This window comes from Clarias gariepinus, chromosome 27 (genome assembly GCF_024256425.1).
Source record: "Clarias gariepinus isolate MV-2021 ecotype Netherlands chromosome 27, CGAR_prim_01v2, whole genome shotgun sequence".
NCBI classification, from domain to species: Eukaryota; Metazoa; Chordata; class Actinopteri; order Siluriformes; family Clariidae; genus Clarias; species Clarias gariepinus.
The window spans coordinates 11,742,398-11,879,649 of record NC_071126.1 but is presented as its reverse complement, the minus strand read 5'-3'; the positions used below and the strand labels follow the sequence as shown (position 1 = coordinate 11,879,649).

General features: G+C 37.9%; 5 protein-coding genes across 7 annotated transcripts; 1 reads left to right on the top strand and 4 right to left on the bottom strand.

Moving 5' to 3' along the window:
* Positions 1-1,230: 1,230 nt before the first annotated feature.
* bub1ba (BUB1 mitotic checkpoint serine/threonine kinase Ba) lies at positions 1,231-10,207 on the bottom strand. Of its 2 annotated transcripts, none has more exons than XM_053489229.1 (16): positions 9,992-10,207; positions 8,692-8,879; positions 7,771-7,871; positions 6,429-6,553; positions 6,314-6,348; positions 5,822-5,912; positions 5,480-5,573; positions 5,121-5,371; positions 4,314-4,468; positions 3,662-3,790; positions 3,481-3,566; positions 2,768-2,926; positions 2,548-2,684; positions 1,901-2,045; positions 1,676-1,812; positions 1,231-1,521 (listed from the first exon to the last, which is right to left on the bottom strand). In XM_053489229.1, exons 1-16 carry the CDS (start codon positions 10,027-10,029, stop codon positions 1,377-1,379), a joined length of 2,016 nt encoding a protein of 671 aa, XP_053345204.1. In that variant the 5' UTR covers positions 10,030-10,207; the 3' UTR covers positions 1,231-1,376. The 2 variants fall into 2 exon arrangements, with proteins under 2 accessions (XP_053345204.1, XP_053345205.1); XM_053489230.1 differs by having other exon boundaries at positions 5,486-5,573.
* A 2,769-nt stretch (positions 10,208-12,976) lies between these two features.
* On the bottom strand, positions 12,977-29,019 carry apobb.1 (apolipoprotein Bb, tandem duplicate 1). Its single transcript, XM_053489380.1, has 28 exons — positions 28,925-29,019; positions 28,668-28,697; positions 28,339-28,442; positions 28,116-28,261; positions 27,816-27,957; positions 27,563-27,715; positions 27,294-27,418; positions 27,116-27,201; positions 26,579-27,029; positions 26,361-26,475; positions 26,126-26,272; positions 25,831-26,042; positions 25,496-25,691; positions 25,224-25,400; positions 24,879-25,082; positions 24,506-24,670; positions 24,197-24,402; positions 23,748-23,927; positions 23,522-23,631; positions 23,216-23,423; positions 22,925-23,097; positions 22,571-22,734; positions 21,385-21,488; positions 20,869-21,242; positions 14,844-20,738; positions 14,544-14,649; positions 14,257-14,443; positions 12,977-14,167 (listed from the first exon to the last, which is right to left on the bottom strand). The coding sequence occupies exons 1-28, from the start codon at positions 28,977-28,979 to the stop codon at positions 13,265-13,267; spliced, it is 11,118 nt and encodes a 3,705-aa protein (XP_053345355.1). The 5' UTR covers positions 28,980-29,019; the 3' UTR covers positions 12,977-13,264.
* A 15,134-nt stretch (positions 29,020-44,153) lies between these two features.
* hpcal1 (hippocalcin-like 1) lies at positions 44,154-52,721 on the top strand. Its single transcript, XM_053488960.1, has 4 exons — positions 44,154-44,375; positions 49,936-50,385; positions 50,939-51,044; positions 52,037-52,721. Exons 2-4 carry the CDS (start codon positions 50,008-50,010, stop codon positions 52,126-52,128), a joined length of 576 nt encoding a protein of 191 aa, XP_053344935.1. The 5' UTR covers positions 44,154-44,375; positions 49,936-50,007; the 3' UTR covers positions 52,129-52,721.
* Positions 52,722-53,148: 427 nt separating this feature from the next.
* On the bottom strand, positions 53,149-61,363 carry pdia6 (protein disulfide isomerase family A, member 6). Its single transcript, XM_053488959.1, has 13 exons — positions 61,251-61,363; positions 60,116-60,260; positions 59,882-59,939; positions 59,289-59,415; positions 58,311-58,417; positions 58,092-58,225; positions 57,798-57,912; positions 57,555-57,695; positions 57,354-57,438; positions 55,487-55,559; positions 54,347-54,505; positions 54,166-54,262; positions 53,149-53,875 (listed from the first exon to the last, which is right to left on the bottom strand). The coding sequence occupies exons 1-13, from the start codon at positions 61,264-61,266 to the stop codon at positions 53,807-53,809; spliced, it is 1,326 nt and encodes a 441-aa protein (XP_053344934.1). The 5' UTR covers positions 61,267-61,363; the 3' UTR covers positions 53,149-53,806.
* A 2,598-nt stretch (positions 61,364-63,961) lies between these two features.
* Positions 63,962-136,758, bottom strand: otofa (otoferlin a). 2 transcript variants are annotated; one of them, XM_053489212.1, is made up of 46 exons: positions 136,537-136,758; positions 132,083-132,141; positions 119,855-119,943; positions 111,167-111,266; positions 104,423-104,619; positions 92,974-93,044; positions 92,601-92,715; positions 92,242-92,296; positions 91,625-91,756; positions 90,920-90,982; positions 90,702-90,786; positions 90,443-90,602; positions 90,064-90,250; positions 88,106-88,292; positions 87,751-87,974; positions 84,513-84,621; positions 84,018-84,201; positions 83,701-83,821; positions 83,496-83,596; positions 83,152-83,242; positions 82,945-83,061; positions 82,707-82,859; positions 82,328-82,517; positions 80,846-80,970; positions 80,589-80,723; positions 79,117-79,278; positions 78,559-78,678; positions 78,285-78,446; positions 77,063-77,225; positions 76,002-76,156; positions 75,791-75,820; positions 75,323-75,460; positions 75,161-75,236; positions 74,479-74,615; positions 74,203-74,340; positions 73,966-74,103; positions 73,734-73,861; positions 73,313-73,483; positions 73,042-73,202; positions 71,281-71,423; positions 70,958-71,046; positions 69,065-69,163; positions 68,084-68,325; positions 67,607-67,785; positions 67,395-67,495; positions 63,962-65,191 (listed from the first exon to the last, which is right to left on the bottom strand). In XM_053489212.1, exons 1-46 carry the CDS (start codon positions 136,613-136,615, stop codon positions 65,011-65,013), a joined length of 6,042 nt encoding a protein of 2,013 aa, XP_053345187.1. In that variant the 5' UTR covers positions 136,616-136,758; the 3' UTR covers positions 63,962-65,010. The 2 variants fall into 2 exon arrangements, with proteins under 2 accessions (XP_053345187.1, XP_053345188.1); XM_053489213.1 differs by having other exon boundaries at positions 76,002-76,072.
* Positions 136,759-137,252: the final 494 nt, after the last annotated feature.

Here is a 137,252-nt window from a genome sequence, read left to right as displayed (position 1 = left end):
TACGCAATAGTGCGCACTTTGTGGCCAAAAAAATTATTTAAATAAGCAACTGGGTAATTACTGCAGTCGTTATTGTGTTTACACGGGGAGTTTTCCCACATACACAACATGACAAGTACTTACAAGGCTTTGACTATACAGCTGTGCAGAAAGTGAAAAAAAATCAACAACTTGCTAATGATTTTAGTTGGGCGGGGGCTTTAATTAGCTAAAGAACCTAAATATTGTACTTTGGAGCTCTGGTCTGATGAGTCTATATGTACTATATTCTATGACTCTAGTCAGGGTAAAAAGGATCTAATTCATGTGCTTAGAACACATCTCACATTATGCCCACTGTAAAAGACTCAGTATTATGGCAGTATAATGATCTGGCCTTGCTTGAGTTGGTCTAAGTCTAAGTCATATCCAGTTTAATGTCCAGGATTCATTGGGCTCAAATTGTGAAAAAGTGGGTTTTGAGTGCATGAGGAATCAAGTCCAAGTACTGTAGAAACAGATACGTCTTGAGTCGTCGATTAAAGATAGTCAGAGTCTCTGCTGTACGGACATCTAGAGGAAGTTTGTTCCACCACCTATAGGTACCAGAACAGAAAAGAGTCTGGATGAATGCCACCCTTGATCCCTGAGAGATGGTGGGATGAGGCGAGCAGTGGTGGTAATGTGGTGCAGTGCGTGGTGTGATTAGAGCAGAGAGGTAAGTGGGTGCTGGGCCATTTTTAGCTTTGAAGGCAAGCATCAGCGTTTTGAATTTGATGCGGGCAGCTACAGGAAGCCAGTGCAGGGAGCGAAAGAAGTGGGGTGATGTGGGAAAACTTGGGAAGGTTAAAATGAGTCGTGCTGCTGCATTCTGGATCAGTTGCAGAGGACGAATCGTGGACAGAGGCAGGCCTGCCAAGAGTGAGTTGCAGTAGTCCAGTCTTGAAATAACAAGGGACTGAACAAGCACCTGAGTAGCCTGTGAAAAAAGAAATAAGCAGATTCTTCTGATATTGTAATGAAGAAATCTACAAGAGCGAGTAAGGTTACTGAACAGAACGTGACAGAATATTGTCCACGGTTACCCCAAGATTGCGGGCGGTGGCTAAAGGAGTGATTTGATTGTTGTCCAGGGTTGTCCTTATCATAATCACAAATTAATAAAAAATAAGCATTTTAATTGTGCAATATTTACCTGTTTAATGAAGGATGGAAACAACAGTAGTACCGAATAATCAGCCATTCTCAAAATTAAGAATATTTATGAATCCTTTATTTAATGACTTGAAAGAAATTAGGTGAAAGGAACAGGATAGTGAAAGGATTAGGTGCTAATGACATTTTGGTGTAGTACAATAAACATATAGAAAACACAGACAAGTGACTGACAGCATAAACTATAGAAAAAACGGACACTCCAAGCCTTCATAGAGAGTGTTCTTTATGTTGTTGATAAGGTTGGACAAAATTAACTCGGTTGAGTTGTCCTTAGGATTCAAAAGGTTGTGGAAAAAATCTTGCCACAAGGGACCATGCAGGTTGCTAAAAAAGAAAGACCAAAAAGGGAGTAACACAAAACACAAATAATTAATACTGACAATTCAAAATCAAGTAAAATGTAATTGTAATTTATTATAAAACAAATCAAACCAAAATTGTAAATGTTTTTTAATTAACAAAATGTATACATCCTTACCTGAGGTCAAAAGCCCTCTGCCAATCCAGAGGCCCACAGTCATCTGCCAATGTCCAGAAAGATGCATCCTTAATTACCGTCATGTTTCTTCCAAAAAGTAGCAAGTGCACTATTTGTGCAATGCCACAGAGGTCCACCTGTTAAAATGACCAAAACAAGAAGTGCCTCAGGACATGACCCTTCTTGAAGAAGAGATAGTTTTTAGAAAAGACATGGCTGGATTACCTGGTAAGGAGAAGCAGAGGGCAACAATAAACCCTGTTCAATATAGGCCTGCGCTGAGGGAAGAGACTGTACTGTCTTCACATCACTCTGTAGCTCCAAGTCCAATGAATTTGAGAAATCCAGGCAGATAACATTGTCTTCACAGCTGGGAAAATAAATTAATGTATTACATATAATATTTTACTATAAAACTATAAAAAATATAAAATGTATAAATATAAGCCACTTTCATCATGGTGTTTGATGGCCACAAAGGACACAAAAAGGATATGCTGCAAATGCACATGACAATACTGTTCTTCTGGAAATGTTTCAGAAAAACTGAACTAAATGCTGATAATTAATGACATAATGTCATACGTGTTATGTCATACCTTGAAATGGCTCATTGTTCTAGAAAGTAAAAAATTAATCACTAAGCAAAAAAAAAAAAAAAAAAAAAACAATACGATGATGTGTCCAAAAATGACTGGTACTGTATACAAGTTCTGAACTACAGTATATGATGCAGCATTTTCAATTCTGTTTATACAAAAATGTAAGAAAATGGACTTTTTCGAATGTGGCACTGCAGATATTTTAATAGCAGCAAAACAACAAGCTCTAATACTTTCAGATTACATAAAACAAGTGATTTAGATTTGTACCTGTGGCACACCATTAGTGTTTCAGGTTGCAAAGACCCATGAACAAGTCGACATGAATGCATCAATTTCACCATCTCTAACAACCGTATGGCCAAAAGTAGAACATCTCGTCTATCCACATGGTCATCTAGTAATTCCTATACAGAAAGATTTTTTTGTTTGTTTTTTAAAAACATAGTAGTAGGACCAACAAGTGCAATAAAAAAAGTGTGATCCATACTTGAATTGTTTGTCCTTGAGGAACTTGCCACAATGTCAAAGATCCATTTTCATAGAGGTAACAGGTGCTCTGAGCATGACATTGCTGTAGATCAGCATTCATTCTGGCCCTTAGTTGAGAGTTAATATAAAAATCCCAAGGTACTGTGGATTTATCAACCTGCACAATCCAAAATAATACAACAGACATCATCTTTATTAAAGGTATTCCACATGCAAAACATTTTAGTACTTAAAGACTTAAAAAGTAAAGACCTATCTACAGGTCTGGGGGTGGCTTAGTGTGTTAAGCCTCCGAGCTACTGATTGGAAGCGTTGGCGATTTGAGGCCAAGCTCTGCCAAGTTGCTGCTCTTGGGCCCTTGAATAAAAGCCCTTAACCCTGTCCGCTCCAGGGGCACTGTATAACGCCTGATCCCATTGTTTCGTCATATTAAATGTAAAAATATATATTTTGTAGATTAAATGACACAAATGAAGATTGTTAAAACAAATTGTTTTACAAATGGTAACAAAACAAAGAAATTTGACATGCCTTAAGATGCAATTTAAAAAGTAGTAACAGTAAATATACAACAACCTCAGCAGCAACCTCATTTTCCTCTCAAAAATGAGATTATGACTAAAATACAAAATATATTAAAATCACTTGTATTATTTACATAAAGTCAATGGAAATTTAGCTAATTAGTGCAAAACTTGCCTCATGACATACCTTAACAAGCACATTATCACCATTTGACAAATATAGGCATATTCCCCGATCTCCAATCTTTTTGAGGAAGAACAAGGTTTGACCATCTGGAATAATAAATATTATTTAGTTAAAAGGTTACTTTTAATCAATTTAATAATAAAAAAAAATATGTAATGATCATATATATTTTACAGCGTACCAAGATGCAGGTCATCAGGTTCAGGGAGAGATCCACGCTTCCTCCTGAAGTTAGCAAAAGAACTCAAGTCCACAGTATCTAGTAGTGCTTTTCTGATATCCAGACTACATGGATTCACTGGCTCAGTCTCTGGTGAAGTCAAAGGGTTAGTGCCACCTAATGGTCTAATACTACAACAACAAGCCTACAATTCCCACTGCAAAGGAAAGATTTAAAAGAGACAAAATTGAAAAAAAGGAGTTGATAAAGTTAATGTGACATTCACTGCTACACACAAATTAGTCCAGTGTTCTTTCTTCTGTAAACAAATTGGCCTTCTGGGCTGGTTAGATTTCTCTCACAGTTGGTCTAAACTCTACTTTAGCTGTGAAAGAATAGTGTTCAGGCATCTCCCATTTTGTCATCGGCTACAGCTAATCCATGGAAGCTGACGCCTATAGAAAGACTGATGCTGCCTTTTTTAGTAGAGATTAACAGTAACAGTATACTGTATGTATTAAATCTAACAAATTAATAAAAGCTATACTAATAATAAAAGACAATTGCTAATTAACATGGAGGTCGCCATGCAGTTGGAATAATAGAGAACCTATAAAACTGAGAATTTTACCAGTGAAAAACAATCGTCCCTTTTCACAGAGTATTGGCTTACCCATTTCAGGAGCAAACACTGTATTTTCTGAGGTAGGCTGAATGACCTCTGTAATTCCAGAGTCAGTTGTAGGCCGTCCTTGTAAATCTGGCTCCAGAGGATAAGTGCAAGCTAAGGAGATATGACCCCACTCGTGACTGATCTCCTGGATTGGGCTGTGTATGAAAATGAATATAGTTTGAAGGAGCAATTCTCATATAGTGTAGCTGAATGATTGCTGGACATTTGCATGCTATAGTTTACAGTAGACTGTTGCTGATGACCTGATTTTAACTGGGAAGTGATCACAACATGCTTTATTTCTTGGACATAGTTTGGTATGACATTACACAAGCAAGAACCCAAGATAAAAAATAGATGTCCAAAGTTTGAGGATTAAAGTTAAATTCTGACTCATATGCAGAATACTTTGTCTAATCATGCCTCTTGAGGTGAGCATGTCATGACTTTATTGAAATTGTTTTTCAATCTGCCTTAGTGAAAAAATCTCCACTGCAAAACAAAAGCAAACTAATCGCAGACACCAAACATCCCTGGTCAGAGTGAATTAGCATTTTATCTTAAGAAATTGGTCTCTTATGTCATAGACAAGAATCAATAACACCAATGTGATACTTTTGCTTAAAACATGTTTAAAATTTCAGATTCAGTTATGATTTAGATACTTTACAGATTTAATTACAGCGTTTAATTGTGAATTTATGTCCATTCATGTAAAAATGTATTTCCCACGTTCATTATTATTCTAATTCTCAGCACAAACTTTCCCACATGTTTATAAACAAATATATTTACTATAAAAAGTACCTTAGCTTTTTTGTCTCTGCTTTGGGCTCAGAGCTTGGTTCTTTGAATGTAACAGAACCAGTTTTGTTGAGCGCGTCATTCTCTTCTATTCGGCCTCTTTCAGAGGAGTTTTGTCTGCCTGGTCCTCCGAATGGTGTTGAGGCTAGCTGAGCAGCATGAATAAAATCATAAGTGTCTTCTGGGCTTCGGCAGAGAGTCTTATTAGAGTGAGCATTGATGATAGCCTCCTCGGAGCGAGAAAGGGAGGCATCCTAATGACAGAAAAACAAAGCAAAAGCTGAAACACTGTATAGACAAAAAGACAAATGAAACCCAAAACAAATTAGACAAAATGCCGAAAAGTGAACAAAAAAAATTACATTTACTTTATCACTGGGAGTCACTGATGCAGGCTGTCTGGATTTCAAAATGGATGTGGGCAGCTTCAATGATTTAAGGTTTACAGAGGATGATCTTAAAAAAAAAAAAAAAAAAAATGAAAAAAAGATTTCACATGAATCAACAATGATTTTAAAAGCAAACTAAAGTTAAACCAGGAAAAAAAGGCAAAAGCTGAAACACTATACACAAAAAGACAAATAGATCTATTTGTTAAATAGATTATAAATACACAAAATATAGGAGAATTTTTTCTAAAGACAGAACTATGAAAATAATATTTGTTTAATGCAATTTCTCAAGAATATAACCTGGGAACCTACCTTGTATTTGCTTTTTCAGGCAAAGCATTCTCATCATAAATAGCAAAAGATTTTGATGGCTGTGAACTCCTCTGTTTAACACTAGCTGTTCCTGCATGTGAGACAAAAAATAAAAGTAAAGAAACTTATTGCAATTATTGCAAGTTTCAACAAAGAAATCTTTGTTACATTACATTTTTTGTTTAAATATCTTACACAGGTAAAGGGCAGAGTGGGTAAGAGGTTTAAATGGTACCATTGCTTTAAGTAGAGAAATAATTGCTTTATTATATAGGCCTACTTCTGAAATCTATATAGAACCAGCTTTTAATTATTTGTGGTTATTTGAGATAGCATAGGCTTCCTTTCAGCTTAAACCACTGTAGACATTCTCATTTCTTAACTGCTGCTTACTGGAGGTTTTTCACACAGTTCAGTAATACAGACACTGTTGAGTTTGTAATCGATATCACAGAATGGCAACGAAAAACATCCATAAAGAATGGAACTCACCCTGTGCCATGTCCTCATGGTTTATTATGCCGTTTCTGATAAAATATATAATGCAATCTTAAAATAAAGTTAAAAATATGAAAATACTTGTTAAATTGTTGTTACAAACAATTACCTTATGGCAGAGTTTCTACATATATCTGGTTCATTAGAAAATTTCAAGGAAGTAGCATCTTTGGGAACAACAGGAGCACAGCTGACATTAGTAGTCTGGACGGAATCCTGTAGTACATCAGGTTGCTGGAAATCACAAAGAACATCCAAAAATTATCGGATGCCAATGCCAAAACCCACATACATTTCAACAAGAAAACACATCTGATAACATTATGTTATCCTAAACAACACATTGTCTTCTGGTAATTGCTTCCAAGTTGTTCCCAAATCACATCTGATCTGTCCATGTTAAAGTAACTACAGTAGCTCTGAACACAAGGCTAAATCTCAAGTACGTCTCTAATTCCTAAACAAGTGCACTACTAACTCCCTTGTATGGAACAAGCTGTACATCCTATACAGCCCGTTAGTTTTCCATTTAACACCATTTTACCCAGTAGAGTAGCCATTTTTTAGAAAGCTTAAAATGTCAATATTAGTTAACGTTACCTGCACATCATTTTATGAATGGTAAAGCACATACTGTAGCATTGTCTCATTTGCAACAGAAGCACTGAATGAACTAATGCTAATGATAACAAATGCCACCAAATCCAGGAGGAATAACATTTGTACACTATCTGATGTTATCACATTATGATAACAAATCAATCTTCTGCGAATTAATGTGCATAACAACTTCTTCATCCATTTTCACACTTGTTTCACTTTGGAATACGTTACATGTTTCACATGCTACTAAAATAATAAGCAACAGAAAAGAAGCGCTCAATTGCTAGTTTACTATTATATCTGTGTTGACAAAGCATCAGGTAATTTTCTAGGAAATTAGTTAATCATGTAATATTTACGTTAGTTTTGGCTTCAAAATACCCCATAGACATAATTATCAAAAATACACAGAAGCCCAACATGGGTTAATGGTACTTCTGCCATCCACTGTTGTGATGTGGCTGCCATGACGTCAGTGTCCACAGAAGCTTAGTTAGGGAGCGTCTAAGATGTGTATGGGCAACTGTGTAAGAATGTTTACTTTGTATAGCATATGTATTTTATTCATTATTATTGATGATGCAGATTTTAAATGAGGGATTACACACATTATTATTATAATTATTATTACACAACTTATTATGATGTGTAAAACCCAGAGGAAATCTTACTTCCCCTACTACAGCAAGCTGTCATTTTCTCCAACTATGAACAATGTCCAAATTGCGAATGTAATGACCATGGGTCCGATACCCCATGTAGATGACCATCATATTTTTAAATCATTTTTATATGAGATCAACTGAAAATGTTAAAATAAATAAATAAATAATAATAAAACAGCTTACCTGAGGTTGACTGGCACTGTTCCTCCCTTGAATAAGTTTCTGCTTCTGCTCTATTTGAAACTTCAGCTCCTCTTTGACTTTGTTCAAATGTAAAACTTTTTCTAATTAAAAAAACAAACAAACAAACAAACAAACAAACATAATAAAATTATTTATATAGTCTGTACATACACTGCCAGGCCAAAAAAAAGGTCACAAAAAAAAAAAAAAAAAAGGTTTAAATGTGGTTTTAGGAGCATGAGGAATCATTTTAACACATAAATAAAAAAAAAATGAAGATGGTTAATAAAATCTTGGAGTTTGTACCTTTTTTTTTGTCTAGCAGTGTGTTTTAAGGGCATGGATATGTGCTCATGTAATGTTACGCAAAGGAAAAATGCCTGACTTCCACTTGACATGTATTTAGGGTTGAGTCAGCAACCCTCACTGAGACGTTAACAAAAAACATGCAAGTTTTGGTCGATACAGACTGGTGGTTGGCCAATTGAGTTGGCTAATCAGTTAGGCCAATATAAAGTATTTTCTGGTAATCAGCTCAGTCAATCAGCCTGCAAAATCAATCACTATTATTTATTTCTTACTAAAAACAAATGTTAAAAATTCTGTACAATAAAGCAAATCTAATAATAGTTTAAGACATTGTCTCACACCATGTGTATTAAGTACCTGGGGAAAGGGGAACAACACAGTTGCATTTATATATTGATTAAGTTCATAGATACACCAATACCCCTTCACATTCTCATACATCATTGTAAGTATAAGTTACATGTGTAAAGAGTTTTACTTTGGCCTCCAAATAGCTGAAAGTCTGATTATGCTTAATAGGTTATGTCATGGTGGCAGTCCTTGCTAATGGTAACTCTGGTTAGCAGGTATAGTTGAAAGACTATAAATTTAGAAAGTGTTTTTGATACATACCATCGAGCTGTTTAAAATAGCGCTGTGAACGCAGCTCTTCAAATGAAAACTCTGTCGCCCCTACAAGCAGAAGCTCCTTACAGTACATGGCCTGCACTGTGCAAGGCTGCTCTTTACTCTGGCTGATAGACTCTTCCTGGGGCCCACTCCATGATGGGATCGCACCATCCCCAGGTTTGACTGGGCAACTGTGGCAGAGGAATACATCAGAAGGAAAATCACATCACTAAAAACTTTAATTGATAACATACATTAGTATTGGGCATGTTTGATGATTTATAGAAAATATTTTTCTTTTTACTAGCACTGATGTGTTTTAATTAATTTTACTAGACATGCAATACTAATATATATAAGGCATATTAGTTATTAGTTTAAAAAAACAACAACATTCAGCTGGCATCTAAAATTACACATTTATAATACCAATTTTCAGTCTTCGATTAGTAGTTTTTGAAATGGGAATGAAATTATCCCATACCCAAAATCCAGTTTTCTGCAAAATACACTGGTAACAGAACTTCTGCTTAGAATCAGAAATTATAAAAAATAATAGATGATTCACTTTGAAAATCATGTTTTGCTAGTTTTTACTATGAAATATACTTTATAATAAATAAGGTATAAGCCAATAAGAGAAGTGGCTCCAGCATCAGTATGTTGGCTATTTTTCACATATAATGCTGTTAAGAGGTGTAACAGACATTGCATATATAACCTTGACCATTTTATTAACATTAGTAAATCTAACAAATATTCCAGTTGATTAGTCATAATAACTACAGTATATGATTATCTGATTGTAGTCAATTTGTCTGATTGTATTATTGTTATTGTTTTGATTTCCTAATCAAAACAATAACAATAATACCATAAGCACCTATAATAATATTTTCCCAGACTAATGTCAAAACTGTATAATGAAAAGGCAAAAGTTAGGGACATGTATTAGAGTGACCACGCAAGTCACAAAATTTCTGACCTCCTCCCATTCCGATAGAAGGTACAGGAACATTCGACCCAGAACCAGCAGATTCAGGTCCAGCATCACCAGTTATATACACTACTATCTGCACTTCTGGTAAATGCTAAACTGCTTTTTGTTGCTAAGTATCTTTACTATGCAAAGACAATAAACTTCTTTCTATCTATTTATCTATCCACAGATATCAATTTGTCTAAGGTGTTTAATCCACTGTAGAAACCATTGTTATTACAGTATATTACACAGGCGTATTTAATGCTTAATAATTCAGTCTGCTTTTAACAAACATTTTGTTATCACAGTATCAGTACTCACGTGCTGTTTTGCTGTGCAGTGGACTCCCACTTTTTCATAGTCTATATTTAAGTTCAACAACGCTACCTTGTACTCGGACCCAGCTATCTAAGCTAATCAAAGAAACTCATACAACGAACATATGTTTGAGTAAATGCAGTTAGATAACTAAAACTCTAACTGTAACCCTTTCACAAACAGAAACGTCACCAACTGCCCGAGATTCAAACCGCTCTTCTCCCGGCCTGATTTCAAATACTGTCACGTGACAATGACGTAGCACTCGTGCAGACTTTTCGGACATTTTGGTATTTTTTTTTATATGGGTTTAAAATATATTGCGATAATATATTAATATAAAAATGAATAATGAATAAATAAACATTAGTTCAATCCGATATGAAAATGTAAAAAGCTTGTTATAACAACTAGGTGCTGCAACTTCCGGGTTGCAAATGCTCAAATGCAGCAGGGTCACGCTTATTGGCTTTCGGCTCTGACGCTTCAAATTATTACAATGTATTTATCCTGTTGATTGCATGAGTGCAGAGTATATGGACATTGCAGATCTATGTACATGCTGCAACCAATAGAAAGAACGTATTCCTCTTCTTGTTTTTTTCTTGTGGTCTTGTACAATCTTTTGATAAAATAATATTACAATAATTGTGATTTTATTTATGAATCTTATGATTTCATGTTAAAGGATAAAATTATCTTTTCCCTTCACAGTAACAAATCATTGGAATACATTGTCAACTTTAACATTTATATCGCCAAATCTTTTTTGTTATTGTTTCGTTTTACTAGACATGCAATATTAATTTATATTGCTCTAGGTTTCTCTAAGGCATATTAGTTTTACAAAACCAACATTCATCTGGCATTTAAAATTACACATTTATAATACCAATTTTCAGTTATCAATTACTAGTTTTTAAATTGGGAATAAAATTATCCCATACCCAAAATCAGGTTTTCTGCAAAATACACTGGTAACAGAACTTCAGAACATCAGATTTAATCAATGAAACACTGATTTTTCCTTTTTTTTTTTTTTTTAGTTATTTTTAGTTTGCTGGTTTATTCTGTCTATTGTTATTATTTATCCATATATTTTTTTTGGTTATGGTGGCTTAGTGATTATCACTGTTGCCTTGAACCTCCGGGTTCGATTCCTGTCTGGGGACTGTTCTCCCTGTGCTAGGTGGGTTTCCTCCAAATACTCCGGTTTCCTCCCACAGTCCAAAGACATGCAGATTAGGCTAATGGGGTTTCCAATTTGCCCGAAGTGTGTGAGTGTGTGTATGTCTGTGTGATGGATTGGCACCCCGTCCAGGGTGTACCCCACCTTGTGCCCTAAGTCTCCTGGGTTAGACTCCAGGCCCTCCACGACCCTACTGTACATACTGTAGCAAGATGGTGAGTGAGTGAATGAGTGATTAAGTCTTCTTTGTTAAGTTTGCTTATATCGTATATCTTTTATTTATTTTTTGTTTTGTTAACTATGGATAGTTCATTATGTAATAAAAAGTTTTTACACCTGAAACTCGTATGTTACTTATATTTTTTCAGTATTGTAATTGTAATTTTTGTTATTAAAAAAAGCTAGTTGACTAGCCAAACATGGCAGCAATGGGTTCATGTATTATTGATTAAAACATACAAATAAAAATAGTTTTAATCGTCACCTTATTTTTTACAGTATAACATAATACAGATATATATTAAAAAAGGTCTAAATGTGTCTGTGTAAAAGCAAGAAAAAAGGGCTGTCTGTAATTGTGCTGAACCGATTCTTTTGAGTCACGAATCATTTAGTTCGATACACTTACCATCATTTAAATATTTTACTCTTTCATTTTTTATAATTTGTCTAATATGCCAAAATGTGGATATGGAATAAAGAATTTGGATATGTATTACAAATATCCATAATTCAGTTCTTCCTAGTTAAAATGAAAGATTCAGATATCCACAATGTCATTCCTCCTATCAACAACTGTCATTTCAGGAACTGGTCTATGGCATCCACAAGACTCTCCCTGGTGCCACCTATGCATTGACAAAAGCAATGGAAAAATCTTCTTTTAAATTACCCATGTACAGTACCTGACCAACTGAAGCAACCCCAGATCATAACACGGCCTCCAGAGGCTTGTACAGTTGCCACTATGCATTAAGGGTGCATCGCTTCATGTACTTCGCTTCTTATCCTGACACACTCAGGGATATGGTCAGTCTGGATTCATTAGACCACATGACCTTTTTCCAGTGCTTCAAAGTCCGAACGTACCCTAATAAATTGAGACCTTTTTTAATTAGTTTAACTAACAAGTGGTTATTTGCCACACAGCTGTTTGGACCCTATTTTTTAAAATTATTTTATAAGTCAACTGAAAAGGAACAGAAAATGCAGGTAAATCATTAAGGATGATTAAATACAGTAATTAAGTCATTGTGATTGCTATATGGATACCTCTTCTGACACAGTTCTTTAAGAAATGAGAAGCTACTTACATCATCATAGGGTTAAAATAACCAATTAAAGAGCCAATTAAAGGCTCTTACTTATTTGCTTATTTCAATCCAAATGGCCACTATTTTCTTTGACTGGGTAGTGTACCTCACATTTTTTCTGCCGCATAAAGTTTCCAGGTCCATCTGTCACTGTTTTAATTTCATAACCATATATACTATACTGTAGCTTTAGACAATCTCACTCACACATCACATGGATAAACATTGGAGAACATGCAAACTCAATGCACACAAAGGCAGAAATTGAACCCAGACCCTGGAGGTGCAAGGCGACAGTGCTAGCCACTAAGCCACCATGCCACCCGCTTCAGACAATGTATAACAAAATTACAATCACTTTATGCTGTATTTAAAAAAAAAGGAAATTTCAATCTGACTGTATACTCAGCTTAACATTTTATATACTATACTGTTTAAGTCCCATAAGTATCATTAAAAAAAATAATAATACAAACACACTTTGAATAATGAGCATTTTACCCATTTTAATCATGTGCATAGTGTGGTAACTGTAAGAAATAAAAAATAAGCTGTAATAAAAAATATATAATAAAGATTAAATGATGCATAGTTTTATTGCTTTTGGCTCATTTTTATATAATTGCACAAAAAGAATAATGCGCTGGGGTATTAATAATGTATGCAAGATAGAACTGACTGCTTTTAATGCATGTTAAAATTATATTTATTTGTCTAGTCTCAACAGCAGTTGGTAGTGTTTCATGTGCTTGGTGAGTTGTATTTTTTTTGTCACTATTTATAGAAAGGTAAAGAAATGTCCATTTTTAGCCTTCCATTGTGAACATTAACTAGGGCTTCTGGGTATGCTGGAAAAAATGCATAGAGCGTATTTTGAAACTCCTTGACCATAATTAACATCAATTCCATGTAAATGTTAACTAAGTCTTTCAAGTTAGTGATGGTTAGCAATCTATTAACATCTACAATCAAGTTTTTGACAACAATTCTAATGGTATTAGTGTATAATGCGTTGATTACTGCAGCAACATCATCGAGGACATCAGATTGGATCGTGTCAATAAATTTCTGTGTTTTCTCAACACACGTTTGGAGGACTTCACCCAGTTTCTCGAGAATCACATCAAGGCTCTCCAGCTGCTTGATCATATTCACACTGTGGATCAGGGCATTTTCCAAATAACCAAAGTTCTTGTCTCCAATCAAGGTTTTAACAGTTTGAATCATGTCTTTAAACGCTTCAGCAATGCTGCTTCTGATTTGCTTGCAGATCTCAGGCACTGTAGCTTCCTTCATACCAGGCAGCTTAATTTGGGTCTCCCTCAGGAAGGTGACAGCGGCATTAAGTATTTGCTGAATAGCTTTCTGGTGCTGACCAACAACATTTCTGAATAAAACAGAAAGCCGACTAACATCGGGGGTGTGATTGTTTGAAATAGTGTAGGCTTCATTTAGGGCAGTGACAAGAGCTGTCTTTAATCCATGCATGGCTTCAAGAATACCAGACTGTTCTGCAAAATTGGTAACAGTAGAGGCTATGAGAGTCAATCTCTGGTACACTTCCAGCATCATCTCTGTGGGTGCTTCCAGGTTGCAGTCAGCCTGGAAATGTATTTTTCGATCTCCATTTGCAATAACATTTACACTCAGGATGTCAATTTCATTGTCAGGTGCAGACTGTAAAAGAAATCAACAATTAATAAAAAAAACTAAAAATAAAAAAGCATGAATAAATAAACAGTAGAAGGACATAAAAGGTTACTAACTGCATAATGGCCATAGAATCGTGACATCAACTGAGATGGACTCTTGCCCTGAAGCTGAAAACCAAGGAAGCCAGCTGATGGTGAGGAAATTGAGACATTCATGCCCTCTATCTGAGCAGCGTAGCGAAGGTTTACATCAGTATGAGTTGGACTTGTGATGTCAACATTGAGGATATGGCTGGGAACACTGAAATATTATTGGAAATAATACATGCTATAATTACATAAACCGGTACTTGTAAATATAGAGTAGCAATTGAACATTTACTTTTTAGCCACTATTTTACCTTGGATTAAAAACACTGTTAAAGTCTATCGTGAAAGCATCATGTTCAAGGAAAGCCTTAGCTCTTGCATTCAGGATTTCATTTTCCACTTCAGTCCTGACATAGCCTATTGCAGATCAAAGCACAAAATAGAGATTAATTACATAAAATTACTCCAGATATTTTCCTCTTCTTAAATTTATTTATTTTTTTAATGTTCAACATGTTATAATTTTGGAAATACTTTGATATGGAGTATTAAGTAAGACCATGCAGCATATGAAATGCATTGTAATCCTTAACAAATAGCAAAATACTTACTATCAATATCATATTTCAGGAGTTCAACTGGAGATTTGGATGAAGACTTGAAAACAATTTTGAAAACTGGGGCGTCACCTTCCATCTCAACCACAGTATTTGTTGTATATACTGGAGAAACCATTTTTGTGCTATAGGAAATCTTCTGCTTGGAGAGAGTCACATCAACAACGGTCTTCTCTTGGAAGGTGAAATCACCAAAAGAGGTTGGCTGAGACAGGTCAACATCTACATCGGCAGAAAGGGAGCTCAGTGGAGCCAAGTTAACAGTGGCTTTGGTGGCATGTTTACCCTTTGTATTGAAGGTGGCAATATTCACTTCATTGTTGGAAATTATATTCAAGACAGTGTATACACGGCTAGGTGCTGACTCCATGTCAAAGTCTTCATTGACATCAAACTCTACTTTAAAAGTGCCATGATTAACATTTACATTCCCAATAGTTTTCACTTTGGAACGCAGTCCTTCACCAGTCATGTATATGTTTGCCTCATTATCCAAACTGCCCTTCACAATGCCAGTTTCCAGAAATGTCCCATCAATCATCCCTTTTGTGGTGGACTCGATAGAAATTAAGGGAACGTCTATTTTCAAAGTGTGTTCAGCAGCGCCACTACCAGCAGTCCTGATAATTGGAAGGTCAAATTTATGTTTGATCGTTAGTGTGGATATCGCACTTGGATGAACTTTGGTATCTACAAGCAACTTATGGTTAACTTCAGTGGTAAGGATTGGCAGATCCACGTAAGCAGCCGTGGTCACTGCTACTGTGGCATCCAAATTTTCTGTATTCACTGTGAAAGTGCTGTTATGGGTTCCTTCAATGTAAGCATTCTTCAGAGACAATGCATTAGCAAGTTTCAGTCCTCTCTTTAAGGTGAGGCTGCTTGTACCCTCAAGTTTAGCCTTCAGTTCTTCAAACAGAGAGGTAGATGTAGCAGCAATGCGGATAACAAGATCTTTTTCTCCATATATTCCAGCATTGGTATTTAGGGTGAAAATAGAAGACTTAAAAGACATCTCAGAGATTAAGTTTCCTGCAGCAGGAACACTAATGAAACCAAGATCAAAGATTTTTGCCAACCTGTTCTTTTGGTAGACAATTTTGGCATTTACATCAACAGCTGGTTTAATGGTTTGCAGATACTTAAGGCAGCAAGTCTCATATAAGTTGAACTCGTTGATGGCTGGGATTGTTAAATCAATGACTGGGATAAAAATTTCTGGAACGCTAATAGGAACATTGAGAAACTTCAGGTCAGTCTCACCATTTACCGCAGAATAAATTCCAGTCTCAGCATTATTGTTTTCAATTGTGAAGTTATAGCTGAATTTGTTCTGGCTTATTCGCAGAAGTGCTGCAGTCTTAACATGCTGCTTCTTGGAGTTAATAATCAAAGCATAATCATTCTGAAGATCAATTTTGGTGGAAAAGTACTCTTCGAGAATCACTTTGGTATTGCCCTTGTTCTGGATATCAACGATGATTTCAGTAGGACAGACCTTGATGCGAACTTCATTGAATAGAGTACCACTTACTGCTCCCATAAGTTCTGTCTCATGTGTTGCTTCCACTTCAACCTTCATGCTTCCAAGCTGAGCTATTCCAGATGCCAAGATCCTACTATTTTTAATGAATGGAGATTGAGTCTCAATTCTACCACTGAAGTTAAAATGGCTAAATGCAACTGCCTCAACATTTATTGCCTTTTTAATTTTTAGGGTGGCACCCTCTGTGTCTCCAGTAAAGGTAAATCTAACATGTTCTGGTGCAAGAGAGCAGACCAGTTTACTCTTGTGGGTGAATTCATCAAGAACATATCCAGAAACAACAAATGTGCCTGTGCCTGAATTTTCAACTGTTAGTTTAATGGTGCCATCCTTCTGCAAAATAACTGCTGACTGTGTCATAGCAGCCTCACTTGTCAAGTATAGGATGGGAATCATCACTCGATGCTTGTAGGTTGTATCAGAAGATGCTGTCATTCCACCTTCCACTGCAAAGAATGCTTTGTTTGCGATGTCTGCTGTGTAGGCTGCGGTAGTCACCCTCAGAGTTGTTACGGCATTGCCCTGGGCAGAGCGACCATATAATGTTACTGAGGCCTGATGTTCAACATTAAGGGCACTATGTATAAACTTCAGAGTATCAGCTATAACCACACGGCTCATTTTTGGTAGACCAATGCGCAAAGTGCCATCTAGATTATAGTTTAAAATTTCAAAGCTGGAAGATTGCCCCACAGAACTAATAAGTGCTATAAAGTGATGCTTTTGCTCACTGTCAGTGGAATTTCGCACTTCAAAATCAGTGCTAACTGTGTAAATGGGGCAATTAACACTGATCTTGCCACGGAACTTTCCAAATGCAGGCAAAATCAATGTATTGGGGATTTTTGGCAGCTTGATCTCAGGAATCTGAAGAGGGATGTTAAGGAAATGCTTATCATTTAATTTAGGAATGGCAGGCAAGGAAATCTGAGGTAAAGTAATCGCTGGAAGGTTGACAGCAGACAGGTCAGGCAGGTACATTGTGAGTTTTTCAATGGCAGTACAACTGTGAAATTTCTCAATATTATAGTTGACAATGAACTCAGCAAGGTCTACGAGAAATTCCTTGATATCATCAAAAGTGATGGTCATTTCTGGCACAGTGTAAGATCCCAGAATGGTAAACCTTGGAATGTTAAACTGTACAGGGATCTCAGTCTCCAGAAGTTGCTGCAAACTGAATTTCAGGGAAGGAAGAACCAAGTCAGTAAATGGGACAGTGAAAGACGGTATCTCAAGTTCAGATGTCTTGAGGGCTTTCAAAACATTGTCACTGATTAGCTTCAGTTCAGCGACAATTGATTGATCAAAGAGTTTTCTGGCCACCTCCAAATAGTCATTAAGTGCATTAGTGAGTATAGCCAAAACCTTGCTATAGATATCACTCACTTGCTGCAAAGCTAGTGTCAGTTCTTTTCTAATATCCATTTGAATAATGTCCTGCTTGAACTTCTCAACAGTTTTCTTAAGGTCATTAAGGACAACAGTGTCAATGAGATCTTTCAATGTTTTTATGACATCTGAAATTTTGTCTGATCCTAGCTCTTTCATGAAATTAGACACGGATGACAGGGCATTATTAATGAAATCTCGGGTTGCCTCAAATTTCTGGGGAAGCTCAAGTGATAGAATAAGTTTGTTAAATTTTGCTGTATACTCATTAATCTTTTGATTAGCCTCATCTACAAATGTATTGTATTCAAATGACTTAAGTGATTTAACAAAACTCTCAAGTAACTGATTCAAATCATCAATCATCTGCTTTATGTCAGTTGTCTTCAGGTAGGTAAGGGTATTATCAAGCATGTGTGGGAGGGGAATCTGAATTGATTTCAGGGTGCTACCAAGGATTTGGATTGTTTCATCAATTTTGAACTGTTTGACGAGATCCAGAAGCTTATCCAAAAATTCCCCAGCTCTCTTGTCAAGCTCATATTTTATCACAAATTCTCTGAGGGTGCTGTAGATAACTTTATACTCGCCAACAATGTCTAGTTCGGAGATTAGCTCCTTTAGTGCATTAGCAATCTTGCTGATTTCTTCCCGGGGAAATTTGGTGAGCAGATGTTGTGTGTACATCTCAGTAGTTTCAATGATGTTTTGCATTTGGTCCACAAACTGAGCCTTATCAAAATTTGTGACCATATTCTTTAGGTCTGTCACATACTGCTGCAGATGCAATTTAATGGCATTTAGTTTTTCAACATCATAGTATGCAGGAATGCCGCTGTGTTCCAGTTTAGTCATATCAATCTGTTCAATCACATTTTCAATGGCTTCAATGACAGCAAGGAGCATGCTCCTCATGTCATATTCTTCACTGAGTGAAGTTACCTTCTGCAAAATTGTGTCAGACAGGTCACCACTTACAATCAATTCCTGTATGTCACTGACACGAGTACTTAACTCAGCTACAGCCCTCTGTGCGATAGTCCTTAGTTTACGCACAACAGCCTCCAGTTCCTCGGGGGTAACTGAAAGCTTCTGAGCATATGCAATCAGGCTATTTTTAAGCTTGTCAAATTTCTCTTCAAAATGAAACTCAGTTACAGAATCAGCAAAGTGCTGTAGAAGGGTCTGAATCTTGGCAATAAATTCATCTCTTTTTATAAAATCCTGCAATGCCTCAATAAGAGTCACAGATGTGATTTTGATGTTCTCGATGACTGCAGGTAGACTTTCCAAAAGCGGCAAGTTGATAACATGACTCTCTGTGTTCCTGTCATACTGCAGCAAAGCTGAGATAGAGAACTCTTGGCTTTCTTTGTAATTGACTGCTCCAGACACTTCCATTCCAATCCTCTCATGGTTGTTATAAGCTCTAAGTTCTTGGTTGAACACATGGTTGTTTATTTTAGACTTTAGTGTTACTGATGCTGACTGCTCAGACAGTGACAGTTGAGTGTCAACCTTCTTATCAACGTTGGCCTCAAAAATTACATTGTTGTCCAACTCATGTGTAGTTGAGAACCTACATTCATGAGAATGGGCAAGAGCAAGTGGCTCGGCCTTTAGAAGAACTTTGGTGTACACCTGTGAACTATGTTTTCCATAAAAATAGACCTCCCCATCCCCATTGGCAAGGGCATGCAAATTAATGGTAAATGGAGCAGCAGTGGCTTGAATTGAAGTGGAGAAGCGAACAAGTTTGGAATTAAAGCGTGCATCATTGTTGATCCTTACACCAAGTCCTACAATCTCTATTTCAGTGTTGTCGCTTAAATGAGCTCCAATGAGCTTTCCAGATGTACTACACTTAGCATTTCCAGTCAGATCTGCAAGTTTGATTTCACAGGTGTTTTTTAGCTCTGTATCAAAGGCAAGCTTTAAATGACTTGTCATGCCAGCAGTTGCAGTGTAAGGTTCTGCCTGAACCGAGATGTCATATATGTACCATATGTTCTGGGCAAGGTCGACCCGAGATTTTGAAGTTAAATCTAGAGAAAGCATTGTGGCAGATATTTCATTGGTGTTGTCAATAGCCATGCCATTACATTCTCCTTTTGTTTTGGTGGATAGTGAAAATTTTGAAGTATGAAGGTTACCACTGAAGGTATTCATAAGAGTAAGCAGGCTATTCACTGACGTGGTGCCACTGGTAACCAGGCCATTTTTATCCAGGGTCAGACTGGCTTTGTGAGTAGCTGTGTGTTCAGCTATCTTCAAAGAAGCATTACTGTTTACAACCAGACTATTAATATTAAGAGTTGCAATGAACAGGGAGTTAATATGGTTTTCAGATTGACTGCTTGTTGTTTCAAGTTTAATGCTGATGTCTTCACCACCAAAGTTTGCTTCTGCAGTGTTGAGGATGTTTAGCCCCAGATCCAATGACTTAGTGTCTGATTTAAAAGCATACTTCGATTTTGTCAGAGTAACTTCAGCTCTGTGTGTCAGCATATCCTCAAATACAGCTGAGTTTGATACAACTGATAGCTCTCCATCAACAAAGCTTGCTGCAAGTTTGTTTTGAGCCTTTAAAAGACGTGAATTAATTTCTAACGTTGAATCAATTTTCGCCTCTGGCTTAAATGGAATGACAGCGAGGGACTGTTTGAGGATGACATCACCATCAATAGGACCAGCCACAAAGGATCCTTGTAGGTTGTTATTTCCAAATAGCCCTACTGGTTTGACTCCAACTTGGCCTGAATGTTCCAGAGAAAGCTTTAGATTGAACGGACTTGTGGCTTCAAGCTTGCTGGTTGATTTTATACTAATTTCCTCCATTAGTTGAACTTCTTCAGCAATGTTGATACTAGCATGAATGAGCTTGTGATTGACAGCAGTGCTCATCTCTGCCCTTATGGTATCAGTCATTGTTCCACTAACCAAGGTCGATCCTGTGCAGAAGCCAAATAATTAAATCAGTTATATTGCACTTTTTCCTAGACCACTTTTAATCAACTAATCTGGCTCATGTGTCAAATAGCCAATAGTGTCAACTAGACGGAACAGTTATTCAGTACTTACCTTCAATTTTAAAGGAGAGGACATCTACAGGGCCAGATCCAGTTACAATAACTCTAGCAGAATATTTTGGATGTTCATCAGAATCTTTGCCAGCAGACACGTTTGCCTCCAAGTTATAGAGGTTGCTGCTTAGCTTACCGGCCACTTCTGCCTTTCCAATGGTGGGCAGAGACAAAGTTAGAGTCTTAGGAATAAACAATTCAGGCAATGGAACTTTTATAGAAGCAATATTTAGACCAAGCTGAGGCAAATCCAGGTTTGGTGTGGTGAGAGAAGGAGGAAAGTTCAGATCCTTCGTTGACTTGCCACCAAGAGGTACCGGGATGCTGATGGTGTGGTAATGCTTTCCAAAGTGGTACTTTGCATCTGCCTCACTAATGAAAAAACAAACCAAAGCATGTAACAAATATTAGCATCTAACTTCTGTTATTTTAAATATTCACTGTTTTTGTGAGTTTTGTAATAAACATAAAAAACAACATGATATGTCTTTTAACAAATGTGGGGCTTACTCACGTGTTTAAAAACAGTGTCTCAGGCACCTCAAACTCAGGGAGAGAAGGAACCCTTAGGTTTTCCAGATATGGGATCTTGGAAGCTTCAAGATATAAATTTGTGGTCTGTAAAAAGGAGAAAAAAATTAGGATTTTAGATTTTAAGCAGCATTTATTTTCTGGGTTGGTAAATTAATTTTACTCCAATTAAAATGTTATACATTAACAAACATAATTAGCACATAATTGACCCTTTATAAACAGATCTAACCCTAACCCTGAAACCCACTAGGTTTTTGGAACTTAATTGTTATTCGGTTATTTAATTAGGGCCCAAGCATTATGATATCATATTGTCATAGTGTTTGAGGGTACTCTTGTTCTTCTAAGGATTTTCTTCAGCCGCCAGGTATCTTAATGGCATTAAATTTCAACCTGTGTGTTGATTTTCACGATGTTTTGAGCATGTTAAGACCACCAAGAAGCACCGGATGCTGGAAAAAAAGGCCTTAGGAGAACAAGAGGGGCCCTCACACAAGATTTTGCTGCATAACTCATACATACTTGCATCTCATTGAGCTGAACAACTTGTATGCATTTCATGTCCTAGGTTCTACTCCACAGGAAGTCAGTTATTTGGGGTATTTATAGGATTGTCACCAAACTGGGCCTACAGTATGTGATCTCAAGACATTGAGGATGTAAAATTACAGAGGGATTTTTGATATCTCAAACCAGTTGGCCATGGCGATGCCCTAAACTTATGCCTAAAAGTGTTTAATAACTGAGTGACGTAAATGCGTGCACCCACTGTGCTACTGTCTTTAATGGGCCCCCGTGGGCGGGATTATGGCGCAAGGTGCTTGGGCCCGCTCATCGGTGCTTGTTGACTATATTTGTACTTAAAAGTATAACTGCTCTATCATGCTGTGTTTTATTTACAAGAAAGTAACTATAAATAACAGAAAGCTGAGAAATTTAGTCAAAGTAATCTTCAGGACTTGTTATTAATGTGATTAATTGTGATTTTTGAATTCAAGGTTCTAGTTATGAAAGAAATGCTGTTTGCCTCATTTAGACTGTAATAAAACTTGGCATTTATTATGCCACTACATAAAAATAAAAATAAAAATTATATAGAATGATTGAATGTCACCAAATACACAGATGAGTTCTTTTAGGAGAAGTGATAGTTTTTAGTATCTTACCGCAATTGATGAGGCCAATACATCACAGACCTTTGTTTTAGTCTGTCCAATATGCTGATTCAACAGTTCTCTGATATCTGTCTTGATGGCATCAAGTTTGGAAACGATATTCTGGGTTTTAGCGCTGACATTTGACTTAACCTGAGCTTCAACTTTCTCATCATCTAAAAAATAAAAATAGCAGGTTCATTAGCTCATCTCGCATCAGATTTCCTGGTTTTACGATGCAAGACTTTAGCAATAATATATAGAGTATATTATGATTAGCTAAATCATGATAATAATTCAGGGTTTGGGATATCATTGATTTTAGCATTATACTAGTAGTAATAGTAATTGCAGTAATAGTAGTACCATATTTTAGCACCAGTTTCTGCACAGATGATGTGTCAAGGAACTTGATGTCACTTTCAAGTTCCAATGTCATTTCCTCTACACGCTTCAGACTAGCTGTCACTTTTGCATCAGCCTCAAGAGATGGAACAAGCAACTGAACCTGCACCAGAACGTTGTTAATTGCCTCAATCCTAAAAGAGAGGATAACAGTTTGAGATGATGCGAGTGTTTCACAGTATAAATATGTTTTAAGCAGGAATGACTGTTGCATACTTGTATATACTGTACAGTAGTTGTATAAATACATACTTTGCCAGGCCAACCAGAGATGCCTGAGGGATATTCTTGTTGATAAAGTCAATCTGGATGGAATGTGTGCCTTTTCCCTTATTGCTTGGGTCAGCCGCCCCAATTCGAATACCAGCTTCAATATCATAGTCAGGGATTTGGAATTCAGCAGAAAGAGTATTCTCCCTTCTATTGAACATGACTTTGGATGTAGCCTCAAAGGTTGTTCCTGGGATTGTCAGATATATGTTTCAATTAGAGATTAAGGCTTACATTCAGGCAGATTTAGACATATTATGACTCATTCAAATTGATATTGTGACATACCTTCAGCTTTTACATCAAATGTGACTTTGTCAGTGTCTTCCTCGTGTGCGTAGTTAAGAGTGGCGGTATACTCAGAGACATCAGCTGTTGGGTGCAGCTCAATAGCAAATCTAAAAAACAGGAGTTGAGAGTTCACACATACACACTCAAGGAGAAGGTAAGAAATAAGTAGAGAGAGACCGAGAGAGAGAGTGAGAGGGAGAGATGGAGGAGAAGAGTTGCTTACTTGCTGTCACCAGAAAGTGGGAAGTATGGTGAGGCATCATTTAGCGTGGCATCTGAGTACTGACGAGCGTTGCACAATTTCACCCCAGAGAAGAGAGGTGTGCATTCACTCACATCAATATGGTCTGTTATAGCAGGAATGGGTTGTGTTTTATTACCAGCAACAGACACCATGGAGTTGCTGTACAAATTACAAAACAAGTACTGTGTTATAAATAATAATAGTAATAATAATAATAATAATAATAATAATAATAATAAGGTTATTCTCTATTTAAAATATTATACTTATAATATTGGAATTATACTATTATTCGTGTTTAGTTTTATGCTTGGGATTTATTTCTGTGTTTATTACATTTATTCATATAGGGCTTAAATAGACAAAATCACAAGATATTTTTACATAAATCCAGATACAGATGCAAATGTCATGAAGAGACGTGTTACCTCACACTGAGAAGCTTAACTGGGCTTTCAGGAGTAGGGATGCTCAGCTTGATCTGATTGCGGGTCATGGCAATTTTAGCTCTCATGCCACTCTCATGATAGATGTTGGTATGCATCTCCAAGCCAGAGTGAACATAGTCCGGAAGGTGAGCACCGATTTCAGTCACAAATTCAATACCAGCAGATGGCATAAAGGCAATCTCACTCTATTGATTACAACACAGACAAGGTTTTGATTAATTGCTGCATCCTGAATATGCTTCTGAAATGCCCCTACCCCCTTTAAAAAAAAAAAAAAGTAAAAAATACCATATCTGGACTAATTCTGAGTCCTCCTTTAACACCAGGTGTGAAGATACCAGACAAAGCCACCCTTAGTGGAAGACCAGGACCAGTAGGCAGGTAAAACTCATTGTCCATGAAGATGTAATGAAGGAAGAGCTCATTGTCAGCACTGGAGAACAGGTTCTTAAACTAGATTAAAAATAAAGATTAACAAAGGTTACTGTTTTTATCCATTAATACAGCTTACTTTATACCATATGTTGCATTATAAATAGGATGAGTAAAAAAAATTAGATATCACAATGTTGTTTTGTTTTTTTTGCAGTCATTTAGTAAATTATTTGCCAAAGTTTTCTTTACCTCTTTATGAAATCAAGCTTGGGAAACCATTACTCACATCAACATGGAACATCCTCAAAATGTTTTGAGCCACACTTGTCACAGAGTTGGCCATTTCTTCCAAATCTTTGGTTTTAATATAACCAAGCTCAGCACCTAGCAACCTTAGGTAGATCATGGCTTCAGGTGCATCTTGGGTTTTCAGCTTCTTGATTAGCTTGTCAACATTTTTTCCAATTTCTCTTATGATATTTTTTGGTCCCTAAACAAAGAATTTGTATACTAATTATAAAAATGTCCCTAACACACCACGATCAAGAGTGCAAGAAGGAGATTTACAAGGTTTACAAGAATTTGATATTACTCTAAAGCACTTTATATCCAAATCCCATGTCTGACATACCTGTTTCTTTTTATTGTCATTCAAGGCTGGAATTATGGTTTTGAGGATCTCCTTAATTTGGGAAGGCATCTTATCAGAAGCATAGAAAATAGTCTTCATCACAGTATCAGGAAAGAATCCATTAGGACCAAATAAAGCCTCAACAGTCGGGTCAAGTCCCTTACCCTCCATACCAACCTAGAAGTAAGAGAAAATGTGACAAATAAAGTGAAAAATAAAGACGCTACATGTAACAGAGCTAGGTATTTTAATGTGTGTGTGTGTGTGTGTACCTCAACCATGTCAATGTCATATCCAAACGCATTTAGTGTCATTTCAAGCATTACTTCCGTAGGCAGTTTGTTTTCTTTGTCAAAGATCATGTTTCCCTCCAGAGATCCAATCTTGTAGTTACGAGAAATTGTAGAGGCATCCATGAAAGTTTTAACCTCATTGCTTTGAAGTGCGTCAAGAATTTTCTGGCTTACTCTAAGAAAATCAATTGAACAAATAGGTTTTAATATTTGTAAAGTAATCAGACTTCCCAGATTTAATTGGAAAGATATGTCTGACGCAAAATAACTCAGTGGTCTCAGTATTTAGGATTTGTGCGATGTGTTTTACTCACTCTTCGGTCTCTTTTGATGTAGAGCTCAGAATGTTGGTAAGGTGAGATATCACAAAGCTCTTGACCTGCAGGTTTTCGTCACTTGGTAGAGCTGCCGCCAACTGTTCAAGTTCAGCAGACTGAGGATCCTTCATTAGGATGAGGTAAGCAGCAATACGTTTCTGCACCGGAGCTGCTCTGTCCAGGAGAACCTGCATTAGCACTGTTCTGCCCTGTAAAAACAAAAATGAGTTTTATGTCAATTTATAAGACTAGCTGTGTTGAGTGTTTTGTAGCTAGGGGGGAAGCAGTATACCTCTTCAGGAAGGGGGGTAAGCCTGAAGACCTGGATGGCTGCTTGCTGAACCTCGGTGGAGGCAGCAGGTTGGTTAATGCACTGAATCACAGCTGACTTCAGGGCAGGACTTGCAGCACCAACAGCTTCAGCCATGTTTCCAGTTACCTTTACAGGAAGATATTAGTGCATACGTTTATAAGAGGCTTGTCAAGGATTAGACAGAAAGGGTTGAATAGAAATAGCGTAGACCTACCCTTAGAGTCAAATAGATGTGTTCCTGGTCACCTGTGCAGTCTCCAATATTTTCAAGAATGTAATCTGCCATTTCCTCGATTTCAGGTGTGACTTTTCTTTCTGCCTTATACAGCCTGATATTAGAACATGGAAAAAATAATATATGTAAGTGGCAACAACTTAGTGGTGCATTTAATGTATAATAAATGCTTATTCATCAGCGTTGGCATACACCACCTTCTAACAGCATTGCTGATAGCATAGTAAATAAGTTTGCTTGGCTTTAACTTGGCCATCTCTAGCATTTCCTTGACAAGCACTGGAGAGGGGTGGGGGATCATTCCCAGGGCATAGACCACAGCATCAATTTTAGTGACCGAACTTTTGAAGGTCTGGAGGATTTGCATGAAGGCAGTGCTGCACTCCGGGGTCCCACACTGGAACAGAGCCTGGTAGGTCAGAGAAGGAGAGATTTCCAATGCCTCTGGCAAAGCGCCAGCCAGTGTTTCAGCATTCATCTTGCGCATCACAGCTACAAGCTTGTAAGCCAGGTGAGCTCTCTTGTGTCCACTGGTGGTGTGCAAAAGGTCAGCCAACTCTCTCAGAACAGCAAGAATGGCATTTTTGTCTTGATTCGGGCTCATGTCAACACTCTCATCAAGGTACAGCGCCTGCATGTTAGCCACTTCTATTAAACATTAAAAAAGGCTAAAGTCAGTATTTTAATGCTTTTCTTACATAGCAAATATTTAATGCACTTTAAGATGGTCTTACTGTGATCGAACACTCTTTCGTTGTATTTAGTCACGCTATGGAGAGCTAGTGTCTGCTTGCTAACACTGGTGACTCCATACTTCCCCCTGGTGATAATTAATGAGAAATAATAATGTGACAGATTAAAATCATTACCACTTGGAGCAACCTCACTTAAGCTATGGTATAAATTACTTACTTATGAGAAAAAGGCAAAAGGAGGTGGTCCTCAGTGCAAACTCCAGAGGTCATGTGTTTCTGCACATTGTCAAATTTGTATCTGCAAGTCTGTTTGCTTCTGATTAACTGAGCGAGTGGGGAGTGCTGCAGGAAACAAAGAGGTAAGTCCATAAATGAAGCATCTGACCTTAACACACTGCATTAAAGATAATTAAATAACACAGTTTGAGTAATTCGCTTATAAGCCACGTGCAATCATTACTTTTGGTGTGCTCACAATGAACTTACCATGTCTGTAATGATAGCCAGAGGGCTGGTGTAGTCCTTGATTGGTCTGAACTGGTCGCATCTGGATAAGTCCCTGTTAAGCGTCACATCAGTGGCAATATCTTCTCTGGTGTTCACATTGTAATCAGTCTCACACATACCATAGATTGTGGGCTGGTTTGGGAACAAAGGTAAAATTATAGCAGGTTTATATTCAAGGTAGATTGTTTAATTCCAAAAGGAAGCTCTTTTTGGTATTTTTGTTTGAGCTGACCATGTTTTTATTCTTCTCATCTTGGAGTGCAGGCACAGCCAGGGCAGAGATGACACCTCTCTTGATGTTCAGTATGTTAATTAGCTCATCATCCTCAGGGTAGAGTTTGATATCATCTTCTACGATGACCTTTAATGGGTGCCTGTAAATAAGAGGAGATACGTTTTTCTCTGGGGATTATCAAATATTTTGGACTAGAACCCTCGAACCCTTAAGGTTCTAACCACTATGCCATCATGCCACCTGATCATAAATTGGTGGGAGGAAAAAAACTCATGTCCTGTGATTATTCTAACATACTTCTCCATTTGAGCCTTGAAGGTCTCAGCACCAGCAGTGGATCCAAAGACTGGGTTTCCATCTGCATCAACACTGATGACTTCACTCAGTGCACACTCCTTGGTGTGCACAATGAAGTGGCATGGGCCAGGAACCTCAATCTCGACCTGTAATACATTCGGAGTGTCAGGGCCTATTTTTTGTAAAATAAGAATTTGATCTGAACATTGAGGTCCTTTTGTACCTTGCAGCTGACTTTAGGTCCATTGATAGCTCCATTCAGTGTGTTCAGAGACTCAGCTTCATAGTGGTACTCATACTTGTGAAAGCTTTTGTACCTTTTAGCCACTAGGGGGAGATAAGCAACATTTAGAATTGTGCCTATTTGATCAAACTTCATCGCCGCAGAAGTAAAAGATGCTTATAGAATCTTTATTATTATTATTATTATTATTACAATTGTACACAAAGATTTTCATATGTAAAATTATGGTATTTAATATTTACATAATGATCACATATAATTGCAACAATTTAATGATAGTTCTCTGACTATTTATACAAGGTACTTACAAAGGCACACTGCTTCATCATCTTGAGCATCTGCAAACAAAACATAAGAAGTATTTCAGAAAAAAAGATAGAAATATTAATATTAATTAAAACCATAGATGATAGAAAAAGAGATTTTTTTTCTTTGTTTTCTTTAATCCATCTCCTCTCTTTTATACATCTTTGAGTAATTTTTTAAAAATTTTCTATTCAATTTACATTCTGGAAAATTATCTTTTATTAAAGTATAGGGGAAATAAAAATCCACTTATACCTACCGATAATGACGATGGCGTAGACGAGTAGCAAAACAAAGAGCTTAGTATCCCCCATGATGGGTTCAATAAACTCCTGCCTTGCGGCGCCAATTGAGTACTCTGGATGGACTGATTTGCGTGTGTGTTATTCTTGGTCTTTTATACTCCAGATAGAGTGGGAGGTGAGATTGGTGGAGCAGGCAGTTCGGCCCTGCTCCAAAGTTCAGACCATCCACCTCTCTGGCGCGACAAAGAAGACTAGTTTCATAAAGTGAACAAGCTTCACTTTGGCCAACTGTCGGCTTGCACAATGTAGATTTTTCTTTGATTTACCCTAAATAATCTGATTCCTATTTACTTAAAATAAGTGAACTCCTATTTATGTCCATGCAGAGGTTTAAAGATCCTTTTTTTTTTACCATGTTTCCACAGTCCCATAGCATTATTGCTTCCGATCAGAAGCATTCCATTGTCGTATGTTGAAATTCTCCATTATAACATTAATTGTCCAACAAATTAAATAAAAAGTCAGTACATTTTCAGATTTATGAATAAATAAATCTAAATAAATCTATTGGAATTACATCCAGGAATAAAGGAATTATTCTAGTTTACACCCTGTGATACAGGATATATTAAACATCACTGAGCACCTTATTTTTAACATTACACTAATTCTAGGGAATGCCTCATTTTGCTCTCAAAACTGCCTCCATTTTTTGTGTAATGGTCTCCGTGATTTTGCTTCGTGAGAGTCTGGTTCATGTTGACATAATTGCATCATGCAATTTTTTCAGTTTTTTCATGTGGACTTTCATAGACATTACCAAATAGTTAACTGTGACATTTCATTGACCTGTTAAGAAGTTGTCAGCTCAGCACAAGGAAGGAAGGTATCTCTTCTGGGTCTGTCCTCCAGACTCTGTGTTCTGTACATTGCTTATTGCTGATAGACAAGCTTCCACTCGCTTCATCTGATCCCTGCTGCTGGACAAGGTACACCTAATGATCAATGCATGATCACATGAGGATCAACTATTCCTCCACAAGGGTCCAACCAGTAGAGAAAGACCATTGTATTTACATTGGGTGTTATTTAATGAAAACATTGTACTGTGCAGCTTCAACATGACCTTATATTTCTGTCCTCATTGTTTTAACATAAATACTAAAACATGCTGTATAGAAGAAGAAAAAACAAGCATAGTGATATAAGACCAAACTTAGACACATTGAGAAACCTTAACATCATTTATTCACATTCATTCATTCTTCTATTGTTTATTTATTTTAATATTTTAATGACATAATAGATGACATTATAACCAAATAGTACTTTATCTTTGCCATATACAAAAACCAGATACAGGAATATAAAAAAAAGAAATATACATATAGCAAATAAGGATCCTTTGCCAAGCAGATTAAAGTGTTAATAAGGTCTGGGTAACAAGGAGAGCTTAAACATATAGTGCCTTTTACTAAAATAAATAATGCTAGATTGTTTTCCTAATGCGCTGTAACATTGTGTCAGCATAACTTGGGTATTGGCCTTAATTTTCATAGTACTGGAGATCAAAATAAGAACTACATTTTCTCATATGTGCCATAAGAGTACAGGGAAATATTTTGTGCTATGCAACTATACATAATTCTTATCATGACTGTGTCTAAAAGTCCACCACAATATCAAATCTCTGATAAAGGCAGAGGCATGTTAAGTGCTTCGTTACGTAAGCCTTCTACAGAGAATTAAAACAGTTTCATTTCTCATGAAGCCTGGTTAACTATACTATTGAAATCCACACTAGATGATAGTGATCATAGGGCATAATGTGGGAGAATGTTCTGAAGGAGAGAATGGTGAAGGAAAACATTGTCAGGGGAAAGATAATGAGAGAGGAAACATGTTGAGGAGAAGTAGATTAAGAAAGATTCTATCAAGGTTCATTAACTCTGCTCGTTAATGCAAATATCTAATCAGTGAATTGTGAGACTGTGAACTTGCTCTGGTCTTCTGCTGTTGTAGCTCATCCACCTCAAGGTGCTGAGATGCTTTTCTGCAAATTGTGGTTGCAAAGAGTGGTTATACACTACCAGTCAAAAGTTTGGACACACCTTCCAAACTTTAAAAACTAAACTGTAAAACAATGCTGAATGTGTGTAAAATCTGTAATAATCTCCTTTGAACAGTTGATATTAAGATCTATCTGCTTTTGCTTTTAGGCGGCATGGTGGTTTAGTGGTTAGCATTGTCAACTTGCACCTTCAGGGTGCGGGTTCAATTTCCAGCCAGGTTCTGTGTGCATAGAGTTCTCCCCGTGCTTGGTGAGTTTCTTCTTGATGCTTTGGTTTCCTTGCACAGTCCAAAGACGTGCAGATTAGGCTAACTGACATTCCCAAATTGCCTGTAGTGTGTGAGTGTGTGTATGTGTGTGTGTGCGCCCTGCAATTGATTGGCGCCTCGTGCCCTAAATCTCCTGGGATAGGCTCCAGGCCGTCCAAAACCCTGAATACAAAATTAAGTGTTATAGAGGATGTGTGTGTGAGTGAGTGAGTGAGTGAGTGCTTATGCTCTGTACATCTCTTATAACGGCTTTAGTCTGAGGTGCTGTGAACTGGTGATTTTTCAGACTCTAAATTAACTTCTCTGCAGCAGAGTTTGGTTTTGGTCTTGCTTTCATGAAATTATCTTCATGAAAGCCAGTTACATCATGGTGCTTAATGGGGCACAAGAGATTCAATAGAGAACCCATTCTCATCTGGGTGACACTGGATAATGTAATTCTAAATAATTCCCCTTTAACTATGTGCTATATTCTCAATACTAAAAAAAAGTTCAGTTGTGTAGCTATAAAATTCATTATATTTTGACCATAAAGTCTGTTGTGTTAAAGTTATGGACTGTTCACTTAGGAAGACTTGAGTGCAAACATGTTCATGGCAATTGCAGTTTTAAAACTGTCATAGAAATTATAGATCTAAGGGAGTATAGCAAAACTATTCGCATAATTTACAATCCAAAGCCATTTTCACGATTTATACGTTTATCATTAAGTCATTTCTGTTTACTATGACAAACATACCTTAAAGGTAAGGCTACACATGTGCTGGTAATAAATTTGATTATTGCACTATTAAGGTATCAGAACATGTTATGCCCATATGATTAAAATAAATAGTGGTTTACTTGATATTGATATTATTTGAATTTCATCAATTTTAAAAACAAAAGCACCAGTTACTTTAACAAAAGGCTTTTTACCAGACATGAAAACTATATTTGTAACTACAGTAGATGTACTCAAGACTTTGTTCGCACAGAATTTAATTGCACATTCATGAACATGTTTTAATAAAAGTATAGGGCCATCTGTTTAATTTTGAGATGAACTAATGATTTTTTCAAGGTAGATTTTTTATTATATAAAGGCGTTTTCTATTTAAATCCCAAAGTAGCATTTCTACTCTTTCTGTGGGCCGATTACAACGAAACGAAGCCTATATGTTACCTTAAGCTTACCTATGAAAACCACATTAAAATTTGTTTAGTAGTTTTTATGTGATGCATGCACAATTAGAATAGATAAAATTTCCAAAAAAACATCTTGATGTTTTCTATTACTAATCTTACCCCCCCCCCCCCCACACACCATTTATTATATAAATATATATATATATTTTTTTTCCCGCAAATATCTTCTTCAATGTATCAACTTTACAGTTTTATTATATTTTCAGATGTAAAATATGAATTACTTTGTATTTATGTTTAAAGTATGCTTATTCTTTTTCACTAACCATTATATTTTGGTCAGGGTATTGGTGGATGCACATACAGTGTCCCTATCTCTACTTATATTTAAATCATAAGGGGGTTCCACTATGTCTCTGAAATCACTAATAAAAAGAACAGGGCTGCTACACATTTTTATACCAAATTGTAATTTGCACAACATAAATTCACCTGAGCTTGTACATTTTGATGTAATGTGACTGAATTTAATGTGACTGTATATTACAATCAAATATAGTTAACAACAGTAGCCTTTTAATGATGTTATTTACTGTGATTACCCTTGTACATGTGATTTACTAATCTGACATTTGATTCGAAGTTCTATTGAGCAAGAGTTCTCACTTATGTAATCGAATCTATTACCCTGTGGTCTAACATACAGTCCATGCTTTATTACATGCTTTTTTTATTCTTCACAAAGAGAAATGTTCTTGTCTGGTGAATAACTTTTTTTTATAATGTATCATTCAATAATTTTTTAATGTTTAGAAACTGACAAATGCGTGCAATATAGCCAATGCTTTCATAGTAGCCAATTGTGTTTCTAGTTTTTTTTTACCACAAAATTTTAGTTGCCCAGTTAATAATGTGTTTAAAAATGTGTGTAATAAAATGTTGTTTAAAAAAATCAATTGTAGACTTCATAAATATGCAATAACTGTTCAGGTGTGCCTTTGGCATTAGGCAACTGGGAGTGGACTGCTCTTGGGCCATAATTCCATGTGATATGTGGGTCATATGAACATACTGTAGTGGAGGTAGTCCAGAACTGAGCCATAATATCTCAGTCGAAAAATATGCAAAAGTGTGTTTGCAAGGGCTGGCAATAAATATGTGACGAATTCATTGTCAAAGGTAACAAACTAAAAGATATTACTATATAGTTTCAAGCATGTTTTATAACACATCCTTACTAGATGCCTGATGCCCGAATATAGTCTATCTGGAGAATCGCATTTACTTAAACGTACAGTTTTAATTTGTGTTCCAGGTCATAACTTTTAGCTTTTGTTTGTTTGTTTGCTGAGAGTCATGCAATAAGAAGTGAAACTGTAGTGTTGTGTATGTAAGGTTGTAGCCCAACTTTAAATTTATTTGTAAGTCATAAATACATGCACCAATTCTGACCTTACACTGGCTTAACTATGTATCTCACTATTAGACAAACAATCTGAATCCATATATTATAGATGGACATTGACCCCTCACAGCTGAGTTGGACTTAACCTTTGTACCAGCAGTGATGAGCTTAGCCATTTCAAATCAGGACTGTAACTTCAAGATGGAAGACTAGCTGCTGAAAAAAGAAAAAAAAAAATTTTATGATAAAAGTATGGCCCCAGTTTTTGCCCCAGTTACGAACACTTCGTGTTTCTACCAGTGAAGACTTGTTGCAAACATATCCCATAAATACTATTTAATGGATTTTAAATATTTTTTATTAATTACTTTTGTTCATTAGAGCTTTGGTGACTTAGTAATAGGTTCTGGCTCTGGGCTGCTCATTGAAGGGTCGGTAGTTTGGGTCCCGCCGTTGCTGGGTTGCCACTGCTGGACTTTAGAGGCTCTCTAACCGTACACCCACACCATCCTGGATGAGACTCGCCTTATCAGCAATAATTCAAAAAAGCAAAGCCCTACCTTCCTCTTTAAGGTCCTCTTCTTGAGCCACAACCCAATTACCCCTACAGGCTGACTACTAATCTATTTTAAGACCTCATTACCTAAACTGTAAATGCTCACATAAGTAAATATTTACATGAGCACAAGATCTAAAGAGAAATTGTACAAGGTTCCACATTAACTTACTTTCAATTTTGTTTAATGTGTAATGCTTTTCCACATCATCACTACTAATAAATACACAGTAACACTTCAGGTGTTTCTAATGAGGTTTTGTGCTTCATTAGTCCACAATCTTCTACTGACAAACAACACAGCAATATTTTAGTGTATTGTGATACAATACGTGATATAATTTAAGTTACATCAATACAACACAATCATAACATTTGTTACATAAAGCCTTTTTTTATTCATCATTGATCAAGGGGCAGTGATAGCTCAGGGGGTTGAAGCTCTGGGTTACTGATCAGAAGATTGGGCCACTGTTGGGCCCTTGAGCAAGGCCCTTAACCCTGTCATTTGTCATGGCTGACCCTGCAGTCTGCATTTCACTGTGCCATCATTTAAATGTGACAAAAAAAAATGAGTTGCCTATGGCCAGGTGTAACAGTCAGTAATAGACATTCAACTGAAGGGAAAGCATATTCCACTTGAAATATGAACATTTACATTAACACATTTTCACTGTTTGTGTGTGGAGGTCTGTGTGTTTGTTTCTGTTTCAGAGTCTGTGTCTGTAGTAATATACAGTAGGCACATATTAGTTTTGCATGCTGAACATCATAAAGATATAGAAAAGAGAGCAGTGGTCAGAGTTCCACTCTAATCGCTTAACTGTGACCTCAATGATTATTATCATAAAATAAGCTTGTGTTAGTCAGACAGCTAACTAAATTACCTGGGTACATGGTACACACTGTACATTCTAATCAGTCTGTTATTGTCTGGAACACTTAAGTTTAGTGCACATTCCTACTTTCAACTATACTCTTAGGAACATTATAAGTGGAAAATTATTGTACTGACGATTATAAATGGTTTCTGAAATCCTTGTGAATATTTTCATTTGATGAACAATATTAATATGAATGTATTCTATATGATGAAATGATCTCTCTTTTTAACATAACTTCTCTGTCTATATGTAAGAATTTCATGTAGTGTGCAACACTGGATGTTTAGTCAATCTTGTAACACAAGAGTTGCAAATCTAGAAAAATAACCTTGATTTAAAATGGACTCAACATCATAAACAAATAATTATAAACTTTGTCCTATTTTTCTATTGGAGGAGGGACAGAGACTGGTTTTGTAATCTGATTGGCAATGCTGATCCAATACTGAGGTTTTGAAAACAAATGCAGTAACCAAAATCAATAGTGACAAACTCTAAAATCTCCGCATGACATTCTTTGCTTGTATGAACATAATTTTCTATTTAGTAAATAAATTAGCATTCATTAATGTATTAATTTGCAGTTGTAGTTTTTTAAAATATGAGTCTTATTATTAAAATGGGGATCAAGAGAATTGTCAGGCAATTGTCAGCCTAACATGTCTGTTTTTTTTAGACTTTAATGGTTATTTTTAATATGCTTGTGTACAGTAGTTTCATAGCATTACTGGTCCTATTTAAAACAAAATACAGTTTAATCAGTGCATTGCAGTGCCAAAGCATCCTGTCTTTTAAGTGGCAGCAGAGTTACATGGTTTGACCAAATACGCATTTATTCCCAGGGCAAGCCAATCCCATGGTTGTTTCTGCTTTTCATATCTAACTGTCATGACATAATTAGTCCCATGACATTTTGCCATGTATGAATCGTCCTAACATGCACAATAACAGCAGGTATTAGCAATATCTTTCTTATAGGCTGGAAAGTGATTGTGTGATGGAGTAGGAATACTAAAGGTTTTTATACCACATTTGTGCAAACACATCTACAAACAAAGTGCCCCAAAAATTGAAGTTGGTGGGACCAGGTCATATTTAACATTTAAAAGTGCATTACATTTGGACTTTTTATGTTCCAAAGTTCAGTGTCAAAGGTTTTTACAGCAAGCCTTTAACGCCCTCCAGCAATGCCAGATAGATCTTTGATGTAAAGGGTTGAAGCTCAAGACAATGCATGAAGCCCATACAACTGATAAGTTTTGTTTTTTCTTGTTTGCAAAATGACTGCCATTGATACAGTAGTCACCTGCTTAAGCAATATTTAAGAATCATTGGCTGACAATCAGTGATTCAGCATCTATAATATCAGTGTTGTGCAATATAACATGATTGAAGGTAACAACACCATAATTATTCTTTGCTAAGCTGTTTCCTTTACCCTGTTACGGATTAGTAGTAGATGATACATAATATGGTTTAAAGGTCAAAATGACCTTTTGTTTTTCTCAGTAAGGTGAACAGAAGGTGAACCTGGCTGGGAAATCATAATAATGTGCCTGTATTTGCAATATGTGAAATTTTTTGGGACTGGCACTACAGTATATCCAGCAACTGAGGTTGGGACACTGTGTCATGCACACTCGGAACGCGACCAGCACTAGGACCCGGAAGTTAAGCGGTCGCGAACCAGGAAGTATAAAAGAGGTAAACAAACCATAGCACCTCGCTCAGTCATTGAGTCGCCGATGCTACGTCGGAATTCTTCAAACCGTGAGTACTCACCTGCTTGGTTTAAAATCCTGATCGAGTGTGTATTTATAGGATGCGGGTTAGATTGTGTCTTTCCCTTGCTCCCCATTCGTGAGAGTCCTTAGATCAAATAGCGTGATTATCCTGCTCACTCGTGTTCGTCCGCGTTTGGGTTTACCATTCACGCAACAAAGGGCTAACCGCTAAAGCTACGTCTTCTGGTCACTCCAGGTTAGTGCATGACAGAATGACTGAGCCTTCCGCGGTGAACCCAGCGGACTACGCGCACCTCTGCGACGTGGTAGATCAGCATGCCAAGCTTATCAACACGCTAACCGGGGAGATCGCTAATCTGCGCCGGGACCTCCAAGACGTCGCGGCCTTGCGCCGCGAGGTCGCGGAGCTCCGGCAGGAGAACGCGGATCTCCGGGCGGCTGTAGATAGCGCGGCTAGCCGTTCTCCCGTCGCGGCGGCCGCAGCGCCGCCCCAACCTCCCCCCCCTCCTTCTGATGTATTTATGGCACTTCCTGATAAATGGGATGGCACGGACGGAAAGTGTAATGTGTTTTTAACATCGCTTGATCTGGTGTTTGAGTTTAATGCCACCAGGTACTCCACCGATCGGCTACGCATCGCGCTTCTGGTCTCGTTGCTATCCGGGCAGGCAGCTGAGTGGGCCACGGCAGTTCTCCGGGTGGATACAGACACCGCGCATTCATATAATGAGTTCACCCGCCAACTCAGGCTTACCTTCGAACACCCAGCGGGCGAGGTGGAGACCGACACCAAACTCTACCATCTGCGGCAGGGAGGATCGTCCGTGAGCCGGTATGCAGCTGAATTCCGGACCCTCGCTGTGCAGACCGACTGGGGAGATGCCGCGCTCCGGACATCCTTTTACGAGGGACTGGCTCCACGCATAAAAGACGAGCTCGCCGGGCGAGAGCTTCCTGCCACCCTGGAGGGGATGATCCAGCTCACCCTCCGTATTGACCAGCGTATCCTCTCTCGCCCGAAGCCAGCCCCGAGGACCCTGCCGCCTGCACCCACCTTCTCTTACACTGTACCACGACCATCCATTACTTTCACCGCCCCAACTACTGGATCTGTCGGATCTCCACCTCCTGCCGTGGTTGACACCGGAGCCGGGGAACCCATGCAACTAGGACGCGCCTCCCTGACCGTGGCGGAACGAGAACGACGGTACAGAGAGGGGTTATGTGCCTATTGTGGGTCAGCGGCACATCACCGGGCGATCTGTCCACTTCGCCCGGGAAACGCCCAGCCCCGGTGAGTTCGAGAGGAGACTCACCGGGCCCTCTCCACCTCTCCACCACGACCAGCGCCACCATTTCGCGTCTCACGGTTCAGGTAATTCTTCAATTTGGCCACAAACGAGTTCGAGGTACGGCGTTCATCGATTCCGGTGCCGCTGGTAACTTCATTGACTCAACTTATGCCAAAAAATTGGGGATGAAGATCGAGGCGTTATCCCAGCCAGTTCAGATCACTTCAGTCGACGGTCGGCCCCTCTCCTCCAGCCCTATCACTCACCAGACCCAACCAATCACCTTCACCATCGACCAACACCAGGAAGAGCTCCAACTTCACCTCACCTCCATCTCATCTCCTCCCATCATCCTCGGCTACCCGTGGCTGCTGCAGCACGACCCCCTCATCTCCTGGAATCAGAATCGCATCCTCCAGTGGGGACCGACCTGCACTGAACTTTGCCTACGGGCCCAGGCTGGGACGTGTTCCACGGAGTCCGAGGCCCCCGATGTCGACATCAACGCCATCCCGCCTGCCTACCGAGACCTGGCTGGAGTCTTTTGCAAGAAGAGAGCCACCCACCTTCCACCTCATCGACCTTATGACCTGGCGATAGAGCTCCAGCCGGGTTCCGTTCCCCCCCGTGGACATCTCTACTCTCTGTCCAAGACCGAGACTCAGGCGATGGAGGAGTACATCACCAACGCTCTGCGACATGGAACGATCCGGCCCTCCTCATCTCCTGCGGCCGCAGGGTTTTTCTTTGTGAAAAAGAAAGGGGGGGAACTTCGCCCGTGCGTCGACTATCGGGGGCTAAACAAGATAACCATCAAGAACCGTCACCCTTTGCCGCTCACCAACTCAGCCCTGGACGCCCTCTCTGGTGCCACCGTGTTCACTAAGTTGGACCTCCGGAGCGCCTACAACTTGGTGCGCATCAGAGAGGGCGATGAGTGGAAAACGGCCTTCATCACACCCACAGGACACTATGAGAGTTTGGTCATCCCGTTTGGACTATGTAACGCACCCTCGGCCTTCCAACAATTTATCAACGATGTCCTCAGAGACATGTTAGGCCGATGGGTGTTCGTTTATCTGGACGATATTCTGATCTACTCCCGCACCATGACAGAACACCAAGGCAGACGCCCTATCATGACAACAGGAGGAAGACGTCCCCCGGGCGGACCCCATGCCTGTCCTACCATCCTCACGTATCGTGGCACCCCTCCAGTGGGATCTTGAAACGAGGGTTCGCCAGGCTCAGGCTGCGGAGGCCGGGCCGGCAGGTGCGCCGCCTGGACGACTCTTCGTTCCACCACCACTACGAGCTGAGGTCCTCCAGTGGGGTCACTCTTCGCCCGTCGCCGGACACCCGGGAAACAAAAGAACTCTACAGTTCGTGAGACGGGCATTCTGGTGGCCTTCCATGAAGAGAGACATCGAGGAGTTCGTTCAGGCGTGCCCGGTGTGCGCCAGGGCTAAGGACTCAAATCGACCAACCCCCGGAGAGCTTCAACCTCTTCCCGTTTCTCGCCGGCCCTGGACGCACATCGCCTTGGATTTCATCACGGGCCTGCCGGTGTCCGAAGGGAAGAACACCATCCTCACTATCGTCGACCGGTTTTCAAAAGCAGCCCACCTGGTGGCCCTCGCCGGACTCCCCTCAGCTAAGGACACCGCTGAGTTGATATTGGAACACGTAGTCCGCCTGCATGGGTTCCCCAAAGACATCGTCTCGGACAGAGGGCCCCAGTTCACCGCCCGGTTCTGGAAGGCCTTCTGCCGTCTGATCAACTCCACCACTAGTCTGTCCTCCGGCTACCACCCCCAGACTAACGGTCAGACGGAACAGACCAACCAACAACTGGAGCGCTATCTGCGATGCTTCGTGTCCGACCACCAGCGCTCCTGGGCCCGCTACCTCACCTGGGCAGAACTGTCTCATAACCTTCACGTCTCTTCAGCCACCAACTTGAGCCCATTTGAGGTATGCTACGGATTCCAGCCTCCGATGTTCGCCCATCAGGAACCGGAGGTTGACGTACCCTCGGCCCAACAGTTGGTCCGTAGGTGTCGACGGCTATGGGAGCAAGCCAACCGGAACATCCAGCGCGCCAACGCCAGTTCCATCACACAACACCGCCGTCGACACCCTCCGGGACGATTGTTCAAAGTAGGTGACAAGGTCTGGCTTTCAACCAAAAATCTCCATCTCCACACAGAATCCCGGAAACTCTCACCACGATTCATCGGACCATACCGCGTCAATCTACAGATTAACCCTGTCACCTACCGGCTCCAGCTGCCTGCGGCGCTCCGGATCCACCCGGTTTTCCATATCTCACAACTAAAACCCTTCACCACTTCACCCATGGTTCCACCCACCCCCCCTGCTCCTCCTCCCCGAATCATTGACGGCGGTCCCGCCTACACCGTGCGACGGATCCTTGATTCGCGGCCTCGGGGCAGAGGCACCCAATACTTGGTCGATTGGGAAGGCTACGGCCCCGAGGAGCGGTCTTGGGTTCCAGCACGCTTCATCCTCGACCCCGAGCTCATCCGGGACTACCGTCACAGGGTATCCTCCACCGCAGGACCGTCCGGAGCCGGTCCTGGACAGGGGGGTACTGTCATGCACACTCGGAACGCGACCAGCACTAGGACCCGGAAGTTAAGCGGTCGCGAACCAGGAAGTATAAAAGAGGTAAACAAACCATAGCACCTCGCTCAGTCATTGAGTCGCCGATGCTACGTCGGAATTCTTCAAACCGTGAGTACTCACCTTCTTGGTTTAAAATCCTGATCGAGTGTGTATTTATAGGACGCGGGTTAGATTGTGTCTTTCCCTTGCTCCCCATTCGTGAGAGTCCTTAGATCAAATAGCGTGATTATCCTGCTCACTCGTGTTTCACCCATTCACGCAACAAAGGGCTAACCGCTAAAGCTACGTCTTCTGGTCACTCCAGGTTAGTGCATGACACACTGACTGGAAACCTACCACTAAGCCACCCCAATAGATTACATATGGGAAAAACCTTAAAAAGAACCAGACCTAAAAGAGAATCCATCCTTATTTGGGTGATAGTTGATAGTGCATCCATAAATAAAAATACTATTCATTAACAGTATCCAATAAACAAGCATAGTTAAACACTTATAGTTAATACACTGCCCACTCTGCCCAGAAAAATGTATGTATGTAACATTGCATAAGCTTATCAAAATGATGCCATGGCCATAATCAAAGCAGGAAGGAGGTCCAATGAGTGTGCCTGCCAGAAGAACAAAAATTATAAATTGGCTGGGCAGTGTATTTGGTCATTTTATAAGATTTTTTTTTGCTTTTTGGATTCAGTGGCCATGCTTAAAGTCTTTTGCACATAGAGTTAATAATTAAATAATTTCATTAAATTAACAAGGAAACCATGTAACAATAGATATATGTTGAATGTCCAATATGGAGAAGTATGCAAGAGTCAATAAGAGAAGATGTGTCATGCCCTATTTCATGTGTATGTCTTTCCTGTTAGCCTTTATTTTACCCGTGTTACCTGAAATGCGTGTATTGTTGCCACCAAATCCACCATCTGAGTAAAGCATGCAGACATGTCCCCTAGTGGAACATTCCAGAAATGTTGTTGACCGACCTGTACTGTATACAAACCAGATTTTCTTATGTAGAATAATAAGTCTTAGGTCCAGTATGTAATGGATTAAATTTTTATATAGCACATATTCACATTATTAAAGAAATTGGTAGGAACAAATATGTTTAACAATGCTGAATTAAAATTGAACAGAGGGCTCTAAAGACAAGCGTTTATGACTGTCATAAATTTTAACAACCTTCTTCCTTATATAACTGGAGGATAACTGTAATGTGGTTATATTGTGTGTGGATATTTTCTTCTCTCTCTCTCTCTCTCTCTCTCTCCCTCTCTGCCACCCCTCAATACTATTACTTGACCAGTGCTGCTACTACTGTACTAGGTATATACTCAGCAAAAAAAAAGAAACGTCCCTTTTTCAGGACTGTGTATTTTAACAATAATGTTGTAAAAATCCAAATAACTTTACAGATCTTCATTGTAAAGGGTTTAAACAATGTTTTCCATACATGTTCAAATAACCATAATCAATTAATTAACATGCACCTGTGGAATGGTCGTTAAGACCTCAACAGCTTACAGAAAGTAGGCATTTAAGGTCACAGTTCTAAAAACACAGGACACTAAAGAGACTTGTCTACCGACTGTGAAAAACACCCAAAGAAAGATGCCCAGGGTCCCTGCTCATCTGCGTGAATGTGCATTAGGCATGCTGCAGGGAGGCATGAAGACTGCTGACGTGGCTAGGGCAATAAATTGCCATGTCCGCACTGTGAGACGCCTAAGACAGTGCTACAGGGAGACAGGAAGGACAGCTGATCATCCTCGCAGTGGAAGACCACGTGTAACAACACCTGCACAGGATCGGTACATCCGAATATCACACCTGCGTGACAGGTACAGGATGGCCACAACAACTGCCCGAGTCACACCAGGAACACACAATCCCTCCATCAGTGCTCAGACTGTCCGCAATAGGCAGTCCATGAGGAGGAGATGCACTGCAGTACTTCAAGCAGCTGGTGGCCACACCAGATCCTGACTGGTACTTTTGATTTTAAGCCTCCCTTCATTCAGGGACACATTGTGAAACATTTTTTGTTTATGTCTTATGGTGTTGACTCTTTTAGTGTTCATACAAATATTTACACATTAAGTTTTCTGAAAGTAAAAACAGTTGAAAATCAGAGGACGTTTCTTTTTTTGCTGAGTATCTCTCTCTCTCTCTCTCTCTCTCTGTGTGTGTGTGTGTCCTGTGTAAATTGGCACCCTATCTGGTATGTACCTCACCTTGTGCCCAAAGTACCAAAGGATATTTTTTAATTAAATAAAATGTTATATGTGAATATTGTAGCAAGTAAAAATGTGTATAGATAATAATGGTTAGATTGTCCCTGATAAGCAAGCCAAGGGGTTTACAGAATGACAGGACACAGGACAGGTGAATGTATTAAAAACTTAATCACGGTGGACTAAAGAGCTTCTTAGATTGATTTATCACTTGCAAATTTCTTTGTTTTTGTTTAGTAAATTATTTTCTACAACAAAACTGGGGATTTTAAAACTATGAAATAACACGTATGGCATTAGGTGATTATGTAACAACACCACTAACAGTCAGTTAACAGTTCTTACAAGAATAAGCGGTATAAAAGATGAATGAACTGTTGCATATTGTGAAAATCTCTCTCTCTCTCGTTCTCTCTCTCTGTTAATACTATGGCGCCCCCTGCTGAATCACCAAACAAACAAGACCATGACTTCCAAAACAAAAATTTCCGACTTTACAGTTTAATCTATTTAACTTGTGTCAGTTTCGTTTATTCCATATAATCACAATTTAACGTCCAAAAACATTGAATTCATCTTGTTTAGACTCCATCATGCACAATTGAGAAGTATCTTATTCACCTCATTTCATTTGATTAAATGTAATTTAATAATTTGACGAATCCGCTCGTTTTTTCTCCCTCGTTGAGTCACAAAAGGTTTTTTTTTCCATAGTGTGTGTCGCCACAGCTGCCTTTTCCGACGAGGAGCGTATTTGGACTAGACCAATCCATGGCATGGGAGATGATCTTTAAACGCTCAGGATGACTTAATTTAAACATTTGATTTTTTGTGAGTATGTTCTAGTATTCCTGTAGTGTATAGGGTAAGAATATTTATTGTAAGACATTTCACTTTGCAAAAAAGGAGAGAAATGTCGAAAATAAACCAAACGCCTTTATGCGTGTCCCCCTACACACCGCAGTGGTCTCGCCCACGGACAGGCGAGCAGGCGAGCGGGCAGGTCCGGGGTATCGGGTCTCCCGGTGGCAGAAATGATGATGAGGAGGAGGAGGTTTCAAGTGTTAGCTTTAGTAATCGTTTGACCGACCCTGCTTTCTTAAAGGCGAGGAAAAGTGAATGTTTCGGATGTGTTAGTGTATTCTACAAGCTGTGCGGGAATGAATACGTTGGGGAATATAATTTAAGCGTATTGTCGTTATTTTACTATCATTTCTACTCTCCTTGAAGGTAAGTTCAAGTTGATACTTAAAAGAAAGCTGTTTTCAGGCGTTTATACCCGACCACCTGTTAGTTAAACTTACTTTCCTGTTGTTTATTTACACAAAAATAGTTCATTTTCTTTTAGACCCGCTGTTTTAACTGTTTTAACAGATGCGGTTTTTTTTCCCTCTCTCTGTGTGTGTGTGTGTGTGTATTCGCGTTAACGTTCCACATGAGCGCTAGGTGATGATGGTAGGTGTGGCCCGACCGTGTTTATCCTCTAAATATCCGGTGCACAGAGATTTTATTTTTTATTTTTTGAGATTATATTTGCAAAATACAATCTTTTAAAATATTAGGAAAAAAGCACCGGCAGTTTAAAGTCGTGCAGTAAACGTGTAAACGTGTAGAAGGGGAAAGAAACAGTCAGTGTGTGTCCTGTAATTGTTACCAACTGAGTCACAAGCACTTTCAGATCTCTGTGACAGAAGTTACAGTAACACGAATTACAAAGCAGCCAAACACATTTAATATCTTCTTCATGACTAGTTGCACAACTAAGTTGAGTCCCCCCCCCCCCAAAAAAAAAAAAAAATGGGGATTAGGGATAAATCTGGTTTATATAAGAGAAATTTGGTGGCACATGTTCTCATTATAAGTGTTTTTGTTTTAGGAAAGTAGGAAAGCATTGACCTTTCCATAACATGTTTAACAAACAAGTTTATAGAAGTATAGAAGAAGAGAAAAAAAACGCTTTTTCCTTGGGCATATGTGATGAGTCAGCACATAAGGTGTTAGTTTTAGGCTCAGCTTATGGTTCAGTGGAGCAGGAGAAAGCCATCGGATTTGTGTTCTGCTGATCTTTTGACACCAGTCAGGGTAGATTTCGGTTACCCTGCTTTCAAGCATAGGGGCTTAATGAGGCTCACACGAACACAAGGAGACTAATGGGCTTGATGATTTATGCATGATGGGCCAGAGTTGACTCGCTACTACTCCACAACCACCAGGAGACTTGTACCAAGACAGCTGATGTCATCAAACCCGCACATGTTAAGATGTCCTTCATGGAAAACTATATTATACACAATCACCTAAAATATACAGAAAAACAGGTCTATAAGTGACAAGAGCATTGTAATTATTTTTATTTTATTTTGCACAGACATCATACTGCGAATTCCATGTCGTATGATGGTGCAAAATTCTGGTTAAAAATAAACACACTGGTTAAGTGGGTAAGATTTAGGTTGTGGTAATGTGTACTACTTTAAGAAGAGACAGAGTGACAAAGACAAGCAGTCAGGGCCTGTAAAGGACCAATGTTACATAAAAATCTTTACACTGTAAATTCAATGCATGCTGGACTATTTTTACACCTTGACTAATGCTGAACAATGTTCAACTATTTGCGCAAATAAATTTTGAAACACTTTGTTCAGTGATCAGTTGCAAGGTGAAACCACTATCAAAGTAAAACTGCATTCAAAATAGTCTTTGGAAAAGGTTTAAAATGTGTATTGACAAGCGTCGTCCCCAACAAAACAAACACGGTCCCTGATATGAAAAGTCTAGTCTTTTATTGTGGTCTGTTGGGAAGAAATCACAACACCTTTTTTCACTATTAAAAACCAGATATACAACATTTTATATATATATATATATATATATATATATATATATATATATATATGTGTGTGTGTGTTTACAGTACAGTACAGCTCTCATTTTCTATATTTTTTCATATATTTCTCTTATATTGCATATTTTGTACTGTACAGTAATGTTTTTTTATTTTAATTTTAGATTTTACTTTAATCTTTCTGAGTTAAATTTACCTTCTGTTTTCTTTTTCATATTTATTTTCTATTCATAGTCTTATATTTTAAGGTCACGGGCAATTGTCTAAGCATTTCACTGCATATCATACTGTGTATGACTGTATGTGACAAATTAAATTAGAATTTATATATATGAAGGCCAGTAGTTTTTGATGCTCATGCACAGCAGTTGAAAAACATCTCAAAAATCTTTTGAAACTGGAGAGTTACACTTTCTCTGCAAAATGTTTATAGTAGTTATATTATAGACAAATTCATAGTAGCAAAAAGTGTTTTTTTACACCACTGCCCCAAATTGGATTATTATTTTTTTTTAAATTTGGCATCTTTTCATGGAAAACACATTACACTGAATTTCAGCTCAGTATTTGTACTACCCACATGTCGATGTTGTTTGAACCAAAAAAAAAAGGGCCTACAAGACCAGTCGTTTTGCCTGCACAACATTGTCTTTTTTCCCCTATGGCACTGTATTTTGTTCTGCAGACTGGAAAGTTCTGGGTTTTAATGTGGCTTGGCAGGCATTTGAAGGAAAGTGGGAGTAGAACTCAACTACACCCGTCGTTATGAAGGAGTAGAGCAGCAGTGACATGTGACTCAGATTTCAGGACCAAGCTGAGTGAAACCACTTCCTGTTGAAGAGGTGGACAATGATAAAAATATTAAAAGAGTCCTAACAGAACCTCTTACCTGAAAGCATTATTAATAAAGCATAAAGGCGAGTTTACTAAACTTAGCAAAGTGCAAAAAAGACATTTTACCTGGTAAAGTTTTAACTTGTTAGTACAGTACAATATGGAATAATTATTTGGCGTGCTGAGTTTATCTTCTGCTTTTTTCATTATATTATTTCCTGCCAGCAAAATTTTGGCTATCTTTGTTAATATGACATTTAAAGCTAATTATTCTAAAAGAAAGAAAGTAAATAGGCAAAGGACTAAATATTAAATACAAATCTGGGAGGACATGAGGTAACTAACAAGTGGTCACACAAGTCTGTGGAGTTGATGTATCCGAGTATAGCCTACTACATATAAAAACTTGCCTTTAACCTACACTTCACCCACAGTACTGTGCAAAAGTCTTGGGCCACACCTCATTTGGAATGGAAATGAGGAAGATACAATTAAAAAAATGGAAGCAAATGTTTTACTGTGACAGGCTCAAAAATGCCTCTGCAGCAACTTTTTCCCCTCTCGTCTGTTTTAACCACTCAGCATTCAGCATCACGATTGTACTAATCAGCCGCTTGATCATCTTCCATCATCCGCACCTGTTTTTCACTGGTTCATGCCTTAAGTTAGATGTTTTTGTGGTTGAACTATTATAAGTACCTGTCATTACCAAGAAAATAGTTTTTAGAATAGTTAAATGCTAATAATAAGCTGATCGGCTTTATTGTAACCAGTAATTATATTATTTTAGGTTGAAGCCCACATACATTTCTGCCTGTCTATCTGTACAGCAGAACTCTCTACCTAACTTATTAATACAAGGAAATAACATTTTTGAACAATTGAGTATCTTATGCTTAGTTTACACTAAGTTATACTTCTTTTGTCATTAGTGAAATACTGTACACTCTGTGTTCGGATAACCTTAGAGTAAATCACAGATGAGAAACGAAAAAAAGTAGATCGGATGAAAATTAAGTTTTGTCTTTAAACGGCTACAGTTGGTTAAAATTTACTTACACCACTTCATTGTTGTTATTTCAAAGGTGAAAATATTAACTAATCTCAGTATAAATATTCAGTTGAGCTTTTCTAATTAATATCTGTTGGTGTATGTGTTTGTTTACATTGAGCAAGAAGTTTATTAGTAGCTTATTTTAAAGTAGATTATTAAATCTCGCACATAACTGTTCATAATATCAATTTTACTCAACAATTATGATATCACTAAAGGTGCAGGTTAATCTTCTGGGAGGTATTTAGGTACTGCAAAAGTTTCATTAAATTCTGTTTACCCAGTTTTCCGGGATAAATTATGTTTTAGCGCAGAACACTGGGCTTCCAGTTAGGGTATAACTGTATACTGTTATACCGAACTATATTTATCAGGTATAAATGTAACGACCTGTGTTTTATCTCATTATGACGCTTCACTGCTTGTTATTAGCACCATGGTTTCGGGACCTATAAGAGAAACTGGTTTTAAACTTTCCACATTTATCTGCCCATTTATCTTTGAATGTTCAGTTTCCATAGCCTTTTGCATACTCTGTCTATACACGGTATACTACCGAGTTGATTGGCTTTGTAAAGTGACGCACTTGTGTAGCCAAACTCATCTAGAGGTAACACGCCCGAAATCTAACGCAACTGTTCATAACTAAACTTCTACTATTTGATTTCATTTATGGCACAGGTTTAACTTCAGGCAAATACCTGAAACCTGCCACAGTTTCATTAAATTCTGTCAGACATACTGTACAGACAGACAGACATACACACAAAAAAATTTCTGAGGGTTCTCCAGTGTATGAAACGTAAAAGGTATCATTGTAAGACTGAGGTTTGACCACATTTCTTTTATTTAAATAGATGATTCATACAGTAGGTCACTGTGTGGATTCATGAACAAAAACATTTCTCTGAAACCGGTCAGGTACAGGGACTGGACTGCAAACGAGAGCCAGAAACTTCCCAATAATGACAGCCCAAAAAATTTTTTTAGAACACCTGGAGAACTAATCCTCAAAAAAGTCTGTCTCTTTGCAAGCAAACTATGAAGCAAAAAATGTCTAAGAACTATACAAAAGACAGCAAAAGACAACATAAAGTGCACATGCAAATAGACAAACAAAAGTAAAGCAATACTCTGTGAATATAGTGACTTTTTCACAGTACTGTAGATAGTCTCAAACTGTACTTGTATTGAAGTTGGCAATTTAGCACTAATCATATTGTTTTATTATTATGGGGACAAAATTAATTCTAGAAAAAAAAGCATGCAGAACATGTTGATGTCATAGCTGAATGTTCACACCTGCATGGTGGACTATTAAAAGATCTAACAGGTTTAGGTCACACTTTTTATCAGCCAACAGTCCTTTAATGTGACAAACAGCACATTCTTACTGATGATGAAAGATTAAAGGAATTTTGCATGATCATGAAAAATTAAGCTCGGAGCAGAGAATTTAATATGGGACACACTGCGATTAAGAGAAAAACGGTCTTGATGTGTGTTAAAGCCAACTGAAATGAGAGATCTCTGACTGTTGAAGTATCCATGTAGAATTTAGGATAGAGGTATAGAGAATGTGAAGTATGCAGAAGGTGCAAAATCTTCTGACTCAAACACACACACACATGCATATACATATGCATGTATCACTGTAATTTGTTCATTTATTTAAAAGATTTATTCTTGCAGACAGATCCGTAGACTCGTTTGTATTATATAACTTGTAACTCCCACCGTCTTAGTGGTTTCCCAGGTTGTCTAGTCGAGTCATGACCTTTTGTAAGCATCTCACAGATGGCCATTAGCTCCTCACCCCCACCACACCAAATCGATAAATTTTCACCTTAATACGCCACTAAATGGTATCCATGGATACCAGACTCCCTCCTCTCATCTCCCTAGATGTAATATCTTTCTCCATCTGGCCAAATCATCATCTGACAAAAGAGAGGAAAAAGTGTATGAAAATGGAATTACCAAAAAAGGTGATGTCTGAGACTGTTCAAATTACTTTTCCTTTTGTAATTATTATTCATTCTGTTGTCATTGTATAGGGAAGGCGTTGGACACCCAGACAAAAGAGTGATCTAGCAAGAGGGGTCTTGGTGTATGAGTGCATCAGCATCATGGGTAAACAGAACAGCAAGCTGCGTCCTGAGGTTCTGAATGATCTGCGGGAAAACACGGAGTTCACCGACCATGAGCTGCAAGAGTGGTACCGTGGCTTTCTTAAAGATTGTCCTACTGGACACTTAACTGTGGATGAGTTCAAGAAAATCTATGCCAATTTCTTTCCATATGGAGATGCCTCAAAATTTGCAGAACATGTCTTTCGTACTTTTGACACCAACGGTGACGCGACAATCGATTTCCGGGAGTTTATCATCGCGCTGAGCGTGACATCACGGGGAGGTCTGGAACAGAAGCTTCGCTGGGCCTTCAGCATGTATGACCTGGATGGAAACGGATACATCAGCCGAGCCGAGATGCTCGAAATAGTGCAGGTGAGAGAAGAGCACTTGCTGTGAAGGTAATTTGGATTAAATTGGTGTAATTATGCTATGTTAAGCTTTAATAAGACACAATGGAACAGGAGCAAAAGTGGCCTACAGGTCATAAAGAAATCAAACCAATAAATTTAGGGCAGTTTTCGAAAAAAATAAAATAAAAATCATATATATTTTTGTTCTGGAAAACATTTTCCCAGATCTACTTACATTTTTTTTCTTGTATTTGCAGCGCTGTATTTGCACTTGTAGGTCACTGTTGCTAAAGCAGTTTGTTCCATATCAGTATTGGTTCAGTTGAATGTTTGGTGAAATAGTCGCCTGAATAAACAGAACACATCGAGCTGTTACGCAGGCCATATGGTTGTGCCAAAAATGGCAAGTGCTCTGTGTGCATTTAACAAAAAATAATGTTGACTCTCTATGATTATTTTTTGTAATACACGCATTTTTCTTTGAACTAACCAATCAAAATAACACTCGTAGTGTTTACAGAAGGAGTGTACTGATAAATTGTTGTATAATCAGGTTTTTCCCCCCATAAACACAGGCAATTTACAAAATGGTGTCCTCGGTAATGAAGATGCCGGAGGATGAGTCGACCCCAGAGAAACGCACTGACAAGATCTTTAGACAAATGGATACAGACCATGACGGTAAAAACTGTCCAAAAGCAAGCTTGATTTTTTATTATTTAATTATTGCATGTTTTATTTTAGTCAATTATAAAGCATCATAAAGGATAGCAGACATGGCAGGCGTATTGAAAGGTCTGTATTTTGTTTTGCACATTCACACTTCAGTGAGCATTAAGCCTCTCAGCAGTGGCATGTACATGTGGGATTCAGCTTGGAGTTCCAGGAGCCCTCAAGGACACAGCTGGCTGTGTTCTCATTGGGAGAGGGAAAATAGGGCACAGAAATATTCTGTAAAGTCTGAGGCATCTGGAAGTCCAGTGCTTACTGCTCATCAGCTAGAAAATAATGACCGTGTGAAGCTCTAATCCTTCATAGCACCTGGGTCCACAGTTAGATCCTGATCTCGAGTCACAGTGTGGAGTTTACTTGTTCTGTGCCCACATGAGTTTCTTCAGGATTCTCTGCTACCTACCTTCAATGCACATACCCATAGGTGGATTTGCTGCACTTAATTCCTATCTCTGCATGTTGTCCTGTGATGGACCGGTGTCTCATTCAGGGTATATACACTCCTGCTGTTCATATTCAATGCTCCTAGGTTGGGCTCCACCAAGTGTTTAGTGGAGATCAATGAATGCATGATGGCTGCTATTGAAATGGTGTGGTTTGCCATGCTATCAGTTTCAATTATATCTAAAGCTTTATTGGCAAAATCAGTACAAATTCAATAAAACTTATATTAGCCAAGAGATTTGTAAGACCACACCATTAAACACAATTAGACGCCAAAACGTTGGATATGCTGCCCTTTAGCAACAAGTAATCCTTAAGGACAAATCAGTTGTATTGGCTATAAAACCTGGAATATTACCTTTTCTAATAACCTGAAATGTTTTGTTTGTTTGTGGTTTGTGAAATAATGCTCCAATATAATTCACCTTAGTGTGTACATGATTATGGAGATATGCCTGGTAATGATATTACTGGCATTCGCCTTTTTTGTATTACAGGGAGGCTTTCCCTAGAGGAGTTCATCAAAGGTGCCAAGAGTGATCCTTCCATTGTTCGACTGCTCCAGTCTGATCAGAGCTCTCCTCGCTAGTTATGAAAGCAGCAACAGCCTCAGAAAACCACGTCACATCTTCACACTTAGACAGAAGGATCAGCTGGTTGTTCTCCAAGTCATGGACTGCATTCGAGCAACAAATCAGCTTCATATATGTGATGCGTCAGTCACAAAATCTGCTCAGTTTACTCAAATGTACTTACAGATTTAGCCCTTTTTCTTAAAGTTAAGTTCCTTATAGGACAATCATATTATTTGGTATGTGTCAAATAAGTTTGCAAGCAACTCATTTTATTTAATGTGCTGAATATCAGACAGTCAAGGCAGCCACTTGATTAATATAGAACCATAAATGCAAGCAGATCTTGAGGTATAGACATTGACTATCTTTGAGGCAGTGCAAACAGGCTTTAGAAGATTTAATCTGAATATGCCACCGCTATGAGAGTAAAGCACCCATATTTTGCTTTCTTTCAACCCCATTATGCAAAACGTAGTTAAGTAGCACTTGGTATAGCTTTCTATAGGTTAAAGCTCAGTCCAAAAATCCCAATGCATTATAGGCATGATTCAGTTCTGCAAAATGTATCTGTTTTATGGAAATTGTAAAGTAAATTCTTCAGTATTTAGTCTTGTATTGAATTTGTTTGAAACTTCAGTTTTTGTCTTTGGACTGTTGCTTGTTGCCAGCTTACACAGTTGTATTAATAGTTTAGGACTTCGCCACTATGCTATGCTATGCTTCATCAAGAGTGATTTGCCAAAGCTTGTGTTTATGTTGACTGCATCACATTCCTTGGCTCATAAACATAGATGTGTGTGTAGTAAGCATGTAAGTCTTGTACAGCACTTGAGCAAAAAAAAAAACTATTTGCTCTATCTCAGTCTAATCAAAAGTAGATATGTACTGTAGTGTTGGCCTTTCCAGCTGAATGCTGTACTTGTATGAATTATGTATTGAGAAGTCAAGCCACCAACTATTATTTAAGTATCTTAGCAAACCAGAAAAAAATAAAACTTAGTAAGATTTGTATATCCATAATAAAATGCAGTGACTTCAGTGTATTTTTTATTTTCATAACAAAAACATTAAACACACTTGTGTAAGAAAAATCTACACAGTTCCCATTTTGCTCCCTACCCAGCACAAATACAGAGGAAGGGACATTGACTTAAAAAGGAACGTCACATGGAAGAGGGAAACAGCAGGATAAATCCAGGACAAAGAATATAAAGCTGTTTTGACTGCATCCGGTCACTTAGAGTGGTTTCCTGTCCTCAGTGAACGTCCTGTCTCAGTTACTCGCCCCATTAATTACGAAGACTTTATCCTGTTTTACTCATTGTTCACTGAGGAATGGACACCACTGGACACACCACGGGGCTGGGTAGGATTTTATTGGAACAAAGAAAACAAACCTATATGTAATGTGTACAACCGGACAGGAAAGCGTGAAATGACAATCCTGTTTAATAGCGATATTGGCACAACAGTCAGCCAATCAAAAAAAAAAAGAGGCCTGTGAGACAAAGCTAAAGCAACCACGATTTAAATCCCGATCCCGCCTCGTCAAAACGATTGAAGAGAATTAAAAGTGAGACATGTCTTTGTTTCAAGAGTGCTCAGTAACAAAGTCCCAGTTTTCCCCTCATCCATGGGAGAGGAGGCGCATAGACAGGCTCAAACTGGACAAGCCTCGCACAGCCTAAGCTCTCATAATTCATCCCTCTCCAAGTCATCCAGATCCACATCACTCAGGTCAATGTCATCCTCCACAGGAAGCTGAGGGAATGGAAAAGAGACAGGATATTATCAAACGTCTTGTCCTCACAAGACATTTATGCTACTGTGACATGTACAAGAACGCTTTAAATAGGCGTCAGTGATGATGACCTTTATATAAGAGATTTCATTTGCATGATAAAAATATTGAGTTTTTTTTTTATAAAAAAATTATTGTACATACACAGATTTGTTTCTGAAAGTTTTCCCACCGAGGGCATTGATTTACTGTAGAAGCTTTATGTAAAAAATTTTACCTTAAACAAACAAAAACAAAAAAAGCTACTTACGACTCCATCCTTCCCATCCCAAGCTTCAACAGTGTGGATCTTAGGTAAAGCCCCTCCTGATATTGTGGCAGTGGAACCTCGCCCAACAGAAAGGTCCCTACGGTGGGGAGGAAGTAAATAACCTTAAGTGCTGCAATAATTCTCAGGGAAACACAAGACAAAAGAAAGGGGAAAAAATTACCTTAAGAACTCATGAATTCCTGTCTCACTGAATGAGCCTTTAAGAAGAGCAAACTTCATCTTGCGAGCATTAATGGCTGCCATGGCTGGGTAGCCGAAACCACCAATCCCCAAAGAGGCCTCAAGTTCCATCTGAGCTCCAGATTCGGTCCACAGCCAGCTACAGAAGGAAGAAGTTTAATTAGAGACAGAGGGGGAGGAGGGGGAAAAAAAAGTGCTTTTAGAATTATTATTTACTTTTAACTTTGAGCTAGGAAAACTTGACAGGAACCAAAATCTAAACTAATATGGGATTGTGTTCTTTGTGTCCATAGTCGTGTACAAAAGCAACGTTCCACAAAAAAAAAAAAAAATTATATATATATATATATATATATATATATATATATATATATATGTATGTGTGTGTATATATATATAAACAATTTAATAACACACGCACAAAATTTAACATGTGACTATGTCAAGCTGACATAACTTTTTATATCAGAAGTAAGGAAATCATTCTGAGTGTGCATTTTGTCTTCACACAATCAGATTGCAAACAACTGGTTCCTCTGCTGCTCCCCCCAGGTCAGGAAGGCCAAGAGTGACACCACCAAGACAAGACAGACTAATCTAATGGCATCATTTGAGAAAATGTACTATTGGAAAAAGTGGCCACTACTGGCATTCCAGGGTTACACACGATAATTTCGTAAGACTATAAAAAAAATATTTTAACGGTTGGCTGCAGCTGGGCTCGCAAGAAGGCCGTACCGGCCTTTACGTCACCATCATCTAAATGTTGAATTTTTGATAGACGCACTAAATCATTCTCATTCTTTCTTTTGTCCATAATAATATTAGTATCACAAGGTCGGGGTAGCTCAGTGGTTAAGGCATTGGACTACGGTTCGGAAGGTCCCAGGTTTAAATCCCACAACCACCAAGCTGTCCTTTGTTGTGCCCTTGAGCAAGGTCCTTAACCCTCAGCTTTATATATATATATAAAGTTACTCTGCATAAGGGCATCTAGCTAAATTTATAAAAGAGAAAGGTTAAGCCACTCGTTAAAAACATTACTAGTCATAATAACCATTGCAGCCCCGCCTCCAGTCCACTTTATAAACAATATAGATGAAAACAGGTTAGCACTGACCCCCACATCTTCTTCTTGTACTTCTCAGCCATCTTGGTCATGACATCCAGATAAGCATTTCTGCCTTCTGCACCTAAATTACACAATAAAGAATACAGCCAATGTAAGTTTGGATTACAGACACTGCAGAAACAAATAAGACTGAAGTTGTATATATAAAATATCACATCGGCCTAAGTAGATGAGACCCTTTGCTGTGATACTCATATTTAACTTAGGTGCTGTCCATTTCTTCTGATCATCCTTGAGATGGTTCTACACACCTGTCTATATAAGACCTTACAGCTCACAATGCATGTCAGAGCAAATGAGAATTATGAGGTCAAGGAACTGCCTGAAAAGCTCAGAGACAGAATTGTGGCAAGGCATAGATCTGGCTAAGGTTACAAAAAAATTTCTGCTGCACTTAAGGTTCCTAAAAGCACAGTGGCCTCCATGATCCTTAAATGGAAGACGTATGGGACGACCAGAACCCTTTCTAGAGCTGGTTGTCCGACCAAACATAGCTATCGGGGGAGAAGAGCCTTGGTGCACAAGGTAAAGAAGAACCCAAAGATCACTATGACTGTGCTCCAGAGATGCAGTCAGGAGATGGGAGAAAGTTGTAGAAAGTCAACAATCACTGCAGCCCTCCACCAGCTGCAGCTTTATGGCAAAATGGCCCGACGGAAGCCTCTCCTCAGTGCAAGACACATTAAAAAACACCTGAAGGACTCCAGGATGGTGAGAAATAAGATTCTCTGGTCTGATGAGACCAAGATATAACTTTTTGGACTTAATTCTAAGCGGTATGTGTGGAGAAAACCAGGCACAGCTCATCACCTGTCCAATACAGTCCCAACAGTAAAGCATGGTGATGGCAGCATCACGCTGTGGGGGTGTTTTTCAGCTGCAGGGACAGGACGATTGGAAAAGGTTTTCATCCAGGATATCCCTGTACTTGGCCGCATTCATCTTTGGGGCAGTGCTCAGGACCTCAGCCCAGGCCAAAGGTTTACCTTCCAACAAGACAATGACCCTAAGCACACAGCTAAAATAATGAAGGCGTGGCTTCACAATAACTCTGTGACTGTTCTTGAATGGGCCAGCCAGAGCCCTAACATAAACCCAATCGAACATCTCTGGAGAGACCTAAAAATGGCTGTCCACCAGCGTTTACCATCCAACCTGACAGAACTGAAGAGGATCTGCAAGGAGGAATGGCAAAGGATCCCTAAATCCAGGTGTGAAAAACTTGTTGCATCTTTCCCAAAAAGACTCATGGCTGTATTAGATGAAAAGGGTGCTTCTACTAAATACTGAGCAAAGGGTCTGAATACTTAAGACCATGTGATTATTTCAGTTTTTCTTATAGTCATTTTATATACACACAGTCAAAATTATATTATATTATATTATAGTATATTATACACACATACACACACTACCAGTCAAAAGTTTAGACACATTCTTATTCCATAGTCTTTCCTGATTTCTATTTATTTCTACATTGTAAAACAAAATATGCAATAATCTTGCAATGATCAGTTGATATTCAGATGTGTCTGCTACTTATTCTTCATAATGGTTTGTTAACTGGTAACTCTAAATGAACTTTTCTGCAGCAGAGGGAAGTTTTGTTCTTGCTTTCCTGTGAAGGTCTTCATGAGAGCCAGTTTCATCATGGTGCTTGATGGGTTTTGCAAACGCACTTGACAATACCGTTCTTGCAGAAACTATTCCAGAACAGTAGAACTTCATGTCTTAAAAATTGTGTCCAAACTTTTGACTCGTACAACACGTTATATATTTAAAAATAAATGAAAAAAAAAAAAAAAAAAAAAACAGCTGTATTTGGTTTTGTAATGTTCTTAACCAGTTCTCATACCTGTATCTAGAATATGAGGCAAAACGGCAATGACACAAAGCTGACTGTCTTCACAAGTCTTCTTCAAAACATCCTCACTCAGAATCTAAAAAGGACAATGCACAATTTGCCTTATAATATCAACAAAAGCACATTTCTAGAAAGCAGTACTAGATTACCAGCTCATTAAGCTTAAGGAATAGGAAACCTAAAAGAACAGACCTCGAGTAGTTCTGGAGGAGGGGCATTGTCTGAGTAAAGGTCGATGGCACGGGCAATAATGTCTGAGCGTGTGCGTCCACCCTGGTAGTCCTCGGGCTCCTCTCCTTTTCGAAAGATCTTAATAGTAGGGAATCCTCTGATCTATAAACGAGAAATGGAAACGATCACTGATTGAGGCCAGGACAACAAAGCTTACAGTCAAGCTTTACACAGATATGAAAGACATTGAGGTATCAGACTCACCCCATAACGGCTTGCCAGAACCTGATGTACGGTCGCGTCGACAGCTCCCAGCTTCACTCTACCATTGGTCTGCTCTTTGACTTGAGAAGCCGCAGCCGTCCATTCAGGCTCAAGACTGACGAGATCAAATTGAAGATTAATAACCCAAATTGCAATGCCTACTTTATGATCATGCATTATTCTTTGCAGGGCACATGACCATATTAGCACTTCATTCGAATTTATACAAGCTTACTTTTTCTTTGCAGGGCACATGACCATATTTGAACTTCATTCGAATTTATACAAGCTTACTTTTTACAGTGTCCACACCATGGGGCAAAGAATTCCACCAACCACACGTCATCGCTGCCCAAAACCATGCGGTCAAAGTTATCGTCGGTCAGCTCTACCACATCTTTCTTATCGCCACTGCTTCCGCCAGAATTCTAAAAATCACCAGACAGAATAAAGAATTAAAGAAAATAATGAAAGACAAAATGTAAAGGAAAGGACATTCGTGAACCTGGTTACCTGTCTGTTGTAGTCAGAACCTCCAGATTTTCCACTCAGTCTGTCTTTCACTAGAGATTGCACGGCATTCAGAGCTGCCTCAACAATCGCCTGACTGCTGCGTCCACCTACAGACAAAACACCACAGACATGGCTTAAATACACGGCACTCTGCATGCACAAGTACACACTGGCACATGGCTAGTAAAAAGAAGTTTGACCTTAAAGCTTTAAAACTCACTTTTTCAGTTTTAAACAATACTGTATTATATGAAGCAACAATGGACAGCAAAATCATCATAATTACAAACAGACTCTTCATGATTCTGGATAAATGAAAATAATAAAAAAATAATAATTTCACATGGGGATTTGGGATAATGGAATTATTACCAGAGTATATCTGGGCTTTTAGTTCTGTAATTAAAAAAAAACAGTTTGAACATGAGCATGGGACGCATTATTGATCGAGCTCAACTTGTGCATCCACAATCCTGACAACATCATATTAATGGACTTACAGGAATTCTGTAATTGAAATTCCAAACATTATTATTGCATAACAATTTATTGGCTGACATCATATTGTCCGATATTCGACTTGTTCCCTGGAACTTGTCTATAAGCAAATAATATAATCACTGATGCAAATAGCGGCTGCTGGTTAACCACAGTCTGACTAGGTCCCAGTCACTAGGACAACATTAGACTACCCAGCTGCAGTTTTGGGTAAGATCCAATAGGAAGTGCTATAATACTGTACCTCCCATATCCCATGTCCCATGTGCGCAAGTGTCAGGAGAAAGAAAACTTGCCATGAAAGTGTTTATCAGTGTCAGACATGTTCAGTTTATAAGCCATGCTCAAGTGACATTCTAAAGGAAGACATTTGTTGCCATGTTGCAATCCGTCTATAAACCATGAAGATGTGAGCATGTACAGGATAAAGTGTATTATACGGATGGGGCTGGAATTGTAACAGAGAAATGCAATCTGTACCTTGGTAATCCTCCGGCTTATGCTTGTTAGCACCAAAGACCTTGATGGTGGGGAAACCACGAACTCCATATTGACCTCCCAGGGATTTGTGTTGGTCTGCATCAACGGCACCCACTTTCACCACACCCTGTTGGTTTACAGCACAATGCATGAATAAATTTTAAATTCTGCAAATAATCTTAAGTAATAGTTCTCCAGGCTTCCTGAAACACTCTCTTTCAGTCTAGTCCCTGAACAGTTTCACGTAAATGCTTTTTGTTTGTTAAGTATGAATCGTTCAAGCATAAAAGCATCTAAGTTAAGGCATGAAACTGTGAGAAACAGGTGCAGATGATGACAGATGATCAGGCCGGTGATTAGTACGGTGTACTGGTGTTGCTGAACGCTAAGTGGGTGGAATAGATGAGAGGGGAAATGAGGCTGAGGTTGCTACAATTTAAAAATTAGTTGCTTATGTCAACCATCATCTGGTGGATTGCATTAAAACATTTGTCATCTTCTTTAATGGAATCTACTTCCTTTTATTTTATTTATTATAAAGAAATTAGGTATGGCTCAAGACTTTTACACATTATCATATATTTAAATTTTACCTTTAAAGCGGTGGCTGCTTTCTTCCATTCTGGGACCAGGCTCTTGCAGTGACCACACCTTTAAAAAGAAATCATTAGATTTAATGAATCAAAACAGACTTTTTCAATAAGTATTAGGCATAACCTAATCTAAATAAGGTCACCACTATGATATATAACTGACTCATAATTATGGACCAAAACATGGAGATTTATATACCTATAACAATACAAGCTTTGTACTTTGTAACTCACCAGGGGGCGTAAAACTCCACCAGCCACAAACTGTCACTCTGCAGAACTTCCCTGTTGAAGTTTGAAGGATTGAGCTCAATCACATTGTCGCTGGCAGAGTAGAGTGCGTGGACGGAGAGGACCGCCACAGAGCAAACAAACACACCTGAACGCATAAGCAGCAAGTTAGAGTCAATCACAAACATTCAGCTTTAAAGCTCAAAAAAGTAAAAATAAAAATGAGCTAGTTCCTTGTATAAACCTCTGTAACTGTGCATAAACCTGCATCCTGAACCTGATTTGTATTCTGAAATGTTTGTACCCACACGATTTGAAATACTGGTCATGCCCAATGAGGATTGCTGTATCTATTTATAATGCTCACGGTATCATGGACCAACGTCTAGTGCTGTTCGTTCTATTTGTTTCATGCAAAAGACGGTGACAGTATTCAAATCTCACAACTAAACCGGCTGCCTGCGTTTCCTTTACCATATTCTTTTTTTTTTTTTAACAATTTTCTAATATCTTAAAAAGCCTCACGCTTTCTAAAATGGTTTGATTGATTTCAATTCGTATTGAATGCATGCAGTTACATTTGAACTGCATGTGGATAAACCCCAGTGAGATATAAACCTGATGGGCATAATGTATAGATAGGGTTAAGAATATATGTGCAGAATAGACCAAGAACTCAAAGTCAGATCAGATCTGGTGTTTCCTTGTAAGTTTACAGTACAGTATAGTTTAGACTGAGTTTAACTACCATGAAAAAGTACACATATACAGTTGAATACTGTGTTAAGGATCATACAAGCATATTTAATTTGATGATCCAGGACTAAACACTGACATTTCATGTTTCATTTTCATGAACACTTTACACAGTGCATAGCTTCATATCAGCTGTCTGGATATTTAGTTGAGATTTCTCTATACAATTTAGATCACGATCAGTATTCACATTTACAAATATCTGCACAAGCCGGGTCAGATTTTGCATTTAATAATCCATCACTTTAGCCACAGAACAGCCCATCAACCCTTTGCTAATCAGCCGGATAGATTTTTACCCTCCTGATCGTTAAGATAGCAATACTCTAACAAGTCCACAAACCAAACAACAAGTGCACTGATAAACGTAGACGGTTCTCACCCAGAAAGGCTCGCATGTTGGGTTCCAGGCCGCAGATAACAGCACTGACTCTGGCTCAGTCACACAGCACTAACACCCGCAGCACAGTCAACCATAAAGCATAAAGCGCTAGCTCACCGTGGCCCGCGCTGATTGGCTCTCCGCGGCCCAGGACCAATCGCATCCAATCAACTCCCGCCGTGTAGTTTTGAAAGGCGGGGAATTACGGAAAGCCAAACGGGACAAACCTCATTCGCAGGAACGGGAATCTATATTCGCGCTGTTGCTGTGCAATAATTAGCAATAACGCTTCACGTCACAGTTTTGAGACACGTATCATAACTGCGTATCATAACTTACAGCCTTACAAGTGCTTTTCCTTGTTGTTGACATACTTTACAGAGAGTTAATTGTATATAATTGTAATATATGTGTGTGTGGAAAAAAAACAGTAGGGTGGGCCATAAGTTTCCATACATAGAAAAAAAAACCATATACATATATGTGTGTGTGTGTGTGTGTGTGTGTGTGTGTTAGAAATAAAATAATTTAACTGTTGTTTAATGTTTTAGATAGCCTAAAAAGAAGCATTTGACAAAAGAGCAATGAATTGTCATACTGATGACCGGGTTAGGAAGCAGTCGCATGGTTGCAAAATGTAACAGAAAACAAGAACAGTTTGTGAAACATATTACGATGTGTTTTCAAAACTTGATTATATGAGTAAATTGTTTCTTGTAAAAAATATTTTTAAAATATCCCAAAATCCAAAAGTTTCCGTAGTTTGTGTTCTGTGATGGATTGGCACCCTGTTCAGGTTGAACCCCTTCTCATGCCCTAAGGCTCCAGGCCCCCTGCAACTATATACTGTACTCCTGCTTATATCCCTTTTCCAATTCATAGCCTTAACTATTCTGTAGTTACTGTACTATACATATTCACAACATAGCCATGTAATATACTGCATTTACTGTGAATACACTAATACAGTTTATGAAACAAACAACCAAAAAGTTGATTCAGTGTCACAAAAGTACAGAAGAACTGACATGCTGACACATTCTCCTGTGTATATTTACATTTAAGGGCTTGGAATATAGTAAAACAATACACCTACAGAAGATAATATTGTTTGCATTACACGTTCGCACAAAACTGTTAGGACACGAGGTAAACTGCTTGATAGAATTAACATGAATTTATGTGACGTCATAATAAGGGGGCAAGGCACTTTTTAAAAGAAAAAATAATTAAAATAATAATAGTAATAAAATTACTACTGAGATTTTTCTATAGTGTATTGTGTTCATCTGTCTGCCATGTTAAATTTAAGGTTTTTGTTTATTTCCTTAAAACTGTTATGCTGCTACAGTTGTACATAGTTTACAGAAGTGTTCACACAGTGTAAACTTTGTCTGTTGATGGATTTAAAAAAGTTTTTGCCCTCTTACTGAAATTTGGTTTATTCATTCTATAATAATTTATGTTTTTACATAAAAAAGTCTGTATTTGTCATACATACTGTAAATTACAGTGAAATATATATTTTTTTGCATATTGTAGCTAGTTAGGAAGAGTTAAGTACTTTGCTCAAGGCCCCAACAATAGCAGCGTGGGGGGACTAGGGCTTGAACCCCCAATCTTCTGAGCAGTAACTGAGCCTTAAGCCTTAATCCACTCCTACCCTGCATGACAAGACAGCATAGACAATGTAGAAATGTAAAAAAAAAATCCCAGTTCAGTTGAGCATACAGTACATAGAAATGGTTAAGTGTAATAATTAGGCTAGAACTATCTTGCGACTGTGAGCACCAGAGACGGCACCTGTCATCCAATTTCTCTCAATCAGTCTCACCTGTCCCTAAATCTATATTCTTTAAATTCACTTTATGTGGGAAAGTTTGAGCTGTTTTCATCCATCCATGGTCCTTTAGGTGGAAATAGGAAGTCAAAAATATTTTTACATATTCACCCTAATTTACACTTTACTCTAAACCCCAGCCAACGTCTTTTAAATATTTACCATACGACAATGACAAAATAATAATAATAATAATAATAATTATTATTATTATTATTATTATTATTAAAAAATGGACTGGCTGTTAACCCATATGTGAATGTAAGTGTCTATCTAGGGCAGGGTTCTTCAACTCCTGTCCTGCAGTGCCAGTGATTCTTCTGCTTAAACACGACTGATCCAACTAATTGATTAATTACCAGGAACAGTAGGTGTGTTTAGGTGTTGGTGAATTACGTACTGTGCTGGACACTAGTTCTCCAGGACTAGGTTTGAGAACCCTAATCTAGGATGTAGTCTCTCCTTGTGCCCAGTGAACCCAGGACAGGCTCTGGATCCCTTATCATGATATGGTGAAGAGTGAAGTAAGGTGCTAACTAAAGATGAATAAATGAACTCCACAGTTCAAAAGAATGGGCAGACATTATTGTATAAAATCAATATTATAGTAAGTAACCTAACAGAAAGCAATTTTAAAAAAATAAATGTAAATTTTTCTTTAATAATTGAAAATTTAATAATTGCACATTTGCCCATCCAGTCCAATCCTTATTAACAAATTTCTATAATGTTAATTTTATATCATTTGAATATGATTTATTTGAAATAATATTGCACTGACAAAAATGCACACCAGAATACACACCAGGAAACAGAAATCAAACCCTGAAACTTCTTTATTTCAAGTCTATTTCATTCAATTTTTTTACAGACAAAAATAAATTAATCAGTAGTTCAATGTTTTCACGCTGTTAAACAAGAACTATACACTCTTCATAAAATAAATAAGTTAGATTTAGTGCAATCAAGTCAGTTATCAAATGTGTTGATCAGTACACACAATCACAGGAAACAGTAGAGGAGCAAGCAAGTACAAAACTGATGTACACTGCAAACAATGTAAATCAACATCAACAGCTGGATATTTGGAGGAATGATCTAAAATTCTCAGATGGAAAAGAAGAACATTTTCACAAATAGCAAAGGCTTGAAATTCTATTTTAGCATGTCCTGTGTACTGTATATCACTCTTTTTTTTCAATAATTTGTCACATGCTAATTTTTTTTTCTATCAGCTGCGAGTTTTTAACAGACACTTTTAAACTATTTACACAGAATCTCAAGCAAGGTGTACTACATCCTTAAAGTATGAATAATCAGACATACTTTATTAGGAACACGTACATTCGTGCAGTGATTTAATCTGCCAGTCACGTCGCAGCTGTGCACTGCATAAAATTATGCAGATACAAGTTATGAATTTGTTAATGCGTACATCAAATATCAGAATAGAAATAAATGTGATCTGTTACTCTGAATATGGTATGATTGTACACAACATTGAGCACATGTTCACAAACTTGTCACTTCACAAACAACTCTTTTTAGATTTTGACATTTTAAGTACTGCACAGTTACCATATGGTTGGCTGATTCGATAATGCATGAATGAGCAGGTGTACAATAAAAGGGCTCAGTGAGTGTATACCTTAAATCTCTTGCTGAAAGAAACAGTATAAATCAAGGGAAAAAAAGTTGATTGATTGGCAGCTAGATATACATAATGATGGTAGAAATTAATAAAAAAAAAGTATGAATGCCTGGTTTGCAACAGTATGTGAAAGTAAATAATATTGAAGAAGAACAATTTAGACAAAAAGCATAAAGCAGCATCAGTGTGGATGAATGAAAAAGAAATGCTGCAGACTATTGCTGCAGGTAGAGTGGTGAAATAAAACAACCTGTTTCTCCTTGACTTCCTCATGCACCAAGCATCTTCTTGACCAGGTAGCCAGGCATACTATAGATAAAGAGGATCACCATGATCAACAGCAGTAGGGCCAGGATAATTTTGATGATAAGCCATTTGTAGCGGGTGCACACCAGGTAGCGCACAGCCTTCAGCGGACTCATGAACCAGAGGAAGGTGGTGTCGGGCCGGCTGTTTCAGGACGAGCCAGGTGATGAGTGGAAGACGATGAGTTGGGAAAGGCAATGCAAGGCAAATGGAAGAGAGAGATAAGGAATGTATTAGTGGTTAGTAGTAGTTGGCAATCAATATTAAAGATCTTTAATTTGTTGTGGTATTTCAGATTTGCACAGACATTAAGACTAAAACATAACCCTAGCCTATCTCTACTGAGATTTAATCAATATTTAACACAAAACATAAGAAATACAAAGATCAAGCGATGAAAATGGTAAAAAAAAAAATGCATACAATAGCTACAGTTAGGCCTTGTTCACACGGGCGTTAAGTTTTTGGATAAACGAACGTGCTCTGAACGTCCTAAACGTTTATGTTGCGTTTTGTCGTGGCGCTTGATTGACTTCTACACCGGCGTTTGTTAGTCTCTGTCTAACGTCAGCCTGCAGCCCCAACTGTAGTTTGTCTGTTAACCTGTGGGGGCAGTGTCGGGAAATAGATATGAAAGTCCGCCGCTACCGGGTTCACTTTCTGACTGCACAACGTCGGATTAAAGGAAGGTTTTTTTGTGGTTTAAAAAAACATGCGAAAATTTCCGCGCATGTTTTTTAACAATTATTTTATTTTATTTAGCCCTTTTCCGCATTTCCCTATGTATAGCATGTAGGATCATGGGATATATCCGGTCCTCCGAAGCGTAAAATGAACGCGCAGAAAACGCACTAGAAGCGGTTTCCTTGCGTTCGTTGGGTTTTGAACGCCAAGAAAAAGCTGCATGCAACATTTTTTTAATGCCGTATAAACGCGCAGCCGGACAAACGCACGTCACCAAAGCCCGTGGGAACACTTTCATTGACTCCTATGTGTAGAAAACACTCTGCGCTTGATCCGTGCTCATCGGACGCTACGAACGCAAGAAAAACGTTCGATTTTAACGCCCGTGTGAACAAGGCCTTACAGTAAGATGCAGAAACTATGTGACAGATACTATAGGGTGAGAACAAGATGCCTAAATGTTTTATGTAGCCACTGTAATACACAATGTGCAAGAAAACCCAGTGAGCTTGGGTTATTACACCAACAAAACTATTCCTATTATTTACATTCGTTGCAACCTATTACACAAAATTTACTTTTTCAGTCTTGTTTTAGACATTCAAATGTGTTTCCGATCTTTATGTATCTTCTTATGTATGTCCTGTTTATATAAACAAGCCAGGCCCTATTGTGACCTCATATAGGAACATACCCTTTAATAGGCATTAAAAGAGCCCATTTGAATAAGGAATAGAATAAAGGAAGTTTAAAGTATAAAAGCTGGAGCTGGAGAATTAACAGACACACTTTGGAGAAGCTCTGAGACCTGTCTTAACGTTTTAAATAACAAGTAATATATGGGACCTTTACAAAAATGTTGTTTGTGAGAGTTTTAAATAAAATTTACTATAACGTTAAATACATCTCTAATAACTCTATTCCAATACTGCTCAAACTGCTGATTAAGATGGAGGTATGACATGATACTACAGTTCATATTAAATGACGATTTACAGTAGGTCAATGAGACACTCATCAGACAATGAACAGAACATGTGGGTTATGGTTTCCAGCAGTGGTTGCTCAGGCAAAGAGAGAGTAGAAAGGAGGAATTTTGAAGTGCTACCAGTAAATTTCCCCCTCTCCCATCATGCCCCCAATAGCTTCTTGACAAGGTATCCAGGGATGGAGTAGAGAAAGAGGCCGAGAAGCAAGAGGAGCAGCAGCAGCGCCAGTGTCTTCAGGATCAGCCAGCGGTAGTGGTGCCATATGAAGTATCGTATGGACTTCAGGGGGTTCAAAAACCACACTAGACTGGTGTCCGGACGTCTTTTTGTGGAATGTGTTGAAAAATGGAGGAAATGAACAGGTAAGGGTGAAGGAAGGAATGAATGTTGATGGACAGTGGAAATGATAGAAAAAGGAAAAGTTAACAGGGTACAGAGAGGGGGGTCTCTTTTCTGTATCAAAGAATAAACCTAGGCTTTTTATTTAAAAAAAATTTTTTGGGTTGCATGCGTGTACTGTAGAATGCATGAATCATTATCACAAAACAATGATTATTGTATATAAGGATTTAGATTTTCCCTTAAATGATGGCAATTTAGGTAAGTGCATGAAATCGTGTGTGTGTGCGTGTGCGTGTGCGTGTGTGTGTGTGTGTGTGTAGTTAATGTCTTACTTTGGTTTTTCCAGGGGTTCTGGCTCATTCCTTCCAAGGCCAACAGGATTTTTCTCTGCTTCCTCTGCTGTCAGTAGATGGAGCTCTGCTTCCACTTTACCCTGCGAGGAGAACCGTTTAATGATGGGTACAGATTACAATCCTAATGGAAAATTTATCATTTTGATAATATATTTAAAAAAAACATGCATGAAGTGACATTTATGTCTCACCGTGAGCTCTGGCTCGTCGTTTTCATTTTGTGCCATAAAAGGCCACCAGCCCTTCACCCTTTTCTGTTTGAAGATTGAGATGGTCGGCAGGTCCTGCTCATTGACAATCATATCAAGGGAGCAAAGCTTCGATGTTTTCGCTCCTCTAGGAAACCGGTTCAAATCGAGTTCAATTGCACCTAAAAGAAAATGTACAAGTTTAGAGGTTAAAAATACAGTTGACTTTGAACGAGCTTCTCAAAGCCGAAGTACACTAAAGGTACTGTAGCACCAAAGTCTAATGGAGAGAACAAAAGTCATATTTTATATTATAAGTGCTACAAGTTCATACACTCACAAAAATATGGCTTCACTTGAAGACACTTAAGCACACATGCTGGATTCCTGAACAAATCCTGTAAAGTTACTTAGAGAAGAGAGAGAGAGAGAAAGAGAGAGAGAGAGAGAGAGAGAGAGAGAGAGAGAGATTGCTCATACCCAAGAAGTCATCTGCAGAGAAATGGTCAGCATCCCACACTTGCAGGGTGAGGCGAGCAGGAATCTTGTACTCCGTCTCATCCCAGGAGAACAAGGACTCTTTCTTGGAGACCACAATCTTCTCCTCAGCCACGACATAGTCGAATGGAAAGACGAAGCGCCAGTTAAAGTTTCCTTCTCCAGTCAGAGAGTGGTAATGCACGTCCGTCTCCTGTTTATCTTCTGTTTGGCCTTTTAGCCAGCTAGGTACAAAGGCCAATGTTAGAAGATATTTAGACATTTACAATGATGTTTACCGTAGAAAGCCAACTGTTGAAATGTATGAGAAGCTCTTCATCAAACAACTTGTGCAGGCATTTAACCAGTTAAACCAGTTTCTTTTTAGAGAGAAATGGAATCATTTGTTTCATCACAAATCTTCTTATTTATTAACAGTGTCTTTCACATGAGCAAATCATCCATTTAGAAAAAAAAACTTTTTTTTTGTTCTTTGTTAGAATCCACAGTGAAATATTCCAAAATTTCAAAATAATAAACCTAATTAACTATTAAATAGGGCATTTATGGCTTAGTCGTAGGTTTCTCTCCTGGCATGCGGAAGGCCGGGGTTCGATTCCCAGCCTGATGTGCATACAGACTGTATGGTCTGCTATGGCGACCTTATGCCGGAAGCAGCCAAAAGGCCACCATCGACTATTAAATGGTCAGAGATTGTTATATTTAAAGGACTTTACAACACACATAGCAGCATTACACTATTGTTTAAATGCTATTGTCCTGTAAAGCTCTGTGCAACGTTTGTGCTTGTATGTAATATGTCAATTAGTCAAGCCAAGCATTTGAAATAAGGCATAGCAAATAAAACAGCACAGCAATAACGTAGGAAGCAAAACCAAACAAAACATACTGACCAAAAAAAAAAAAAAAAAAAAGGTTAACAAGACCAATCACAAACTGATTAACACAACTACCCATACCTACCCCTGGACATAAATGTCACTGGATTTTTCCCCTGTGAAGTAATCATCGTCTTCCAGAATCACCTCATCAGTGTTCCATATTATCACCCTGAGCTCATATCTGGTAAAGTGGTGGAGGGAGGGGGAAGAAAGGGACGACATGAGGTCAACCAACAATATAGATGTTTCAAACACTATAATGGATTCATCAGAGAGAATAAAGCAGACAAAGATAGATTATGTGGAAGAAAGACAAAAAGCCAAGGTTTCTGTGAACATGTAGCATCTTTGGAGGACATGCTGAAATGAAGTCAACAACAAAGAGACAGAATAATACAAAGTGATACAAAGTGATACAAAGTGGTACGTCAGAGATAGGGAATAATTCTGAAGTGGTTATTTATGGTGTATGACTGGATAGTTACCACACTGTTGACTTTTAAAAAAGTGCATATAAAAATACAAGTTTAAAACCCCTTCCAGTCTGTCCACACGTTTATAGTTTCCACTTCTTTACTCCGGTGGTATTCTTCCTATTTGTGTCCAGGCCGCAAACATGAGATTGGATTTCTCCCTCTGGACTTCCCTTAAACCCCCATTAAATAAACCTCTGCACAGGGAGACTGATGCATTCTTGCAAAATGTTCATATCATACAAACTAGCTATCAAATACCTGCCAGAAGAAAATGGCATTGCTGATCAAAATAAATATTTATTTGCATATATGTACATGCACGTATTCTGCCGAGGCTAGTTTTATTTATTTATTTATTTATTTAGCTCAGCATAATCACCTCAGCTGACAACTATAAAAAAGGCACAATGAAGCTTTAATAAACTAAACATTTTTAAAGATTTAGATTTTTTTGTATTGTTTGCTTTTTTGCTACATAAATTTTTTTTTAAAACAAATAATTTCATCACCGGCTTGCTGATTGATACCGTGAAACTGTGATAATTTTATATAGTGGTACCTACGAATGCATACGATCGGACCTTCAAACAAATTTTCACCTTGAGAACTAAAATTTTGCAAGAATTTGCATCAGCATTCAAAGCATTTCAGCATACGAGTGAATAAGCCGAGTCGAACCGAACGCCGGGTAAGTTGCGTGTTCGTCTGAAAGTGTACGTCTCATTCAAAACTTGTTTGTGTCAAAGGTAAGTCGAGAGGAGCCAAAAATTAAGATTAAGTGAGGTAAAGTGTCTACTTATTTCACATTTTACCTTATTTACAAGTCTTTTCTGAATGTTTTCATTGTTTTTATATACAAAAATATGATTATAGTGTTGGTAACATGGCGGCACGGTGGTGTAGTGGTTAGCACTGTTGCTTGCACCTCTACGGTCCGGGTTCGATTCCCGGCCAGGCTCGATTCCCGTCTCTGTGTGCATGTTCTCCTCGTGCTTGGTGGGTTTCTTCCGGGTACTCCGGTTTCCTTCCACAGTCCAAAGATATGCAGGTTAGGCTGATTGGCGTTCCAAAATTGCCCGTAATGTGAATGATTGTGTGTGCCCTGTGATGGATTGGCACCCAGGGTGCCAGGGTTGTACCCTGCCTCGTGCCCTAAGCCTCCTGGGATAGGCTCCAGGTCCCCGTGACGCTGAATACAGGATAAAGCGGTATAGAAGATAAGTAAATGAGTGAGTGTTGGTAATATGTTTAGGGTGGCAGGAAGGGATGATCTGCATGTACATTATTTCCTTTGGGAAAATGTGTTTTGCAATACAGAATTTCTCGCCTGCGGAACAGATTCAACTCATATGCCGAGATATCACTATACTAGGTTATTGTGCACAATTATAAAAAACTACGACAGTCCATATCACAAAATAAATAACAAGTGAAGAAGTAAATAAATATGTATAAATAATAAATAAGCAAAGGAGCCAGTTCCAAAAAGAGTTACACACTTCTTTGGTTTTCGTGGTGATATGTCTAAGGCCGGTCCTGGTGCAGGTGAATCCTTTGGGAACATGTCGACCCACATCTCAATTCGCCCCTGCAAAGTTTTGAAAAATTTAGAGACATTTCCAAACAGTCAATCAACAAAATATTACTGAATTTAGATTTCCTGATTGAACTGATTTTCAAGATAAGATTTTTAATGAACTTATTCATCTTAAAATTGTAATTCCATTGATATCCAAAGAAAACTAGCCTGCGGATATTGAATTAGTATTGAATTAAGTAAATATTCACACAGGATAGACTAAACAGTCTGATGTTACTGCACCTGCTCTATTCCTGGTTTCTCTGGGTGGAGAAGAGGCCTGGTCTCTACATGTTCTGGGATGAGTTTGCAGCCTACTTGAGGAATTTCCTCCCAGTGCTTCAGTGCAGTAAGTGCCAAATGTTCATCTGTTGGCTTCTTCAGACCTTCAGACACACACACACACACACACACACACACACACACACACACACACACACACACACACACACACAGACACACACACAGACACACTCAGATATCAAAGTAAAAACTATCTCTACTTCTCTATATAGTCCCGTGCTACACTCATGCACTAATGTACAGTATGCTGGCGACATGATCAGAATGCCTGCTTCACAGCTGAAATGCTGGCCTCCCAGGAACTCCTTTAATGGACCAAACATGAAGAAATAGATTGGAGTGATGTTGGAGCAGGACTGTATGGCTATGTGGCAATAACTCCCTTTCGAGTTCCTGTAACGTCCAAGTGGTCTTCATGATTGTGTGTACAGTTTCCCAAAGACTTTAGCAAGTGGGTGACAAGTTATCTGTCAATTTTCAAGGATCAGGTGTTCTAGTTGCTCAATGTTCATGGGCAGGCACCTTCCTTAAAAATCTAGTTCTGTTAAAATGTTTTACTGTGGCTAAGAGTCTCATGCTGTACTTGAAGTATTTTGTGAATGTCTTGAGGTAAGACTGTTTTTGACATCACAATCTTCTTCTTCTTTGTCTTTCGGCTGTTCCCTTTCAGGGGTCACCACAGCGAATCATCTGCCTCCATCTAACCCTATCCTCTGCATCCTCTTCTCTCACACCAACTAACTTCATGTCCTCTCTCACTGCATCCATAAATCTCCTCTTTGGTCTTCCTCTAGACCTCCTGCCTGGCAGTTCCAACCTCAGCATCCTTCTACCGATATATTCACAATCTCTCCTCTGAACATGTCCAAACCACCTCAATCTGGCCTCTCTGACTTTATCTCCAAAACATCTAACGTGGGTTGTCCTTCTGATAAACTCATTCTTAATCCTATCCATCCTTGTCACTCCCAAAGAGAACCTCAACATCTTCAGCTCTGCTACCTCCAACTCTGCCTCCTGTCTTTTCTTCAGTGCCACTGTCTCTAAGCCGTAGAGCATTGCTGGTCTCACCACTGTCCTGTACACCTTTCCTTTCATTCTCGCTGATACTCTTTTATCGCACAACACACCTGACACTTTTCTCCACGAATTCCAACCTGCCTGTACCCACCTCTTCACCTCCTTTCCACACTCTCCGTTGCTCTGGACCGTTGACCCTAAGTACTTAAAATCCTGCACCTTCTTTACCTCTGCTCCCTGTAGCCTCACCGATCCTCCTGGGTCCCTCTCATTTACACACATGTATTCCGTCTTGCTGCGGCTAACCTTCATTCCTCTGCTTTTCAGAGCATACCTCCACCTCTCCAAATTTTCCTCCACCTGTTCCCTGCTCTCGCTACAGAGCACAATATCATCTGCAAACATCATAGTCCATGGGGACTCCTGTCTTACCTCATCTGTCATCCTGTCCATCACCAGAGCAAACAAAAAGGGGCTTAGAGCCGATCCTTGATGCAGACCCACCTCCACCTTAAACTCTTCTGTCACACCTACAGCACATCTTACCACTGTCTTACAGCTCTCATACATGTCCTGCACCACTCTAACATACTTCTCTGCCACTCCAGACTTCCTCATACATCACAATAAACTGTTTAAATATCTTGCAGTATTTCTGCAAGATTCCCTTGTATATCTTACCATTTTCATCCTCGATTTCTGTTGGGCCCAAAAAGATCCGGTTTGCAACCTTGACCTTTCCACCTGGGCCATAATGTGGTCCGTCCAACTTGCCATCCTTACACAACTTAGTGAGTATCTGAGTGGGTTTCTGAGGATCTCGCCACACATTGTAGCCGAAACTGTGTGCACAAAACAAACCCAAACAGTTCAGTTGCTGTGAGCTCACAAAACTGTAAAACAGAAAATGCACTGTATGGGTAACTGATATAATGTCTAAACGGACACTTACACCGAGTAGGTGGACGCGATGCCACAGGTGGCTCTGTATTTACTGTATAAACGGTTCTCCAGATCAATCTTGGTCTCTCCAATCAGGTCATCAGTGCCAACTAAGTCCCAGTCAAATATTGACACTGTCAGCATCGACTCCATTGGAAACATGGCCTCGATGTCAAAGGACCTTAAAAAGAGCCAGTCGTGAACTATAAATTCAGAACTATGTCACTAGTGTTTTTTGATTTTTTTGAAAAAAGAAAATGCTTTATTGTCTGGTTTTGCATGGAATTGTCAGGGTTCTCCTTTTAAGAAAAAACATAAGAGGAATATAGGAAATTTCTTTATTGTGGATTAATCCATTAAAACAAACTACTTTTGTCGCTCTTTTTATTTAACATGCAATCCATTTGTAAGGTTTACAGTTTCATACTCACTTCCCAAAAACAGGGTTGAGCTGCTTCGAGATGTAATTCTCCTTGTCCCTGATGTCTGTTTTTCCCAGCTTGATGACAACATAGGGATCAGCTTTCCCATTTAGGTCGGTAGGGTGAAGGTTTGTTGCCTAGAAAACAGGATTTTCCCAGCTCAGTAATAAGGGAAAGTGCAGTGAGGAAAGTCTTGGTTTAACACTCTGGAAACTGGGATCTAATTCCAGAAGTAACTTACCTTAACAATGTAAATCCTCACTAGGACACTGATGGGATCATTGTGTGGTATATTCTGAAACATACCCATATTGGGATCAAACCCTGGCTCTCTGGTGATTTCTTCTGAAAGGGGCAGCTTGTACATGCACAGTGAGCCCTAGGGCAAAGACCACATGAAAAGGAATGGTTTTGAGCATATACAACAAACAGTGCACTTTATTAGAAAATCTGAACCTCGTTTAAAAACAGATCATACTTTGAATCGGCCCATGATCCTGTCGTCATCCATCACACTGTTGTCGTCATCATCTCCAGCCTTTCCTTTGTACAGGTTGAAACTGTGAAGCCAGTCCTCAAAGTTATCAAATTCCTCCTCCAGTTCCTTATTGAACACCTAAATATGAACAGCATGAAATAAATCAGAAACTGGGAAGCATTTAAAAGCGTACACTTAAGGAATGAACATAGATTTAAATACTCTGTGTAATAAAGTTCTACATTAACTGTTGTAGTGGTTTGGAAAGTAACTCACCACAAGCTCTTCCACGTTGGGTTTGGCCTCTTTTTTCTCCATTAGTTCGTTGTGCTGATTCTTCTTTTTGTCCTTCTTAGCTTTGTTTTTCTCTTTAGTCTTGGCGCCTTTCACATGAGATTGATCAACTCTGATTTCTGATTAGATTAGGGTCGAGAAATGGGAGGAGCATGTGGAAGCGGAAGAAGATGGACAGCATGGGAGACGTCAATGGCCACCTTACATCTTTTCAAGCCATGAGAGTTATAATACATAAAATCTAATTCAATTTACAATCAAATGTACATGTATTGTTTTTCAGAAGATATATACACAGTATATAATATGGAAGTATTTAACTGAAGTGTGCCTTAAGTGAACTTTCATGGCAAGAAGTACATAAACACGTGAATTCTGCGACATACCTCAAGAATGTGGCAACAAACAACAAATATGGGGTGAGTGAAAGTAATAGCATAAAGCATGATGCCATAAACTATCTGACCATTTTGATTCATACACATTCACATTCCATACAAACGTAAAGCTTAAAAACTTAAAAGCTGCTTTGCGACAATGACAATTGTTTAAAGCGCTATACAAATAATATTGAATAAAAAAATGTAATAAACATTGCTTTGGTGCATTTTAGGACACAGTGCCATGTGCATGCTACTGTAGCTATATGTTTTATTGAGTTTACCAGCCACTTCTGCAGCGATCTCCATATCTTCTCGTTCTTCTGCCTCGGCCAAGGCTGCTTCTTGAGCACGCAGATTCTATATTACAAAATAGAGTTCATCAAAACTCATTTTTAGTCTGAAAGGGAAGAACTCCTATACTAAGGAAAGACAGAGTCTCCCACCTCCATCATTGTCTCTATTGATGCAAAGTACTTGGACCACCAGTCCAACAGACGCTCATCTTGCTCCTCTTCCTCTACCTCCTCTCCCTTCTTTTTCTTTTTCTTCTTCTTCTTCTCTTTTTCTTTTTCATCCTCATTCTTTTAAAGTAAAAAAGGTGTTGCTGTTACTTTAAAACACTTCAAATCCATGTTTTTTTTTTCGACTGTAAATTGCCATTGATTTTATGTTATGACAGAATATTTTATGCGCTGTTATTCATTACATTTTTTTATATTAGAAATATATAGTTCTATTTACTTAGATTAAATTTACGATGATAGATTTTTACTTAATTTTTCCATATATTAATTTTAATCCTGCTACGTCGATTGGTCTGTTGCTAAACTGAATTTCGTATTGTTCCTAAATCCAATGACAATAAAGTGTCTATCTAAAGCTTTTGTAACTAATTACATACAGAGACTTACCGAATCAATTTTAACAACAGCATCAGAGGTCTACAGACAGGAGGCCACATGAAACAAACATAAAAGCACAACTTTTAAACAAGAACAAACAATTTCACACCAGCATAAGAATGAAATAATGTATCTAGTACTAACCTGTACATGCAAACATGCTTGTCATGTTATAATTATTTTTATGTGGATTATAGAAAAGCCATCATGAGAGACTCACAGGATCCAGTTTGACCACAGTGTCCATCTTCTTAAAACCAGCCTCAGGGTTCATGTTCACCACAATGTCACCTGAGGAGTGAGAGTAGGGGTGAGAGCAGGGGTGGGAACGGGATGTGCCATTGGTAAGAGCCATGAGGCCATTGGCCAGTCTTGCTGTAGGGGGCAGTGTCAGGTGTAAATGAGCACCCAAATGCCAAAAACCAGTAAGGAGGACAGGATAGTGCCACCAATGCAGTTCAGAAAGAGCACAGTGGAGAGAAAAGTGAAGAGTTGAGATTAGCAAAGTAAGGGAAAGAGAAACTGTTCAAACTTGCATGCACTGTAAAAAAAAATGCAGCCCAGTTAATCATCATAGTTTAGCAGAATATTTCTACAGTTTTGTATTTGAGCCTCCATTAGTCACAGACTACACAGTACCTCAAACACATCATCTGTTATATTGACCTTCCAGCTGCCTAATATTCAGTATGACTGCAAAACAATTCCTGTTATCACCCAAATGAGGATGGGTTCCCTGTTGAGTCTGGTTCCCCTCTCGAGGTTTCCTCCTATTGCCATCTCAGGGAGTTTTCGCCCTCGGCCTGCTTATTAGGGACAATCTGATCGTTTTTGATTCATACATATTTTCTCACATATTAAATACTCATTTTTTAAAATTTCTTTCGATTCTGTAAAGCTGCTTTGAGCCAATAGCTATTGTTAAAAATTGCGTTTAATAGAATTAAATTGTTTTCTAAACGTCATAGTTCTAGAAACATTTAGTTGTTCAAATGTTTAGTTTGTTCAGTTTTCTAAATGTTTAATAACTGTAAATCTCAGTAAAGGAACTAGGATTACAGTGCATGTTTCACAGACTACATTGCAGAAACGTCGTCCTAACTGAAAAGTCAAGTGTTAAGTGCAGGAGACTCCTTCGGGCTGTGTATGGCCCTTAGATCTTTTCCCTTTAGGTAGTTTGGTTAAGCGATTAAAGAAAAAGTTGTAAGAGCAAGAAGATTTAAGAGAGAAAGTTTTAAAGCTGGTAAATGTTCTTAGCCACATTTGAGTCTAGTACTGTACCTGTATTGGCCCAGTTGTTGGACCGCTTATCCGGCGGTGTGTAGATGAACCTGCGAAGGCTGGAGACAGCATGTGAGCCCACTAAGGTGTAACGTCCAAAAGCTCTGCAATCCACCACTCGTATGTTCAGAGGCGGATGTAGTAACTCATTCTCTGGGAGGTCCTGCAATATAATGTTTGGAGACACCGTGACTCACCTCCTGTAAGAAGCAAGTCAAAGCGACAAAGCGTCCAAGCTAACAGAGTCATGTATTTTATATTTTCTAAGACTGTTAAGGATATGTTTATTTACAAAAATGTTCCTGGGTTTTGGAAAAAAAATGCTGTGTCATTTGTTTCCCACTGCTATTACAGGGAGAAAAAATAAAAGATCGTGAGCGAGCAAATATGTAAAATTACTGGTGTGTTTCTTATGGTTCAAAAAACCTGCTGGGTGCAACTGGGAACAGCATTAAAAGACATCTGTAGTAGTAGCCAGCTTGATTGCTTCCTGAAGATCATTTACATAAATATGCTGTAGAAGTTCACAATTCACTTGATAATTTCAAGAGGTGTACACCCTAGCTATTAAAACTCCTGCTACATGATTGTTACCTCTATTAACTTAACCAGCTGATGCTAATTAGCACAACTATTCAGCTGGATATGCTCGACCTAATTGGTGAAACCACCTGTTGTGTGCACAGGGAGAACTATAACCCATGGCATATGCTGTCTTAACGCTTTTGGCCACCACTGTGTTTTAGTACACTCTAGTTTTTTATTTGGTTCTTAAGTTCTTATGCATTAAAATTTTATAAAAAATTATAATTTGTAAATGGTTATATAAATGGTCATTTAAAATTTACTGTATTTGTGTTCAATATAAATTTTTTAAATGGCAATATAATAGATTGGTAAACAGCAGGCTATGTTTGTGTTTGTTTTACTTTAATTTATTGAAGCGGGAAACACACCAGTACTGTGGCAGACTGGCGGCCCTCCCCTTCAGGTGGTACAGTAGGAGGGCCCCTACTGTAGCGACACTAGCAGGGGGCCATTTATTTTTCGTCTTACAGAAGTGATTTTTACATCATTCACTAAGCAAATAATAAATCTGACAAACTAAACATTCTGAGAACAGAAACTTCCTAATGGCACAATGTTGCTTTTATATACAAACGTACTGCAGAGCTAAAACTGTTATCTGGGATGTGGGCTATTTAGATCAGACAGAACTCACCACTTCAAACCATTTCACCAGAGTGCTGAAGTTTGGATTTTTCTTGTAGTTTTGAATGAGGGCTGATTGGACCCCTTTTCCCGCACACTCGATATCCACACGCGGTTTGTCCACCTGTGTCAGGTTAATCCTCTTTATGTCCCTCAGGCCCCAGAACAGGATCTATAATGTGATGGAGAAACTCAGTCTGACACAGTCTCAAAAACTCCTTTAGTTACTCTCAACAATTAGTCTGATTATGACTGTGTGTAAACTCGATTATTGAGATTGTTACCTCTATTCTGTATTTGCTGAGGACAGGTCGTATTCCCAGAGGCACCGGGAGGATGGGACCGTGGTCTTCATCATTTGGCCCATCGAGAGGAGGAAGATCTTTTACTCCTGCTGGTCCGATCTGTGTATGAGAAAGCTTTCAGTGCCGGCAATTAAATTCTCCTTAATATCTCATCAAAATACAACATAAATGCATTTCGCAATCAAGTGCAACTGCCAGAAATCAGATCAAATCGAAGTCAATCTAACAGGCAAAAAAAAATGCTGAGAGGTAGTGATGAACACAGATTGTCAGCTGAAAAAACAACCAGGTTTCAAAGCTTTAAAATAGCTCACGAACATTTTTTTTAATCAGATACATTTATTTTAATTGCAAAATAATCTCCACAGACCTCTTAGCCAGAGATTTTAAAAGGCATAATTAAACTATTGAAATGAAACCTATTATTTAAATGCATATTATAAATGAAACAATTTTTTATTGTTTAAAAGAATTATAGGCATTTTATTTTTAAACGTTACACATTAACGTGAGCAGTCAACACTTGCACATCTGTACCTGTAAAAGCTCAAAGGCAGCCAGCAGCTCTCCTGCAGTGGAGTTCCCTCTGAAGATCTGGTAGTACTCCAACTGGGGAGGGAATCGTGGCGGGCCGTAATGCTCATCGACCATCTTAGTTATGGGCTTGGCGAAAGTTCGGCCAATGAACTCGGCTTTTCCCTGCATGTAATACACTCTTATGACGATCCATCCACAAACACTGGGGGTCACTGTTAGCACGTACTGTACTGTACTCATGAATATGATTTCAGGGATTCTTGTGTTAAAACCTAGAGATACTGTATAGACTCTCAACTGCAAGAAGCATTTCTAAATAATAGAAATGAAGTTTAATAAAACATTTTGTGCGACAGAATTTTGTTACTTTGAACATTCCACAGCTCTGATGAACCTTATCTAATGTCCTGGGTTGAAGTGCAATGAAAATTTAATTATGTTAAGTGCTTTAATAGTAGTTTTGCAAATGAGAATTGTGTAAAGTGTTATAAAGAGGTACTGTCAAGCATGAGACAAAAGCAAATGAGCACTCTGAACGCTTGCTGCTCTTTTCATTGTAACTCGCACTCTCATTAAAGCACCAACATACCTAATCACAAAAAGAAAGGAATTGCAAGTTAGTCAGGCAAACGCAACCATTTAGGGGTGGCAGTGCCAGTGGAATTATCCCTAGCATATGACAAAACTCTGGGGCGTTGCAGGATATAAAGCTCTACTGGGGCACAGGCCTCTTTTTTCTCAAGTCACACATGTTTTTCTTGATAGTCTGTTGTGTCTATGAAATGTGCTAATGTGCTACATGCTTGCTTAGCCCTTTATTAGTCCCATAATAACCTTACCGCCGCTGCTCAAACTACTGTACATTTGTGGTTTATTGTATATCACAGCAAAAAAACAACCTTTGCATGAATTGAGTCCGCAATTTCAAATCCTCAGTAAAAATAGGTCTTACAATCTCTATACCAAGACTACAGACTAGTATATAAGACTATAGACTACTATACTGTATGATACGCCTTGTGAAGTTTAACTACTGCTGTAAACCAGGAGTTCTTAAACTATATGCAGCCAGATCAATTCCACAGAGTCTCATGACCGTTATTCTGGCAATTTTAAATATCTGCACTATCTGAGATATCTGAGCCGTTTTTTTCCCCTTCTTACAAATGTTTGTCACGCAAATTCTAAAAAAGTGTTTTAATAAAAACAAACCAATATTCAAGTTTCCAATTTACTAATTTGTTTTGGTTTGAATTTGGATAGCATCTGTACTACAGAATTCTTTTACATCAAAAATAGCCGTACAAGAACAAGGCAGGGTCAGAGTTAAACAGGAACAATCACTGGGTCAGGACAATGGCAAACATTTCAACAAGCGCTTATCGCAGTGAAACAAGGCCTCATTATCCTTCCATTACAAAACTGCATTAGAGCTGAAGTTAAATAAAGGAGTTCAAATCCAAAAACCGTACCACAGTATCCTGGTCATAAATTTCAATGACGATGATCGGAGGGTCATCACGGAGTTCACTGGCTTCACCGTAAAGCTCAACGTTGTCAAACACCAGCAGCTGGTCCCACGTTGGACAAAGAGTTTCACTGAGGACCTGAAAGAAGCCGTCAGATTAAGGCTTGTGTAAAGAATGTAGAAAAGTGAAGAGTATAGCATGAAGTAGAAAAGAAAATCCATAAATTCAGGAAAAGAGATTTATATACAGTATTTACACACCTCCGTGACCTGGCTGTAAGTGGAAAAGAAGACCCGTGCGAAAGGATCAGACAGGCCACTATCATCAGCAGCAAACAGACTACGGGCCTGATACATGTGAGCCCTTAGCTGGAACACTTGCATACCTAAAGAGAGGTGAAACAATAAAAGCTTTTAAAAAATATCTAAAGGAAATAATAATTGCTTTTGTGTAAAGTATTTTTAAAGTATACTATAGAAACACATCGAAAATCTCTTTATATGAGCAATAATATTTTTTAAGATAACAATTAACGAATTAACAAAAATATTTTGTAAAAGTTTTTGTTTATCAAGGAAACAATGCACAAATAAAATAATAATGAATTAGTCTGTATTGTAATCATAAAAGGATCTGTACTGGAAAAACGTACAGATCCTCTTATGATTACAGTCTAGTTTATTATAAACTTTTATAAGCAGTGTTGATTTATCACTTCTGATTTATTAGAGGTAATTGTATTCCAACATGTTTAAACCCTCTTTGATGTTAATATAAAATTCTGGGTGAAAATTCAACACTGAGTATTTAGCTGTATTCTTTTAAATGCTACTAAATGAAAGTAAGTGCATATGTTACTTTTTTAGAATTACAGCCATGGCCAAAAGTTTTGAGAATGACAGAAATATCAGTTTTCCTGAAATCTGTTGCTTAAATGTTTTATTTATTTATTTTGTCAGATATTACTATGGTATACTTTAGTGTAAGTACAAGCATTTCAAAAGTTTTGAAAGCCTTTATTGACAATTACATTAAGTTTAGAGAAAGAGTGAATATTTGTAGAGTTGACCCTGCTTTTTCAAGACATCCACAATTCACCCTGGCATGCTGTTAATCAACTTCTGGACCACATCTTGAATGGCAGTCCATTCTCGCGGAATCAATTTTTGAAGTTTGTCAGAATTTAAGAATTTTTTTATTCGTCCACCTACATCTTGAGGACTGACCACAAGTTGTAAATTAAGGTCTGGAGAGTTTTCTGGCCATGGGCTCAACATTTTGAAGTTTTTTTTTTCCCTGAGCCACTTAGTTATCACTTTTTCCTAACACCAAGCCGCTCAATCATGCTGAAAAAGACATAGTTTGTTCTGAATGGTTGTAGAACGTGCACTTGAATTATGTTTTTAAACCATTCTTTATTCATGGCCGTGTTCTTAGGCACATGTGTGAGTGCGCCCACTCCCTTGGCTCTGATGGTAAAATGTTTTTCTTAAAACTTTTGCCCATAGCTGTATATAATAGCTGATTTTTGAAACTTTCTTTCATTCTTATTTAATAATACAATATATAACCCTATAGTAGTAGCAAGTTCTTTTCAACTGTCTTTCTCTGGAACTTTAAAAACCCAATCAAACCTTAATTTTGGTCTGGTTTTGGTTTTCCAAACAGATTAATACTTGGGAAAGCTTCTTAGTCTCTCTCTCAAAGACTTAAAACAGAGGAACATCAGGCTGCATATTTACTGTTATAGATGAGGTTAACGGGAGGCACAGACTGTAGGCCTGTGCTTTTAGCTGCTTTATCTTCCTCAAAGCCACTGGGCAGGCCGCTCAAGAAGTCCTTCCTTTGTTTGTTCAGACCAAGCCATAAGTACAACTCCATCTTAGCTTGAACGGTCCAGCCAGCTGGGCCAAAGCTCTTCTTTCCAGGTAACTGCAAATTATCAAACTTTTATTATCAACCATATAGAAGTTCCAGTAACACCAGCATAAAGCGTACAAAAGTCAATACTATATGAATGCTATATTGATGTAGTCATCTCCTTTTAGAGCTTGAATGTTCAGAAAACTCAAACAGGATAATTAAAACTTTAGTGAAAAAGGCTGAAACAAAGGGACTTACCCGGAGAAAGACAGCTTTGACTTTCCCACAGTCTTTACCCGTCTCCTCATCTACAATTGAGTAGAGGATGTCTTTTGAAGGAATGCGTGCATACGCTATACGCTTATTGTTACTTATCATCCATATGAAGACATCCGGAATACTGTGTTGCGGCTGAAAAAAAAAAATCCAGATATTTTCTCAAATATGATGTAATGTGATGTTATGGGAAAACTATAGAAGTTGTTGGTCACCTGACCTCATCAGCCATGAACCGAAGCTTCTGCAAGAAATTCTGGGCCAGTTTTAGTTTGTCTCGTACAGTGTTTTTCTTCACTTGTGAGCGCATGGTCTTGGCCTGCTGGGCCATGCTCTCCTACGAAGAAACACATTGTGGTCATCATGTTTAAGTTTGTATTACTTCTACACGGTGTGTGTGTTTTGTAAATTCTGTATAATGACATACCATTTCTCTTAGACAGGACTTCAGCCTTTCCCGATCCAATTTGGTTACACCAGATTGATTCTGATCCTTATTGGCCAGCGTGAGAAATCGACTATAAGAACAAAAATAGGAGAATATGAAATGTTTCTAAAATAAATAAATTCTAAACTAAATGAATTATTATTATATCATAGTGCGATTAAAAGCTTGAATTAGAATTATCAGGAAGTTCGCATAACAACTACTGTAAACTTAGGGGAGGAGGTGAGGAGGGGTGTGTGCGTGAAGGCGAGTGTACTTGCTATACTTGCTATTACTTATATCAATATTAAAATCAGATTTTGGCTGGGTTTATGCACACATACTTGCAGCCGGTGCTCATCTCCTCCAGGACACCCCTCAGTCTGCGTTCAGGATAAGCCTTTTCTGTCTTCAAAATCTCCTGAACGTCATTCAGACCCTCTTCCTATAAAACACACATGTTACCTGAGCTGGGAAAAACATTTATTCCCCCTGTATGGCAAATGTATCTGTCTGTACTGTAGAAAACACGAGGACAAATTGTTTTACCAGTTTATCTGCAATCTTGTCGATGATGTTCGAGTTGTAGAAACGTCGTCTGTGATCTTGCCACCAGCTCTTGATGTAGATGCAAGGCTTCTTTTCAAAATATGGCAAATGGAAGTAATTGCTGAAAAAAAGCAAAATGCACAATGTTTAACAGCAAAACTAATAGATTCTATTATTTCATTCTGGGGAAAAAAAATTCCACTCACTACACTTACAGTATCATTGAATTAATAACATCAGAAGGATGCGTCTATATACTTTCTTTAATCTTTGCCCTTTTACCCCACAAGCATCAACTCTGTTCTCCTGAGACTGACCTGTCAGTGATTACTGGCTTCATGGGAGGGGTGGAGGACAGAGATGCCAGATCACTTTCCTCCTCAAGATCTTCATCACTGGAGTTATGTATCAGCTCAGACGCCTCATCTTCACCATCCCTTTTACCCTTCTTACTCCTTTTTACTGGCTTGCTTACACCATCAAGCTGGTTACCATAGTTACCTAGAAAAGAGAAAGGCATAATTAGAAAGGTTATTTAGCTCAAAATTGTGGTTAAGTTTACTTCAGTCAAATAATTTTTAAGCCTAATGTTATAAATTTTCCACTAACATGAAATCAACAACTTTGGGATTGCTTTCACTTTATCATCTATATCACTTTATTTTGTATACAGGGTCGAGGGGCCTGGAGCCTCTACCAGAAGAGTTAGGGCACCAAGCACGGGGAGGACATGCAAACTGGACCGGAGTCAAAGGAGGTCCTGACTACAACACTGTGCCGCCTTCTCAGGATAATATCATACCAGGACTTACCAATAGTGACTTCAAAGTTGATTGGTTTGTCCCCTATCTTTCTGTCAATCATAGTAGCCTCTAAGAAGGATCCAAAAAGAAAAAACTCCTCAACTTTCCCAGTTGAAACCTAAACAAAGAGAATATGAGAAATTACCATCATAAAGTGTGTGATATGAATATGAAGCTGCAACACTTTTTTTTCGACATGTCTAAAAATAAAAAGCCTGGCGAGGACATAAGCCAGAGCGAGAAGCAGGAAGAACTTAAGTATATAAGAGTGATGGCATTGACCAGTTAACAGCATAACTAACACCTCTTAAGGACTTCATTAACATACAGTCCTACAGTACGCTGCAGGAAGGAAAGATTAGGTCCTGACTGAGTTGCCATTAGGATGTCACCATGTTCATTGCTACAGTATATCACTAGAGTTCTCACAATCACCTCATTAGGCTTGTGCTTTGACCATGTATATGTCATGTTGTAAAAGACAGCATTACGTTTATATTCTGTTCCTGTGGTGCTGGTTATCAGAACATCTTTTTAATTTTGTATAAATACCCAATTCCTCAAGATTTAAACTGAATCCCTCTTCTTATCGGATTATAAACCATTACAGTATATGCGTGTAGAGGAGTAGTGTTTAATATATTGTGAGTAGGAATACTGAGGTGAGAACATGACAATCTTTATTCTTGATGCGTCAAGGTGAAATTATTAATTGAGAATCTGCTGAAGCAGAAGACGGGAGGAATCATAAATCATTATTAAAAGAAGCGGATCAGCAACTACTTCTCACCCCTTGGGGAAAAAAAACATACAGTATAGTATGGTTTTTTTTTTTTTTTTTTTTTGTTTTAAACGATCCCATGGGCCCAAATGCAACCCGGCCAAAATGAAATCTAAACCTGAAGATACAGTAGCGGTTATTTCTCCACTATTCACACATAAGGGAAATTTAAAATAGCCCATTTATCTACAAGCATGTTCTGGATGTAATAGACAAAGCTTTATCATAACAAGAGTGAAAATTGTCAGAGACTTTCCTGTGTGTTCTGTTCTAAAAACTTACTTAAATCCATACTGAAGGCTTAAAAGCTCATTATTAATTGGTCAGGAACTGGGGGTCTACTTCCACAATTACAAAAAACATTTTATAAAATGAAAACAGTTATACTAATATATTGGTAGATAACAAAACCTGGTGCTGGAGTACCCCGGTCTACACATTTTTAATGTTGTTCCTGCACCTACTTCCATTTAGGAAGGGCTGTTAATCAGCAGATTGGTTGAACTAGTGTTGACAGTAGGAAACACATTAGAATGTGCAGGACTCCAGAATTAGGGTTTTTACCCTTGGTCCCCTGTATGGAATGATCAAGTTGTGTAACAAGCCACTTTAATACGTGTACCAGTTAATGCAGTTATTCTGCCTAAAGACGTCTAAGCCTGACTCACAAGTGGCAAGTAATTAAGTAAAAATCCTTTGTCACTGTAATTGTAATGTAATTTTTGCATGTGTGTGTGTGTAGGTGTGAGTGTGTATTTGTACTTTACATAAGCATTTTCATGCACTGATTTCCTAACCTAAATATAAGCGTGTACGCTGTCATTCACACCATATCCTGACTGAGCTACAACACAAATAGGAAGGAGAAAAACAAAACAATTCCACCAGTCCAAGCAGTCCTAGCGTACAGAAATCACTGGCTGGTTGCAATGAATGTGCACCAAAGTGAAGACATGACAAAGAGAAGTAATGGTCGCTGGGGAGAACTAGCTGGCTATGCTAAAAAGGAAAAAAAGATGTTAACTACTATGCTAGCTACATTTGTTTAATTAATGTAATATCATATCAGTAACTCAGTTGAATAGATATCCAAAAAGCAGTTTCTTTGTGAAATCCTTATACTTTGTATTTAAAGCACATACGTACAGTGGAACCTTGGATTACGAGCATTATTCATTACGGAAGCGGGCTCGTATTTCAAAACACTCGTAAACCAGAATTTTCCCATACAAAATAATGGAAACTCAAATAATTTGTTCCACAGCCCCAAAAAAAAAATACATAAAAAATAATTAATACAAAATATAAAGTAAAAATAAAACAAATTAACCTGCACTTTACCTTTAAAAACAAGTAAAAAATAAATCCAGACAGATAATCTGTTTATGCACTGTGTGTGTGTGTGTGTGTGTGTGTTTGTGTGTGTGTGTGTGTGTGTTTGTGTATGTTTGTGAAGCTAAAGTAAGAGGTGTTTTATTGTGGGAAGACAATTACCCACAATTCCGCAGCGTAAGAGAGAGAAAAACCGTTGGCTCAGTTGTGATCACGTGACGCTCGGCGTCAAAACAAGAGGCACATGCGTGATACATGATACTTGGTGCTCGTAAACCAAGACTTGTTTATTTTTATGTTTATATAAGTCAAAATTTATTGAAAATCGTTGCTCGTCTTGCGGAAAACTTGCAAACCGGGTTACTCGTAATCCGAGGTTCCACTGTATTTAGTTCTTTGACTTGCGTAAAAAAAAAAAAAACTAATACTTCTACTTGTAGTGGAGTACATTTTTAGGCAAATATTTGTACTTTTACTTTAGTATTAAGTTGTGTGCTTCTGCCACTACTGAAATAGACATAAACCTGATGAAATCTGTTTCATATCAGACACAGACTCTCAAATACATACAGTAGTGATGTCCATGATGTATCTGAATCATCACATTGCCAAAACAGAAATTTGCTTAGTCACATTAACTAATAAAAAAACATTAATTAAAAAATATATGTATTTTTAAAAAAGCATAACTAATTTTGGATTCCCCAAGTATATTAGTGCGAAGAGGGATGACTCACAGACTGATGTGTAATCTGTGATTACTAAGTAATTCCTTATTATCTATTACAAAATGATTTAAAAACTAAGAGTAATGTTGTTTTCACATAAGCAGATTATACTGTGAACGTAGAGCTACTTTCTGAAAAAGTACTTTGGAAGGTAATCAATGGCACCATTTTTTAAAATTTCTTTCACAATAACATGATGAGTAGAAATTAATGTGAAAGTAAATAAATTCACATATATACCAACACTTCGAACGTTACCATAATTTCCTAAAAACAAAAAAGTATACATTACCTTAAGTCAAGAACACATGGCAAACAAGCTATTTAATAATTCAGTATTTAATTTAAGTCTGATCTCTGGTGTATTTTAATTCAGCAAAATATTCTGCAATATTTATTATCTTACTTCTGAAACATTTGAGATGGGCTCCACCTGGACCTCAGTGGATATGTTTACATCTGAGGTGGATGTGTCCAAGATCTCCACGGCAAGACCAATGAGGAGACGAGCCCTGAAGGACACACCCTCTCCGATCCCCTCGTTTAGGTCCTGGTGCTCGTCCATTAGTGTGTACTGGCGTGTGGAGCCATACATGTTCACCCAGGCTGGCCCCAGCGTGGGTAAGAAGCCTGAAGGAGGGACAGAAAGGGGCGCCAACATGATTCTGCAAATTTCCTTGCTTATGTCTAAAACAGTGGTCCATAAGTATACAATCTGTCTCCAGGTCAAAGTTCTCATACAACATGCCCTTTAACTGTACCTTTGTCTCCATCATTTGAAATCTTGCGCAGATCAATAAAATGAGTTCCAATAGCAACGTCGTTAACCTTGTCTGAATCTCGGATCTGAATTTTCACACGTTTACACAGTGGTGGGAACATCTCAGTGAAGATGACTTGCTCATTCCAGCTGGGTTCATAAGTGCCCTTCTGGACTGTGGTTTTCCCCTGTGCACACACATACATATAAAGATCTACATCAATACAGGAATCAGCAGCATTAGACATATACAGTATTGTGTAACAGTTTAGTCTGTGTGCTCATGTGTACAGTATTGTGTTATCCGATCTTTGCATTTTTATTTCTTCTCTTATCATTCCAGAATTTCTTTTAGTAAGCTAGACAGCTTTGTTATTAAGCTTCTCACATCATCATAGATGACTGGAAATGTTAATGTTTAATTGATTAATTGCTGTTAAGAATTTAACTGATTAAAATGTATAATTGTTAATGTATAATTTCTAATTTAAATGTACAATCCAGCTGTAATCCAATGTTAGCTTATAATACTTCCGTGAACACCAGCTTGCTTACAATCAATCAAATCTTAAAATATGAGGGACATGTGTGTCTTGACATGACATGACAGGACATGACATCCATCTACATGCTGCCCAGCACAACGGGTGACGGATATGCAGTATATTTGTCGTTTCTGTGGCAGTTATTTATAGGGTCGGGTTGCCAGCTCGACGCCCGATCGTATCTGAGTACTTTGAGGTGAAAGACCTTTCTTCAACAGTGTTCCACAGTGGCAACCCGGCGGCCTCAGTGCTCAAACCAGGGGCCGCCTGGTCAGCAGACCAATACTGTACTGTACCCAAACTACCCCTGGCCCCTAATTATCATTTTCTATTAACAATCACGTTAACGACATATTACATATTACATATAACAACATTTTATTAACGACTATTGGTCAAGAAAAATTTATGAACTTTAAACCCTAACATATGACATGCCCCATATAGGACAAGGTATCACATGCCATGTGTTATAGTTCTCACTGTGAACAAAACAGGTGATGTCACCAATTATTTATAGGACTTTTACTTTCTGATGCCACTGTCTACACAAACATGGTTAAAACTATGGTTAAGTGAACTGCAAACTTCTGTGGCAAATTTCTATACATGATCTTCAATAATCAATCAAACAGTCATGGATTAAGCAAGTGACACCAAAGTACTGTACAGTAGATGACGCTATGCCCAGCCGGATCCCTCCGGTTTTGAAGATCAAAGGACTTTGTACAAAATATTGATTATTGTAAAGAAATTTTACTGCATAAAATAACAAATTATTCTTATTCTTCTAATTTGAGAATTTCATTAAACATTAAAAGTTACATTTGTGTCAACACTGTAAGTCATCATTACCCAGGAGGGGCTTAGCACCCCTTAGAAATTTCTGTGGCTTATTTAGATTTTCTTTACCATTCAAAAACTACAATTTATAATTTGAGTACATGAAACAAACTGATTATTTTATATTAAGCACAGGTGCAGTATTTTAAACTCATCAAACTTTTGATGATTAAATCACCACAATGTAGTAAGAAGATTGAGCTTAACTTCTATTCACACTGCTTTTCTTCTGTAATAATTTGACTAATTATTGGTTATTTGAGGTGTACTTTGAGACGTATTTGAAAAATTATATTAACTTCCCATGAAGTGGAACAGACAAGCTGGATGTGTGACTGTGCCAGCTTGGCTGGAAGTCTGTTTTATCAGTGATTCATCCAAAACCACATGCCAGACAGATTATTTGTGAGGTACTATTACAACCTGGCCAAAGTGACTTGCTGCAGTTCAGGAATGCCATATTTTAGAATATTTTTCTTGCTTTGATTTTTTTTTTTTACCTTTAAAAAAGTCATACACTGCAACTTTAGCACAGCACTAAACAGTTCTATGCATACAGTAATTGGCTTACCTTCTGCCCGCCAAACTGCACTTGAACATAAGGGTCCACAAGGTCTCTGTTCTCTCCAATTAAAGCCTTTTTCACATTAGCCATGATGCTGGCATTCATTTTGGGCAAGCCTTCTGCCCGGAAGATCTTCACATGGTAGCGGGCCCACTGCCTCTCTGTTGGGATTCCTTCAGGCAACAGAAGATTCCTGAAAGGAAAAATAATATACTGTAGAAAGTACATTTTTATCTGGGGTTTGTGACCATGGAACAGCTATGCAAACATTCCTTAACACTTAATTAAATGTCCTATTCGACTTAAAACGGTTAACCATAATGTGTTATCTTTGGAACTAAACTCATTTAGATAATCTGCACAATTTAGTCACTTGAGGTTTTACCCTTCTATATCATCATCATCTACTTCTTTGGTCTTGTGTGGTGTCTTAATGTTGTCCCCCTTTCCTAACACTGATATGTCACATTTTACATAGCCTTTGCAGCCTGCTGTGATGTCATCAGGGTCTGTCAGCATGGCCCATTTATGGTAGAACTGGTGCTCTGCAACAAAAAAGCAATAAAAATAAGTGTCAAATAGACAATTTATTCATTCATCAGATATATTGTCACATGACTGTTAATACTTCCATTATTACTTACCAGGTTGTGAGTAAATTGTTCCTATGTCTAGTTTAAATGAGCCAACTAATGTTCCACTTCGCAATAAGTTTTTGGAATGAATGACCTACGGGATTATCATAAGAACAAATAACATCAAATGCTTAGGTTTTAAATAGACATTTACAGTACATACAACTTTACACAGACATTTTTTATTCAATGATTTTCTTATTCTTTAGCCAATGCAATGTACTCACCGAGAGTTTGAGGATCTTATCAAATACGACATCAGGTGGAACATGGAAGTCAAAGACAAAGTACTGAAAAGAAAAAACCATCAATGAATGTTAAGTTGAGCCTTTATTTGTCAAATATACATTATACATAAATCACAGTGAGGCTCTTTCTTTACATATTATAGCCAAGCACAGCAGTGGTCAGAGCACATGGTCAGCCATGAAATTCTGAACCTGGAGCATTTATGATTAAGGGCCTTGATCAAGGGCCCAACAACAGCAACCTGGGGTAGCTGGGGCTTGAACCAGCAACCTCCCGATCAGTAACTCAGGGCCTTAACCCTCTGATGAGCAACAACTCAGTATAGTTAAAAAAATGTTAACAACCACCATCTCAAGTTTTATTATATCTGCAAAACTCAAAGACATGTTTTTCCGATTTGTGCAAAGCTACTTAAAATAAAATTGAGTCACTCCATTATACTGGAGTCAGTATAATGGCAGGAAGCTAACAGGTCCACAAGGGAGCTATGGAGATCGCTGCAGTGTTTAATTGGTAAGAACAGTAGAAACATTCCAGATCGAGAAGCATCTAATGAAAAAAAGGTCCCTCTGTTTCAGTTGCCCTTATTAAATGAAAACTCTGTAAAAAGTCACCTAACAAAGTTAATGTTGTGTATCTTCAACAACAGTGTAAAATAAACAGGGGTTATAATGGATGCTCACTTCACTATAGTAAGGACAGTTTGTTGACTCCTTCATTGACGTATACTTCTTCTCCTCTCCGATCTCTACACACACCAAAGGATCCATGTTTAACCCCACCAGCTGGCGAGCCTCGATCACCATAACTCTGATCTGAAAAGCAAATTACATATTCAATCATAGGAATTACAAAAACTTTTCTTTCTTACTTGACTTCCTTTTTTGATGCTACATGTAAGAATATTTATTCACAGTACAGTTTGTACCAAATCAAAGCTACGGTATCTTGATTGGGGAATAAAAACATAAAAGCTTTGGGCTATGTTAAAATTCACCTACACCTACACCTTAAAATAAAATTGGTTGCATGAATAAAAAAAAAAAAATCCATGTTTATAAACATAATAGACATGATGTGTATAGACACATAACACACATAGACATGAACATAATCAAGGCTAAAACATCAAAGTCTTGCGCCTAATGCAGTGTCTCACAGCATTTACATTTTAGACAAAGGTCCACAGTAGACACAGGGAATGGACACTGGTTTGTATATTAGCAGGCCATGCAATTATGCAGATCATACATAGAGGAGTTACAGCTATTTTGGGTGTTAGTTTCCTTTCACGACATACCTGGTAATCCACAGGCCTTCCTGCAACAGGCTCCATTTTAATATCTGGCTTTGATCTGGAACACATTTAAGGTGATTATTTAATAAAATAATCCCTGCATGAAATCTAAGAAATGAAGGGAAATTAATCTGTACTAGTTGCTTTGGTGGTACTCATAAGCATAGACCTTCTGTATATACTACGTGGTCAAATAGTCTGGACATGTGCATATACAGTATTAACTGTGCATGTACATTTAATGTTCCTTTACTAAAAGTAAATCTAATATATATATATATATATATATATATATATATATATATATATATATATATATATATATATAAACATCATATTTATAATTCTGAGAGTAAATCTACCGCTTATTGGAGACATTAGTGGTCACTGCTGTGACTGAGGCCAGGGAGATAGTGTCAGGATCACGCTTCATGCCTTTATGGTCAAGATCCTCGGTTTCCAAGATAGCAGGATCATCTAGACACAACCATAAATTTGATGAAAGAAATAATGCAAGTGTTAACTTCCGACTTTTAAGCAGACATTATTACTTTTTAAAGCTGTTAAAGTAGATATCAGAACCAAAACAACCTGAGCTGGTAAAAATCCTTTACACATAATTGCTGAAAGGCATTTAGATTAGAGTCTTTTCAGTGTGAGCTATTATTCCTGCATTTTTGCTATTCTGAAGAGTTTTATGTTTTTTTTAATGCAGCTTTAAATGCAGACATTTACCTTTCTTATGGTTGTCTTTGGAGCTACGGACCTTTCCAAGCTTCATGGCTGAAAACACTCCTTTTCCTGCTCTAAAGTACAAGAATACATGATAAGGTTTAAAAATAGACTGGGTAGGCTATAAAGGCTACATAAATACTTTCTTATTTCTGAAATTGTAATATTGTAATATTACACCTTATGCATTACTATCAATATTATTATTATTATTATTATTATTATTATTATTATTCAGGAGTAAAAACAAAGGTAGTATCTGACCATAACACCTCTTGAAACTCCAGTAATAATAATGAGTTATGCCCTAAAATCCACTAAACATACATAAATAACTTCAGCACTTATAAAATCTATTGCAGTTGATGTTTACAAGATGGAAAGTTTTTAGCGCATAAATACGTCAGCCATTTCACCGGAGAAAAACCCAGTTACAATGGCACTGGCCTTATCCGGTAACACTGCAGTGATATTATACTGCTCAAATATCAGCAGTACGACAAAAGGCTGATGATGTCACAGCCTGGCTCGACAAATGCATGGGTTTAATAATTAAACATGATGGGTACAGTTGTCCAATTAGTTGCTGATATGGATCAATGTCGAAGAACAGATGAAAGCAATCTACACCACTTTTTTTTTTTTTTTTGCTGTTGTTCTTTAAATAGAGAAAATTGTCTGAACCGCACTCATAAATAATATTGAGGGGAGGAGCCACAAGTTTAAACAAAAAAATATGAATTACTTCAGTAATCAATTATATGTTTGAAATTTATGTGGCCAAGATAAAAGCACAAGTTTTCAAATTGTAACATTACTGACAAAAATGTATCTTTCTCGAAAAAAAATGTCACTAACAATTGATATGAATGAAAAGTTTGTTCTTGCATACATCCGCCCAATGGACATTAATTTTAACAAAGAGCATACAGTGTTTACGAATACATTTCATTTTATTTACTTATAATGGAAATGCTTTCTTAAAATTAAATAATGAAACGGACAGTAAAATATATATATATTAAACAATTTCATATTTATAAATATTAAGTTACATAAATTACCTTGAAGCAAAGGTCAGTTTGTTACAAAACAAAACAGTGCAACTGATCACAAGTTGGAAAAAGATGCCATAATTATTAATTACATTGACTATAACTTCCTTCACATCCTTCTAAGTTCTCACACAAGAATTTTATAAAATAAGCCAGTTAGTTTAAAATTAATGTTCAGTTTCCAAAGTTGACATGAGATACTTTTACAAATAAGTAAAAATTAGAAATACACACAACCCCCTCAGTCTGGGTTAAGAACCACCAACAACCTCAGTTTGTAGATATCTACAATGTTAAAACCATCAATTCAGTATTCAATGTATAAAACCATATTATTTAGTCGCAAAGTCTTGAAAAGCATTAAAACATTAATCACTATGGATCACAGATTAACAGGAAAACAAAGCTGTAGCATGGTCTTCAACAAATGATTTGATTGGAATAATAAAACACACTACAAAACAGACGTACATACCATACACACTCCGTCCTTCTCTATGTCTAAGGACCTTCTGAAAATAGGAACCTGTGAGCAAAGTAGTTCTGAGCAGCTGGCAGACTATGTGTTCATTTCACCTGTCTAATCCGTAAAGAGTCACTAGTGGGAGGACGGGGTCACCAATAAGCAGGGAACCTGAGATGGTGATAGAAGAAATAAAGGTGTGCATGCGCGCATCAACACACACACACACACACACACACACCCACAGACACAGATATTATGCACACACATACTGTATGATGCACACACATAACCACACCTAAAACAGTGGCCCACGATTAAACACCAGTGGTATTACTAAAAAAGATCAAAGATCATCTGAAACTTCCAAATAGTCAACAAAGTAAAGCATCGCCGTGGAGGGACAGTTTCAAGTTAGATTCTAGCAAGAGTCTGTATTTAAACTTAAATTTCACATTCAGCAGATTAGAAATTTGGGCTTGAGTTCAAATTCAAGCAGGTCACACAATAACCGTAGGCCTTTACAGGTTTTACACCACAGCATATCCTTTCAGGATCTTTTGATTTCATGTCTTTTTTCAATGTGTAAAGCTCATTTATTAACAGACATTGTGAAAGACTTTTTATCAGAAATTCAGATTTAGATTTAGATTTAGAAGCAAGCTAAAGCTGACAGTAGCAAGAAAATCTCAGTACATTGTGAGAACTGTGATGATCATAAGATAAAGAAGGTCTTTATAGTTACAAGCTCTAAAGAGAACATGTTTCCAGTATTTAATCAATGTATTAGTATGCATGAACTCACTGTTTGGATAGTTAATAATAATAGAGCCGGTGTTTCAATACAATGCTGCTCAGTCCAGAGAACATTTAAACAACTACTGTATAAAAGCACAAAAGGTGCTCAGTTACTGTAGATTAGTGGAATAAGCTTATCCACTGTATGATGGAATGCTCCTGTCTGACCTGCAACCATCTGTAGTGAGAATCGGAAAAACATTGAGGCAACAGCTCAAGAAACGTAAATGAAAAATATGCATATAATAAAAATACACCCTACCCTGTTCTTATTGTTTTGTTTTTCCATAACTTTCTCTTTTTTAAATGCTCAAAAAAAGAATAAGAAAAATAGGAAATACATTTTCGATCAGGGTTTTAATGATATGAAGGATTAAGAAGTGGCATTTATGGAAAATATACAGTTTTATGCAAAAGTTTAGGCACCCCTTGATAAATAACATTTTGGTGATTTTTTAATTGAAAGGATGTTAACACAGTCTCTCTTGGAAATGGAAAAAATGCGCAATATTTTCTAGCAAATATTGATGCATAGTTACTTTTTATTTTATTAATTGAACCAAGATAAAAAAATAAAAACATTATTGTGGCACTGTGCAAAAGTTTGGGCACCCTACATAATCAGTACTTAGTAACGCCTCCTCCGGCAGATATCGCAGCGTACAAATGCTATTTACGTATAGTCAGCTGAAAGTCTTTCATTTCTTGTCCTTGGGATTTTCTCCCATTCTTCCTTGCAAAAGGCTTCTAGTTCTGTAATATTCTTTGGTCGTCTTGCATGCACAGCTCTAATCTACCCACAAATTTTCAATGATGTTTAAATCAGGAGACTGTGATGGCCGTTCCAAAACCTTCAGCCTGCATCTCTTGAGGTATTCCATAGTGGATTTTGAGTTATGTTTAGGATCATTGTCCTGTTGTAGAAGCCATACTATTTTAAGCTTCAGCTTTTTTACAGATGGTGTGATGTTTGCTTTCAGAATTTGCTGGTATTTAGTGAAATCCATTCTTCTCTCCACCCGTGCAATGTTTCCTGTGTCACTGGCTACAACACAACCCCAAAGCATGATAGATTCACCCCTATGCTTAATAGTTGGCAAGGTGTTCTTTTCATTGAAATGCTGCTCCTTTTTTTCTCCAAACATGCCTTTGCTGATTGTGACCAAAGAGTTCTATTTTAACTTCATCAGTCCACAACACTTGTTTCCACAACGCATCAGGCTTCTGTAGATGTTCTGTTGCATACTTCTGATGTTGGATTTTATAATGAGGATGCAGGTAAGGTTTTCTTCTGCTGACTTTTCCATGAAGGTCTTGTGGAACGGCGCACCACCACTCCTGAGTCTGGTATTTTTTTTGCAGTCAAATGGGGGTTTTGATATATCTTTCTGACCAGCATACGATCAGTTCTCTCTGAGAGTTTTCCTGGTCTTCCAGATCTCATTCTGACCTCCACAGTTCCCCTGAACTTCCATCTCTAGATTACATTTCTCACTGTGGAAACTGCAAGCTGACAACGCTGTGCAATCTTCTTGTAGCCTTCTCCTGCATTGTGGGCATCAATAACTGAGTCTTACACAGCTGCTTAGAGGAACGCATAGTTGTTGAGTTTCAGCAAGTGTGTGAACAAGGTTTGAAGAGTCAAAGTATTTGTAAAGCTATTTGTAAAATTGGAATTTACCAATAACAGCTGTTGCCATGCATCAGATTCAATTAGCTGATTATGGTCTGAACCCTTGTAAAAAAGAATCTGTGAGTCTGTAACTTTTAGGGTGCCCAAACTTTTGCACAGTGCCATAATATTTTTTTTTTTTTTTTTTTTTTTTTATTCAATTTATGGCATATGAAGTAACAATGCATCAATGTTTGCTGAAAATATTGTGCTTTTTTTAATTTCCAAGAGAGACCTTAACATCTTTTCAATTAAAAAATCACTAAAACCTGTTAGTTATCAAGCGGTTCCCAAACTTTCGCAAAAGACTGTAAAGAATGTAGTACTTTTCCTGTGTACAGTGCCCTTATAAAGGCTTTTATTTAAAAAAAAAACATATTTAAAGAAGTAGATTGTGACTCGTGATCAATTAGCACCCCAACCAGGGTGTACCCCGCCTCGTGCCCTAAGTCTCCCGTATAGGCTCCAGCCCCCCACGCCCCTGTACACAGGCTAAAAAGGTATAGACAATACCTATAGAAGGTAAGCTGTGACTCATCTACTGTATGTATTCATCTACATTGTACTGTACACATACTTTTGCCTAACTTACAGTCATTACAATTTGCTTGCAGTAAATAAACCCACAAATATACGAACCATTAAATTAATACATAAATGAAACTTTTTTTGTTTGAATTTTTTTAAGCCTCATTTAGATGATTAAAAATTGATATTTGTTACATTTGCGATTCTTAATTCGTATTTTAGCACAGTAGTTTAATCTGATAAAAGTGGATATTTATTCAGGAAAAGTAATTAACTGAAAGAAAGTTTTTTACAGTTTAAAACAATAACTGTTAGCTACAGCGTAAGGAAAAAAACTTACTGCAGAATCAACTGTGTGTCTAATCAACTTTAATTATTCATCAGTTCCGAGGAGTCCTGAATCCTCCTACTTATTGTACACAAAGCACTCTGTTATTTACCACTGGCTTTTATAGGACACCTGAATGGTTAGCTTGTTTCTTAATCAATGTGCAATTCGCTTTTTCATAAATCATAAAAAACATGACTAGGGAGTGTCAGTGCTTATAAAACAATGTTGTAAAGTAGTTATGCCAAAGCATATTAGCTCAATGTTCTATTCTTTTCTGCCAGCTTTTAAAAAACCAAAGTAATTTAAGTTTAGGCTTATGAATGGAATACAGAATAGAGGTCTAAATAAACAGTTTTTTACCCAAGTCTTTCATTATACCTGGGACAACTCAAGCAGGATGTGATGATGTGATTACAAGGAGCTTTACTGTGTTGTACAGTATGTGTGTGTGTGTTAGACACAGAGAAAAACAGAGACAATTCAACACTAAAGGCATTTCCATTTTAAATTCTGTAAATGTCCTCCTACACTTACAGATAGGCATTCCAGAACATCTATGCATTTTTCAGTTATATGAAAAAAAAAAATTATAAGTGAAGCAAATGTAAAAAAAAAAAATGAGAATCAGAAATGTTGCAGATGAATAATGCATGCTTTGATTATAATACTCTTCTCTCTACATAAGGGAGCTGGGAGATTGGGCTAAGCTTCACTGGACTGCACGGTTGAATAAACAGCATACAGTATACGATCTGAATGGATGAACAGATGAGCTAAGACTGAAACCGTCTCTAATTACAGTTACATACTATTTTTTGTCCTTGTGTCTGATCCCAATACATGGGATGTTTGCTGACTGAAGATAATGATTTTTTTTTCTCAATAGAAGATTAGACAGATTGTTTTTCCTTCTGTCCACTGAAATGATTTGTAACATAATGTTCAGTCAAGTGAATGAAAAAGAATCATTTCATTATGAAATTGTCATGTAAAAAGTAAAATATATTACTAACATAATAACACAAACTGCACTTAATCTTATATAGAAAGCTATAGGCAGATCTCAGTATATTCTAACAGAAGCAAAATAAAATCTCAATGATGGGTGATGGGTGCAGTTATAAAGAATCAACTGATGTGATGTTATACAGTGACAAGAGGGAAAGCAATGGCTATGTCTATATGTGAAGAGGAACTGATAATCTGACTGAGGGTAAGATGACATGAGTTCTTCACTGGAAGAAAAGAGCAATGTGATATCCATACTGTATATCCAACTATCCAGCCATATACACTATTTATCCTGTGCAGGGGATACACAGGGAGCCTAGAGCTTATTTCAGAGAGCTTAAAACTGGATGGGGTGCCAACCCATCAGAGGGCACAAGCACACAAATTCAACGCTATGGGCAATCTGGAAACCCCAATGAACCTACATCACATGTCAATGGCCTCAACACAAATTCCATACACACAGGACCAGAGGGGAGATTTGAACCCTGACCAGCCATAACATCAACACCACTGCTAGGTGAACTGGTCATAGAATAATTGGCACCCAAGGCTCACCCATGCCCACAGGGAACTGAGGCCAGCCCTAGTTTGGTCTGATCCCACAGAAAAGGAGATGCATCACAAATCTCCTTTTCAAGAGGAGAAAAGGCAATGCTGGTAATGATAAAAAGGCACCAGAACAGCCAGAGCACCACAGCTTCCCGCACAGGGCCCAGCAGGCACAAAGCTCAACTCCACCAACCTGGCCTCCAAACTCCCCAGATCCCAGTCAAATCAAGCACCCATGGGATGTGCCGGACGAACAGGTCTGATCCATCGGGGATCTGCGAAGGATCCGCTGCCGAGGTATGTTGCTTTAAAAACAGGACAGACTAAATTAAAGAAATATTTTTTTCTGTTTGTTTGTTTATGACTATATTTGATTTCCTTGGCCGATAGATTCCTTGAAAATGACTACGTTATTGCTTTTGGCCAACTGACTTTTATATTACATCTTGGATGGATCGGTTACTTGGAAATGTAGCCTTGGTTTATCATTAAAATAATTAGGCTCTGAGGGTTGGTTTGAGGGTCGTATAAGCTTAATGCAAATTAGCCATTTTAGGTAGGTAGGGGCAAAATTAACATGAATAATTGAACAACTGAGACGTGTTTGCAGTTAGAGGGCCAGCAATATTAATCTTGAAGTGCATCACAAACCAGCCCTTGCTCTTTCTTTGAGTCTTTGAGTGCTGCTTCTTTCTTTAGCTGGAAAAGTACAGTATAGACCTCATCATCCGTACACTGTCTTGTTTAGGATTTACCCCATTAAGCTATACAGAATATACTGAGCATGTGTTTGGGGGGGGATAGCAAGATTTCCAAATAATACATGTAAAAGTGCTCGCATGCAGTAAGTGTCATCCCACCACACACACACACACACACATACACAGTTCTGCTGCACGCAGCTACCACCAGAAGCTCCATAAGTATTTAAATGTAATTCATGTGTGTGTGTGTGTGTGTGTGTGTGTGTGTGTGTGTGTGTGTGTGTGTGTGTGTGTGATTAATGTGTCATATTAGCTCAGTAAAAACTCCCCTGCTCCTGTAAGACCCCGGAGTTTTTCTTTCTTTTTCATGAAGACCGGGGAGTTATCAGAAGAATTCAGGAACAGAGTTTTGGTTATTTAAATGTTCTTCTGAACCATGAACTTGAGTACGCTGTAAATTAATTGAAAAGAACATGGAAGAACTGTGACTTCTGGGAAAAATCGGGGACTGGTGAAAAAGAGATAATTCCGGAATGCCAGCTTTCATTTCGACTGAGCAACCACGGCATGAGTGCTTTTTCTCTATGTGCAGCTCGGCTTGACTCACCACCCTTCAGCCAACCGTACAAGAATGACATTTATTCAGAACTCTTCTCTGTACCCTTTTTCATTATTTCACTATTTGCATCTCTACTGACATGAAGAGAAAATTTATTGTCACCTCCAGGTTTTAGGAGAGCGTAGGAAAGTAAGCTGGACTTGCAATGTACATAATGAAAATGCACACATCGACATGGCTTTCACCCAGAGGACATATTAAGATAATATACTACTGAGGCCCAAATACCTGAGTTTTCCCTATGGCACGAAAAGGCATTCCATTCAAAAGGGCCAGCTAGGAGGGGGTCTAGGGTAGGTTTGAAAATTCCACTGCGCTTGAAGATCCACCCACGTCAGCACTTTTATTTTAAACCATTAAATGATCAACTGGACACACACACACACACACACACACACACACACACACACACACACTCTATGACACATTTTCCTAAGTCATTCACAGGTTTGTCAATGCCTTCTTCTTCTCTGTAACCAGGGCAACTCCTGCAGTTAATGTACATTACATAAGCCCATGCATAACACTGTAAGAGTTTCCCTGTTAAGCACGCATGAAGACCTCCAGGATGCCTGCATTTCAAGTAACCCTACACTGATCTAAAAACGTTAACCTTTGTCATTTAACGATTGTGTGATTGAACATGTGTGATGAGTTGATGGTATAACAAATAGGAACTGGCGGTATATTTATTAATAATAATCCATTTGCTGTGGCTGCTAAGAGGAGATACAGAATGAAAGAGAACATTACTGGGCGGCAGAGATAAAACAGTAAAAGTGGTCAGTAGGAAGAGATAGAAGAGACAAGAGAGGAAAAAATGCTCTGCATTAAAAAAAGGAACAATTAACAGCCTATAACAGTGATGAAAGACAGACAGTGGTTAAGAAGTTCAGAAGATAGAAAATGATTTCAGAATTGAAATTAGTATTGGCGCCTTGCAGCTCCAGGGTCCGGGTTCGATTTCCAACCAGGCACGATTTTCGTCTCTGTGTGCATGGAGTTTGTATGTTCTCCCTGTACTTGGTGTGTTTTCCTCCGGGTACTCCAGTTTTCTCCCAAAGACAGGCAGATTAGGCTAACTGCCCATATGTGTGAATGAGCGTGTAATTGTGTGCATGTGTGAGTGCGCTGAGATGAATTGGCACCCTCTCCAGGGTGTACTCCGTCTCGTGCCCTTAGCCTCCTGGGATAGGCTCCAGGTCCCCCCGCGACCCTGAATACAGGATAAAGCGGTATAGAAGATGAGTGAGTGTTTGTGGTTTCCATAGAACACCTCAACTCAACACAGTTCCTGTTCTTGGGACACCAAACTGATTTTAGTCGCTGACAAAATTAACACATTAGTGTCCAGACATAAACTGACCTCTAGATACTGCTGTCTACCAAATGAAAGGGGAATAAATAAATAGGAAAAAATGCAAAAGGGTTAATAGTCAATTAGAACTAATATGAACAGACATGAGGATTAATTGTTCAGGACCAGCACAGATTAACCATCCACAAACAGACACGGATAACATTGTTATAACTTCCATGAAAGTGATGATAGATGGGCATGTCTGTCGGCTTAGTGACAATCAATACCATATCCTATACTCTATTCAGTGAGAAAACACCCACGAACAGCACGCTCTGAACATTATTCACGAAGGATCTATTAGTCAGCAACATCTGAAACAATCATATGCACCATACTGTATGTTAATAAAACCATGACAGGGATTTTCTACTACTTCAAGCACTGCGTAGAATGTAACAAACTGCATGCTTTGCATGTTTTATTTTTAAAATGGCACAATAAAAGCTTAACCGCATTACTGGTTCATTATTCTAGCAAATATAATGTATAGAATATATGCAACATCCCTCTGTGCTATCATAATATTCATTTTTTATATTCTTCTCATTACAGTGCTACATATAGACCGTAACGTTAAAGACCATAAAAAGCCATGAGGACACCAGAAGTGCTAAGACAAAAAAAATGACTACTGTTGGAAAATAAATTTTCACAGGCACACGGTGATGAATTTCTTGTTTGTAAAATAAGCCCACACTTACATGCATCCAGTATCAGACATTTTTAACATCAAACTTTTTTAAATGTCACAGACACAAATAATTACAGTATGATATGAACAGCTTTTTCAAAAAAAGCAAGAAATATTAAAAACTGGTAGAAAATATTTTGCAAATGTTTTCATTGAGTCACACTGGTGACAAAAAAGCACAAATGCCAAAACAGTACAGTACTGTGCCAAAGTCCTGAGCCACCCTTAGTTTCTTTATATTGTTCTTCCAAAGAGCCAGATCATCTTGTAAAATTTATTCTAGTCCTGATGGAATAGTTCTCCAGACTTCCTTTCAGGTCTTTTCTGTCTCTCGTTTTTGGCCAGTTTTTGGCTCTGATTTTCAGTCCAATCCCTGTAAGCCCCACAGTGACCTCTGAATCATTCAAGCATAAGGATAACGTCTAACTTAATGACTGAAACTGTAAGAAATAGGTTCAGACGATGACGGATAATCACGCCGATGATTAGTATACTGGTGATGCTAAATGCTGATTGTTTAAAACAGACAAGAAGGGAAACAAGATTGCTGCTGTTGGTTACAAAAAACAACAACAACAACATTCAAATTGTATCTTTAGGCCCTTTTTAATTCAACTCACATAATGCCATTTAGCTTAATATTAAGTAATGAGGGGTGGCTCAATAATTTTGCACAGGACCATAAGACAAATTGTTTTGCTAATATCAATAATTTTATGTGTTTCCGCGCAATAACTCCATCTGCTACGTTTTTGTCGCATCGGTTAAATCAGCCTGTACTGTAGCTATGTTAATACCTTAAGGACACAATATAGTATTAATAATATATTGGCTGGTTTTAAGATAAGATATGGCATAATTTATGCTTTGATTGTGTGTTTGTAGTGAGTCACTGGCAGAAAATTAGAAAACTAGAAAAAATTTTAGGTTTTGTTACACACAAAGCCTTTTTAATATCAAAGATTATAAAAGAACATAAGAAAAACAAATCTGGAAGTTGATTGTACAGTACATCACCGGCCTCCTCTACCAGTCAATTTCACTTCAACAGTCGATGACAGTACTGTATTATAGTACAGGTATATGCTGTACACTGTCCGTGTTGTAGCCTCTTATCTCTTTGCTTAATTTCCTCTCAAAAATAGTTCCATGCATGATTTGAAAGTAAAACAGAAGGTTGCTCTACAGTATGCCACATATCTTTGTTAGGTAAAAACTATGGTGTTTGCACAACATCCAAATCGCATAATGTCCTATTTCACGGAATGCATTCCAGACGTTAAATGATGAACAAGTTCCTGTACTCCATTAATTCTATGGTAACTGCAATGGCACTAAGAGAGTGTTAACATCCTTCGTCTTTGCTTCACCATTCTTCAAAAATTCAGTGAATACATTTAATTCGCATATAATTCGTTATAACCTGCATGCATTGTGTTCGTCCAGCTTACAGTACGTTTAGACTACGTAATACATTTTTACGTTACGTACATTTTTTTGTCAAACTGACAATAATGCTTTTGCCTTAACAGACCACACTGGTCATCTCTGACATTTAGCATCCGCATCATCAGCGTCATCACCATCATCACCATCATCACCATCATCATCATCAAAGAGGATATAAAAAGCAAATGTTGATTTTGAAGTGTTAAAGATACTCACTTTCTTAAAGTGGGGAGGCTGTGGGTTGATCGCCCAGGCGATGTTCCGGAGCTCTGGCTTTGTGCAGAGAGCAGACTCTCTGTCTCAAACTGGAACATTGCATCGCGGTCGTCAGGAACATCAAGAAATTCCCCATCACTCCACACCCTCATGCTCCCGTCCATTGGCTGGTACCTGATCTCTATAGAAATACTCGTCTATAAGGATAGATTAATTAATCAAATTAACATCATAATATAAAAAGATATTCTTAATCTGTATGCCACTCTTATCTATAAAAAACCTTACACAACATTATTGTCATTTGTTTTGTATTTGTCTTACATGTGCCCTATTCACTAACTTACTCACTCAATCATCTTCTATACCACTTATCCTGTATGGAGAGTCACAGGTGGCCTGGAGCCTATCCCAGGAGAGACACACGCTCACGTTTATTCACATTTAATGGGCAATTTGGTAATAGCAATTAAAAAAATTAGGCAATTAGCCTAATCTGCATTTCTTAGGACTGTGGGAGAAAACTGGAGAACCCATAGGAAACCCACCAAGCACGGGTGGGAATTGAACTCCGACCCAAAGGCGACAGTAGGAATCACTAAGCCACCGTGCTGCCAGACCTATTCATATGGAATTAAATACAGGACACTTGCAGACTCAAAGTAACGCAATTACATTCAGGTGATTTTTAATGTCTCTGTATCACAATGTGAGACCTTTTTCCTTCCTCACTTTTTTTGAAAATTACAAACCGAATGACCTATGTTATGGTCATTTAATAATTTTATCCCTCTTTTTGTGTTTCAGTCATTTTGCAAACACATAGTACCTCTTGCCAAAAAAACTTATTTTGTATTTTTGACATATGTTACTTTTCTCATGCACGTATTTACTTCCTGGGAAAAAAAATGATACTTCTAAAGAATTTCTGAAAAACTTTATGTTATATCCATATAACCAGGTATAAAGCAACCATATATTCATATGGCATGTATTTACTCATTTTTACACAGTTTACACAGTTTTTACACATTTACACAGTTAAAAGTACAAGCCATATTACTGTAATTTGCTTAATAATCTTATGGTACATGCAGCCAAATCATAAACATGATGATGTCACAGTTTACAGATATGACCATGGTACATCTGGCACAGTCACGCAGGTCTATTAAAAAAAAAAACTTATAGAAACTCATTCTCCATCCTACATCACCTAATTACCTACACTACCGTTCAAAAGTTTTAGAACACTTGCAAATTTCTTTTTTTTTGTTTAGTGATTTATTTTCTGCATTCTACAACAATACTGGGGATTTCAAAACTATAAAATAACACATGTGGGATTAGGTAATGACGTAACAACAAGAAAAACAAGAGTTAGTTGTTATTTTAAGACACAGAGGTCAGCCTTTCTGTTATAGTTCTTGCAAGAACAGTATTGTCTAGTGCATTTGAAAAATCCATCAAGCACCATAATGAAACTGGCTCTCATAAAGACCATCCCAGGAGGGCGAGACCAAAACCTACCTCTGCCACAGACGAGAAGTTCATTTAGAGTTATCAGCCTGAAAAATGACCAATTAACAGCACCTCAGATTAGAGGCGTTATAAAGTCTTTACAGAGCATAAGTAGCAGATACATCTCACCATTAACTGTTTAAAGGAGATAAATGCATTTTTTGGACGCCTTTAGCATTCCTTTACAATGTAGAAAGAAATAAAAATCAGGAACCATCATGGAGTTATAAAGTGACCACAAACTTTTGAACGGTAGTGTATTACCATTCAGACATACAGTAGAGATGCATGAAAAAGTTATTACATACGTCACCCAGTGAAGCTTGTCCTGTGCAGAATAAGTGATCGTCTCCATCTGTTGTATTTACTATAGTGCGCCTATTCTCATGAAGCTTTGCTACTCCCTATTACATATATTCTCAGAGGAAAGGTGGGTATAATCACAAAGACCTTTTGTTTATGTTGTTGAAAATCTCTTTTAAAGTAAATGTCAGACAATGTTATGACATCTGAAAAACATCATCTTAACCAGAGCACAACCTTGAGGCTACAACAGCAGAAGACCCCACCGGGTACCACTCATCTCCACCACAAATAGGAAAAAGAGGCTACAATTTGCACGAGCTCACCAAAATTGGACCGTTGAAGACTGGAAAAATGTTGCCTGGTCTGATGAGTCTCGATTTCTTTTCAGAATTTGGCGTAAACAGAATGAGAACATGGATCCATCATGCCTTGTTACCACTGTGCAGGCTGGTGGTGGTGGTGTAATAGTTTGGGGGATGTTTTCTTGGCACACTTTAGGCCCCTTAGTGCCAATTGGGCATTGTTTAAATGCCATGGGCTACCCGAGCATTGTGTCTGACCATGTCCATCCCTTTATGACCACCATGTACCCATCCTCTGATGGCTACATCCAGCAGGATAATGCACTATGTCACAAAGCTCGAATAATTTCAAATTAGTTTCTTGAACATGACAATGAGTTTACTGTAATAAAATGGCCCCCAAAGTCACCAGATCTCAACCCAACAGAGCATCTTTCTATCAATATGGGCCAACATTTCTAAAGAATGCTTTCAGCACCTTGTTAAATCAATGCCACGTAGAATTAAGGCAGTTCTGAAGGCGAAAGGGGGTCAAACACCGTATTAGTATGGTGTTCCTAATAATACTTTAGGTGAGTGTATATGCATCATTCTGCATCTCAGGTTTTCTAACAATTGTTATTTACACTAACTGTCAGTCACCAGCATGGGTGAATGTAGGTCAGTATGAAATGCCATACTGGAAAGAGGGTAGAGCAGCTGCCTGCCAAAACCCACATCTAAAACCAATCAAGAAAATCCTTTCAGCAAGGAAACTGATCTGAAAACGTTGTTACCTTAAACAGCACTTGTCTCCTTAATAATTCTCTTCGAAATTAACACGAGCCACAAAGCGCAAGGCTGAATCCCAAATTTCTCTCCATCCGCTGATCAAGAGCACTACTTGGTGCAATTGGGATTGTCCAACCTATAGTACATAGTACAAGAGCATCCCATGTGACACTAATTGGGATTCAGTCCCGGAACCCTGGGAGTTAGTCTAAAGCAGAATAAGTGGAAATATAAAGTAAATCTCAGGGGTGTTCTCAAAACTCCATGGTGTATTCTCCTCACCCTTTGGATACATAGTACCGAGTAAGAATTTTAAAATATTTTCACCCCATTTAATTACACCAATTGTCGGTCCCTAACTATCAGTTGCTAGCTCTACCAGTCTACCTAGTTCTGCCAGTTGCAGAAGGATATGTGATGGAGGAGAAAAAGATAAAGATAAGATTAGATAAAGAAACAACTCATAATATATTGATAATAAATCATGTTTGTATAACTATTGTATAAAAGCTACATCACAGTCGAAGTCATCCTGTTATACTGAATAACAGCTGTGCTGATATTTAGTACAACACCACATGAGTGAAAATGAAACAAATGCATAAAAAGAAAAGTAAGGGAACTGCGTGTGTGTGTGTGTGTGTGTGTGTGTGTGTGTGTGTCACAGGTTTTGGAACGTATATGCCAACTTTAAAATCAAATCATCATACGTAGCATTCACTACTTGTCGAAAGTAGTCTAAAGTATCATTTTGGCACATGCCAGGTGTCTAAATCTGTCCTGCTAGGATGGCCAAACTGGCATTGACATGCTGGCATCAGTTACATTCTCCGCATATGTTTACATACTCTTGAGTGGAGGAACAAGAAAGCGTTTAACCTGTGCTCTGTAATCTACCTCTCCAGAGACTGACTCATGGGGAACCAGAGATCTTGCCTGACATCATGACTGAGTGTTTACCACAGCTCTTGTCTTTAAACTCCGGCTCTATTGAGTGATTGAGTGTCCCCGCAGGGTTTTCACACAGCCATGAAGAATGTCACGCAATTTGCTACCTAAATGCTGGTATGATGTTTATTGCTAAAAAGAAATAGAGAGATATTTTAAGTTGTAATTTGCCTGTTCCAGAACAAATCTACAGTATGTAACTGGTTAGCACGGACTTATTGTTATTCAAATTCAGATTTAAATTTTATTTGTCACATACATAACCATACTCGAAATGATCTGCAGTGAAATGCTTAAACGACTCTCCGTAGCCTAAAAACAAAAGGAAAGAATGCACATTCCGTATATTTTATAAATAGTATACATTAATGCATTTTACATTATACGTAAAATATATACATCATACAGCATATGCAATTTAAAAGGGTATAAAAGGAAAAAGATACAGTATAGCGTGTAGGTACAGTATGGGAGCAGCCGTGTGAGTTAGGGTGGAAATAAGGTAATTCTTTTGGGTTTGCCTCTTGCAAAGTCATAAAATAATGCTGCCTCTCCAGACTTCCCCTCTTATGGCAGAAACAGAGATAAGACCACTTGAAATTAAAAATCTAAATGAATTAACTCTTAAAATCCTCTCCTGTTGCTTATATGTTCAAGACATGACATACCACATGAAATCAAATGATCTTGTTCAATCTTGCCTAAATAGTAATGAAATGTTACAATTTATTTCATCCTTAACAAATAAGAACATTATACAGTACATTACTCAGTATCTGTTAACGAAGGGCAATTTACACCATGCTCTTTTATTTTAACCAGCATTAATACATGAGTGAAGAGTTACTCCTCTTAGATCCCGAACCATTCATTAAAATATAAAAAACACATTTCTTCAGCAGTACTAAAGAAGGAATTTCGCGGTATCAGCAAATTTGCACTTCACACGAACTTTCACATTTTTACTTGCACAACCTTTATCTGGCCTATGTTTTGGACCAACCTCAAAAGATGATCTCAAAGCAATGAGCTCAAACATTTAAATGGGAAAACTAACAGGAACATCTGCTTATTCATACAATCAAAGAAACAATAATAAGCAAATTGGTGCATTGCATACAATCATGCAGATGCAGATGATGAGCTTCAGTTGACGTTCACATGGGAAAGAATGTGATCTCTGTGACTTTGACCATTGCGCCAGATAGCCTTAGGGTTTATCAAGAAATTGCTGATCTTCTGGGATTTTAATGCAGAACAGTATACAGAGGTTAAGTAAGTGGTAGGTCTGCAGAAGGAAACAAAAGACGAGAATGGCCAGACAGGCTCACGCTAACAGGACGGCTGTACTAACTCAAACAACCATTCCTTACACACATGGTGAGCAGAAAATAATTGGCAACCATTCCTGAGGCAGATGCGTCGCAAAAGCACATCACATTTCATTCTTGTCAGCTTGTCAGCCCCAGGCTCTGCTGAGTCGACACTCATCAAAACTGTATACTTATGTCTTTTTCTGTCCTAAACTGACCGGTTTCTGTAACCTCTCTCATCAACTAGGCATTTCTGCTGCAGAACTGCTTCTGGAAACTGGATTTGTTATTTTTGTTGCGTTTTGTGCACTATTCTGTACAAACACAAGTGACTGTTGTGTGTGACAGTCCCAGGAGATTCTTTCAGCAGTTTCTGAGATACCTAACGACATGCCATTGTCATGTTCCTGATTATTTGAACTGTACTGCTGCACCATGACTGGCTGATCAGTTCGGCTTGTTTAATTATATATGATATATCAGGAAGTCAGCATGCTGGTACAGCACCGGGGCCTCGCTCCTCCAGGATTACGGGTCCGAGTCCCGCCGCAGGCGTCAGGTCCGTGTGTGTGGAGTTTGCATGTGTTAGGTGAGTTTCCTCTGCGTGCTCCAGTTTCCTCCCACAGTCCAAAAACGTACAGGGTAAGCTAATTGGCAGTTCCAAACTGTCCATAGCTTGTAAAAGTGTGAGTTATGTCTCAAGCCCAGTTAAAGGAGGAGAGTTCAGTAGAAGGGTACAGATACTGTACCTCCACTTGTGAAAAAAGCAATGGAAATAGATGGTAAGTGTAGAGCCAAATACAAGGCTGTGAATGACTGCAGTCATTCAATCTTTTTATTATTTCAGTAAGAAGCCCATTTATGTTCTAATACTGTACATTGTTCCTAACGTAAATCCTGGTAAAGTTTATATTTTATTTGACACATCCTAAACACCTTTCTGTAAACATCTTAATATATTAGACAGCTGAATTAATAATGTTGGGAAGACAATGCCTCATTTAGTTTATAAAAGTGAAACGTGATAAAGTGTTTAGTCAGTAATTTCTCTCCCTGTTGAATTTATTCTCATCAGCAGGAGCAGGATGCAATAATGTCAGGCGGTTCAGTCAAAGTCAATAGAAGCTTAAGAAAAGCAAAGACTAATAAACCCGCTCCAGGCCTGCACCATCTCCATAAGGCTTTCTAATTTATAACCCTGGCACAGACAGATGATGACGGAAATCCCACGGTAAATCATTCTCCATGTGTCAGGGACAGATAAGCTGCTTTTGAGAGAGAGTAATGAATAAAAAGGAAGAAGTCTAAACTAGTTTTTAAAAGCATATGTTGTCATGACGATGAGCTTTTGTTTCAATGGTAAACAAAACTTGACTATGTGGGTTCGGTGAAGCAATCACAAGTGTCTCAGGATAAACAGAAGGAGAAGGTCTAGTGCAGTACAGTACAGTACATCATACAGCAAAGCCATATAATGTCCTCTACACACACACACACATACTGTACACACACACACACGTACGCGAGCGCACACACACACACGCACACATATATCCATCACCTCATTCCAGTCTAATTCTCACCAGAACCGATGTGTTGTTGTCATCAGTAAGTGTGTCAGACACCTCCAAATGGCCTTCTTCCACCACTTTCTGTAGGACCATACGAAAGGTGCCGATCAATCTGTGACCAAAACATAAAGTAAAATAATTAAGACTCATACAAAGAAATCATTCATACAAAGAAATCATTCCAATAAAAGAGTTATTTACAGGCAGAGATGGGTAGTAACAAGTTACATTTACTTTTTGGAGAAAAAAAAAAAACTTCTATGAGTAATTTTACTGCACCATACTTTTTTACTTTTACTCGAGTAGATTTCTGAAGAAGAAATGCTACTCTTTCTCCGCTATATTCAGCTACACTCGGCTTGTTACGTTTCTAACCGTTTATTGCGGTGGCTGAGAAGTGCAAAACAAAATAACAAAACCGAATACAATATAACAAATCAGAAAACACAACAACATATCCAGAAACAAAAAAAAAATGAAAAAACACAACAACAATTCACTCAAACCGGAAAGGGTAGGTATAGTCGCAAATTAAATTCTTATCGCTGACTGGATGAGACATTGTTGTGTTTTCTGATTTGTTATATTGTTTTTGGTTTTGTTGTTTTATTTTTGGTTATGTTATTTTGTTTTTGGTGTTGTTATTTAGTTTTTGAATTTGTTATTGTTTTCGGTTTCGTTATTTTGTTTTGCACTTCTCAGCCACCAGAGTTTATTCTACACATCCAGCCGGTAGATCTATCACCTGACTGTTTCACCAAGCAGACGCAGCAACAATAATCACATGACTTCGTTTGACCAATCAGTCACAATAACAATAACCACATGTGGTCAAACGGCATAGGGGGAAAAATCTTCAGCCAGCATTTTTGGCATCATATACAAAGCATGTTTTGCTTGCAAAACAATAGCTTCATACCGCGGTGTCTTCTCTATCTGCCGAAACAGACACACACTTCAGCAAATAAAAACTCGACTTCTAACCTGAGGAAAGTTTAGCTCTTTCATTGAATGTTTCAATGTTGGCATATATAACTATTATAATTATCCTATATACTGTGTACTGTTTGCGTGTAATTATATTTTACTGTATATACAGTATATATATAATATATATATATATAATAAATTATTATTATTTTTATTATTGTTATTTTTATTGACATTGCGAATGAAACAGTCCTCAGTACTTCAGTATCTTTTTACTCTTACTACTTTTTACTTTTGCTTAAGTAATACTATTTTGAAGTACAGCTACTCTTACTTGAGTACATTTTTTGGCTACTCTACCCACCTCTGCTTACAGGTAATCAACCTCCGCATCTGTATGAGAGCAACACAAGCGCACAATCATGTTTTATTACAGGGGTATGAGGATTGGGTGATATTTCAAAAACACATTAGATAACAGTTAGTTCCAACCGAATAATCTGCTTAGACAAGAGTCCTTCCACAAGTGGTGATAATAGAACATAAGGTACTGGGAAGTTTAACTATACTGTATGTCACAGGTGTTTTAACAATCATTAAATACATTAACTCTCAGTCGTCAATACTAGAAAGAGGACAGAGCAGCTGCCTGCCAAAACCCACATTCAAAACCAGTTAAAAACAGCTGTAATTAGTCCCACGCGTCGCAGAAGAATACGTTTTGTAAGTGCAAAGTAACTAGCTAAATGATGTTTGTGGAACTATAACCTCATTTTGTGATGCCTACAACTGCATCACAGCCATGATGATATTCAGTACCACAGCACTCCCTCTCATAATTGAGGGATATTGCTTATAATATACAATGATTTTGATTGATACTGATGATGTGTATCAATCATCTGTTGAAATAATGCAGTGCGATTTCACGAGTTGCTTATTTCAGTCCTGAAAGATTTAAATACTCAACTACATGCCTTTGTAGTGAATGAGACGGAATGCAACCCTCTCTTTGTTTAATGAAAATTATACACTGAATAATTGATGCCTTTTCTCTCACACCATAAAATGTGATACAAACCCTTTAAAACTAGGTCAGCATGATTGTTTTGTTGCAATCTAAACACACACACACACACACACACAGAGTATGTGTTGTGGTTACACTGTAAATACTTTCGGCTTCTAATTGCCCCTCCTATCCAATTTAGAACCCGTTTTATTGTTAATTTTTACTAACGTTAACTCTGATTATCTTACATAATAAATCATTGTTGTCTATTGTTGTGATGCAAACTTTTCCCAAAGGTTAATTCTTTCTTTGAATGATTAAGCTAAAAAAAAAAAAAACACACACACACAAACATGCATGACTGTGTGTGTCCTTACACTCTAAATCGACGACTTTGCCATAAACTCTAGAATGAATTGCAGTGTACAAACCGGCGCACAGGTGAATAATTCACTGATCTGGGATCAGGTTCTGACTACTCATGTGCTTTTCAAAAGAGCATCTATGCATTATTGATCGCCCATGCAACAAACAATTGACTTTCATCTGCTTTATAATTTAATTCAGCCTCTCTTTTCAGGACATGGCTTTGTTTTGTTTGTTTGAGGGGGAATTTACAGCCATTGTTCTGTGTCTGATCAGTTTATTCCATGCTTGACTGAGAACATATGTTTCATAGGAAGATGACTGATCAAAATACATGCTGGCCTCAGTTTCCAGGTGACAGTTTTGGCTGGTTTCACTGCATCCGCAAGCTGGCATAAACCCACATGTGCTGGAACAGAGGGATTTATACAGTAAACAAAGGTTGATCAACACCCTCATTAATTTTCAAGATGCAGTACGTTTTGTCATAAAGTGCAAAATGGAGGAGTCATACACTTTTCAAGAAACAAACTTTATTATAGTGCTGAGAAATGCATGTGAAAAAAGTTCAAATTATATTAAGTTAAAATATATATAAAAAAAGACAAAGATCTCAGACACAGCTCGTGCTGCAAAACAAAACATACAGTACTGTAGGCAAGTCTTGACCTACCCTTCATTTCTTCATATTTTGCTTCCAAAGAGTCCGCTTTTGCTTCTTGTATTTCTAATATAGCCTTAAGGAATAGTTCTCTTCAGACTTCCCAGAGGACTATTTTGGCTTTCGGTTTTGGCAGGAATTTGGCTCTCATTTTTTAATCCAGTCCCTGTACCTGAGTTTTTTTTTGTTTGTTTGTTAAGCCTCACAGCGAGACCTATGAATCATTCAAGCATAAAAAAACATCTTAAGGAAGGCATGAGAAGTCCAGTGAGAAACAGGTGCAGATGATATCAGATGATCAGGCTGGTGATTATTATACTGCCGATGCTGAATGCTGAGTGGTTGGAACAAACAAGAGAGGAAATGAGGTCGCTGCTGAGGTTGTTACATAAACAGCCAATTTTTAAATCTTTAAGCACTTTGCAGTAAAACATTTATTTTCATTTTTTTTATTTAATCTTCATAATTTTGTTCTTGCTGCTGAAGAGATTGACTCAAGTTGCTTGACAGCCTAGACTTGTATAGTCAGCTGTTGGCCTACTGTCTGAATAATATTTTGGCAGATCAAAGCGATCACTGAACTCTACCGCAGAAACAACCAAGGTCTGAAAAAACAGCTATAGTTCGACCCGGTTTCTCGTATTGTATTTAAGAGGACGAGGCTCCAAGCAATAAAACTTCATAACAAAAAAGTCCATGATTCATTGGTCCTTTCAGGAATTTAACCCCCTTTTCCTATATTTGAATTATTTATTTCAAGGCAGTTAATTAAGAAAATAACGTAATCTTCTCTGTTTGCATTAATGAAGTGATCGGCCTTACTTTTATAAAGGTCTACACTAAAAATAAGGTTTAAATATAGGCAAGACAATGCAAGGCAAGTTTATTCGTATAGCGCATTTCATACATAATGATAATTATATAAAGTGCTTTACATAAAAGAGAAGAAAATAATTATAAAATGAAATAGAAGAAAATAGCAATAAAACTTTGATTTAAAATAAAAATAAAAACAGTTTTCAATGAAACTTTAAAAACTATTTAAAATTTGTTTTAAAATCAAAATAAAACAGTTAAAAATATAAGATAAACATGAAATACAGTGCAGTCAGTTCAGTATCAGATAAATAAACAGAGAAGTGTGAGTTTATTCTGTGGTTCAGGTTCAGATCTGATGTTTGTTCAGACATCTGATCTGTGTCCGCAGTGCTTTGTTAAAAGTGGTAATGCAAGTGCAAAACAAATTATAACCATGACAAATGAATGTGTAAATAAAAGATGAATATGAGGAAATTTAGAATTACAGTTTTCATTATCTGATAATTAAAACTGAGAACATGGCACCTCTGAAGGAAACTTTTCCTTAAGGCTACATTAGAAATACACGAAGCAAAATCTGGCTCTTTAAAAAGCAAAATAAATGAATGGTACAGTAGGTCAAGACTTGCGCACAGTACTGTATGTCTGGTTTTGCGGCACTATATTTCTATAAGAGCACATTACATTCCACAAGATCTTCGTCTTTTTATACAATTTTAACTTTATATAATTTTTACATGCATTTCTTAGCACTATAATAAAGTATTGAGAAATTGTTTGTTTCTTGGAAAGTGTATGACAATTTTTGGTGAACAAAATGTAACATTGTCTTGCAAAATGACATCAAAGCAGGTGATCACCAAACTTTCATATTCTTATAAAATGGTTTTCCAGGTTTGGGGCAGTGGTGGCTCAGGAGCAAGACCTTAACCTTATACTGTACCTCACAGTTCAGCCACTGCATGCATTGCCGGTCCCAACTCGGTTGGATTGTATTTTAGTTGTTGTTAATTGGGTTGGGGTTCTCTCTTCAGTCTGATCTGAAGAAGGTAAATGTTCTAGTACTTTCAGAGGGAACTATATATAGAATCTGGAATCAATACTGGACTTTGATATACATGAAGAACCAGAGAGCCAAATGAATGTTGAAGAAGTCCCAGGGCATGAGGTTGGTCTTGATTAAACGCCTCTTAAATTATTGACAGACTGTGTTTGCATCACAACCTCCACTCGTCTTTCCTACTACTCTACTCTGACATTTTGCTCCAGAGAGAGGATCAGGAGTCTGATGTGCTTTACGGTTCAGCGCCACTCTTCTTTGTTCACAGTGACTGCTCTGAAAGTGAGGAGACAACCACAGCGCCACCACCTGGCCGTTTCTGAAGTATTTACAATGGTCACAATGTGTCTAATGAAGTTTTGTTTGTTAGGGAATTAATGTTAAGATGACAACAACAACAATAATAATAGTTATGATTATTATTATTATTATTATTATTATTATTATTATGAAACTGAGCTGCAGTGCCATGTAATGTGGTGGTTAGGTCAACTTTTGACAGTGATATTTTAGTGTTTGTGTAACATAATGGTATTTACCAAGAAAGAATCTCTTTTTTTTTTTTTTTGAAAAAACAATGTAGTCATCTCAGTACCTTCGGGGTTCGTTTAGTATGCAGTATATAATACATGTAAATACCTGTAACCTGTAATAATTAAAAATATATAAAATAATTTTTATTATATTCATGAAAATTTATCTCCCATAATAACGAAAAATAGTAATATCATACAGTATATTTATATATTAAATTAAATACAATAATATAAATATAGTAATATATAAAAACTGTACATTAATATAATAATATCCAAATTTTCCCATAAGAAATAATCAAAACTATTTTAATAATAGTTTAATAATGTTTTAATAATTAATCAAAATCATTTATTCCACAGCCCCAAAAAATAAATACATAAAAATAATTAATACAAAATATAAAGTAAAAAAAAAAAAAAATGAATATGCACTTTACCTTTTAAAAAAGTAAAAAATAAATCCCGACAGATAAGTGTTTCCAATTATGCGCGCAGGCGCTGTATGTGTGTGTGTGTGTGTGTGTGTGTGTGTGTGTGTGTGTGTGTGTGTGTGTGTTTGTATATGTGTGCAAAGCTAAAGTAAGAGGCTGTTTTATTGGAAAAATTTACGAGTAACATTGTTAATGACACTCTTGTGAGCTCATACTAACGGAATCACTGCTGTAAAAATTAAGTAAAAATAAAAGAAATTAACCTGTACATTACCTTTGAAAAGAATTGTGACAAAGCAGTGTTTCCATTAGAGAGAGAGAAAGAGTGTGTCTGTGTGTGTCTGTGTGTGTGTGTGTGTGTGTGAAAGCGAGGGGAGGAGGGGAGGAGCGGTGTGTGCGTGAAGACGAGAGAAGGTGTGTGTGTGTGTGTATTTGTGTGTGTGTGTATGTGTGTATGTGAAGGGGCATGGTGTCTAATGACAAAGTGCAGACTGATTCAGACAGGGAAAGTGAAAATGGATTTTTAACCTCTCTAATGAGACTTTCTTTTGCTTTACACGCACACTGTACACACACACATACAGACACAAAATAAAAAATATGTTTCATACACACACACTTGGTCACAGTGGTATACTGTAGTAAACAGTACACGCGTGCACGGATGTTGATTATACCAGTAAAAGATGAGCACTAAGACCCAGCAGGGGAGGCGATTACCCACAATTCCGCAGCGCAACAGAGAGAAAAACCGTTGGTTCAGTTGTGATCACATGACGCTCGGTGTCAAAACAAGAAGCGCATGCATGTGATACATGATACTCGGTACTCGTAAACCAAGACTTGTTCGTTTTTCAAGTAAAAATTTATTAAAAATCTTTGCTCGTCATGCGGAACACTCTCAAACCGCGTTACTCGTAATCTGAGGTTCCACTGTAATAATATATTTACTTAATACTTACTAACATTCTAATTTAAATGCCACTAGGCCACTAATTCATCTTTGATATATACTACATATAAATAAATAAATTATCTTAAATAAGTCGGCTATTAAAAATAAAACATAAACAATGCTACAGCACATGTTGAGCTACAACTAGATAGCTAATGAGTTAGGGGAATGGATTATACCTCAATAGCATGGAGATTATTTAGGGAGGTTTTTATTACTGTTTTCTAAATGAAGAATTGAAATGATGTCACCCTTGTGCCCTGGACATGCAGCATCCTCTACCACACTAAAGTAAAAACAGAGCTGCTTTGTGTTCGCAGATAAGACACACAAAAGGTGTGAATAATTCATTAGACAGGGAAGCTGTGTGTTTATTTAAAGAGGCTGAAGTTTGTACTTAAGCCACATTATGTATGTAGTTCATCACTGCCTTGGCTTTAAAGAGCAATGCGACTTAAGCAGATATTTCTAATGAACATCAACTCCACACTGAGGTAAAAGAGGCAGAAAATCTATAAACATCCTGCTCATTGCTCTGACAGTAACTCATCCCAGCAGGGGGTCAGAAACAAGATAGCACGCTCTCTCTCTCTCTCTTTCTCTGTCTTTCTCTATCTGTGTGTCTGTCTGTGTCTGTCTCTCATACACACACACATGCACAAATCTCACACACGCCAAATCTCAACTGCATTTCATCGATGTGTCACACCTTGTCAGGACACAGGATTCAGCAGGCAGTCACAGATGCTGTGGCTAAATGATAAGAGCCTAAAAGTAATAACCATCCCCTGCCTCGCAAAATAAATAAATATAGAAATAAAAAAAAGCTTGTGATGCATGAAAGTGAAAACTGCAGGAAATAGATTAAGGATAAATCCACTCGCTAGGGCAGTAGAATATACTGAACAAACAAACACTACTAAAGCATTTTAAACGATTTGCCGAAATAAAAACCCTACCTTCTCCCTATCTGACCCCATACTTGTACTGCCTTAAAAATGACATATGCATAGGCATAGGAGTTGTCTTTAATGCAATGTTGCAGAAATAAGGCAGCTCATTTCTGGACCATAAACTATGCTTTAAATTTAGAGCCAGACTTGATTATACTCCAATATAATTAGGTTCATTAGGATAACTGCACATACAGTATGTTAATGGACATGGCCTTTATTGGAGCCACATGCCAGACAACTCGCTTGCACCTGCATGAAAATTAAATCCTCCATCTCTCACAGCTACTGCGTTTTCCCTGTCCCAATTCACACCTCTAGTCTAAGCTTTCCAAAAGCAAACAAAAAAGCATGCATGATCTGACCTTCGCTTCGTAATGCAACCTTCCCTTATTTTTCTGGCCTAAAAACAAGTAGGTTACAACTCAGGATACAGAGATGATACGCAGAGAATACCACCAGGTTTATTGGCCGCTGCTGCAAATATTTACTTTTTAATGGGTGCAAAATAATTAGACTATAAAACCAAGGACTGTCGTAAACGCTTACATGATCATTCAAACTTGTATGGAAAAAATGTTCTGCATGGTTCTGTAATAAATCAATTTATTCTAATTGTGTCACACCGGCATGTTTTTGTCATTTAAAATGTTTATCAAATCATTAATGTATACAAAACACACACACACAATCTTTTCTTCATTTTGCGGTAAGAACCACAGTACCCTCTGAAATTACTCCGGGACTACGAATGCATTGCAAACAAGTGTGACACATGGGTTAGAAACAAATCTTTGATAATGATTCTCTTTATCGAATTCCCTTCTTCACTTTAACTAAAGCTTAGATTTATCTCAGTAATTACGTTGCTGAAAGCATCGGTATCTTTATATGTCTTTATACAGATAAAATCTTTAACACTGAATATATCTGTTTAAATAATTCTGCGCTTTATTTCACTTAGATTTACACACCTGTTAGTGAAGACTTTGCTGTAGTTGTATATATTGATCTCCAACATCTCATTACTGTCCACTTTACTGGCGATTGGCCATCGAAATGCCTGGAAAAAAAAAAAACAACAATAAAATAAATGACATTTCTTCAGGGTAGGTTTCCACCCACCTGTACAGTATGTGTGTGTGTATGTGTTTGTACTGCACTGCCATGGACTGGCAGAAATAAAGGGAATATCTCTGCCTTAAACGCAGTGTTCCTGGGATACTACTTCCCTGACCAATATAAAGCAGTTACTGATAGATAGGTGAATCAGACTGATCAATGAATGAAAGAATGAATGAATGAATGAATGAACAGAAGGCCTAAATTTCTTAACACCTATTTTCAAATAAGCAAGAGCACTATGGTACCACTGGACAGAACCACTGCTCTACATATTTTTCCATGTGTTTTTTAAATGCTGCCACAAACTTCAATTAAGAAAGGCTGCTAATTAGTTGACTTGTTGAACTATGTGTGCTGGAAGCAGAGAAAGCACTTAAATGTAAAGGGCAGTGGTCCTCCAGGACTGGAGTTGATAAACCCCTGGGATAGAGGAATACAACTCGAATTCCGAAAAAGCTGGAAACCGTTATTTCAGGCAAGAATGAGATCAAATTCCACCAGCAAAACTCTAGAAACTCATAACCTCAATGCCCTGACATCTTCAAACTGTTTTGCAAAGATAAGGAGATGCTACTGTACACCATGGTAAACATCATCCAGTCCTAACTATTTTAGACCTGGAGCAGGCATCAAATTTAAAATGTTCTATTGTGAATAAAATATTGGCTCATGTGATTTTAAAGTCTTTCATTTTATTAAAATTTTAAAGACGTCCCAACTTTGGATTAATTCGGGTTATATGTTCTGCTATTAGATGCCTCCAGAAGCTTTTGGTAGAAGCAGGTAAGGTCGGAAATTTAAAGACTTGACTGTATGTTTTGGCTGCAATGACCTATAAATTCACAGCAACAGTCACTGCTGTAGGGGAATTTAAATTGCTAAGGACCCAACCCTTCTTGCAATCTGTAAGTGTGTGTATGCAATCTAGCTGCATACACACACACTTACACTCTCTGGGCTATTTGGAAACACCAAGCAGCCCTCGGAGGAAACCCATCAAGCACAGAAAGACCCGGAAACTTCACAAACATAGAGCAGAGGTGGGATTCGATTCCCAGTCCTGGAGGTGACAGACAGCAGTGCTAAAGAATAAATCACTGTGCTGCAGAAGTAGTTGACTGTTAAGGTCAACCTATTGTAAAATTATAGCTTTCGATTACTTTTTGAACCACCTTACACAATACGTCTCTAGTGTATATGTGTGTGTGTGCATAGACAAATATGAGAAAATTGCATGCTCTCCGCCTTTTAACTTTTTTCCCCGTGTTGGTATTAAAGGGTTTCGAGATGAGCTCTGTTAACAAGCTCTCTCTCTGTAGTCCAACTAGGGACCATTGCTAAAATGAACCAACCAATCATATTATCAGATTATTATCTTTGCCATACGTTTTCTTATTACTGAGGAAGACTCCAGGGTGTGTCTGTGTATATTTGCAAGACACCAAAACGTCTCCATTAGAGAGTAAATTATCGCATATTGATGGATATTTTGTTAGCATACAGTTATGAATAATTTGTACATAGTCAAAGAAACAGAAACAAATCTGCTAAATAAATACATCATCCAAATTACTTTGCAGCCACTATTTAACTTAATTATAAAATATAGATAAATGGATGCTGATTATGATGATTACGGCATTAAGCATGCAATAAAGATGTGAAATAGTGTTAGTGTATTGTAAAAGGGAATTTCTGTCACGGAAGACTTTTTAGAACAACAGTCTTTGTGCGTACTAGTTTAATGGTCAACGTGATAAGTTGCATTTTTTTTTCCTAAGTAGCTTTTACTGTAGATGGATGGAAGATGATAATTTATTACTGTTTATTTCCCAAGTGACAACAAGAACTAACAGGACAATATTTACTACAAACACAAGAAAAAGACATTCAATGGCAAACTGTAGTGGTAATATATTACAGCCATTGATTATTTTCCTAAAACAGCATACTGTATCTCCGAGTGCTTCATTCCTTACTTACAGTGAATTACCTAATGCCAGTATGTGAAGTGAGATAGATCAAAAAGTATAACAAAATAAAATGTTTCAATGTTTCTAAAACTATGAGCCAGACATAAGAATGAATGCTCATGTTATTCATTTCTGTGGCGCATAAGATTGGAGCGGTGACAATACAACCGCGGTGCCATTGATTTACACTGCTGAAACTTTCAAAGGCAATCTCAAACTCCATGGACCTTTTTTTTTTCCTCTTGTCGATCTGGGCCACCTGCCTGTGGAATGATCTATCAGCCTCCTCCTGTTTTGTAGACCTGGAGCTCCCATCTGTTCTACACATCCACACAGCCAAGACCTGTAAGGGATTGTCCAGGCGTGTCATTTTATACCGAGCTAATGAGGAGCACCAGGCTTTTTAATACTTTACCGCATGACAGAGTCACCATTCAAGGGCAAGGTGAGAAGACAGGACACTCGAGCAGTATGTACAATACAGGATGACAGGTTTTGTTAGAATGCTTTTAGAATACATTGGGAAGAAATATATGGCAAAGGTGAATGTAAAGGAAATCAATATGCTCAGTTAGCAAATCGCTATCCCTTTTAAAGGTTTTCCTCTTTCACACAAAGTAAAAGTCTAGTCAATATAGAAGATTTGTGACAATAAAGAGATAATGACTAGCAATTGAAGAGTAATTGCTGGGGAAAGGCAAGGGATTCCAATAGGCTGACTATACAGAAGGGTTTCCTAACCATCCTTGGACATTACTGACGATAGCTTTAAAACTACAGTGATAATCCGAATAGTCTATTCAGTCCACGTTAGCATACCACATGCAAACAATTAAAACAAGCCGTATGTTTGACTATAATACACAATCTTGTGTTTTCCCTTAAAAAACACAGTTAAACCCATTTTCCTTTTTGAGGCTTTGGGTTTATTGCCGCAAGCTCTTCCCCTGTCAGACCTGATTTATAATAAATGAGTACGCAGGGATGGGCTACTGTTACAGTAATATGGCCACAATACATTTATGAAATTCCTTTTATTTTTTTAAATAATGCTGAAATCCAAGTAGAATAGAACCAAAGCAAATGAGCTTATCACAACAACAATAAAAGAAGAACTAATCAGTATTCTAATTTGCATTCCTCGGGTAAATGTTATTGGAAGACGGAATTTAATTAAGCCTAATCACCCTCCTAACTCCTTAAACACATGTGGTGATGCAACATCTCAGAATTTGAGTGTGAAAAGCTGTCTTTGGGATTTGGGTTTTTTAGGGCACGTCCTACAGTCCAGTGTTTGCCGTGTTTACATACAGTGAAGAATTATATGTTAAGGGAAATAAAGACTTTTTTTTTTCAGAGACTATGTTAGAACCCTGGTCTTGAAAAAATCCTCAAGGCTTTTTTTTTCTTCATACTTTAGTATCTCCAATAGAAACCAGGAGGATGTGAGGATGAATGTGAAAAGTTTCGCTGCCCTGTCTCATCAACACAAATGCCCTGTGTTGCTGTGTTATTTATTGTATGACCTTATAATAAAGTACAGTAATTGCATTTCATGTGACTAAAAAACAGTTTAAAAAAAAAGATTTTTGAAAGATGGAACTAAGGCATAACAACAGCTCAGTCGGAAAGCAGTGGACCACGTAGAGTGTAGAGTGTAGGTGGAACAATAGCTGAAGCTATCATACAAGCTTGGCACAAGTTTTACGCCGGATGCCCTTCCTGATGCAACCCTCCCACTCTATCCGGGCTTGGGACCGGTACTGCACCCAGTGTCTGGGGTTTGGACACAGGCTGGGAATCGAACGCGGGCCTTTCACATGGCAGGTGGAACACCTACCACTGAGCCACCAGTGCTTTATAACCTAATATTTAGTGTCTAATTCATTTAATTTAAAGAATTGGGTGGTTTGTTAATAAAAATTCCACGGTCTCGGTTGTTAAAAACCTCTACAAATAAATGTCAGAAATTTTTCTTTCGATCTATGGCCTCTTAACTAATCTTTTGGTCTCAACCTCAAATGTCTTCTTGTAATAATAATAATAATAATAATAATAATAAATCCAGGAAACTCTGTCATCCAAATAGGGACCATGGAGGCCAATGGTGACCATTGTATCTATTCCCATTTTTTACAACTGTGGTAGGACCTCCGGTCAACCCTCACAGGAAATTTGGTAACACCAATTATCCTAATATGCATGTCTTTGAACCGTAAGGAGAAACCAGAGAAACCCACCAAGCACAGTAAGAAGGACCCAGGACCTGGAGGTGCAAGACAACGCTGTTAACCACTACACTACCATGCCACTAATGATAACAATAAATGGCCTTGCTGTTTCAATAATTTTTGGGGGGACTGTAGGTTTTACTGGCCAAGCAGCTTACATATCTAAGGTCAGCATGCACAATGTCAAGCATTGTGTGAAGTGGTATAAAAGCACTCTGGAGCAGTGGAAATGTGTTCTCTGGAATAATGAAGCGTGATTCAATATCTGGCTTTCAGACAGAATAGATAACAAAGGAACACTACAGTAATGCATAGTATCACCATTAAAATATGTTGCAGTGAAGGATTATGTTGATGCTTAAGCTTACAAAGACATTTCAGACAAGTGTACGTTTCCGTTTAAGGCAGCGGTTTGGGGAAGACCTCTTCCTGTTCCAGCATGACTGTACCCCAGTGCACAAAGCAAGCTGCATAAGGACGTGACTGATGTTGAGGAATTGGGACATCAACCGTCAGCCATGCTTCATTGTCCAACATCATTCAACCTTCTGACCTTACAAATACAATTTTAACTGAACAGAACCGAATTTCCACATTTCTCGTGGAAGATCATCCCAGAAAAGTTGAAGTAGTTATACTTTATAATAACACCAGTGGTTTTGAAATGGGATGTTGACCAAGCTCAAGTGTCTCTCACTCAGACATCCCCAAACTTTCGGCAATATAACATGTTCCATTGGAACCCTGCTTACAATTGAGTTTTATTTCTTAACAGTTCTCTGGAAGATTAGACCACTATAACTTTGATTTGTATTTCCCAAGAGTGTTCATCGTTCAGGAGGCTAACATTTCTCTCAGCGCTGAAGAGCCAGTTCATTAATGGTGGTTTAGTTGCTATGGAGACGAACCATATTAGTTTCGGATTTGCCTCACCTAAAGTATCTTCAGCTCCTCATTAAGGATATAACCCCAATGAAACTAATAAGAATAACATGAGTCCCTGTCATTATTATGTTTATGCCTGAAAATAGGAAAAATATTTTTTTATATTTGAATTTTGGTGTCATTTTAATTCAAGTGTTTGAGAAATTACAATTTTTTCCAGTATACAAGCCAAATATTTATACAGTGATGACTTAGAAGTGCAATTTTTGTTTTTGTTTTATGTAATGCCTACAATATTTGTCCCATTGGCAAAGTTTTACATTAGGTTCTATCTATCTATCTATCTATCTATCTATTTATCTATCTATTTATCTATCTATCTATTTATCAGCAGCATCATATGGCTTCTTTCCAGTTATACCGTAATTGCAAGTTACACTGCTGAGGACCCCATCCTAACCTCCACACACACACACACACACACACACACACACAGCAGAGGCAAGATTCCTTTTCCAAATCCGCAGGTGTGAAGTGACAGTCATAACAAGTGTCACTACACATAAGGTATACTGTAGGGCACTGCAGTTATTTCCAGAATATTGGACAGGAAAGTTCTTGACATTGTTCTCTTTTACCTCGTAACTTTACCTTTAACTTTTAACTCATAATTCAGGTTTGATGCTGTGTCTTTGATTACTATGGTGTAATTTATGATATAAATCAAGCCCTGACCTGACAAATTATTCTACAAGAAAATGTTCCATGTGTCAAAAATGATCAGAAGACTCACACAAAGGCACTGGAATGGACAATATAACTCAAGGATTCATCAATTTTAAAGCTGAAAAGCTGAATTATTCACTCACCGCCTCAGATATACTTCTGTTCACCTCCCACTTTTAACATTTCATTCTCTATTGCTCTGTCTCTGGTGTAGCTTTCTAAATAATATAGAAGTCACATCAAGGCTAAGATGAGATTCGTAATGGGTTTCTGTTGAGAAATAGAGCTTTTCACAACAACATTTAGAAGCAAGATGTACTCTGGTATTGCCTTCAAACTGCATCTCTAATAGACCAAGACTGCAGAGTGGTCCACTGTATTCTCCCCAGTCTCTCCTCCCCCATACGGCTGCCTCTCTCTCGTATCCTCCTATTCAGCTTACAGCATTTTATAGCACAGTACACCACACAGTGTTCATTCTAAGCCTATACTGCTATTTGAAAATCCTTCCCATGATGGAAACAGCTCACAGGAATATCTGCTGTGTGAATATCTACAGTATAAGTACGGAACCCTGTTGAAGGTTGTGCAGATTGTGTTAGCTCACCACAATCAATTTACAAAGATTTTTTATTTCTGCACTGATTTCTTCTAGCCATATGGCTTCACAGCACAAGCAGTGCTCTCTTCTGTGACATTTCATACCTTTTGCCCAAAACAAATCTTTTTATGCCCTTTTTCTTCCCATGGTTTATCGTGCTTTATTCTTGTTCTTGCTCATGCTTTTGCCATTGCACAGCATGAATCTAAAAAAAATCACGATCCAAACATATTGCTTTTTCTATTTCTACAGCATTTATGGGATAACTATTTTCACATATCCTTATACTGGTTTGGTGCAATGTCGCATGTCACTGAAGTGTAAAAAATAAAGTGTTCTATCTGGAATGTGATCTTAACATTTTTCTTGTAATTACATGCAGTAGATAGGAATTTTGTTAATATCTTTTTTATATTAAGTATTTTTTACAAACTCAATTGTCTGTTCTCTAGAATAAAATGTGTTTTTAATAAGATGATGTTAAATCTCCTCCCAGAACTGTCATTAAAAGACTTTATATATTTATATACATGCTGTATATATTCCTTGTGCAGTCCAATTAATTTCACATTCGCACATGTGTTTAATTCAAGCAGATTCACCAGGCTGCCATCAACCTCTGATCAGATTGCTGTGCTTAATTTCAACTTTAACCGAAGATTACATTTAAACCTGTTTCATCTACACTGTGTGACTAAAACCCCAAGCGAGCACTGTACCCCCAGCTTCATTCGCTTATTATCCTTTTAGAACGTTGACCTTTTGAGGAAAATATAATAAAGTTTGACTGTTTAATAAATCCTTTCAGAATGACTTGTATAATGATTTTTCTTCCCTTATGATTGCAGGGTAAAAATGAAATGAAGTATGATAAACGTAATGATACACATTGACTGGAGGAGGCTGAGCTAACAGGCTTCAGTCGACAGCTCCAGCATGCAAGAGGTTCATTATGTAAATAGATGCATCCAGCAGAGACCAAGCAAAAAGAACAAATTATCTTAATGTAGAATGTCTCTGACAGATGTCTAAAAATGCTATTGCCCTTTTTTATATAAAAAAAAAAAACCTTACTTTTTAAGAAACTTTACCCAGTTATGTAACTTTAAATTGGAAACATTGTAAGGTGTCACTTTGTAATTTACAATGAGCATCTCTTAATATGCCTCATACTGACTGAGATACACATTTACTGTAAATATAAATACGTCTGTCATCATGAGGTTCTTGAGGATAGGCTCTAAATAGATTTAAATAGAAAAATATTTGCACGCAACAATGATCGTGCCCAAGCACCTGTGCCATCACTGCCTGGGGTACAGTGGACACATGTATTTAAAAGGAGACATATAAATACCATTATTCACAAGGGGGAATTTTATGTTAAAACCTCACAAAATCTCGGTATGCTGCAAAAAAAAGCATCACACCATGATGGCATTCAATATGATTTTACTCATGACCTTTTTTGTCACAGCTGAACCGTTTGAGATGTGAAAAATCCCATCTCAATTTTGCATCCTCAATGTCTTGAGCTCACATAAGCCCAATTTGGTGGCGATTGTATGAATCCCCTAGGAATAGTTTGTGTTAAGTACAGTGGAACCTCGGATTACGAGTAATGCGTTCACGAGTGTTCCGCATGACGAGCAACAATTTTTAATAATTTTTGACTTGAAAAAAAGCATTGTCTTAGTTTACGAGCACCGAGTATCATGTTTCACACATACGCTTCTTGTTTTAACACCAAGCGTCACGTCATCACAAGTGAGCCAACGTTTTTTTACACACACACACACACACACACACATTAATGGAGAGAACGTTTTTAAAACTGTTTAAAAATTAGCAAGGAACATCGCTAGTCACACTTGCGTGAGCGCATACTAACGGGATCACTACTGTAAAGTAAAACATCAACAACAACAAAAAACAACCTTTGAAAACAGTCGCGACAGAGAAGAGTTTGTGTGTTTGTTTGGCAACCTGAAAGAAGGGGAGCTGTAAAGCCGAGACCTATCGTCTCTCCTGCTGGGTCTTAGTGCCGGCAGTGTTTTTGAGTGTGCGTGTGTGTGTTTGTGTCTGTGTAAGGCAGAGATTTTGTGTGTTTTTTTGGCAACCTGAGAGAAGGGGGCGGTAAACCCGAGCGAGCCCCCTTCAGCCCCCCTTCTCTTAGGTTGCCAAATAAACACACAAACTCTTCTCTGTCGCGATTGTTTTCAAAGGTGAGGAGGTGTTTAATTTGTTTTTTGTTGTTGTTGTTTTACTTGCAGCAGTGATCCTGTTAGTATGCGCTTACGTGAGTGTGACTAGGAATGTTCCTTGCTAATTTTTAAACGGTTTTAAAAATGGTCTATCCGTTAATGCGTGTGTGTGTGTGTGTGCACACACAGCGTGCACAAACGAAAACACTTATCTGTCGGGATTTATTTTTAAATTTTTTTAAGGTAAAGTACAGGTTAATTTGTTTATTTTTACTTTATATTTTGTATTAATTATATTTATGTATTTATTTTTTGGGCTGTAGAACGAATAATTTAAGTTTCCATTATTTCCCATAGGAAAATTTAATTTGGTTTACGAGTGTTTTGGAATAAGAGCCCGCTTCCGGAACAAGTTAAGCTCGTAATCCGAGGTTCCACTGTATGTCAAAATCCGCTGGGTGCATTTTGCAAACAACCCAAAATAACTAACTTCCTGTTGAGTAGAGCCCATGACATACAGTAGCAAAAGTCGTTCAGCTAAATAAAATCCAGATCTGAAGATCCAAAGACTCCAGATTGTACCGAGTTTCGTATGTATACAGTACAGTGAAACCTCGGATTGCGAGTAAAGCGGTTTGCAAGTGTTCTGCAAGACGAGCAAAGATTTTTAATAAATTTTGACTTGGAAAACAAACAAGTCTTGTACCGAGTATTATGTATCACTCATGCGCTTCTTGTTTTGACGCAGAGCGTCACAATATCACACCTGAGCCAACGGTCTCCCCTGCTGGGTCTTAGTGCACGTCTCTTACTGGTATAATCAACATCCGTGCACACGTCTACTGTTTACTATAACATTGTAACAAAGTGTGTGTGCGTGAAACATTTTATTTTGAGTCTGTATGCATGTGTGTACAAGCGCGCGTGATGAATAAAGCAAAAGAAAGTCTCATTGGAGAGGTTAAAAATCAATTTTCTCTCTTTGCTCAAGGCTTAGCCTGCTCTTTGTGTCTGTGTGTGCGCGCATCATTGGACACCATGCCACACACAAACACACAGACCCCTGTGGAACGAATATTTTGAGTTTCAATTTCTTCTTATGAAAAAATTTGATTTCATTTACGAGTGTTTTGGAATATGGGCCTGCCCCGGAACGAATTATGCTCGCAATCCACTCGCAATATGCTCGCAAAGGTTCCACTGTATGTGCAAGTGTGTATGAGCTATGCAGCAAAATCTTGTGTGATAGCCATGCCCAGGGCCCAGCTGCTCAGACATCCTGATGACAGCTGATTCCAACATGTGCTGATTTTCATGACTTTTTGAGCATGTTAATAACCCCTAAAATCCCTGGAGAAAAAAAAATCCTTAGAAAAACAAGAGGGCCCTTCTCACACTATGACATCAAAGGGCCCTAAATAGTGGCAAGTCATGTATATTTTAACTATTGCAGAAATATTCTGCTGAAACCACTAAATGTTTTACACAAAAATGTTTGTAATTCAATGAAGACATTAGGACTGATCGAACATTTACTCATACATTAACCATATGAGACCTAAATAAATGTTCATAGATTTAGCATGTATTTCTTATAAAACAAGTACAGGTCATAAGTCAAGTGAGGTCATATTAGAGATGAATTATGAACCCAAATTATAATAGGAGAAAGCTAAAGTGGCTGTTTTAGAGACAAAACATTATAAAGGGATGTTGTTCCTTCAGTGGGAGAACATTAATTTGTACATCTTTGAAAGAGGTTTATTAACAAAAAAGTTTTATTAAGTACCTATAACATCCTTAGAAAATGATGTTCCTCATTTTTATGCCTAGACTCATTTTTATTTGCCTAATTATAGTTACAGAATAATCCAGAATTACAATAAGATTTTAATGGAGGAGGATGGAGTTAAGATAAAAAAATTGGAAATGCATTAGAGGTGTGGTGAAAGCAGAAAGCATGGTAAGGGTCGCAGTGATCAAATGGGGGTAACTCTGAATTCAGCAAATAAAAGTATTTGTTATAGATGGTGTATTAAGCGCTGGTTAGGTCCAGTCTAGAAATTCGTCACAGCTACATAATAAAATTTTTGAAAAAGATCCACTACCAAATAATGATAGCAGGGAAATCATATCGAATCATTTTAAGTCTGAAATCACCCAAGGCGATTTAAAGCAGTGGGATGTGACTGTGAGTAGCAAGCAAGCTCAGAGGTAGTGATGTGTGCACTCTCTCTAACACCCTGAAATGAGTCAAACACCCAGCAGGGACAGGAAAAAGTGAGTAAGCCTGCAGGATCTTGGCTATAACTCCAAACTCTAAAGCATTAGAAAAAGTTTCACTCAGTTGGAGTTGGGGGTGGTGGTAGAGGTGGTGGTGGTGGTGGTGGTTGGTTATCCAACAGAGTTCAACTAATGATATAATGAATAACAAGGTCAATGTTGAAAATAGAATGTCCAGAGTCCTTATATAAAAAATCCATCTTTCACAGTTTTTCTGCCACCTCCTGCGTAACATCTGTCTCTCTTTCCCTCTCCTGCTGCCCATTTAATTGCAAGAAAATGCAGCCATGCTTCTTTTCCTCTTTAACCCAAACAAAAACACACTAATCACGACAGGAAACAGCACCCAGCTTTTACACTGGACAGAAGAGAAACTCTGATTCTTATCACTGGCAGCACAAAAAAAAAAAAAAAAAAAAAAAAAATATATATATATATATATATATATATATATATATATATAGGAACACGAGGACCATTAACGTTCAATTTGCACTGCTACTATTCTAATTCGTATTCTAATGCACTAAGTGCATACTTGGTAATAAATATGATGGTAACATTTAGTTAAAATCCATTAGACTTTTTTTTTTTTTAAGTATGTCATGCATGTAAAAAAGCACCAAAAAAAAATCAGTACCTCATTGCCAGAAGACAAATTTATTTCCAGCATCCTTTCCTTTCCTTTTGAACCTTTACATTAAGTTTACCATTAGAATGAGCTGAATGAGATTCAGTCCATTTGCTGTGCAGGTGTAACGAGTGAAGACAGACCAAGAGGCATTCAATATGTTCACTTAAATTACAGTGAAAGAAAAACCTACAGACAGACCCAAGTGCTTAAGCATGCAGAGGATGAGGACTTTGGGTAATTTACCGGATGCAACTGAACGCTAAGGGTTTCTTTCTTTACCAAAATTTTATTCTCTTCTTCTCAGTTTTAGTATCACTAGGAAACAACAACATTAAACTTGATGTGCTGCATTAGAAAACTGACAAGGCTTTCAATTAGTTCCCCACTGCCTACACTGCAGGCTTCCCCCGGCTAAAATCCACATATCGCTTTCACTTCTCCTGAGATTGAACTTACAAACCTAAAGTAAGTGTTGTTTTCATGTTTGAGTGACTGAGTAAAAGACAGACATAGAGACAGAGAATAAATAAATGCACTGACCTCTTCAAACCTGGCTTCATCCTCACAGTTGTCCAGGACACGTGAGTAGAAGGACAGACCTACAAAAAAGGAAAAAAAAAGATCTCGTCTTTTTAAATACTATGGATATTTATATTGAACGCATTAAAATTGACAAGTATTTATTACCTGAAATATCGCAGCATTTATATAAGGATCATGTTTACCACCATCCTCAAAAACAACTCATTTAAAATGTTCCTTATTTGGGGCAGGAAAATAAGAAGACAGACAGGGCAGATCTGTCAACATTTACCATCCAACAAGCCAAATACTGCTATTTAATTAGCAGACGTATTAAACCGTCGCCAGCAATATAAACAGATAATGTGAACGCAGACGGTTTAATGATGATCGCACATCAAGACGATAGCAAGTTAAATAAATCACGTCCGACAGGTTTCCGATCGTGTCGCGGTACAATGCTGGAAACAGGATGAGAATGAGGAATATTCTACACCCTCGAGAATAAAAAACCACCAAACATCACATGTTCAAGACCTAAGCAGACATGAACTGTTAATGTGATTGCAGCATAAGCATGGCCACCCACGCACACACATACACACAGGGTAATAATGACTGGAAACTAATGTGTAATGCACATTAAATTAGAAGCGAGAGCTTATTACAAAGTCACGATTGCTGCTCTTCTTGCTTGCAGTAGAAGCGAGGCTCCCATATAAGTGGCCAGGGCGTTAAGATCGCGGATGCAGGCTGGATTATAATACAGGTGTGTTAACAAAAGGACACACAAAAGATCTAACAAAATATAAACAGGAGAGCAATATGATATATGCAGTATGCCTTTGTTTGTTTGTTTTTAGATCAAAAGTTTGCTGTAATACAAAGTTTGTTTATTTAAAATATTAATTTAATTTAAAATAGAAATTTACATACAGGGGACAAGTTAAAGGCTCTGTTACACTCCACGGGTATTTTTGCTGCAGGGGTATTTTTCCTTCATTTGTCCCTACTGAAGAAAGCATCACTGCAAATAAATGCAAAGTTCTTTTAACCAATCACCTCTGTGATGGTGTGGAGTCTGAGTAAGAATAAAAATGCATTAATTCATATTGTATGTTCTTTCATGAGTCAGCCAAATTAAACACCTATGATTTAAGATTCAGGAATGAAGATTCTTTATTGTCACTATACTAAGTTCAGCATTCCTTACAGCGCAAGTAACTTTTAATTTTAAGAATTGGAATAAATAGATTTTAAAAAACAAACAGAAACGCTGTAGTCAAAAACAAACATGCAGTCAAGGCGATGAGGGATTCCGTCACTTTTATCACTGTCATTTCACATATTGTGGATAAATGCTACTCTTCCCTTCAGAGGTTCCAGAGATTTGCTGAGGCTGTGCTAAAGCACACTGCAGATGTTCCAGGGATTTGTTGTGACCCAACGCTTAACACATATGTCACTTTATGCTTTTCTTTTTACTTTCCTTTGATTTGTCACTCATCTGTGGCTCGTTCCTTTCCTCTAGAGTCAAACCAATACCTGGTGGTGCTAAAAGAGCCCACTCAGCTTCATTGATTAAGTAAAATATTCCACCCACCTTAGGTGCAACAGAATAATAAATACACTCAAGTCAGGGTATGAGTGATATAACAAACAACAGGCTTTAGGACAGCTAAATTAGACACATAAATTTATATAATCCCCCAAAGACTGTAAACAAAAGGCGCTTTGATGATGAAAGAAGCCTTAGAGTAGCTCTGTTTCGATGCTCTCCGGTTAGCTGGCTTTTGCAGACAAGACACAATGAATGCAGCAGAACTGTTAGAGTAATGGTTCATAGACGCGGTAAAGCTTTCAGCCGAAGGATCCTTAACAAGAAGCTCCTGATCTCATTCAAATATCTTTTCATGTAAACTGAATGTGAGAGTAATAATTTGCTATAAATTGCTCATGGTTGTTTCTGTATGTTGACTCTGTACTAAACCATCAAAAAATGTGACCAAGAATAGAGAATTTCCACAGTTAGGATTATAAAGCTGGGGATTTTACTGTTATCAGGTCTCTGGTTTGATTAGATTCAATAACAAATCAGTGTGTCAGGGCCTTATGGGGCCCAATACTGATACTACCTTCTATGGTCAATGTGTCCTGCTTTCATTTGTACTCAATTAATTGTTTTAATATATAACTGTGTATATCTTTGTGTTATTTAAAAAAAAATAATATTCTCTGTTCGCGTCCCTCTTTTTTAGCATGAAAACTGCTCTGTTCATGTGTTTTAACCCTCAGGGATGGACATTTTTGAATATCTCATAATAAACATTTTGCATGTTGTTTCTCATTCCAAAATCTGAATATTACATATTCATACTCCAGATGTCCATATGACAAAAGAACACAAAAGAAAAAGTGGCTTTCACTTATTTCTGTTGTTGTTCTGTGTGTTCCAGCAGAGCTTCCTGTTGTGCTCTTGTTATTGTTTAAATGTTCAACATTGTACTCGTCATAAATGCCACTACAATACCAAATGTTTTGTGTTTGTGTTTGTGTTGTTGTTACTTTTCCCCCCATTGAAGTGATTTGTATGATTAAGTGGTAAGCGTGGTGGCGTATGTACTGATGATAGAAATAACAGGGCTGACATTGTGTGGTGTGCATGAAGAGTGCACACCTAGAGTGATGCTATGTTAAGCACAGCCTGTTGATGATAAGAGGGCAGAAAATAACAGTACAGCATAATATCCTTTAGAGTCCTAAGCTGACTGAAGTGCTTGAACTAAAACAGAAGCACTTAAAATGAGGTAAATGGGATAATACCCCATATAACGTTTTAAAAACAAAAAGGGAAAACCCCATTTAGTGTAAGCATATGTAAGCGTACATTTACTTAATGTTGGTAATTATGTGCCTATATTTGTCACCTGAGAGAATATTGCTCTTTTTTTTTACATCTTGCATGTCCCTATTTAATAAAAAACAAAATACATTAAACAGTCAGTGTGTTGTAACAAAGGACTGTGTTTCCCAGAGGAACAGGACATAACTGAGCTGAGACAGTGCTTCCTGAAAAACCTTCCGCTCTAGACAGGCTGGAAAAGCCTGGGCCATAAACAAGACTTTGGGTGCCACTAAAACACAGAAAAAAAAAAAAAAAACTCTAATAAAGCAGAAATATCACATTACCTTGCACTACTAGACCATTTGTAGAAGAACATGTAGTACTATTAAGCAGCTGTGTGTCCTTTTCAGGATTAAACTATTTTTATTTTGGTAGACATTAAATAAAATCAACAATGTCAGTTTTCTGATACATCACTGCTGTTTTACCGAAGCTTGTCATTAAACAATATCTACAAGTGTTGTAATTTAAAAAACCTTTGGTATATCTCCCAACTCTATAATGTTTCCTAAAGGAACAATTTGCTATAAAATTCTTCCAGCTGTTTACAAATTCTTAATTTCTTTTACTGGTGTACTGTAGTGTTGTAAGTCTAAACCTTTGTATGACATTTGTGAGAAATGCAAAACAACACACCCCTATATCTTGTCCTAAAACTAAAACAAACACAAATCTAGGATAGTGGTCGACATGCTCTGTGCTGTCCAAGGTGCTGAAATAAAAGCAACAGTAGTGTCTTCAATTGTGTGTTCCTAAATCATAAACTTACTTATAAAATCATCAAACCCTTCACCCTTCAGACACTGAATCTGAGCTTGTTTAATTTACCGCTAGTCGCACAGGGCATTTCTGCAACCTTCAGCCTACACAAATTAGTGTTCAGTTAACTCTAGATTCGCCTACGGCTTTACCAAATCATCCGGATGCTGATTTTTTTTTAAATATTCTTAAACTCAATCATGATGTCACAGAATATCAAAAATAGCACATTTTAACAATCCCTGCAGTGAAAGTGGACTCTCATTAACATTGCAAGAATCAATCCAGCACTCACTATCACTCACACATCGTCTTAATTATACAATGTCGAAGGGGGCATGGAGACTATCACAGGAAACTTAGGGCACGAGGCGGGGTACATCCTGGACAGGTTGCCAATCCATCGCTGGGCACACACATACTGCACACACACTTACACACTTATTTCGAACCAACACTGTATATGAAAATGTATACAGTGCACTGTGTATAATTTCAGCATCTTCTGTGGATATCACCTAAATAATATGTCAAAATATTGTATCTAAAAAAATTTTGACATAATATTTAGCACAGTGGTGTGCAGTCCTGAGAGTAGCTCTGACTGGAAAATCATTCCTACAGTGTCGAGTTGGACTTGAATAATGTACAGTAGACTTTACAACACAGTATGAGAGAGTGCTAACTTTCATCACAGCACTCAGGCATGAATTCTACACTCAATCCGACACGCGCACACAAACTCAAAGAACCATAAACCTAGAAAAATAATAATAATAATAATAATAATAATGAAGGGTAGCAGTACCTCGGAATGAGACTTTGGCGAGTCGGTCTCCTTTCCCGGGAAGGTCGGACACCGATTTCAGATACACCACCAGAGCCATGGCAGTAAAAGTCAAATCACGGAAACCACAAGCGACAGAAATTCCCCTGAAGTGGCGCCTAAGTAAACCTATAAACGTGCCATAGACTGCACTGACCTGTTCGTGAAACAGCCTATATGTTTGTTATACCAAGCAAACAAAATATCCGCAGTATTTTCCGACTTTACATAGAAGATCCGTAAAATATTTAAAGTGCCTTGATGTTTGTCCTGGTCTGGTCAGCGCTACACTCTCGCTACACAGATTTCCGACCCTTTTTCTCCGATGTGCCCGAGCGATGGGGGATTCGAAAGAGAACCGGTTCTTAATAAACAACTCTTTTAAACGAGTCGAATAAAACGATTCCAACGCACGAGACAGCGAAAAGTTGACTTTTTGTCCATACATTCATGCTTTAGCCTACTACAAAGCCAAATCTATCACCTATTATATATTATGTCATTTATCAATAATCATTGGTAGATTGATATTGTGGTTGGTAACATAGTGGCCTCGCACCTCCAGGGTCCTCAGGGTCTGTGTGCATGTTCTCCCTGTGGTTGGTGGGTTTCCTCCGGGTACTCTGGTTTCCTCCCACAGTCCAAAGACATGAAGATGAGGCTAACTGGCATTCAATAAATTGCCAAATTGCCGGTAG

What these genes read in the sequence shown, in the direction of transcription:
- hpcal1 (XM_053488960.1), top strand. Translation starts at nt 50,008, where the DNA reads ATGGGTAAACAGAACAGCAAGCTGCGTCCTGAGGTTCTGAATGATCTG. An exon ending in AGATGCTCGAAATAGTGCAG is followed by an intron (nt 50,386 to 50,938) that starts GTGAGAGAAGAG and finishes CCATAAACACAG; the next exon opens with GCAATTTACAAAATGGTGTC. An exon ending in AATGGATACAGACCATGACG is followed by an intron (nt 51,045 to 52,036) that starts GTAAAAACTGTC and finishes TTTGTATTACAG; the next exon opens with GGAGGCTTTCCCTAGAGGAG.
- otofa (XM_053489212.1), bottom strand. Translation starts at nt 136,615, where the DNA reads ATGGCTCTGGTGGTGTATCTGAAATCGGTGTCCGACCTTCCCGGGAAA. An exon ending in AGCAAAGTCTTCACTAACAG is followed by an intron (nt 111,267 to 119,854) that starts GTGTGTAAATCT and finishes TTTTGGTCACAG; the next exon opens with ATTGATCGGCACCTTTCGTA. An exon ending in TCAAAGCTGTCTTTCTCCGG is followed by an intron (nt 82,518 to 82,706) that starts GTAAGTCCCTTT and finishes GATAATTTGCAG; the next exon opens with TTACCTGGAAAGAAGAGCTT.
- apobb.1 (XM_053489380.1), bottom strand. Translation starts at nt 28,979, where the DNA reads ATGGGGGATACTAAGCTCTTTGTTTTGCTACTCGTCTACGCCATCGTC. An exon ending in TGATGAAGCAGTGTGCCTTT is followed by an intron (nt 28,443 to 28,667) that starts GTAAGTACCTTG and finishes ATCTCCCCCTAG; the next exon opens with TGGCTAAAAGGTACAAAAGC. An exon ending in TGGCTATCATTACAGACATG is followed by an intron (nt 27,419 to 27,562) that starts GTAAGTTCATTG and finishes TGTTTCCTGCAG; the next exon opens with CACTCCCCACTCGCTCAGTT.
- bub1ba (XM_053489229.1), bottom strand. Translation starts at nt 10,029, where the DNA reads ATGAAAAAGTGGGAGTCCACTGCACAGCAAAACAGCAC. An exon ending in CTATTTTAAACAGCTCGATG is followed by an intron (nt 7,872 to 8,691) that starts GTATGTATCAAA and finishes TTTTTTAATTAG; the next exon opens with AAAAAGTTTTACATTTGAAC. An exon ending in CCTGAAAAAGCAAATACAAG is followed by an intron (nt 5,574 to 5,821) that starts GTAGGTTCCCAG and finishes TTTTTTTTTAAG; the next exon opens with ATCATCCTCTGTAAACCTTA.
- pdia6 (XM_053488959.1), bottom strand. An exon ending in GTGGAGTTTTACGCCCCCTG is followed by an intron (nt 59,940 to 60,115) that starts GTGAGTTACAAA and finishes TTCTTTTTAAAG; the next exon opens with GTGTGGTCACTGCAAGAGCC. An exon ending in GGGATGGGAAGGATGGAGTC is followed by an intron (nt 53,876 to 54,165) that starts GTAAGTAGCTTT and finishes CCATTCCCTCAG; the next exon opens with CTTCCTGTGGAGGATGACAT.